Source organism: Centroberyx affinis, unplaced genomic scaffold, assembly GCF_046629955.1.
Source record: "Centroberyx affinis isolate AG114_WGS23_722 - 3 ecotype Tasmania unplaced genomic scaffold, CSIRO-AGI_Caff_v1 ptg001226l_1, whole genome shotgun sequence".
Lineage (NCBI taxonomy): Eukaryota > Metazoa > Chordata > Actinopteri > Beryciformes > Berycidae > Centroberyx > Centroberyx affinis.
Genome location: NW_027279740.1, coordinates 423,742 through 546,004, shown reverse-complemented (window position 1 = coordinate 546,004; position 122,263 = coordinate 423,742). Strand labels below are relative to the sequence as shown.

General features: G+C 44.1%; 7 protein-coding genes across 11 annotated transcripts; 2 read left to right on the top strand and 5 right to left on the bottom strand.

The window, feature by feature from the left end:
• Positions 1–1,288: 1,288 nt before the first annotated feature.
• Positions 1,289–17,389, bottom strand: LOC139648561 (low density lipoprotein receptor adapter protein 1-B; the record flags this gene model as incomplete). Its single annotated transcript, XM_071524734.1, has 3 exons — positions 17,149–17,389; positions 3,039–3,181; positions 1,289–1,401 (listed from the first exon to the last, which is right to left on the bottom strand). Coding segments are annotated over exons 1-3 (341 nt in total), but the record flags the coding sequence as incomplete, so codon positions are not given.
• A 3,663-nt stretch (positions 17,390–21,052) lies between these two features.
• On the bottom strand, positions 21,053–35,330 carry maco1b (macoilin 1b). Of its 3 annotated transcripts, none has more exons than XM_071524713.1 (11): positions 35,081–35,330; positions 33,479–33,620; positions 32,109–32,235; positions 30,807–30,930; positions 29,976–30,154; positions 28,838–29,402; positions 26,718–26,876; positions 25,163–25,345; positions 24,832–24,952; positions 24,121–24,295; positions 21,053–23,522 (listed from the first exon to the last, which is right to left on the bottom strand). In XM_071524713.1, exons 1-11 carry the CDS (start codon positions 35,158–35,160, stop codon positions 23,320–23,322), a joined length of 2,058 nt encoding a protein of 685 aa, XP_071380814.1. In that variant the 5' UTR covers positions 35,161–35,330; the 3' UTR covers positions 21,053–23,319. The 3 variants fall into 3 exon arrangements, with proteins under 3 accessions (XP_071380814.1, XP_071380815.1, XP_071380816.1); XM_071524714.1 differs by having other exon boundaries at positions 28,838–29,399; XM_071524715.1 differs by having other exon boundaries at positions 28,838–29,396.
• A 2,432-nt stretch (positions 35,331–37,762) lies between these two features.
• On the top strand, positions 37,763–41,790 carry rhd (Rh blood group, D antigen). 2 transcript variants are annotated; one of them, XM_071524701.1, is made up of 10 exons: positions 37,763–37,913; positions 38,321–38,507; positions 38,837–38,987; positions 39,372–39,519; positions 39,855–40,027; positions 40,490–40,627; positions 40,714–40,841; positions 40,928–41,007; positions 41,345–41,418; positions 41,652–41,790. In XM_071524701.1, the coding sequence occupies exons 1-10, from the start codon at positions 37,763–37,765 to the stop codon at positions 41,676–41,678; spliced, it is 1,257 nt and encodes a 418-aa protein (XP_071380802.1). In that variant the 3' UTR covers positions 41,679–41,790. The 2 variants fall into 2 exon arrangements, with proteins under 2 accessions (XP_071380802.1, XP_071380803.1); XM_071524702.1 differs by lacking the exon at positions 40,928–41,007.
• Positions 41,791–41,856: 66 nt separating this feature from the next.
• tmem50a (transmembrane protein 50A) lies at positions 41,857–45,096 on the bottom strand. The gene is made up of 7 exons (XM_071524703.1): positions 44,965–45,096; positions 44,325–44,430; positions 43,924–44,036; positions 43,599–43,666; positions 43,186–43,278; positions 42,750–42,810; positions 41,857–42,639 (listed from the first exon to the last, which is right to left on the bottom strand). Exons 2-7 carry the CDS (start codon positions 44,424–44,426, stop codon positions 42,594–42,596), a joined length of 483 nt encoding a protein of 160 aa, XP_071380804.1. The 5' UTR covers positions 44,427–44,430; positions 44,965–45,096; the 3' UTR covers positions 41,857–42,593.
• A 1,116-nt stretch (positions 45,097–46,212) lies between these two features.
• mgst3b (microsomal glutathione S-transferase 3b) lies at positions 46,213–48,433 on the bottom strand. Its single transcript, XM_071524733.1, has 4 exons — positions 48,212–48,433; positions 47,939–48,061; positions 47,571–47,643; positions 46,213–46,594 (listed from the first exon to the last, which is right to left on the bottom strand). The coding sequence occupies exons 1-4, from the start codon at positions 48,335–48,337 to the stop codon at positions 46,494–46,496; spliced, it is 423 nt and encodes a 140-aa protein (XP_071380834.1). The 5' UTR covers positions 48,338–48,433; the 3' UTR covers positions 46,213–46,493.
• Positions 48,434–49,157: 724 nt separating this feature from the next.
• rsrp1 (arginine/serine-rich protein 1) lies at positions 49,158–52,992 on the top strand. Its single transcript, XM_071524720.1, has 5 exons — positions 49,158–49,343; positions 49,851–50,409; positions 50,596–50,780; positions 52,159–52,239; positions 52,624–52,992. Exons 2-5 carry the CDS (start codon positions 49,860–49,862, stop codon positions 52,783–52,785), a joined length of 978 nt encoding a protein of 325 aa, XP_071380821.1. The 5' UTR covers positions 49,158–49,343; positions 49,851–49,859; the 3' UTR covers positions 52,786–52,992.
• Positions 52,993–65,092: 12,100 nt separating this feature from the next.
• Positions 65,093–72,005, bottom strand: syf2 (SYF2 pre-mRNA-splicing factor). 2 transcript variants are annotated; one of them, XM_071524731.1, is made up of 7 exons: positions 71,962–72,005; positions 71,489–71,587; positions 70,993–71,118; positions 69,341–69,458; positions 67,480–67,570; positions 66,711–66,809; positions 65,093–65,644 (listed from the first exon to the last, which is right to left on the bottom strand). In XM_071524731.1, the coding sequence occupies exons 1-7, from the start codon at positions 71,977–71,979 to the stop codon at positions 65,479–65,481; spliced, it is 717 nt and encodes a 238-aa protein (XP_071380832.1). In that variant the 5' UTR covers positions 71,980–72,005; the 3' UTR covers positions 65,093–65,478. The 2 variants fall into 2 exon arrangements, with proteins under 2 accessions (XP_071380832.1, XP_071380833.1); XM_071524732.1 differs by having other exon boundaries at positions 71,489–71,563; positions 71,938–71,979.
• Positions 72,006–122,263: the final 50,258 nt, after the last annotated feature.

The window sequence follows — 122,263 nt, the reverse complement described above, 5'->3', positions numbered from 1 at the left end:
TTACAGACGCACTGCGTTGTGATAAAGGTGTTACATGCATTGGAATTTTTTTCTACTTATGTAGACATAAAATAAAACAAATGCTGTTTTACCACTTGCTTATTAGATGTCTGAAATGTTTGTGATGTAAACTTTTGTCAGTGAATCAAAGTTGTAAACGAAAATTAATGTTGCAATACTATAATTCATAACCACGTCTGTTCAGTTTGAGCTTAGTATGTTTGAGTCATAGGATTCTTGTGCAGAAATCCACACAGTTTATAGCAACATAAATGCATTTTGGATTAAGTGTGATCCCGGCCTATGAAGTGACGTTTGTTATTCTGCCTTGCCCCTGAAGTTAAATTTGAAAAACTATTCCAGTGATGTAAAAAGGGAGTTGGAATATAGACAGAAGTTGTATGCTAGAGAAATGCATTCCATCCTGGTGAATCTTCGCTTCCTTGCCGGGCAATATTTGTTCAATGAAAACAAATGCAAAAGTGAACAGAATGGAATAATGTCGAAGTCAAGAGTCAAAAACTAAAGTCAAAAAGGAGGGACTCCAAAATAGAAATCCCTCATGATCCACAGCATTCCAGGGTGAAGCTGGAACGATGGAAACATGGTCACTGAAGACAACTCGTCATTCAAACTGTTCTAGGATAACATGGGAAAACCGGCTGCCAAACATCGAGATCTTGTCCTCAATCTGCCAGCTTTTAGAAGAAATTATTCAACGTAGGCCTATTCATGCTGGAAGAAATGATGGTCCCATCTCTCCTTGATAAGTAGATTCATAAATGTGGAATCTTAGAAAAGTGATTCAAGCTTGGCTGAGCCACTCATAAGCTCTGGGCTAATGGGGGTTAGGGCGCTCTAAGCACGCAAGCTGTGGCAGGCAAGTAGTTCTGTGTGATCTGTAGGCTAGAGAGGAAGGGTGTGGGTGTGTGTGGGTGTGTGTGTCAGTAATCACACCTGAGGTGAAAGCTCAGACATACAGCTGCTGCAGTGCTCTCCAGAGAGTTGAGAATGATGAGACACACTGTTGATAGACTGTGGATACTCTCTCTCTCACACACACACAGACACTTTATGTTGCCTGAGAGGACCACACCTCCCCACACTTCCAGCCTTCCAGTGATGGATGAGAACATGGGGGGAATAACACCTTTTGTTTTATTGCAGGTGATAAGGACAAACCGAGGAGGGCAGCATTTCATAACCGGTGCCGCCCAACTGAGTTAGGGACACGGAATGTGTCAGGAGCATTAACAATCACCTGCGGGGCAGAGAGAGGAAGACTGACCTGTATATGGAGATGTTTTCTATCAGCTGGTTGGAGGCACTGTCGTAAAGGATGATTCCCCGCGGGGAGACTGTTAACGTGACTTTCTGGAGTTTTTTGCCACTTGCTTTGGCCTGGAAGGAAGGGAAGGGAGAGGGAGAAAGAAAGGGGGGAGACAGACAGCAGAGAGAGAGGAGGGAGAGAGAGAGCGATTAAAAAGACAATCAATCTAGCCACTGAATCAAGCTGCTCATACCATCAATGTGTCAGCATTACATTTATGTAAATTACAACTCAAGACTAGTAATTTTTAATCAGCCCAGCCAATCAAACTCCACTGATGACAGGGATATAGTAAAAGAAAGAAATCAAGTTATGAAGCAAATTTCCTGCCATCAGGCGTTCATCGAATCCAGAGGTCAAAACAGCCCACTTCCCCTACCAATCAAAGGAGAAGATTAAACCTTGTAGACAGGCAGAAACTTTCTAGCCGGAAAATGCCACGCGGTCGGCTTGATGCTGAACACTGAGAGAATATGCATGTGGATCCAGGCAGCAGCAGAGGCCTCTGCACAGCATCCAGCAGAGAGAGACATTCAAAACAAGCAGCTTGTTTGAATCTCAAAAACACCAACGCGCACAAACACAATCTGATGAAAGGATACTTAGGAAAACAAAATTTGTGAGATGTGAGAAAACAAGTGTGTGACTTAACTTAAGAGACATCTACACTTAAAGAATCTGTTCCAGGCTGTAATTACGGCCTTGTAAAGCATTACTTTACATCAAGTCAACCTATTATACAAGGCGACAGGTTAAAAAATGTCCCATTCAGCAGCCTCGCATCCTTTTCAGACGGACATCAAGGGCAGCTAAACAGATTAGGTCCAATCAGAGTCTCTCCCTCTCTCTCCATACTGTCACAGTGTCCTGTGTCCCACCATTCTGCTGCCTCTAACTTCATTATCTGCCGAGCTGCCAGATCCAATAACAATAAGCCTTTTCCAGCATGATAAAGCTGGCCGAGCCTTATACTGAGCAGCGGTGTCCAAACTAATTGTATCCTCCTCCAAATGCCAGCCTGGGCCTCAGGGAAAAGCAGGCAGCCGACCAGTCGCTTTTCACCGAGGTGCCAGTCAGGTCACAACAGGAGAAAACACCTGGATGACTGTATGATTCTCAAGTGATGGAGGTGTTGAAATGGAAAAAGATATTATGTGCCCACTTGAGAGAAACTCATTTCCTGGGAATGGTTTTCTGAGTAGTCGTGTTTTGACAAGAGGTTTTGGGTGTTCTATGTTTGAGCTATTGAAGTATTCAGTAGGTGCGTGTCTGGGCAGCCATATACACTACCAATCAAAAGTTTGAACACACCACATTTTTCTTCATTTTTGCTATTTTCCACATTTTCGAATAATAGTAAAGACATCAAAAATATGCAATAACACAAATGGAATTATGCAGTGACCAAAAAAGTATCTCATATTTTAGATTCTTTAAAGTAGCCGCCTTTTGCCTTAATGGAAAGGCAAAGGCTTTGGAAAGAAATTCATACATGGCATCAATTTCACTATTTATATTTGTCTACAAAATAAATTCCAAGCATTTAAGCATAAGCCTTTAGATCAAAATGGCTTTGATAATGAAAAACGTGCATTCAATCAGGTGTGTCCAAACTTTTGGCTGGTAGTGTATGTGTGTGCGTGTATGTATATTCACATGAGCTTATGCATGCTTCTGTCTGTGTGTGTGTGTGTGTGTTGTTTCTCACCGTAGCCACTATCCTCTTGACAGCGGCTGCAGACAGCTCCTCTCCTTTGGGCTGCTCGACCAGCGTGACCCCCAGATATTTGAGCTGGAACACCATGCCCTCCAGAAGGGTTTCCCTCGTGTCCGTCCAGTTCTCTGGAAGCTCTGCGGAGAGGAGACACGCACCAGTGACATTTCTGCTCACCAGCAACCTCACTGCATATAAGGCAGGCTCTGCGCTTCTCCTGTCAGGCGAGTGTCAGTGCAGCCTGGCAGTACAGCATTCTCAAAGTCCACCGTCACGGATGATAGACTCAACTACATTAGATATGAATGTAGCCAAACCATGTACTCATTATGGGTGGCTGTTAAGGAGTGCATTTTCCTGCATTTTAGTTGAGAAAAGGAAGTGAATTATGTCTGGAATTTTATAGAGAACCTGAACATACAAAACGAACTTTGCTACGAGACAAAATGCTGAAATGATTTTGTTAGCTACTGCATTTGCTTCACAGCCTTGACTGCTGTTTTCTGTTGTCTTTCAAGGGTCAAATATCTGCTGTTCAGTGAACTGTACTGTAAAGTGTAAACAGAGATATTTAACATAACCTTTCCCTCCATCTACCCCCCATTCCTCCTGTATCTTTCTGAAGATTACACTCCTTGGGCATCAACCATGTTTTCCCTGTTTTCAGCTAACTGCCAGGTTCAACTTATGCTCTTGATTTTGACCTCAAACAAATCACAACTAAAAACAGCAGAGATAAAACTGCTCCCTCGACTGTTTCCCTTCAAAACTCATTTGCAATTCCACCGACTACTCCTTGTGAAGTCATTTATAAAAGATAATCTCCCTTTAGTCTATGAGACAATGACATTCAGGCAGAATCTAATATTGTAATCTTTTTTTTTTTTTTCCAAGAATGAAACACCGAGCCTGTGGTTTTGATTTCTTTTATCAGAAGAATGCTTGGTGAGCAGCTCAAGGGCAATGTCCATCTCTTCATATCAGTATAAAGATAGCCGGGTGCCTGGTCACAGGACTAGACCACAGCAGCGATGGAGCCGCAAGAGAAGAAGAGCATAAAGCCACGTGTGAATTGACAGCCTTCCTAATAACGCAATGTCATTGAGTGCTGTAGGCTATTCAATTTATGCACACAAGCCATACTAAATTCTGCAATGATGAAGAGTTTTCATACGTTTCAGAGTGGAAGTTCACATCATCACAAGTGGAACTACGTCTCCAGGATGCCACTTGCTCCCAGAACAAATTCACCAACTTCTCCCTAAAGCTCATAAAAGGTTTATAGACTTGTCACTGTGTGGAGTGATACTGAGAGGGGGAAGTGGGCTGTTTGTCTGTTCAAAAGGCCGACCAATAAACATGGCCACCGATGTCACCCCCTCCCTCCTGGGTGGTCTTCATGACACCCACTGACAATTCCTGTTGACCTCAGGGTGATCTGAAGAGGATTCTGTCGTAAGGGTGGCCATGTTTTTGTCTAGGGAGATGTGCAGCCGACTGTAAACGGCAAGGAGGTTCCACTCGCATGCTTTCCAATGGTTTCATGGCTCTGAGTTTCAAATGTAGGGTAAAGCCAAGGAGAATGATTCTTCACTGAATGAATGGTTCAGGCCTCTCTCATATTTTATACCACGTCATGTATCATGTTTATGACAGGTTGTATTTTATACCATGTGGGCGCTCCAACAAAAGCTTATATTTTTTCCCCATTTATAGCCGAAGTGCTTTAATTTTCTTTAGGGCCCCATGCTTTTTTATACAATTTTAACTTCACAAGCTTATTCTCCAAAGCTCTTTGTTTCTGTCAAATATACTCTTAATAATCTCATCAAGTTACAATCTCCAGAGCTGCTCCATTTACAGCGAATGGGAAACCAAATTTTGGGATATAGGCTTGTATCAGTGTGATTTTATAGGGATATATACTGTATCTTCTGTTTCATACCTGTTAACACTAAAATGAAATCAGTCAGAAAGCAAATGTTGCTGTAAAAGTTCAAAGAAAATGTCTAGGAGTCCGCAAAGACAGTTTGAAATTCACTGTCAATATAACAGCTCCAGGTTAAGTGGGTAACTGTTTTTCCAGCTTTTGGAGAAAGTTGTTCATGTTCAAAAATATTGATTAAACTGTCTAAGGTCATAGGAATGAACATGAATTCGGTTTAGGGTGAATTTTCGCTTAAAGGTCTGGGAGTTACGCAAGCTGGTGGTTCTAGGGGGGCTGTCAAGGCTAGTCTGCTTTGCTAGCATGTCAGTCGGGAGGTTATGCAGTAGCCTATCTCATGTGAGACCCCACATAGGCAATCGGCTACTCAAGGTTAGTGAACTTGGAAAGTGCAACATCATGACTTCCATGAAATCTGTAAAAAAAAATAAAAAAATCTGACAATGTTCAGTTGAAGCTGTTCTTGTGCCAGAGACTGCAGAACAGCATTCCTAAGAGAAAGTATCATTCCCCTATCTTGCTGTGTACCCTTGGCCATCATCTCCCCAGTACATGAAGTATTTTCAAAGGTCCTTGAATGCATAACACTTTGTGAGAACCCTATCATTTAGCTTGAGAACTCATAGGGTTGAGGATAAGATAAAGTAGCCATTTAGAGGCGGCAGTGGAGGCTAACCTATCATATTCCTTTCTTCTCCAGCCCAACCGAGCCAACTCTGAGTGGTTGTGGGAGAATGGGTTTTAATGGTCTAAATGCAGCCCTAACTAAACCCATACTTAACTGATGGGCGAGTCTGGCAGGGAACGCCCAGTACTGAGGTCAAGGTCTTTGAGCTCCTGTGTGTGGTAAAGAAATCAGACTGTCCTCCTGTGCCGATCCTGTAGTTACATTAGTGCCTGGCTAAGTAGCACACTTACTGTAATGTAATCTGCAGCAAGAAACCACTAGATGCTATTCATGACCTGAATCAAGTTACCAAGTGGACAATAAACGTCCACTATGAGATAAAGCCACTTAGGATGTTTGCAGACATAAACATGATGGGGATAATGTATACTTAACCTAGACTACAGTGTCACTTCTAACCTTACATGCGCGCTCATGCTTGCAAAAGCAAAAGTGATAGCGAACCTCAGTCCTTTCCAGCGACACTGCCACCCTTCTGCCACTTCCACCCACTGCCATGTGTTACAAAGGCTGCATTCCTGACAACTGCGCTCTATTGAAGTTCAAGAATCAGTCCGCTATGCTTTGAAAACCTTGTTATGTGTGATCCAAGGCTTAGGAGAGCTGTCATTCACGCAATACACACACACGCTCCAGACACAGCTGCAGCGGCAGGCCTGTTGTTGGTCCAGCACAGATATTAGAAGCTAGCCCCTCTCTTTCATCTGTGCATCCATACTAATGCTGGCTGGGAGCAACTCTCTAGGGATGACCAGGAGTCGGAGGAATCCCCCCACCTAAGAGATTCTGAGGAAGCTCCTGAAAGATGAGGCTGGGAGATGCAGAGAGGTCAGCTTACCAGAAATAGAAGTAAACAGATGACAAACCAGAAAAATAAGGAAATAACTCCCTCACTGTAGCCATTTCAGTGAGCAATGAAACAACAACTTTCTTCAAAAACTGCCACATTGGCAGTTCAAAGGAGCAACTCATGAACCAGAGCTATTTTTAGACTGGTGCATATACCCAGAGTGCTGCTTTGTATGGATAATAATCCATTTCCATATTGGCCACATTTACATTCACACAGCCCCCCCCCCTACCCCAAACACACCACCTCCCCCTCCCGCGATCGCTCTCTGCAGCAGCGGTGGTGATTAGAGCAAACTTCAAAGGCTCCTTGGCTACGCTGGAGCTCCGGCTGGTCAGCGAGTGCTGCATGCCTGGCTGCTGCTGCCCGTAAATGAGCAGGAGAGAGCGGGCACTGGAGCACAGGTCATTGCTGAGAAAGGGGACGGGATATTTGGGGGGGGGGGGGGGGCTGTGTGGCTGGTAGAGGGCCACAGCTGCTGCCAACATCATCAGTGAGCTTGAGGAGCGCGAGGGTTTGTTTGGCCCGTGATCTTGAAAGGACGGAGTGGATAATGAACCAGAGGTGTTCATTCAGCCTTGGTCTGGCCGCCGCTCTACAAGTCCTGGGAGGGCCAGGTGCCTCCGCCCCTGATCCTCTGGGACACCATTGAGATTAGCCCAGCTCACACTTCCACACTGCCCAAACACACACACACACACACACACCATTACACTAGTCAATCACACTATGATAGTGATGTTCATGCTAGATGGGGAAATATGCATTATGGAGGAAGACTCAGTGAACAGAAAACAAAACAAATATTTTTTTGTTGACAGACAGATGACGGTTGGGGCAGGGGGGGGGTTCAAAATAAGAACTTATCCCACCCTGCAGATGTCAACCTTGGATTAACTCCCAGATGAGACTCTTTAAGATGATGTGTTTTCTGAATAAAGAATCAGTTATTTCATAGTGCTCAAACAGAATATAGAAATAAGAAATAGCCTATAGAAAGCGAGAAATCCCCGTTTGCTCTATTAGTGGGCATCAGTATCATAAAATACCAACAAAAAGACTGTCCACTCTAAAATCCACCCTAAACACAATTCGCATTTTAAGGAAGTTGACTCCAATCTAAGAGACACTTTCTGGAGTTGCTCAAATTACAATGAATTCAATGAATGATTTTTTTTTTTTAACTCTTCCCCATGTGTTTTATTTTATATTGTTAGCAGTTCTGAACCAGAAAATATATGCAAGGAAGGTCTACAAAAGTTATTTTCCCACCTCATGATGACATGAGTAGTTAGACCACATGGCTCCATTGTATAGCTTTGGGAGAGAGCTGTTTAAAATCACAAACCTAGCCTAAACCAGTCCAAGCTCAGAGACATTTCACTTTTTGAGCTAAACTAATTTAGGGTTATTACCATACCGTCATTCTAGCTGTATGCCATACCTGTGTAAACCTTCATCCAATACCCACTGGCAGACACTCACTGAACCGTTTGCTGAGGTGGCAGACTAATCCCCCAGCATGCTTGTGTGTGTGTGTTTGTGCATATACCAAAGCCTGTAATCAGACAGCCAGTGAAGAGTCCACCCCGCCAGTGAGATGAGATGGCAACTTGTTCCCTTCTTTCTGCTCCTGAATCAGACATGTCTCAACACAGCACTGACAGGGCTCGGCCAAGAGAGGAAGAGGAGAGGAACAAAAAGAAAAGGCATGTAGCTACCTCCTCCCTCAGCAGTTCACCTCATCTGAACTCTAGTAAAAGTCTGTGCAATGTCCTTATATGGCTACTGTCCTCGTAGTCACACTGTCATTTGATTAGAAAGAGTGTAAAATGCAAACATAGTAGTAGAAGGCCTATAATATGGGATCTTCAGACTTCTGGATCAAATATTCTACTAAATGAGTAGGATAGCAACAGAGCATTAAACCCATAAAGCATCTGCTTCATTGGTTTAGAAGAATGTATCCGAGCCTAAATTAGACTGTGTAAGCATTTCATTATGCATTTACTTACACATTAAGTTTATAAAAAGCTGTGGTCTGGAATTTCAGAGCCTTTCGGTGTTGTTCATTCTCCAAAATGACTTTCTTTTCAAACATGAAGGACAGCAGGGTGTTGTAGTAGAGAAACTATCCTTCAACAAGTACAAGCCCCTGCTACACAGCAAGCATCTGCCCCCTGCTGAAGTGCCCTTGAGCAAAACACTCAATCTCTACCAGCTCCAGGGGCGCTGTTCTGTAGTTGACCTCCCTGTAGAGAGGGCATACCGGTGGCTCAGTTGGCTAGGACACATACTATGTAGGCTAACTGCAACGTCCTGGGTTTGAATCTGGCCTGGGACCTTTGTAGCATGTCACCCAACCCCACCTCTCTCTCTCTCACAATCTTTCCTGTCTGTCTCTACTAACTATCCAGTAAAGACAAAATTCCAACAATTAATCTTTTAAAAACAAAAGACTGCAGTTGTAGTTATATTTGCCCCAACACAACAAAAGAGCATGTGATTGATCAATTGACCGGCATGTTATGAGGAATCACAGTGGGCCTAGTCCAATAATTGTTGTGTATGTACACCACCTATGGCCACTTTCTGCAGTTCAAGCTGCTCATTGGAGCTGCGGAGGTCAACAGACCCACAGGCAGGTTTCCAGACAATCCTGACAGCATGGAGGCTAAGAGTCCATACAAATACTCAGTGGTGTCTCCTTTCTGTTGCCAGAGAGCTGTGGGTGTACAGGCCAGGCTGGGGTCACCCGACTCCTCTGGTGGTTACACAACACTCTGGTGAAGGAAATTCACTGGAAAGGGTTTATTCCTAAAATCCAATAATTAGAGTCCATGCATAAGCTGGGACTTTTCATAAAGTTTTAATGAAGCTAAAAATACAGAGGCTGTTGGGCCCTTTTGATGCAACAAGAGATCTGGATAAGGCAAGACAGCTCAGAGGTCCCGGGATTTATAATCAAAGGGGTTTGGGAGCTGGGCCTATGCAGTGTTAGAGAATGAGAAGGGTGGTGTTTGTGGTGGCGGGTGTTTGGTCAAAGCAAATACACAGGAAATGAGGCGGGAGATTTGGGCAGGGAGGGTCAGAGAGGATCACTATCATTCTCCCCGTCAACAGCAGGCGACAGTGACAGTAATGAGGAAAGAAGATCTGCTCTCCCTGGCCTGGCCTCTGCTTTGAGAAAGAAAGAGGGAGGGAGGGAGAGAGTGGGAAAGAGACAGACAGACAGCGAGACAGATGAAAAGTAGATAGATAAAAGAGAAGTATGGAAGGGGGTAAAAGTGAAATAAAGTCAAATAACAGGAAAATATGCAAATACAGAAGGGACAGAGTCAAAAGCAAAATTCACACCACAGATGCTCACGTGCACGCACACACACACACACACACACACAGTCAGGGGAGACATCACACAACCAATCTAATGGACAATTAGGGACGTGCAACAGTCTTTAATCACCGTGGAAACAGCATGAGCACTCCGCTATGCTGTGAGTGCAGGCAGAATAATGTAGTTAATACTCCGGAGCCGGTGAGTGAGGGAGATATGCATGCAGCGATAGAGGCAATAAAAACACAAATCACCACAGTGCCGTCCCGACAGCTTAGTCGTTTTATCACTTCTATCTAGTTTGCTTCCAGCCGTGGGTGTTAAGAAGCTCGATAGTTATTCACTGCTTGACAACGGATGAAAGACTTTCCTAAAAACAGGATATGAATGACCAACAGTTGGGGACAGACAAAAGATGAAGAAAAGATTGGAAATGCACTCTCCTCTCAGTTGATGAGACACTGCCTTCTCAACCCAAAACCAGTTCAACAGTGACAAAGCAGATCAGGTGACATGACTTAGGTGAGCGCGTAACAGACCACTACTTTACACATGAGGGTTAACCAATACACTTGCATTACATCAAACAGTGAGACTCAGTGTTGTGTCAGTATCTGGGAAACTCCTCTCTCACTCTCTCTCTGACATCATTCCAGTAGCGATACCAGATCAGGTCAGCAAGGCTGTGACAACGTGAGTAAGCCAGTGCGGTGTTGAAATCCTCAGTTACAACAGTTAGTTATTCAACAATGCCTGTCATGAATTACTATATGAGGTGTGGGGGGGCTAGCAGGGAGGTGGCCCACCTTGGTTTACATACAAACACAAACAAAGACTTTCAGCTCAATCGGCAAAGCCCCACCACTCCACGGCGAGTCGAGCCTGCTGCATCAACAGTTTCCCTTTGTCGAGACTGAAAAAAGCTTCCGAGCACTGAGAGCTCCCCGCATGGTGTCGCGTTGGGTTCACTGAATGACAGAGTGAGAGGAGAAAATCCCGGTGCGTTCATGTGAGCCCTCCGGATCCCCAGCAGAATGCCAAGCTGTGAATGACGCATTGTTTTCGAGCTGGCTGGACACACTGCTGCCCACCTGCATACCTTTTCCCCAGCAAGACCGGAAAAGAATAAAGCTCTACTGGGGCCTCACACAGGGAAAAAGACACCACAATCTGGCAAATGATAGGGTCTGAATTTCATGCTTTGGCTGGAGATGTGCGCCTGGGACATTAGAAATGACTCTGTACTATGGTTGTCTTTTATTTTGCCTTGGCCATCTTGGAGGCTTAATGTTTAACTATGGACACTCTATACTCTCCAGGTGGGAAGCTTTGTTTGTGTATGTGTGTGTGTCAGTCATGGCAAGTCTCAGAATCCAAACAAATGGGTATCAGGGAAATGGCTTCATGTCATGGACAAGATATTTGGGTCCAAACAGCAGACCAACAGTCTGGTAAGACAAATCACAAACAGCCAGTGAAGACTACAGAGCGTATTCCAAAGGATCAATAGCAGGCAATTACTCTGATATAGCCCGAATGCAACCAATCACCAAAGCAACATTTGTTTGTGTAGCTGTTGGATGGCGAGAGGGGGAACTAGGCAGATTTAAGGCCCCAGCTGACCCATCCATCTTCTCTCATCTCACAGCGACAAGGCATCTGGAAAAAAGACCAATTCCAGCATTATTAGATTCCAATCAGGACACTTTGGGCTCATTTAGGAACCTGCGGACTCAGACGAGGGAAGACACCTAGAGGGATTCCTGGGGGCATGGCACAATGCTTGTTGAGAGATAGCCTCAGAAAGCCGAGAGCAACAACACAAGACGATGAGGCCTGTATTTCTGTTGCTACACATAGCAGACTGGCTATTACGGGCTATCTTCTATGTTTTAGTCTGAAGTAACCGCATTATGCATTTAGGCCAATTTTTCTGTTAGCACTGTTGATTCCAGTGCAGGTCAGAGACGAGCACCATCACCATTTCCCAACAAGAAGCACAGCCATCATGAGAGGAAGCCTGAGAGAGAGCATTGTTAAGGAGGAAGAGAGGGGGTGCAAGTGAAAGAGAGAAAGTGTGTCGCTAAATATGGTGTGGCTGTCAGTGCCTGTCCCTGCCTGGAACAAGGACTGATCCGATACTATTGTCATCTCTCTCAACTTCAGCTGCAGTGGAAAGAGCACAGGGAATGTTTTACATATTATCTGCAACCCGGGTCAAAGTCTCTTTGAGAGACATACACACATACAGCATGTAGTTTAGATATGAATGACCGCAAGATATAACTACAGGCCAGTCCATTAATGGAGCAGTCAATACAAAGTAAGTAAGATGAACAGTTAATGATGCTCTTTTATGTCCACCGGTCAATGTCCTCTTTCTCCTTCTCTGCCCTTGGATACCCGGATGCTCCTCTGGCTGTATCTTCAAGACCAACAGGCTTATGATAATCTTATATCCATATAGCAGCATTTCCCAAGATACACCAGGAAGCGTTGTATGACAGTGTAGCTATCACTGTTTAATTTGGTGACCGTCCAAAACAATTCCAGTTAGATGAAGGACAGGATTTGCAGAGGATAAGAGTCTTACGGCCAGCGTCTAAGTCCTAACATTGAGACACGTGTCTTTCAGTATTGGTCAAATCCACTCAAAGAAGGAAAGTGAGGAGCGGAAGAGGGAGGAGAAATGAGTGGTCACGCCAGTCAGGGATTACAGCAAACGACCTGCTGAGGCCGGAATGTACTCTCGACAAGAATCAGCGTTATGACACCGATCTGCTTGGCACTCTGTGCACAGCCACACTCAACAGGAGGGGCTAGCTTCCATTAAACTAAAAATGGTGCTGACAAATAAGGATGGCTTTTATAAAAGTAGGCTACATGGTGATTTCAAACGACATTGCAGACATTTATGATGCTCTTATCCAGTGCCACTTGCAACGGGTGAACGTGTGGGGGTTCGGTGTCTTGCTCAAGGCCATTTCGACATGACACACGCTGATGGACACATCGGCTGTTGCGGGGATCCTGTGACCATTTGTATATGGAACAGCCTCTCCCTGCCACACAGCAAATGAAATATCCACTCATTACTCATAGAAGCAGTAGCAGAAAACCAGATGAGAGGGGGAGGAGAGTGAAGGAATCTCCTGCTAAGCAAAAGAACTTCACTTGCATTCCTGCGTAATCAGCAGCCTGACTTTCCTTCCTGTCTACCTGCCAAACACCCAAAAGAGATCCCTCAAACTTTACAGCGTGGCTGACAGGTTAGACAACAGAATACCATTATGGGCCAGGCAGCAGTGATGGGTCAATCTGTGGGCGTCCAGAAATACCCTGTAGAGTAATGATGCATACCTTCCGGTGCGCGTCCTACTCAGATTCATCGTCAGCCTTCAGAACAGAGAAAAGAGAAGGACGGGTGATTGCGGGGTGGGGGGGTGGGATGATGGATAACATAGCAGAGTTCCCCAGTTGAGATAGTTGGCCCAGGAGTCTGTATAAATACACTCTAACTTAATTGGGATTTGTAGGCCTTCAACTTGCTGTAAATAGTCTCAGGTGGTGTTCATTTAGTCAACAAGGTCTCCTACTGACAATAAGACTGGCGAAGTGTGAACTACCACACTGACCATATGTGTAGCCATATGGCTGAAAGAAATTACATTAATCATTGTCTTGCCACAAAAGTGAACAGGTTACAGCACTGCTTCTTGCCCTGACTTCCCCACTGACAATACAGACTGGCATAGTCTTTAAAAATTGTCTGTTTGGCAAATAGCAGATGCTCCATTTTTTTCCTTGAGTAAAACCATAATCTGACAGATTTTTTAATATACAATGGGCCAATGTTTTATAATTTTTTGTGCCGAAAAAAATGTATGTTCATTTAAAAGACATATTTTTGGGCTAGTGGCTGGGGAAAAAAACTATGTTTACTGTGAAATAATAACTGACCAAGATCCTGCACTGACAAATGAGAGTGGATGTACCTTTTTCATTCATAGACAACTGAATGTAATATAACACAGTGAATGGTGGCTAACAGATGCAAACAGATCACAGTTCCTGCTTCACAAATTCATCATACTCTTGATTTAATCTCAGACAAAGCCAAACGCTGATAGACTGATAACAGTTATGCATTTAAACGCATTATCTGCCGCATACTGTTCCTATTGTTAGATGAGGACAAGAAACAAGAGAATAAGTCTAACAACTATTGCTTCTGGGTTAAAAACTTCCCTCTCAGACAAATGGTGACAAAGCATGACTGTGCAGTCCAGTCAACACACGCTCACACACGCTCACACACACACACACACACAAACGTGACTCCATACACAGAAGCAGCCTAGAGATACAGACGATCTAACAGGGCTATAAATCACTGGGGACTTTACAACCCCATAAAGGAATCCTGCAAGAAGCAATCTCCATTACGGCCTGGCAGGCCCTTTTGGATGACTTTGTGCAGGGGACACAGCACCGGCCAGACCAGGGCCAGAGGTGCAGGAGGAAGTGGCCAGTGTGGGCCACAGAAAAGATACAGAGCAAATGGCTACCCTAGAAAAGATGGCACTTGTAAAAAGTAAGACCTGCTGGCCTGACATTCCTCATCATGGCATTTAGGTTGAAGAGCTACAGATGTATTATTTAACTCCAGCCCCAAGGTCTGTCACGACAATGAGTGACACCATCTGAATAATGTAGCAAATGCAAATCAGTCAACAGCTAGACCTACTACCCCCCCTTGCGACAGCATCAACAGCGCTGGCTCACACATTTAGGTGTTAGATATGATACAGTCCAAATGGCTCAGGGTCACATTCACTGCCCATTACCCATCTGCATGGGTCAACTGAGCAGACAAGCCGATATCTAGCTGCCCCTGTGTTGACAGCCCCATTGAGGAGCAGAAAAGAGCGCCTTGACCGGCAACGTGGGAGGGAACTGAGTCTCCACGATGCAGACAGGGATTTTCTGCCTCCCACACTCTCTCAGTGTGGTGAAGAAAGAAAAATAGGGTCTTTGTGACCTAAAAAGAGGGTTGATGTTACATACCATTTTTCCCTCTGAAAATGGGAGCCATTTGGATGTAATGGGAGGGCAGTGCAGAGAAACCCTTTGTCAGCAGGCTGCCAAAAAGCAACGGAGCTGTTTAAACTCAGCAGGAAATGACATAGGTGACACATTCTTTTGTACTCTGTGTTGAGGCACAAGGCTGTGAAAACAGAGGAAACAGACACTTGTGGTTTTACACATTGAATGTTGACATGAACTGATAATTAATGAGATGCTGGGCAATTCTCAGAATCAATACCGTAACCTGTTAGGATCAAACACTGTGGCAGTGGCCGAAAAGGAATGCAGTGCTGATGGATGCCAAAGAAGTAAATAGGCTGCTTTTACAAGGTCAAGCCCACGCATGGTAGAGAGAAAGAAACAATGTTACTGGAGACATATGGCAAAACTTACTCACAATCAATTGAAGATTATATTAGCCTAAAACTAGGAATAATGTGTTTATTAATCTAATGCCAAAGCAATATAAGTTAAGTCTGAAACAGTATAAGGAATTCCCACAGTTTTTATTCCGTGGTCTACTCTAGATTACAATGACAGCTGCATGCATCACCCAACTACAAAGAGACTGGTCCATCTTGCAGCAGAGGTGTGCTAGCTTCCTGGTACAACAAGATGAAACAAGTTGTTTTCTATCACTAGCTGATGGCACTGCAGTTCACCAGTGCCTTCTGAAACCAAGCAGTGCCTGTGATTAAATCAACAGATCGAAACAAGAGGAAGCTGAAAAGTAATTTGACCTTAAACAAAATAGGATACTCCAATGAATAAGCAATGTGGGTGAGAGGAAATGCTGGTCTAGACCAACACAGGCCCTGCACGAATGCACGTGCACGTGTGTGTGTGTGTGTCAAGCAAGCATGAGTGACAGCAACAGAGAGGGAGGATGTGAATTTGCCACAGATTCAATCTGGAATCATGGCAAAGCTCACCATCAGCCTCAGCTTCCAGCATTGGCGATTGGTCATTCACCCTCTGCGGCCACTGCCTGGCCAAATGTGGAAGGAGCCTGCTGATAGTGCATCATACCCCCAGGGAAAGTGGAACAAAACAAAGCATTGATTGCACAGTCTGGCACGTGTGGCATCTTGCTGGCTGCCAACTGTTCTATTGTCTATGAAAAATGGAGAAAGGCATGGGAGCAGGGAGCATTCTCCTTTGTGAAACCAAACATAAAAGGCAACCAGGCAGCCAAGCCTGCCTGTGAAAGCCCCGCTAGCATAGTGTGATCATGTGCAGCCGCCTGGGTGGACGAACACATTGGACATTGCAGAGCTGTCTGAGACAGGCAGCTGAAGCCAGGCATTAAAGACCAAGTCCAATTGTGGAAATCCCAGGCAAAATCCAAGGTGGCTTCTAAAATAATGTATGTCCTAATTTCAGATAGGCACCACTGAACTGGAGACCCCGGTAAGCCTTGAAGAGAAGACCCCACAATAATTCGTTTATTCCGCCTCCTACAGCCATTCATTTTTGTTTCACATTATGTATCGCCTAGCAACAGTGCGTTGCTAGGTTTGCACAGAGAGGAAGACGATCACTCATCGTTTCATGCCTTTTTCTTCTTCCTACTTCTCTCTCCAGTCGCTCAGAAGTCCAGATCACAGTGTTTTAGTTCCTCACTAATCTCTGGAGCCTGCTCGTAATTTTCAAACCATCTCAGTAGAGTAGAGTGACGTGGCAGACAAGGGGGTTTCAGAGGACCTTCAAACTTTTATCGTATAGACCCCTCCTGCATGAGTCTGCAGGTCATCTCAGTGACAAAACGTTCAACTCGACTGGATATGTAGAGCGAAACAATTTGTACACTGAACTAAGGTTAGCTGTAGCTCTGTGCGCGAGCCTCAACATGAGCCAGTTACCGTGTGTGTGTGGCGCTGCTGACAGTTTGAGTGTCAAGTTCAAAAGCAAAACACCAAACATTTCCGAGTTTAACGCTACTTGTACGATCCAATGGTGTGCTTTTGTTTTTCGAAGCTGACTAAAAATGTAGTAGGAGTATCAAAGGTATGTTTCCTCTGACAGTCTGTCCACACCGTAGCCAGCATTACTAGAGACGAGTTATAAAGTAACGCATCGCCGGTTGGAACGTTACTACCGTCGTTAGCTATTTTGTCGGTGCTAGCTTGGTTTAGCCAAGTTAGCACCAGCTAGTACCTTCTTGTTGGTAAATGTGCTGGACAGCTGAATACTTACTTTTATGTCTGCCCACACCCCACGACTGTTTGGCGATACTGGGGCTCCTAATAATTGCCCTTCCAGCGGATTTCAAAGCATCCATATCGTAATCCAAAACTGGGGCAAAGAGCCCAACAAGCGGCTGTTCTTGTCTCTCGAAGCACTTCGCTTGGTTTAGAAGCCTTCTCTCCTCCAAACTTTTTTTCAGCTGTTTTTCCTCTCTGCTTCACAGACAGCTCTGAATCGATGGTGGATTATCATGTTCGTCCCTCTGGGCGGTGTTATGTATGTAAATTAACCGGATAATGTGCGTGACGCCTGTTTGTGGAATCACGCGAGTGAGGTCGTAGCAGCGGCGCTCGTATGCCGGGCGGGCGGTGCTTCTTCTGCTCCGAATTGAATACACACACACATACACACACACACCACACGTTACAATTTGGTTCCCATCTAGTCTCCTTTGTGACAAATGATCGCATATGATTTAGTAGTCATATCACGGGCTTTGGTTAGACGTCTCGTTTGATTCAGCCACAAAGGCTACTGACGCTCTGCTTTTCATAGGTCTTAAAAGCCATAGTCCTTTTAATGACAGGTATCTGTAATGTCATGATCAGGAATATAGGAATATGTGGAGGGTAAACCCACCTACATTCAGTTTGTTCACCTTTTTAGGTTGACATAAATCTTTACGGAATAAATTCATAATATAGGCTACATCATAGTAAGCAGTTTCAAACTGATTGAGGTTAAATTAAGGTTAGGTTTTGAGGGGGGAAAAAACAATAATGCTTGTCTGAACATATAATTGATGTTTGTTTATAATGGTGGATGTTTTCCTTATGGTAACCACCAACTGAAGGTCACAGTTTATTCCCATGACACTGTACTCTCAATGCCCATTTCAAATCAGATACTCTCAGTTGTGTTACACATTTACTGGATATAATAATGCAGTATTGTTGATCAGATGCATCTCCTCCCACTGCTGTATGTAACCCAAGCCCCCATATTCTGCCTCAGTGCCCTGATGGCCCATCATAAAAGTGGACAGCTGCAGGAGAGGCTGAATGTAAAGCTGCTTCCTCAGGGAAGACCCTATAGCAGCGAGTTGCGTCCCTCCAGGCCTGAGCTGCTGGACATCTGGAGGAGAAGGGTCTCTGGATGAGAAAAAATGTATGAAGTCATCAAGAGACATCACAAGAGGAGACAGAGATGCATCACTTTGCACAGCTCTTCTGCTGGAAAGAAAAAAACCTGCTGGCTAAGAGCAGTCAATATCATATTGACATCTTTTGGGTACAAAAACATGTTAACACCAGAAAGGCCAAGCTGCAGTCAGTTGACAGGTGTTTTGGGTTTTTCAGCTGAAATATCTCGGCTTTCAAAATGTCCCTTCAGGACCTTTCCTTGACCCACTTTCTGTGTTTTTAGATTTTCTAGATAATGCAAGGGAACATTAATTATAATCATCATATTTACCCACTTCACTTGAGAGCCCCAAAATCCACTGGCTTCGAGTGTTAAAGCCTATGACCTGTATTAAGTGCCATCTTATTCTCAAACAACATCTTTCCATATAGAATGTCTTTGCGCTTACATCATCACATTTCGCAAATGGATCACTCAGGAGCCTGGCATTCAAAAAATCTTGCAGGACCAGATTTCACAGGAGATGACAAGCCCAGAAACATGAGTGCTATATGGACTAATGTGTTCCCAAGGACACAAGCAACATGTACTCCCTACTCTCCCAGCTACCACAACAATGTCTTGACTTTTATCTGCACAAATAAAACAGATCCAAGAAAGAAATATCACTGCGTCATTGTGGCGCTGTAAACGAAATGATCCTCTACTCGGCTATATTCTTATTTTTGAGTCACAGTTTCACAGTCTGCCGTTACAGCCATGAAAAGGCTCGAGACGAAAGAGTGTTTTCAAACTTTTATGCAAGGCGTGCTAGTAAATCTGCCAGCTCTAATATCCACTTCAAGCGTATAAGACACACCTTGACTTTTAAAGCAGCAAGATGAGTAATAGTTACAGTAAGCGTCTTTCAAAAGAAAAATCAATGAGTTTTGCTGCGGGGGGAAAGAACAGAGGTTCAACTGCAGATTCAGAGGAACACGTGAGCAGGTTGCCCAACACTCACTGAGACGATTCTGCACTGTGAAGGTGAGTGTGAAAGACAACATAAACACGCTTTATTTATTCATACTCGTCATGGGGATAGACGCCAACAGGCAGCCTGACTCATAGCCACGGCCTTGTGAGTATATACACATATCCATTCATCTATTCACATATCTATATTTGTAGCTTTTATGATCACTGCAGAAAACAAATTCATTTTTAATCACAGCTTCTCAGTAGAGCCTGGGGGGGGGGAATAGAAAGGGTATTTCCACTAAGACATTTGCTCATGGACTTTATGTTGAGTAGGTCAAGAGAAACAGGAGAGCTATACCTGGAATTTCTCAATTATAGCTTCATCACTTCCAACAGCTGGATTTACTGCAGGTTTGTATGGCCTAATGGCACTGTAAGTACAGACACTGCCAAATGCTGATAGCTAGGAAAGACCCATTATAATCTATATCAAATCCAAATGTTTGACTGCCAAACAAGTGATGCCAAGCGGGAACTGCAAGTGCAATAAAACAGAGGGTTGAATGTGAAACAAATAATACTCCTAAGACCACGGATACATTATGCGTAACCTATAGGCATCAGGTAATGCAGAGAAAAGTGAGGAGCTTTCCCCACATTTACCTCGCTGCAAAGGTTAATCAAGCGTATTTGGGGAAAACCTGCCTTGTGACAGAATGCTGAGCAGAGGGCTTCTTTCATGCATTGAAATTGAACGTCCTTGGCAGAGTGACTCCTTATCTCCCCCCCCCCCAAATTTCCAAGTGCATTAGATGAATTATTATCGCTCAAATCAAAATGTGTGGCAGCCCATAATTTGGTTCCTTTTATAGTTCCATCGCAGACTGAAATCTCAAGCCCAGAGGTCAGCGTAGCCCTGAGAGTCCCTGATGGTGATTACTTCTGAGTTTGAAAGGCAGACAAAGAGGGGGATGTAGACAAAGAGAAGATGTGCTTAAATTCTCAGAGTTTGAGGATTAAAGGCTAGCAGCCCCCTTGGCATCATCTAATTGGTCCACAGCCCCAACCTCATTTACCTACACCAACCTAGTGCTGTTCTGGAAGAGCTGCCAGCTGGCTTTGCGGGAGCAGTTAGTCACCATATTATGTCTCGCTATGATAGAAGTGGTTGGCATGAAAAATTATTTATGAAATTCCTTTTGTCAAGAGCTGAATGGGATTTTATAATCTTTAAAAAGGCAAATTAGTGGTTCTTGACAGAGTTAATAGCCAGAGAGTCTTTGTGGGCAGAGATAAGCTCCTTCAACCTTAATTAAGAAGATGGACACTGCCTCCTAGTGGTAGGAAGGTGACAATGCATTTTGACAGAAAGTGATGTCTGATTTAGTGTCAACTGAGGCCCAATTTAGAATTTGTTCAAATAAACATTACAAATTTTAAGCTTTTTTGCAACCTTCATGTCCCATTAAAATAAATCTGTTATAATACAGGCTATATCCCATCCGCTTTACTTTAATACTTCTTCACAATACCTACGTAACCAATATGCATTGTGTTAGAGCTCAGTCACTCAATTTGGGGGTGAAAAATGTCTTCTATCAAATATATATTCCAACATAAAACGAATGGTGGGGCAACAGTGTTTCAACAGGGGGGCGTCATATGCTAATTATACATGGATTCAAAATAAGCCAGTAGTCAAAGTTGAAAACTTTGCAAGTTCCTAGACATGTGGTGAGTCCAAACATCTAGTGAAAATAAGCGGAGAAACTCAACTAGCATCATTTGCAAGAAAAATTTTTTTATTCCTTGTAAACCTCACAGAGCGAGAGCGCAGCCAAGGTCAGACCTGGGGAGAAACAGAGCGGTGACTGTGGGCATAGAAAACAAAAAACAAACAAAAACACTTTTCTATACTTTCAACATCAGCTGACCAACCAACTGACTAAACTGCAATTGTCACAACATTTTCAGGAGCCCATGACATAGCAATCTGAGCAAAAAAGCTTCTCCATATACAGTAGGAGAAAACCACACGCACGACAATGACCATTTCGGATGATGGCAAAACCACGTCAGACTCAAGCGATTTCTCCCTGCAGGAAATAACAATAATACCAGAAATAGGAGTAAGGAAAACTGACTGCTTTGAACACCAATTTCCCAGACAGTTGCAAATACTGTAACATTCACAAAAAGAACTGTAATTTCCTAGTCCCTTACTTTCAACTACGTAAACAGTCTACTACAAACAGGTGACCCAATTTCTCTACCTGCTTGACAGAAACTTCAATTAAGTGATATTCAAGAGGACATTTGACAAACACGTCAGCCAATGTATTTGCAATACATTCTTGGAGAACACATTATTAGAGAAACAAGCATTCCGTTCTTGGCACATGGACTGAAGTTGAATATTCATTAAATAAAAGAATAATAATTTTATCCGCAATATTAACTTAAGTGGAGCAATTTCTCTCTCATTTGGCATTTCCAAAGCTTTGTTTGTTTGTATACATTGCACAATCAGAGTCCGTCTTTACAGTTTTTTTCCCTTTCAAAAACAGCATGTGTTTTCTACAGTGCAATTTTTAAGTCAGAAAATTAAAAACAAAAGTGGGACAGCAGCTAAACCGAGGGATTGGGGGGGGGGGGGTTGACAGCAGTGAGATGTGCTTGGGGGGGCTGCGGGGGCGGGGCCATGCGGAGAGCTTTAAACCTGTATGCAGTAGACTCTGTGGTGGCTCACATCATGTCAGCCTACTGGCAAGATGCACATTGGTAGTCAGGGTATGACGAGGCTGGAAAGGACAAAAATGACCGTGTCTTGTATATGCTGTTGTCCAATGTGTCTATTCATCAGGGCTGGTAGGTGTGACTGGCGGAAGGGAAGAAGTTGTCCTCGAGTGCTGACAAGGGATCAGCTTGAATCAGTAGGGAATCAAACCAAAACCACATCAGAGTCCAAAGGCAACTTTGTCCCACTCTACTGGGCGCTGCCAAATCATTATCCTCTCCAGCTTGGCCAGATGCTTCACAACCAATTCAGACGGGCTGGGGCGTATCTCCTCATCAAAACCACTAATTAAGTCCTGACTCAAGGCACTGTGATCATGACAACTGGTGAAAGACTGTGCAGAACTTTGAGAAGGCTTTCTATTTTACACACAGACTTCTCTCACTGCATTCTTTATGCAACTCAAAAACTCTTTTGGACAAGACAGTAGGGGAAACCAAACCGCTTTTGTCATTGATGCTGAACATTTGGTGCCGCTTGGGTTTGTTCACTTCGACATCTTTGCTAATTAGAACGTCTCTATACACCGCAAGATCTTTTCCAGCTTGCTGTAATGAAATCAACACTTGCACCTGAAGAGCGAACAAAGAGAGGACCACACAATACACTTTAAAAAGGCATAACAAACCATTTACCACAAAACCCAAAAACAGCTGAGAGCAGGTTTAATTTGGTGTCCGATTATGGATTAAAATAATAAATTAAATACAACAGGGCGAGAGTCTGTGCCAGCTTTGCACTACATTCCTCTGGTTGTACAGATGTTAACATCCTACCTTGGGAAAAAAGAAAATCTGTCAAAAAATCTGTTTGACATCTGTCAGATCTTCTGACAGATAAAGGAGAACTCTGTATTCCAATTTTAGGAGGAAAAAACAACCTAAAAAAATAAATCTGCCATTCCCCGAGGCCAAAGAGCAGGTAACTGGTTGTAGGTGGTTGAAGTCGTGGTGGGAAAGGGAGAGTAATAACACCCTTGAGATAAAGATACATGCCCGATTCTGTGAGGTTTCACTAGACACTTACAAGAGAAAAAAAATGGGATTTCCTAGTTGACATGTGATGTCCGTTTAAGTTTTTTTTTTTGTCTTTTGTTTTAACTACAACAAATACAGTCACACGATACAACATCCTTCTGACCTGGCGAGAGGAGAAAACAAAAACCCAAGAAAAAACAACGTTCTCTGCCGAGCAGATTCGGAGGTGGTGGGCCCGCGGGAAAAAAAAAAAAATTAGGGGAGGATGGATGGAGGGAAGGAGCGGGAGGAGGAAGGAAGCGTTCACTTTTTGAGGGGCTGGTAGACGGAGGCGTTGGGGTCCAGGCCGGAGGGGTTGGTGTCCATGAACTTGGAGGAGTAGTGGGGGGCCACAGGGGTCATGCTGCTGGTGTCGGCTGTGTAGGAGATGCTGGGCATGACGGCCATCACCTCGGCTATCTTCTGCTTCAGGTCTTTTATCTCCTGGTCCTTCTGCAGGATCTGACCTGCAGACAGACACAGAAACATCAACAAGAATTTCTAAACCTTCCGTGAAAATCAGTCACATATCAGGCAAGTCAATAATGATTGAGTTATATAGGTAGGGACTATCAGCCACAGAAAAAAAAAGCACAGCACAAAAAAGCTGAGATACCTTGCCTAAAAGATGAATTAGACTTGTGGAACTGAGTTAGTAATCAAAGCAAAGAACTCACTCCTCCTTTTCATGGCTGTAACTCAACTAAAACTATAACGCAGTGTAAACTATTAGGTGATGTGTAATAGACTGGGAACGTGGAATATTGTTGGCGAGATACTGCAATGCACTTTACACATTTACTGTGGATATACTGCTGAGACTATGGTTGTGCCATTTGATATACTGCATTGGATTTCTAAACGCTTCAGAAACAAATGAAAATAATAGCCTAAGGTCTTTAACCATCCGTAGCTTCTTTTACAGGTTTAATACCATTACAGTTCCTAGTGCTATTACTATTCCTAGTACAATGGAATTTTTACTATGGTTCAGACCAAAGAAAATATACTGCACATGTGCATAAATATTTTGGGTATGTGCATCAGGCTTTAGTGTTGGCTGACCTTGTGCAATCTCCAGCTGCCTCTTGGCATCTCCCAGCGCTGAGAAGAGGTCCAGTTTGATCCTGGTCTCTGCGCTCAGGCTGTTCTCCAGGTGCTGGGTCTTATCTTGCATGGCCGACAGCGCTGACATCAGCACCTCTGTGTCCTTTTCATTCTCTTTATATTTATGCAGCTCCTGAGTGAAGGACGACAAGGGAGAAAGTCCGGTGATGGCCAGTAGGTTAGCAACTGCGATGGGGTAATATGGTGTGCTGGTGTGTTATGTATGCGCTTGACTGGGTGGGTAGGTAGGTAGCACTTTCTGCTAAATGAAATCCACCTGTTTAAGCGTTGTGTGAAATGTTGTAACTAAGAGAATCACTGAACAAAATATAGTATAGTCATGCGTTGACTTTGCCACTATAGTTATAAAATCCCCAAACTACTTCCTGGTATGTGGATGTACAGAGCACCAGCCTCAAGTTGGTTGATATTTGTTCGACTTCTACCATACTGCCTGGTTTATGAGCGCACACTGTATTTCCTTTATGCAGGGCTCTTGGGGCTCTGTGCGTCCCTAAGAGCTGTAATTACTCTAAGCACTGTGCATGGCAAAAAGCATTACACACAAATGGATACACACACAGAGCTCCTACCACATTAGCACCTAATCATAAGTAGCTTATTTGGCTAACTTGGGCACAGTAAAATAAATGTTTAAAAAATCCTTACCTGCACTTTCATTTCAAGCTCTCGGATCTGGTCCTCCTTGAGCTTGATGTCCATAGTTAGTTTCTTACACTCTGTCTCTAACTCAGTGATACGCCTCCTCAGCGTGTCTGTGCACTCCCCTCTGAGAACAAGAGGGAAAAAACAAGTGAATTTACATTAATGCCAAACATAGGTTGAAGCAAACAATAGGTCACTATTAAATCAATCCGTGTTGGTGGATTGGCTATTGACAACTAAATGTCCCACAACACATTTCCCCATTTAAAAATTCCATACTTTTTCTAGACCTTAATTTCAGAGGAGTCTATTTCAGTGAGAATTTCCCATCTACCTGGATGCTGCTGCCAGTGCTACTGCTCTGGCTGCTGTGGCCTCCTCTAGCTTCTTGCGCTTCTTTTCATCTGCGAGCTGCTTCTCGGCGGTGGCGCGCGCCTCCTGCTCCGCCTTGAGCCTCTTCTCCAGCTGGCCCACCGCCTGTTTGTCCTTCTGCTTTGCCTGCACGGCATTATGGAGCCTGTATACACACACACAAACACATACAAACCATGGAGTAGCACATTAGCCAGCAGGAAGTAAAGGTGAGGAGGTTTCACATTTCTGTGTGTATATCTATGTTTGTATGTAGAGTTGTATATTTATGAATGAATGAATGAGTGAGCACGTTTTAAATTAAACTCTAAATATGCTTGTCTCTTTATTGAATGTTTTGTATTACCTTCTTCTACACACAAAATGGCATAGAAAAAAGGTAGGGCAACATATTTAGATAAAAAATATAGATGAATTATTTTGGCCAGTTCTTGGCTGGTAAATGTTTTAGTTTACCAGACCCAAAAAGTTAATTTCAGACACTGGTTACATTCAATTGAGTGAAAGTAAATGCTCCTTTAACTGAGCAGGAAGGAAGTTTCTATGTGCATTGCAGGGAAAGGAGCCATAGAATATTAAGAGTATCCAAAATGGTATTAGCTGTCTGTTTCCCAGGCTTATAAAATAATTTGAAAAGCACAGACTAAAACCAAATTAGACATCTATTTCAGCATGACCCACCCTCCCCATCATCAGGTCATTATAAGTGTCTAATTCATTTGACTAATGAATGCGCGTCTAATTCATTTAACTAATGAATGCGCCAGTCCTGCTGGGGTTGGACTCAGAGGTGAGTATCTCTAGCCCTCCAGTAACAGAACCTCAAAGAAACTACAGACAAGTTGATCCCACAAATAAATTCTATCTTTCTTCTAATATAGAAATCTAGAATTATAAACGGATCTAGGAGGAGACTTGGGAGGTTTGATTTCAGATTTGTTGCAAACTTTACAATGAGTTTGGTGACACCTACCTCTAAACCTGGCATAAGTTATTGCTATGGCATTCTTATGATGCCAAACCTTGCACGAGAGCTGAGATCTTGCGAGTGAGGAGTATCCGGACGTGACGAAAAGGATAATCACATGCACAGAGACTTCAGCAAGTGCACAGGTGATGCCCACTCCTGTGTGAGCAAGAATGTAGCTTGCAAGCACAAAAACAAGACTTGCACGCATGCATAACCTGAAGAAGAGAGTAAGGTTGACTATAAAGCATGGTACAGTATACACTCAGTGGCCACTAGCTTGTATGGAGAAGGACCTCCTCTTGCCTCTAGAACAGCCTTCGAGTCATGGATTCAACAAGGTGCTGAAACGTTCCACAGGGGTCTTGGTCTATGCTGATTCAATAGCATCACATAGTTCCTGCTGATTTTTTGGCGACTCATGCCTACCCTTGGCTGGACTTGTGTTGTGCCTGGCTTTCACCCTACTAACACTGACACCGTGTTCACAATTCAGTTTTGGCATAGCCTAGCCTTACACTCTGACCTGCTGCCTAGTGACACCACTCACTTGTTCTGCAGCAGCTCATTCTCCTGGCGCAGCTGACCAAGCTCAGAGCGGATAGAGCGCTCAGCACTGCCCAGCGAGCCGATCTGACTGCGCAGGTCCTGCTCCACCTGCCGGCTGGCCTGCAGGTCCGCCTTCAGCTTCTTAACGTCCTGCTCCAATCTGGGGGGAGGAACAGGTGACACACATTTGAGATGCTATATATATATAGGACAATGAACTTTTGTGTTGATGGTGGCATAATTTCATACAGGCTAAAATACTGGTTGAAACAGTTTCAGTTTCTTTTCTGGGATTGATTCATATTGCCTGGCACAGTGCAGCCAGTTTGACTACCAACTACAACCCAATTTGAAGACCAGATGATTCAACCTATGGCATTAACAAGTGGTTTGAAGGTTGAAGACTTGTTTTCACTTAAATGGCAGAAACTGACCTGGTGTGAAAACAATTAGTCAGCATTGTTAGCGCATATCAAAGTGCTCCAAATTAACTATGCCTCTGACACAAACAGACCTCCTCAGGAGGAAGGTTGACTTTGATTTGCTTTTGAGTCTGCTTGGTGGAGCACATTAGAGCATTATGAACACCAACAGCTTAGTTCATCTGAAAGAACAAGTTAGGTGAAATTAGCATTAAGTATGTTCGGTGTGTTTGTCTGTCTATTTGTGTTAGCCCTGCGATGGAGACTGTCCAGAGTGTTTCCCTGGGATAAGCTCCAGCCCCCCTGTGACCCTGAATATGAATAAGCGTATGGAGAATGAATGAATGTATGATGTTCACTGCATAAAATTCATGTAGAGTGTTCACAAGTGCCTTGTTTAAAAGACAAGGTTGGTTGTAATGGCCATTAAAGTTTCTGGTGTATAAACAGCTCTTGCTATAAAAACAGACCATTATCAGCCAATCAGATTCAGGCTATGATAGTCCTGGTCAAATTCACTAATGGGCCAATCTGAGGTTGATATTGGCTCCTTTTCACATCATGAAGCACAAACTGCTATGCAAAACAGCCACAAAGGGGCCAGGCTTTAGGGAAAGATGAAGCTGTGAACAGAAAGTGAACTGTGATCTCAAAAGACCTGAAGTGAAAACATGGAGGACACAGTTTGTTGACTGAGTTTGATTTAGGGATTAGTTAAATGTGAGAACACTCTAAATTAAATACTGAAGCTGATCAAATGGATTCCAGACCATGAACTAGAATTTAATGATGCACAGGGATTGAAGTAATTTCTCAGTACTTGGTTGACATCTGAGACAGACAAGAAACAAACAAACTCAACCACACCAAAAATGCACATTGCAAAATGTAAATTAATGGCGAAATCAGAGAGAGAGAGAGAGAGAGAGAGAGAGAGAGAGAGAGATGGAGAGAGAGAGAGAGACAAAGAGTGACAAAGAGAGAGAGAGAGAAACAGAGAGTGAGAGAAAGAGAGAGACAGAGAGAGAGAAACAGAGAGGGAGAGAGAGAAGACAGTGCAAACATTTTGCCCATCAACTGTGTCAAGTGGCTGTCAGTTGCAGAAATACACAACAGGAGAATGAAATATATCACATAGTATGACTAATTTCTTTGACATTTTAAATAATCTGCCACCATCAATACCACACTAAATTTATACCTGGAGATTTAGATAACACCAATAAAAAAACATTGAAAACATGCACACATTTTGTCCTCAAGTCATCACCATTCCACTAATATGTTGCCTGCTGAAGATGGCAACATATTAGGATTGCAATTCACTTTCTTAACACCCTCAGAACGATTAAATCACATTAGCAAGAGAGCTACTTAATGGCCACCTGTGGCTTGCATTGTGTGGTTTCTGTTAGGTGTCATGGGTGGACACAGATTTGATAGGGGAAATTTCATGCAGCCATCACACACCAGCCAAGTAGGCCAACGGAGACCTGAACTTGAGAAAATGATCAGTCTGACAGCCAAGCTTGATGTTCTCTCTGTCATTACATGTTTTAACAGCTTGCGTGTGCATTTTTAGTGTCATAAGCCTCAAGCATGTTCTGTCAGTATAATGCATTAGTACTCAAACATAATGAATTGAAAAAGGTGTGTGTGTGTGTGTGTGTGTGTGTCTGTGTGTGCACACACTTCTTACCTAACAAGTGCTTCTGGCTTGCTCAGCTGGTTGTTGGGGATACAGTTATCTGTGGGATCCCTGTGGGAGCCACCTGATGTCCCCTTCCCCGCTGGTAACTTCTGCTTCTTCTCATTCTTCCCTGAGGAAGAGGAGGATGGCGGCGCAGAGGAGGGCACGCTGCCGTTGGTTGCGCTGTGGCCGCGGGGCGAGGAGTTGACCGCTGCGGCGTTGCTGCTAGCGTTCTTGTAGTTTTTGGAGGAGGAAGAGGAGGAGGAGGAGGAGCAAGAGGAGTTGTTGTCCTCTTTAAGCAGCAGGTTCTCTGTGCTGCCCAACTCTGTGGTCAGTCTCTTGTTGTTCATATGGTTCTCCATATACTCCATCTCCTGGAGTTTAGAGTCCACCGAAGACGGCAGGATGCTGCTGCTGTTGTGCTGCTTTTTAGCCTCCCCACCGCCCCGCCCCTCTTTCCCTTTTTCTCTGTACTCTAGCTCCGGCAGTGGTGCCGACGTCTTTTTACTGGCCGGGGCGCCATTCTGTGAGACTGGGGGCGTGTCCACCTCAGATATTCCTTTAGCTGCTGCTGCTGTGTGGATGAAGGAGGGAAGTGAAAGAGATCAAATACATTTGATGACAGACTTCATCTGAACGAGGAAGTCCAGAAGTCCTAATCTCATGTGCAACCCCCATCCCCTCATGCCCGGTCCTGTGACTGATATCCCCTTCCTTGAGCCCATTATGGTTAAAGCGCACATGCATCTTCAAACTTCTATTCCTCTTAACCCGAACTGCCATTCTGCAGCTATAAGGACAATTGATGACCTCCCAACGGTCAGGAGAAATATTTAAAAAAAAAAGTAAAATTAGATGCCAATTAGATACACTAGTGAAAATAGAGAGAAAAGTTCTGACCCAGCCTGCACCTGCAACCTGAATTAAATCCAAGTACATGTAGTTGGAATTTACCTTGGCATGGCTGTGATGGAATAACCTGTTATAATTACAAAACCATCCACACCCTCTGCATCACTGGCATAAGTGTGGTGTTGTGTGGGTGAATGTTGGGAACCTTTTACAGAATGCATACTGTACATGTGCCTCAGGCTTCCTAAGCCAGTTGCCTTGTGTGTGTGTACATGCATGTGTGCTTGACTCTTACCTTCCTCTGCCTCCCTCTCCTGCCTCTGCAGCATCTGTTGTTCTGGGGGCAGAGCCTGCTGTAGGAGCTGCATGTAGAACTCGTTCTCCTTCTGCACCTCCTTCTGCTTCCGGAGGCGCATCTTATAGCTGACATAGCTCTTGAAGCCAAAGCCCAGCGTGACCACTGGGTAGCCAATGCTACAGAGATGGACAGAAGAATGTGCATTCATGGGTCCACAAAAAGTCTATGTGCAAGTGGATCAAAATACAAACAAGTAAAGGTTCAATTAAGTAAACACTGCTGCAAAAATTGCTGAGTTTAGGGTATTATCACTCAAGCATAATTTCTCATTTAACTACGTAAAGAGCTCAGTTACACAGCATAATGTGGGTTAGCACAGCCAAATTCAAATCCAGCTCAAAGGTCTTAAGGACTCCTTAGATTATAATTGTAGACCTGTCTTAGCCTGAGGCAATGAATGACCTTATAGATGTAAAGCTGAAATGTTCCCCTAAACCTCTTCAAGGATTTTTAATAACTGTGCAGACTGCCTGCTTATAACCTCTCTTTAGAGTAACAAATGGAGCTAGCGGGGATCTAAGAGTCATTACTTACATAGACTAACAAGCAAATATAATATTATTCCACATTGTATTGCTGAGAGCTAATGGGGCAGAACAATCTTCAGTCGCCTGTGGACTGGTGAAGGCGTCTTAGTCCACATCATCCCTCTACACCCTGCTGACACTTTCATGTTAGCCACTAGCATGGACATGCCTTCAGGTCAAGGGCAGCGAAAGCTTTGACAGTGTGCCACTGCCCCCAGTTGAGAGAGAACCATTGGCTCACCAGTGTGCAGCGAAAGGGCGACACAAGTCCACATGGAAGTTCTTCAGGTCTTTGAATCTGATGGCTGCCTCTATGTACACGAAGAGTATCCATAGAGACACTGTGGGCAGACAGACCCCTCTCTCTGTGAACACAGCAGAAGAAGAGAAAGATGTTAGAGGAGTAAAAGCTACTTTTAGACCAACACCGCTGACTAAATGACAGCGAAGACATGATTAACACTGCAATATGCATGTACAACTAAGGAAAACCTAAATTCTCTCTCTCTCTCTCTCTCTCTCTCTCCCTCTCCCTCTCCCTCTCCCTCTCCCTCTCCCTCTCTCTCTCTCTCTCTCCCTCTCCCTCTCCCTCTCCCTCTCCCTCTCCCTCTCCCTCTCTCTCTCCTCTCTCTCTCTCTCTCTCTCTCTCTCTCTCTCTCTCTCTCTCTCTCTCTCTCTCTCTCTCTCTCTCTCTCTCTCTCACACACACACAGGGCCAGACCACCATTCTGTACAATACAATCCTTAAAATTTCCCACACTCAGCATGGGTCTCAAGTAATCTCCCCACTGACACACCGTCAGCACTGAACAGACAGGGTGGTCAGGACACAGGCGCTGCCCATTGTCTCCTGGGCTGAAATAAGCTCAGAAACTTTCACCACCAGGCTGTGGAGTAGTAAGAGATATTAATACTCTCATGACGTCCCATGGATGTGAATGTCACTGCTGTGTAAGGTTGGAGGGGTCAGGGAGCTACTGGGGACCCCTCTGTTCACCCCCACCCCTCCCCCCAACTGGCACTGAGACTCCAATCTGACACCTGGCCTTTGGTCAACACAGGGGCCTACCGCTAAATCAGACTGACACCTGATCCGGACAGTGCTGCTCGCTTACAGACGCCACGCGAAATTCTAAGAAGTAAGCTTGCTCTTTGTAAATAAGATAACACAATGTGCGTGGGCATTGCACAACACTTTTAACACCTGCTTGGACCCATTGCACCACGAGGGAGAACAACACAAAATAGAGCAAGTTCTAAGGGTTAACAGGGTGCTACCATTATAAAATATGGTTTAGCGCAAGTATCCACAGTGTAAGTGCTTTCTAATCATGTTAAAATGCACAAAAAGCTCGTCTCTCAGCCATGTCTTACAGCACTGTTAGATAGCACCTAATACAGTTGGAAACTCTCAAGGTCATAGCCATGAGGTAGCTTTTGTTCCTGAGTTATGAGCCTTTTGCCAACTTCAGTCAAGGTAATCAAGGAGTATAAGAAGATACCTGGCCTCTCACACTTTCCCATACACAGGAGAGGGCCTTACCTGTGTGCCAGACGTACTGCACCCACACGTAGGTACTGGCAGCAAAGAATAGCCATTGCACCGGGATGAAGAGCAGGCATATGATGTCCGAGGTAAACGCAACACACACAAAGAACACTGAGAAGGCCTGTTGGGAAGAGGCGAGGTGGATTAAACAGGTGGTTATGATAACATGGTAATAAAAACACATCCAGAAAAAAAGATGTAGGTCTTGTGTCCCTGTTACCATTTCATGGCTCTAAGCTGATGAATCACAAGTTCAACACATCAATGCCAATCATTGATTTAGTAGAGCCTGCTCTAGAGAATTTAAAAAGGCAGGAGAAGGATAAACAGTATGTAAAGACCTAAACCATTCCCATAAATCAGTGAAGCAGCACTCAAAATCCCCTCATGTTGGGCGCCCTGGTGGCTCACGGAGTAGGGCGCGTACCATAAGGCTCAGTCCTTCCTGCAGCGACCTGGGTTCGCATCCAGCCCCATGTCCTTTGCTGCATGTCCTCCCCTCGCTTTCTCTCCCATACCTTCCTGTCTCTCTCTCACTATATCTCTCAAATAAAGCATAAAATGCCAAAAATAAATCTTTAAAAAAAAAAAAATCCCCTCATCTTGTATTCAGCAGCAATTTTATTAATCGTTTAAAGTCCAGTGCTCCCTGATGACTCATTTTCAATATATCGTGGAGTTAAAAATACAGACTTATGTCCCTACTTACTTTCAATACATCATGGAACAGGCAATATGCCAGTCTTTGCACTGCACTCATGTCAGTTTTCTATCTGAGTGTTGGACAGTTTCACACATCTCCAATTAAAAAGTCTCAAGTTTGGAGCAAATTATGGAATTTCAATTTTCACTTTCATTTCCACATTTGTGGGATTGAGTACAAAGCTACAGATGTACTGGTCTCTTTCTCACACAAGCGGATGGGAAAGAAAGGCATGTGTGTGCGGTGAGTTTACAAGCAATAGCTGCATGAGCACCGGCGAGACTAGTCTCTGAGAACATAACGTGATGCGCAGCATTACAGATTGCTTTAAATCAATTTCTATATACTGACCAACTTTTGATTTTGAGGTGGCGCGTGCCTATATTGTGGAAGCCTATGTATGGGAAACACTGTAATGCTCAGGGATTATGAGGAACATCAAAACATCAAAACTCGACATCCCAATGGGAAATCAGAAGAGGATAATGCAAGTCTATAATTCACAGCACGTCTGCACTTGTTTGATCTCCTTTAAGTGCACTGCCAAAAGTTATGAGTGCAGCCCAGAGAGAAAGAAAGGGTTGAAAAGCTGGCCATGCCACCGTTCTCTCTCTTTCCTTATGAAAGGATAATATCGAAGCATCGGAAGATAGCCACTCACCAGCCCCTGGTATCTGAAGGAGTCGTACACGCTCCGGATGAAGAGCCAGAACGGCCAGAGGTACTCAAACCTGAACTCCAGCACAAAGTCTGCCAGCAGCACCAGTGCCCACACCACCAGGAACTTCAGGTACAGGAAGGTACTAAACAAAATGGAGAGATCAAATGTGGGATAACATAGCCATGAGATGTACTGGAACACAAACACACAACAACCCTCTCCAAGTATTTGTTTTAGATTGTAAATCTGACTTGTGGCAACAAAAATGTTTCTCATCTTTAATCTCTACAGCCAATATATGGCAAATTGGTGAATAATTCAATAAATCAAAGAGAATCTGCTTTATTGTATGCGGGAGTGTATCAAGTATGAGTGTGAGAAGTAGGCTATGTGTGCAGCCTAGTGCTGCTGTTTGAGAGATTAGATGTGCGCTGCATTTAGTCTAAGCAGCTTATATTATAAGATGCAAATGGGCATATGTACATTGAGCATATATTTAAGAAACACTTTAAGCATTCTGGAGGAGACATAAGGGTTGCATCTAAAAAGAGCAATCCACATCATCAACAGACCACTGAACTCTGGCATGTGCAATCGAAAGGTGCCACCTTGATAATGTGGGCACACTTTGATATGTACTTTGGTGTGTGATGCTGCTTGAAACATGACAACACTGCCAAACTCTGATCTACAAATTTCTTACAGCATGCAAGTTTACATGTTTGAGTTGTTAGATCATTAAGACCTGCAAAGAGACACAGTAGGGGTGTTCTCTGATCTCAATTGAATGTTTGCTGTTTTGTAGTGGGGGCACCTGTTCAATACCTCAAGGACTACCTCACATCTCCTGCACTAGATGCCACGTGTGAAAGTAGCTAACGCTAGTTACGCTAGCCTTTTGGTTTGTCAAGTATGTAGGAAGTCATTGACAGGTGGGACCTGTCAGGTGTGGCTGGGCAGGACAGCTGACTATCAACCAAGTAACATTTCTTTAGCCAAGACAAAAGAGTGCAGCACAAGCACTGCACAAGTAAGGCTCGAGTTGACTACCAGTCAAGCCAGTTTGATGATTTAGGTTTAAGGTTAACATTAACATTAACATAAGTTGCACTATTATTTGCTGAGTGTATCGCCTGTAGTGAAGTTTGGCAGACAAAACTGCAGTGCTAGCTAGCATACCTTAGCTAACACACTAGCTGTTAATTTCAACTTGGCTAGCAAATGACAATTAACGTAAGCTAACGTTAGATAACCAAGGTTCCTAGCATCACCCCCTATCCAAAAATCCACTGTCTACAAATTAGTCCAAGCAGTCGTGAGGGAGAGCCTCTATGACATGATTCAAAACAGGCTGTTTCAAGGCCTAACGCTATAGCTAACGTTACCTGCTAATCTACAACAACAACACACAGCTAGCATATGCTAAGATGTCGCTAGTAGCTACCCATGGCTAGGTTAGCAAGCTAGCTGGAGGTGGCATTTCAGTGACATCAATCGTAGTGTGTTTAAATTCGGTTAGCGATCCAGCAGCAAGCATCTCTAAGCTAGCCAGTGGCCCCCATTATTGTCGTGAGGAGAACCCCTTCGTCAGGCTCCATATACCTGCCGTATATACCCTCGGTGATTCGGTTCCGTTTTAACGGCCGTCGGAGTTTGCTGCAGTCCGCATTGCGCCGCTTCATCCTCCTCCCCTTCGCTTTGGCCTTTGAATACCCACTGTAATCTTATCCAGTTTTCTTGCGTAAACAGACAAAGATAATAAATGAAGTGCTTGTGGTATATGTCGCTGTTATTATTTTTTCCCCACTGGAAACAAAGAAATAAATAAAGGACTCTCTTCAGGAACCTCCTCTTTTTCTCTTAGCGCAGGCTCAATAAGCCCAAACCGCGCTGTAATTTACGTACGTCAAATTGTGAGACAGGTGGTGGGTCCAATCAATCTATTTGCCGAGGCCTCCCACTTTGATGGATGCAAAGATGGGCCATTTATGTTCCACCGTGGCCTGTCGCTCAGCTCTCATCCGCCAAAGACGACAGGGAAGGGGCGGAAACAACGACCACTTTGTCGAACGCCTCGCCGTTCAACCAATCAAATCGTTTGTGGACAAATCGGGCATCGGTGAATGACCAATCAACTGACCACGGAGGCGGGCTCTTTCATGGATGTTTCTGCATGAGGTTTATTATGTGCAGAAAATATGCAGGCGAGGAAAAAATCCCTTTGTGGTAGATACAAAAAAACATCCATCCTAACATCTCGGGGTTATTTATATCTGAGCCTTTGTGTATGGCTCATTGACAGGCCTGCCCCAAGGCCTGGTAGGCCATCTACGTTTTGTTGCCAGATTATTGTGTGTGTGTGTGTGTGTGTGTGTGTGTGTGTGTGTGTGTGTGTGTGTGTGTGGTGGCTATTTCCATCAGGAACACAAAAACTATTGGGATTTGTCTTCTTTTTCGAGTGACCTGATAAAAGAAAATATATAGAGAGTACATGGAGAAAATAATATTCTCCAGAATATGCCATTTCACACATAGCAATTATTTTCTTGTGGCATATTGATCGCTGTGTAAATTAAATGCCATATTTAGCGCCCTTCCATGTAATGTGTATGTATGGGAGTTTAATTGAATTGAATTAAATTGAATTGAGGATTAACAGGTATTGGACTAAAATCATTTTAATCATAGCCGGCCTACTGATGATTTCTGAGGGTGTCAGACAGTTATAATAATATTGTTATCATATTGCAGTACTTTTTTAGCATTGCCAAAATGTTATAGTCCTGGTTTTGTCATTCTGGGAAAAATGTTGACACGCATAGGTATCTGTAAACATGTGATCACGTGAACATGTGAACATGTGCATCATTACATAGCCTACCTATAAATATTCGAACAGTAGTGGAAGTATACAGTATAGTCTTGAAGGGAGGCAACATTTCTGGTTGAGAAGAATAAAGTTTAAGTTTCACTTAGTATCAGAATAAAACGTCACGCTTTTCCAGTCAAGCAAGACCATAAAGCTTGATTTTAACAAAGAAAGAATGAGGGAGTCCGCCACAGGAAATACTGGTCTGGCAGCAGATTAATATGAAAGGCTTTGCATGTGCAGGCTTGGGGTTGCGCCCCTTTTCAAAGCGCCGGTGTTCCGGTATCTACACCGGCAGCAGATGCGTCAGTTTGAACTCCAGTGCAAGTATGTATAACTGCAGCCTGGAGCAACTCCACATGGGCGGGAATTAACAATTGGTGTGATGGATGAGTCATCTGACCCAAGTTTGATATAGTTGTAAAGGAAATGATAATGTCAAAGAAGGAATTTCGGTGACATTTTATTTGGTGTTTTAACCTGCAGTGCATGCTTTCACGTGATTTCTATACAGTAGGCTACAAGCACGATCAATAGCGAGAAACTAGGTTTCAAGTTGTCACAAACTTGAACGGTGATGTGGGAATAAGAATAACCCACTCCGGATTATGGTTCACAATATATAGGCCTGGCAGGACATAATCAATGCATAATAGACCTAGCAGTATAATTAAGAAATATTACACAGGAGGGTTTAGTTCACTGCCATTATTGCCTGTACAGCGATGACTAGAAATTAAAAATAAAGTTATGTGGCTTGGCTGCGAAGCATGTGTTGGTAATGATGATCCCACATGAGGAACAAAGGTTCACCCAACATCACCCATCTACCTAATGTCACAAATCGCGCTTCTGATAGACAAAAAAGGATTCACAATGGCATCAGTTTAAAATTTTAAAGCAATCAAAACTCAACCCTAAGTCTAATTATTAAAAGGGCGTTGTCAAAATGTTCCTGACCTTGGTATTATAAGGTTCTATCTGACCTTTTTGTCAAAACTGAGTTAGTCGCATGAACCTATTCTATGAGGGCCTGTTGACATATGTGTGGTGTTATTTTTTTTTTTTAAATAATGATTTTTGAGTCTATAATTTCTAAAACAAAAGGACCCATATCAATTTAACTCAATGGATGCTGAAAAATTTGAAGCTCAGTATCTCAGAACTATCCTGAAGGCAGATAGAACCTTTTAATTCTAAACTCACGAAATCCGGCCTGTCCCGATCTTCCACTTTCCTGAAACTAAGGAAGCATGCTGAAGTCAAGCAGTGCTCCAGATGGCAGCTAATGTCAGTCTCTGTTGCTGTCTGCCAGTTGGAGCTAAGCACCTCCCACTTAGAGTTAGCACCCACCTATTTGGAGGTACCCCGGGCCGCAGCTATACCCTACTCCCCCAGTGCGCAGAAAACCTCTCATGGCTCCTCAGTACGCACCAAGTCTGCGCTCCCGTTTGGCCCCCCTGCTATTTTTCCTGCAGACAGGATTCATTGTCATATTTGCCTTTTACGTTGAGCTCGAACAGAATGTCAAGACAGATGGAAATACTTTCAGCAGCTTTTACTCAGGTGAGTTGTTTTGGGGAGGAGTGGAGGAGGGGGAGAGAGGGGAGTGGAAAGGTATAGGTGTTTTCATGTTTTCAATTAATTATCTCGTCAGTAGCCTACCGCTTTGTATATGTATTTATTCGTTGAAATAATACAGCCCTTAAGCTTTTCACATACGGATTTCATGGGTTCTTGTAAAAGAGAATGTGACAGAGAGATAACACAGAGTGGAGTAGGATGGAGAGGGGCTGCTATTACTGCTGGGCAATGATAAGCTTGTGCTTGGCTGTCTTGGACACTGGGGGTGCAGATGACCTCAGCTGAAATGGCTAAGGCCTCCTAAAGATTGTTAAACCGCTAACATATAACAGATAGTGTGGCAGAGTGATATGTTGTGAGATGTTTTTTTAATACTGTTTCTCTTGCAGAGTTCCAGGATGTGAACGTGGTGGTGATTCTGGGTTTCGGCTTCCTAAGCTCTTTCCTAGTGCGGTATGGTTTCAGCGGCTCTGGGTTCAACCTCCTTGTGGCAGCGCTGGCAACCCAGTGGGCCGTCATCCTCAATGGCTTCGAGTCCTGGTATCACAGAGGAAAGATCAGGGTCGATTTGAGAAGGTAGATTATCAGCTGAAGCAAACAGTCCAGATTTCCCCAGTTCATTTGTAATTACACATTGCATAGGTGATATGGAATCAGGCATGGATTTAGCTGGATCTCTTCTAAAAAAAAAAGTGTCACTTTTTGAATACTAGCTGTCCTAGATATATTTCATAAAGACAGGATGTGATAGTGATCTTAGCTTTATAAGAACAAGATCTTGTAATACAGCAAACTACTTTAATGTGTGGGTGGTCAAGTGGCCTAGTGGTTACAGTGACCATCCCATAACTGAAAAAGGTCATGGGCACAACAGCCATTTGCCCTGTCAATGCATTTTACCCCAGTTTGGTAGTTGCGGAGATGTGCGCCGCCTCTGCCCTCATTTCCATGGGTGCAGTGCTGGGGAAGACTAACCCTGTCCAGCTGCTCCTCATCGCCCTCCTGGAGGTGTCAGGGTTTGTCCTGAACGGATGGCTCCTCCAGACATTCCTGAAGGTAAGTGTCTTTCAATCATGTCTTACATCCTTATCACCATCATCAACCCTTCAGTTCTTCAGGTTGATAAAGGCAGTCGCCATACTGACCCTGGATAGGAAACAGTGACCTCTCGCCAGGTTTGCGAGGACTCACCTCTGGCAAATTTTAAACAAAGACAATTTGAGTGTTTTTTTTCCCCCAGAGCTGTATTCACACTCAGCAGGACCCAAACGCCAACATGTCCTGTGCACCAAAATGTGTGTGTAGTCACCTCATTGTGTATAATATGTAGTGTATAGAGTATGTGCAACACTCATTCCTCATACATGCTTTGCACTTAGTGAATAATGATGATCCTGATTGTGTTGGTGATTAGGGGATGATTATGTTCTCTAACTCCAGGTGCATCCTCTCAACAGCATCATGCTGCTTCACATCTTCGGGGCCTTCTTCGGACTGATGCTGACCTGGGCCCTGTATCGGAAAGGATCGCAGCAGCGATTTGAGAAAGAGAAATCTGACCGCAAAACAGGATTGTTCTCCATGTTGGGTGTGTAGCAGACTATGCCTCTGATTTTACTGTTAAATGTTGCAGTGGGGTGGTGTGGCGAGGGGGGTGACCGTCCTCTAACTGGAGGACTTTTAACTGTTGGCAAGCATCCACCTTGCTGAGGTGTCCTTGAGCAAGACACTGAATCCGTACCAGCTCTCTGTTGCTGACCTCTGACCTCTGACCTCTGAGGGGGGCAAGCAAAAGAGAATTTCCCTATGGGGATCAAAAAGGTATCGCAATATTATTATAAATGGGCAAAAAACAATGGGAATTTCATAACAAGTGTGCTTAGAGCTGATCAGAAATCATGTCATATGCTGACTGTTCTCCAGGGTCTGTGTTTCTGTGGATGTTTTGGCCCAGTTTTAACTCAATCCTAGTGGACCATCCTGCTCCTGGGAGGAAGCTCTGGGCGGTTTACAGCACCTACCTGGCCCTGGCTGTTAGTGCTGTGACAGCGGCTGCTGTGTCTGTGCTCTCCAGCCCCAAAGGAAAACTCAACCCGGTATGATCTGAGATTTCGTTCAGTGGATAAAGTCACTATGAGCTGGGAGATCAGTGAAAGGGCCTGTACCTGTCTTTGGAGCATGAGAACCATGAAAGATTCTCATAGATTTGCTCAAGAGAAAATGAAGGGAATGATTTTGGAATAACTTCCTCTGTCAGACGTTACTCAAAAATCTTTTTTCTTGTAATAATTGATAAACAGAGCAGTTAGTACATGAGAATGGCATATAGATGGCGGAAAGTACCACTATCATCACCTTGCAATTATAGCCGTCTATAAGGTGACTGCATGGCTTCAAATTCTGGCTCATGTTGTCCCACTCTTCAGTATCTTCAAGTCAGTAAAGTAATTACTCATTTATGGAGGACTGCCCACTTTTCTTTCAAAATAAGAGAGATACATACTATCAATGTGAGGATTGATTTTAAGCTTGGCCTTTTGTCTTCATTCCTCCATCAGAGCCATATGCAGAGATGCACCCTTGCCGGTGGTGTTGCTATCGGAGTTTCCATGTCGGTGGTTCATCTGCCGTGGGAAGCCATGACAATCGGATTTGCCGCTGCTGTGATATCGACCCTGGGATTCCGTTACCTTAAGGTTTTGATCACCAAGTGAGCACATTTCCCTTGATTGAGCAAATAATCTAGTTGTTGTACCACCTCACATCCTCCTGTGTCTTCCAGCTCAACATGCAGCTTGCGTTCGAGTGCCATGACACCTGTGGAGTTCTGAGTGCACATGGACTCCCCGGTCTGCTGGGATGGATAGCACATCTCCTCCTGCAGATAAAGGATTCTGATGATCACACAAGGTAGGGATACACTCACTGTCATATGACTTGCATTTACACATACACACACAAGGTCTGACACCCTGCATTACTGGTCCTTTTCGCAGGGCAATCCAGTTTGCTGTGTTCCACATTTGTACTCTCCTCATCACCCTAAGTCTTAGTATGTCCATGGGAATCATTACAGGTGAGTCTTCTCTCCATCAAGGTGGTTTCTATAATAAACAGCCTTGTATGATCATACAAGAGGGCAGCAAAGACCCCAAGAGCTGCTGGTCAAGGCCCAGATTGCATTCTCTTGTAGTGAAACAATGTGATCAAAAGTTAAATAAACTGAATATTTAAAAAAAGAGAAGAAATATTTTACTTGACACTGATTTTTATCTCGGGACACACCTGAGCTCACTCCTTAGAACACAAGTATGCTGCATTACATGGGTCGACAATGTCAGTATGTCGATACTGTAACACGTTAGTCATTCATGAACCCTGTTTCCTTAACTTTCATATGCTGTCGTCCAAAGGACTTCTACTCAAGTGGAACTTCTGGAGACCGCCGCAAGACAAGAAATGTTTTGATGACCAGGCTTTCTGGGAGGTACGTATTCAAGATTTGTACTTTTCTAATAGGCAAAGTACAGGTCTATTCTTTCTGACTGTTTCGAAATGCACTTTATGAAGCTTAGAATTATTTGTAGTAATAGTAAACAATATTTCACTTTGCATTATTTAGTGTTGTTTCACACAAAGGAAAAAAAAACTTATACAATAACAAGATATAACAAAATCCAGTCTGGAGAGCGCTGTACTGAAAATGTTCATATTTTGCAGTTTCCCCATCTTGTAGTGCACAAGTAAGAAGTTGGAGCACGGAGAAGTGGATCAAATCTAATGTTGGAATCATTTTTGACATGTCATTGTATATAATCATATATAATTATCCTTACTTTTCATGAATAGTAGTCATTAGGTGCATTTTTACAGGTGCAAAAAAAATAAACGAGGATGAACTGTGGGAGCAGGAAAGTACGACTCATTTTCTCCTTAGAATGTTTGTTTAATGCTGCCATGGTTGTCGAAAAATGACCTCATGGTTTGGTTATTACACAGGCAAATGTATAAGCATTGCAGTCAAATACATATCTCAAGTACACACACAACACGCTACAGTTGTGAAACATGTCATGTCAGTTCAGCAGTATAATCAATTTAACCTTCAACAATAAACCTGTATGACTGCAAAGTTTAAGACCCCACATTGTGTTATTTCAGGAAAAATACAAACAACTCACCGCATATGGTTACATTCAGTAAATATGTGTGTACATTATGAAATATTGCTCTCAATGATATTTTGTACCTCAATAACTTATGTTATTCCCACTCGACAGAGAACAGTTCAAATTAATGGACTGCACAGAAGTATAGCCAAAAGAAATGTGGACAGTTTGTGGTAGTGAGGCTCCCAAGATACACAAGTCAAAGTTGTAAACCATTGTAACAACATGGCTCCACAATTTTGGAGTGCAAAGAGACACATGTAAAGATGTGCCATGTTTGGAAAAATTCATAAACTTTCAAGGAATCCATAATGACAATTTGTGCTTAGAAAGTTATGATTTAGCCTGTATACAGCAAAGGGTATAAATTAAACATGTTAATTTGAAGGCTAAAAAAGTCAATATATAAAGTGAATAACTGCTAAAGCATATTGTTTTACACAATATAGAAAGCAGAGTATAGAACATTGGACAAAAAGACACACAGAGTCCATCACTGCCACAGGTCCTCGGTACGTCCAAACTTGAAGACCAAGCCCCTAAATCAGAAGAGTGGATTGTTATAATATCAAACAATTTACACAAAATACTTGTGCTGATACGGTATAAATGGGTTGAAATATGACACCTCTGATTATGATTAACTTACCCAAAGAAAATGAAAGCGTTTTGGAAGAAAATGGCAATACCAGGGTACACAACAGGCTTCTCTGTAAGAGACATACAAATATACAGATGTTACAAAAATAGGCTTGATGTAGTATTTGAAACAGTGTGAGTTTACATAATATATGAAGTGCTATACACTGAACTATATTTTTGTAACATTGTATTTACTGTACACATGATTATTCAGCTACTGCAACGTACTCAATTATCTGTGATCTCTACAAACTGCAATAATATTTTGCATTGACATGAAAAGTGATTTAAAGTGTTTTGTACCGTTGACTCTTTAGAGCTACTACATGCATAACATTGCCTATTACTAAGGAGCTTGATACTATAAAATGCTTCTCACTATCACAGCCCACAATCGATTGCTGTATAGTAAGTGCACATTGAGATGGGCCAAGTAGACTTACGAGGCACTACGAAGCCTCCGAACAGGATCCACATGGAGGCAATGAGGGAGCCAAAAGCCAGCATGAAGCCAATGAAGAGCCACACGCGAGCTCCTGCACACAGAGATAAGGAAGGGCGGGTTACTCAGTCAGTACGCGTTTGTGTGGGAGTGGGTCTGTTGCAAACTGACTGGAGTTACAGCACAAGTAAAAAACAGAGATCTCTGGACTTCCAATCCAATTAAAGACAGACAGCATTAGGGTCATCAGCTGACCAGTGAAGAGGTCAGACATTTTAACTGAGTGCATAATCCCTTCGAGTGTCACAGCCCAGCCCACGGCTTTGCGGAGGGGGGGGGGGGGTATTTCAAGGAACATTTCTTCACGTAGAAAGAAGGAAAAGAAAATGTGCCTGAGGATCATCATCCACACACCTGTCTGTCCCATGCAGCCTTCACTGTAGCTGTCTCCTCTCACTTGTCCATTTGACACAGCATTTATCCTAGACAGGTTCATAAGAACAAAAAAAAAGAAAAAAAAGAATCACAAACACATCAGAAGCTACTTTGCACATTGTTTTTTTCCTGGTTTCTTTTGTTCTTTTGTCACTGACTTCATGGTAATCATTGGAATAATAAGTATGCCTGCCTTTAAAAGAGTTGTAAAAGGCATATCTGAAGGTCTCAAACTTCAAAAACTGAAGGATGTACAACTTTCAAGAAGGAAAAATGAAAGAAAAAGCTGAGAAGATTGTCTTACATGAGAAAGGCCAATGTGGCAATGACTCCACAGGTGTGATAGGCATGATGAAACTGTGCCTCATCAGGATATTTCACTGCTGCATCAATGATGATCCACCAACCAGTGAAGAACTGCAACGACACGAGTTAAGATGTAGGAGTCGAATGGCACTTTAATGACATGTGAAGCTTCAAGTCTATGTAAAATGGAAGATTTCCTTTTTAAATTAGCATTTGGAATAATGGCTCTTCCTCCTAATACCCTCCAAATACACCATTGTTAAAGATGAGTCCACTGCTCAACATATACTGATGATTGGTAACTACAATCAAATGCAGATCAAAAACACAAATCTCACTTGGTACATCTCCCTCTGATGCTACAGTCTGTTTGAATAGCTGAGGAGAATGACAACATACCAGGACTCCAGCAGCTATGGATGCAATGGTGTTTCTTCTCTCTCCCCAGTCCACATTGCACTCGCAGTCTCCACACCGGATTCCGTCTAGAAACCCTGACATGACTCTGGGAAAACAGGGGGAAAAAGGGGGTTAGGTCCAACAAGATGTAGGCCAGCGATGTAAAACGACACCAACCGCAGAAGCTACATAGAAAAAGCCAAAGTCATCTCGAAAGTAAAAATGTCATCATACCCAACGCCCAGGCAAATAAAGTACTCAAACTGACCCATAAACTCTGATAAATCAACTTATATCCTTATGCGCAACCGTGGTACAGGGATGATGATGCTCAACTAATCGCTGGCTCAAACACAAAGTACCAACAATCGCGTAAATCCATATTTTCAAACACAATGAATACCTCCATACTTCAGTTTGATAACCGAGCAGTCGATATATCCAGTCTGTATGTGTCATAACAAACAGGATAGTCAGACGTTAAAAAGACTGCTGTATCGCCAGAGCCTTTGTTCATGATTTTGGCAGCAACAAACATTTCCTTGGAGGCTGCTTCATGTTACGAAATGGCACAAAATAATAACATAACTCGAAAGACAACGGCATTGTCAGGCGAAAACTTACATCCCAGCTGTATTACCTTATTGTTATGTCGTTTTTAACGGGAACAGTGCCTTGTCTTTTCGGTTTTTGATGTGGACCCCCTAGATATTACCTACTTTGCTTCCGAGAGAGAGCTCAGTCGTGCACATGCGCAGTCCATCCACACCCATTTGATGATACGGCCCGGAGAGAAGAGAACCTCAGTGGCTGAGGGTAGTGGTGCGTTCAGGTGCTGGCTGAACAATTGGTAATTCCGAGCTATACACACAGGAACGACATTAATAAGTGGTAATTACGACTTGGGAAAACGGAATCTGAATCTCCTATCATAACCGACTTGCTGAAATCTGACGTTTAATTAGGCGAGAGCATGGAAGCCGTTTTCCCGTGCACATTTTCTTCCCTTCTGTCCAAAACTGCAGCACAATAGCTCTGTGCCACTTGATTTATATATACTTTATTTATACTTGATTTATATTGACAATAAAACAACACACGCCAAAAACGACCTTTGTTACAGTGCCGACGTTGTTGTCATTTAGAACAAAAGCACTTGAATGCGACCAAGTCCAAAGCATTTATGATTGGTCTAATCGAAAGTACGAGTTTAGGAATACCATGAAGGCAGCATAGGAGATGCGCATTTTGTAGAGACAGACCGGTGTAACATATGGATACACCGGTCTGCAGTAACAAACTGGCAGAAGTCAGAACAGACCCTATTCCTCTACATCAGTTTTCAAATATACAAAATCAGTATTGAATTTTTATAGATGTGGAGGTAATTTTGGTTCTGAGACTAGAAATACGTGTAGCAGTTGCCTCTTGAATATACAGATGTCGTAATATATGGACAATGAGGCTTGACTTGCAATTATCATTACGATTTATTATTAGTTTCTGTCTATCTTTGTAGTGGGAGCTGTTAATTCAGTTTTCCAGCGGTGGGGGGTGCACAGCAGCAGCTAAATGAATGTAACAGAAACGCTGTTTAAATGGTTGAATAACATGGTTATGTCAGTGGAAACATATTTCCAGCAACAGGAATCAGAATATGGATCTATATTAATGTTTGTCAAGATTTTCTTCTGTAGACTCTGTTGAAGCCGTTTGCTGTATTCCTATTGATGGGAGATTTGTCCTGGAGAGATCATGTGTGAGTCACATGGGCCTTGATGCCTTCTGCTGATCCTTTTGTTGCTCACACTGGAATACTTGTATTAGTGAATAGACTTGTAGTATAAAGAAAAATTATGGAGCTCAAGCACACCTGGGCAAACTGTCAATCAGTGTCTACTTTATTGTATATCATACAGTGTTTGCTTGTTAAATGGAACAGAAGTTTACAACAAATATTGGAACAAAAGACATCATCAAAAACATAAAAAAAATGAACTGGCACACTGAATGTGTTCAGCTTTACATTTGTATGAGAGCAGCATTTACAGAATTGTACATCTAATTAATAGACAATACTTGTACATTTGAATATGGTCATACAAGCTAGTATAGATGAGTAGGCTGTTTTCAGTCAGACGGGAAAATACAAGATGAAAATCAGCGAACCTAAAAGACTCCAAGCAGTTGCAAAGCCACAGCTATGGAGAGAATGATGACTCCTAAATATCCAATGTACCCATAGGCACCATTCATCCTCTTGGCTGGATCTGGAAAGACAAATAAAACAGAATAACCTATAATATTGATGTTGGAACTATATGACCTTGGTTAAGCACCACAAACAAATACTTGGTAGGCGCATCCTTTCATTGATCCAGCAGAAACAAAATAAAACTAATTTTGACCAAAACACAACTATATTAAACTTAAAAGTGATAAAGTGATTTAGTATTATTTATTCATACTCTATTTGTTCACTAGAGGTCAGATTTTGAGAATTTTAACACTCAATATTTTGCAGATAATAGATGTAATATATGTTGCTCCATTTTAGCTTACCAGAATGATTACCCTAATTCAGACTCACAGTTTAAAAAAAGCTAAAATAATAGATGTGGATCTGTGTTAAAAGTGTCTTAATTTCACAACCTTTTGCTCATACCCTATCACTCTCTTGTGAATGATTAAACCAAACTGGGTGAAGAGCAATAGAGACGGAGGTTCAGCCAATTACTGTGCTGCAACTTCTGTGGCACCTGCACTGCTGCCTTTACATCTTAATGTGTTGTCAGTGTTATTTTGTGGAAATCAGAAACTAATCATCTCAGAGTGTGATCTCATAAAAAAAATCACAAATGAAAGGAATTTATCACACCAGTAAGTATTGGAGTAATTATTACCACTTTATTACCAGTGATGTAATGGTAGATAAGAAGGTGGGTGAACTATGACCTCCAGTTGTTTGCTCATAACAAAGCAAACAACCACCAATACAAAAGCATTAACCTATGCTTTTTTTCTTAAATGTCTCTATCTTCATATAACTTACATCAGTTTTCATACTATTTACTGTACTTTAGTATACATAGCATCAACTTTATACTATATGTATTTTTACAACAGATTTATGTCAGAAGGTGGGTAAACTCTGTTCCACAAATAAAAGGTTGGGTCAGCTGAGGTTAGGTGGGTTTACTCTCCATTACTTCCCTCATTATTACACTGGTACACTTGCAGTCTTACCTCCTGTGTAGTAGCCCCAGGCATAGGAGAACCTACTGGTCACCCAGATGGTTCCCAGCACAGCTGTTGTTAACTGAGATTAATGAGAGAATGAGAATAAAAAAAGGGGTGTTAGGCCTACAGTCTGCAGGAAATATGCTAAGTCATTGTGACATTGTCTTAGGGGCTTGGCTCGTTCCGTTATCTGGAGAATTTATGCCAAAGATCACCAGAATGGCTTGCCCCTCCCACATTATGGTGTGGGGGATTTATGCGTACGAATAAAGAGGAACTTAATTGCTTTCATATGGTGCAACAGATTAACATACCAAGTGTGGCCAAATAAGATAAAGTGTGTGAGGGAATATCAAAGCCTGGCTGGTACATACTGGATAGACAAGAGCTGCAATGGTCTGGAAGACAAGCCACTGTGGGTAAACCTCCAGGGTGTTTTGGTGTGCTCTCTGGATACAGTTGAACACCTGCTCCTTGTCACTGTACATAGTAGGATACTGCAAAGGAAGATGAAACACGAGTTAAAGTTAATGCATGGTAAATGCACATTGACCAGAAACATAGATAGAAAAAGCTTTTAAACAATCCAAAATTCACTTTACACTACTCAATTATCCACAACTCCAATGAAGACAAACTTGTACTACCTTGACATCGTACTTCTTTCTGGCGGCCCCAACTTTGACTCCAAGATAACACAACATTATCCAGCTATAGAGGTAAGTCAGTATGACATATCCGAAGCTGGGCGGCAAAACCTGCAGGATATCCATCTCTACTCAATATGGTCGTACGTCTCTACTGGAAACCAAAAGCCTCTGCGGAGTGCAAAGGTATCGAGGAGACTGCCAAGCGACGGTTTATGGTCACAGCGGGAGAAGCAGGAAGCAGCCAAGTAAACAATAGGTTATGTAAAAGATCGCGAGATTCTATCGCTAGTGGTTTGCGGTTACATTTAAAGGGCAACACCACAAAATTTTTAAAACGAATTTCCTGTTTTTCCTGTTAGATAATCTAGTCGGCGTGGTTGAACCATATTGCTTGAACATGAACAAGTCTTCCCCAGAACTCAAAACTAGATAAACAGGACTCTAATCCTAATATGTCACCCTGGTATGCAGGTTCTTCATAAACAAAAAAAATGACATTTTGTTTTGTCTAAGCTTTTCTAAACAAATTAGTTTGCTATGGGTATAATGCAGTGTTGTAATTTATAAAACAGTATATATGCGTCCTTATTGCCATACAACTATTCTGGGAACTATTAGGTCAGGACAAACTATTTTCTATCAATATCATTACTGGCTGTTTATCTTTGCAGAAAACAGACCGATCTGTCCGAGGGCACAGAAAATGTTTGAATGCTATAGTTCAGATCAATCCCTCAAATAGGATCTCGTAGTGGGTTAGAATAGTGCATTTTGAATTTAATACAATGTGTTCCTTAATGTGGGGAAAAAAACCCAATAACAAACGCGTATGCGCAAATCCTGCGCCAGGCTGACCCTCGTGAATGACCCCCATGTTTGGACGAGTGGAATTTTCCAGTAACGAAACACAAACGCCCTCCTTGCCCTCATTTCTACGACGACGCCAGATGGTGTAACACCGAGGAGAACTAGACGTCTGCATTTTGAAACATTTAGCTGCAAAATTGAGTATTTTTCTTTATACTACATTTGCTTTAATTCCTTCTTGTGATAATTTGTGAAGACGACTCTCAAGATCTCCTTAATAACGTCCAGAACTGAACAAACGATTCAAGGCTCATTCGATTCGGTAAGAAATGCAACGTTGCCGTTAGCTAACCTAGCACAGCTTGTGTTTAACTAACTTAGTAAACCTGTAGTCAAACTGTTGCTTTTAGTTATAAATATTTGGAGATATATGTGCTTTGTTCTAGGATGACAAAATCAGTTTTGAACAATACTTTTTAAATGAACAATCAAACACTTGTAAGCCGAAAGTCAGGAACAGACCGTAGCATATTAAGCTAGTCAGGCTAGCTTGGGTTTGCGTCATTCTGGAAATTTCCAGTTCAAGTAGGCCAGCTGTTGCAGTTACGCTACACTGCTGTCCCGGCAGGGGGCAGCATTGAGTAAACCTTTGTTATGCAACTCCAGCCATAGGCCTTCCTTATCAGGGCACGTCTATAAATGTAATTGCATGAGCTTGCCACTGACGACAAGAGGAAAATATGGCAACATTCACTGTTTATATTTCTTATGGTCAAAAGTGACACAGTGGCCTTGTGCATGTTGGTAATTACTTTTAATCTCATTTCAGTCCTTGTAGATGATCAAGATGATGACTAAGGGACAAGATTCACAGTCTGAAATGGCCTACGCTCGTCGGAGTGACGGTATCAGTGTGATCTTTGACCAGGACTCGCTGCCCAGCTCCACCTCTCCCCAGTCTCGTTCTCGCTCCCGATCCAGAAGCAGCCGTGTCAGCAGCGGCTCCTCTGGCTCTAGCCGCAGACCACGTGAAGCCCACAGGAGACGACACAGGTCTTCATCCAGCTGTTCGTCCACTTCCTCCTCACCCAGCAGGAGTTCCCCCTCCCGTCCCAGATCCCGCTCTCACCCTCGGTGCCACAGACCCTCCTCCCGCTGTCGCTGTGGCAGCCATCACAGATATGGTAATGGGCACCGCCGCCGCCGGTCCCCACTGCGCCGTTACAGGTCACGCTCCAGGTCTGTCAGCCAGAGGAGGACGTACAGGAGGTTTGTGGGTCGCAACAGATGCAGGGTTTCCCAATCCCCGTCCCGAACCTCCAAGACCTACAGGAGCCGCTCAGGGTCCAGATCTTCAGGACGCTCTGCTGTCAGCTTGAGCTTGGATGGTAAGATTCTTTAGATAACAGATTGGGTTAATCATTACTCATTATACTTGTCATTTCACATTTTGATTAACCCACACTCTGATGTTGACTTTGCTCTGTTAGATTACAGTTCAAAGAGGCAAATTTGAGTTAACAGAAAGGTGGTTAAACAACTCAAGTCATTTATGTTTGTTTTGTGCTGTCCAGATAAAAGGGAACTCCGCAGAACTGCGAAAGCCAACGCCACCAAGATCCTAGGAGTGGAGCAGCTGGAGAGCCCAGAGAGTGTGAAACCCATCCTGCAGGAGCAGCCAGTGGAGTCCAAGTCAGCCACACCAGAACCAGAGGCATGGGTGAGACCAGAGAGTGTCCCTGAAAAGACTCCGTCACAGGTGGGTGTCAGTAGAGAGTGAATATGTTAGCTCTGCATTCAACACATCACACAGCAAAGTGGAGGCTATGTTTAGGATTTTAACCATTGAATGATTTATTTCAAGGCCTAGAAGTAAGTACTTTTCTTTCCTTTATGACACATCATATTTTGAGGAGTACACAAGTCATATTGAGAATTTCAAGGACAGTATATAGCTTTTCACAGCAGTTGTAGTTGAAAAGGAAGGAAAAGAGTGCACTGATAGGTCTTTGGCAGCAGCAACACTAATAGCATTTTACTTTTATTCAAAAGTAGCTCCTAGCTGTCACATTTTTCCAGAAGCTGCAACTCATAATATCTAAGTCAGACACAACCTTACTTGTCTGCAACTATCTGCTGATAAGCTCTAGGTCTGTTCTGATGAATTGCCTGTGTCTTGTGTTAACCCTTGGACCCCTGAGGGAACACACATACTGTCTGTATTTATCCCTGTCTTCGTAGATCACATGACAGTGGTCTCCTTCACTCATCGGCACCTCGGATTAGGAGAATAAGAGGGCAGTCATGTGACTTGGGTGACGGCATATGTGTTTGCGTGAAAGGTTAACTGATGACTCTTGTAATGTTCACAATGAGTAGTTTATGAACTAGAAGTTTGCATTTCCAACAAGAATACACAATATTAATTTTTTCACTCACTTATTTTCAAACATGTACTCATTCCTTACAAATGCTAATTACACACAAAGAAATAGAAGATACAGTTGCAATGCATAATTCTATTACAGACTGCATACTTAACATAGTTTGACATGCTAGGATTTTGACATTACAGAAATGTATGTGTGCTTGCAGTTGAAATGGGTCGTTGTTATTTAGCAGAATCTCCCCACTCGCTGAAGGAGCGCAGGCGTGTGGACTGCATTATAGTGACTGTATTCCTGTCAAGAGAGCTAAAAACAGACGAAGAACTCCCTCTCTCCATATGCCAAAGATAAGTTGGTACACAAGGCGTGTGCTGAATGGGGCTGGGAAACCTGCGTCACCATCATTCTGCCACTCTAGACAGAGAAGAGATCCTTTTTTTCTTTAATATTTTGGTTGCCATTTTTTGTTTTTGTTCTGTCTTTGCTCCAAGATCTATCCTTGAAGCCTTCATTTAATGGGCGAGCCTAGTCTTTGACAGCAGTGTGAGGAAAATGTGCATGAGAGCTGCAGTTTGTTGAAGCTAACACTTCTAGAGAATGATTTATTGATACAATAGATCTGCTTTTCTCATTAATCATGGAACTTGAGATATACATGTATATAAACTTCACAAACTGCCAAAGCTCAATCTGTCTTCAGTTTTACGCTTTTATCTAACTAGTTCTCTTTGTTCTGTCTCTTTGAAACAGAGCAGTGAGACGGAGCCCGACGAGGATGTCCCCAGTCCAAAGATGTCCCCAAAAAGGAAAATCATCTCTTTCAGCATTCATGTAAGTGACTTAAAAAATGGTTGTTTCTGCCAGTATTTCCTGAAGTTTTTCATGTCAAGAACTCCCAGTAGATCCACATTAGGCTACAGACTCCCACCTGTTTTGGTTTTGTATTTGGGTATGATTAAGTAGAAAATTGCATAACTGCAGGAGGGGTAATTACAGTGTGGAGAGTGAAACTTGAAATCACAATATTCCTCCTTACACATTCTCACAATGTGCTAATTTGTAGGGAGCAACAGAGTATTTTTGCTGGTCCCTTGGAACACCTTCAGGCCCCACTGGAGGCTCCTGGAGCCAAGTTTAAGAACCACTGTTTTATACCAACCTGAATATTTACATATTCTCATGTCTTTTTTTTCTTCTCCCATCTTGTCCCTTCAGAACTCTGTGGCCAAGCCAACAGTGGCAGCTCCGTCAAGTGCTAAGGTAACTCCCAGAATGGACAGCATTGAAAGCCGGAAGCCCTACGGCCACTGGGTTCCCATCAGAAGGACAGGCCGAACCTCCCTGTCACGCAAACACACGCTCACCACATCACGCTAGTGTGGCAGAGTACACGGACACTGTAAATACTGTAAATAGTTGTACATAATTAAGGACAATCTGAATTCATGGCAGATGTTTTCTTTCAGATGTAAAAGGGAGTTAAGTGGGAAGAAGAATTGGAAGATGTCGCTCAGGTGGGATTTTCTTTTCCCCTTTCGTTGTGTATTGTGCTATTCAGAGGTTCAATAAAGATATTTATTTAAAGTTTGTTTCTGTCCATTTTGTAACCCTTTGCATAATCACTCATCAGCATTGTCAGTGGCTCTGATCCTGAAACAGAACGTGTTTGTATCTTTCAAGTGTCCAGGGAAAAAAACAAAAAGGCTATACTTTAAATGTGATTGGTTTATCAGATCATCATGTTTCTGAATTTCAAGGCCCATCTGTGACTCCAGTGACTCCTTTTTATCACTCAAAGAGGACAATCAAAGCGCCCCTTTGTAATAATACTACCAGAATGAAAGCAATGAGTGCATTTAATTGCACATTAATATTCTGGTATTTGGGAGACTTGAGTAGGCCAATCAATTTTTGAGTTGTATGTAAATAAAGTAAAAGTAATCCATTCATGATAGCTGGGTTATGCCAATATTAGTGAAGCTACAGATGTACTTAAATATCCTAACATCTACAGTTTTTGTGGTCTGTATGGTTTCATGTTCTGTGGTAGTATTCAGTTTATTCATGGAGACATATTTGTGAAAGGGATATTTAAAATGCAAACCAGTAGCATATACAGAAAATGACCTAAACTAGGATATGTTTAAACATGTAAACATGTAATGTCATTGTATTTTGGCAATACAAGACAGCTGCATTTCCTATGATGACCACACTATGTCAGCATCATCACAGATATGCAGAAGCCCTGACTGAAGTAAATGCATCACTTGTATCCCAAAGGGTATTAGGGGTTGGAAATGTTTTTAAACTTAAATTCATTTAGATTGAAGGCTGCAGTTGATGCAGTGCAATAATTACAATTACAATTTCCATCTGGCAGATGCTTTTATCCAAAGCGAAGTACACATGAGATTTTAATACAACACAAGCAAGGATCTAGTGAGGAGAGAACAACGAGAGTAAGTGCCATAAAGCTAAGTTCTAGTTCGACAGGCATAGGTGCTACGAAGCAGTGCATAGAGGCTATATATATATATATTTTTATTTTTTATTTTTTTTAAGCAATTACACAGTCCATCAGGTGAAAAGGTGATCACTAAAGAGCTGGGTCTTTAGCCTTTTCTTAAAGATTGAGAGGTCCTCTGCGGGTTGAATGGAGTTTGGTAACTCGTTCCACCACCAAGGAACCACAGAAGAGAAGAGTCTGGAGACTTGGGCCTTTTTGTGGTGGCAGCACCAGGCGCCACTCCTTGGCAGAGCATAGTGGGCGGGAGGGAGCGTAGACCTGAATGAGGGACTTCAGGTAGGTGGGAGCTGTTTTGGTTGCTGCTTTGTAGGCGAGCATCAAGGACTTGAACTTGATGCGGGCAGCAACTGGGAGCCAGTGGAGGGATATGAACAGCGGAGTGATGTGCTGTTTTGGGCTGGTTGAATCATCTGTAGAGGTTTGAGCGTACATGCCGGGAGCCCTGCCATTAAGGAGTTGCAGTAGTCAAGGCATGATATTACAAGGGCCTGTACTAGGAGATGTGCTGCATGTTCAGACAGGTAGGGTTTAATCCTCCTGATGTTGTACAGGGCAAATCGACATGACCGAGCAACGGAAGCCATATGCTCCTTAAAGGTTAGTTGGTCATCAGTCATGACACCCAAGTTTCAGGGAGTTATGACTGGCTGGCACCGGGGTTGCTGATGTTGTTAAACAGTCCGATGGCCGCCGGCACAAAGGAACGCCTGAGGCGCTCTGTCCTACATCGTGGGAGGAGGAGCCTGTGGCTGAAGCTGCTGCATCAGCCTCAGCTCGTCATAGAGAGGGTGAGAGGGGTTCACCAGGATCTGGCTGGGATGACAAGGAGCTCAGTCTTTGATAGGTTCAGCTGAAGGTGGCGTTCCTTCATCCATGCCGAGATATTGGCGAGGCATGCCGATATTCGTGCCGAGACTGTGGGGTCGTCTGGCGGGAATGATAGGAAGAGCTGGGTGTCATCAGCATATGAATGGTATGAGAAGCCATGTGAGCAGATGACTGCACCAAGTGAGGTGGTGTATATTGAAAAGAGAAGGGGTCCAAGCACTGACGCTTGAGGTTCCCCTGTGGACAAGCAGTGCGATATAGACACTTCCCCTTTCCAAGACACTCTGAAGGATCTCCCTGAGAGGTAGGACTCAAACTAGCGGATAGCAGATCCTGAGAAGCCAAGCTCAGCGAGTGTGGAGAGGAGGATTTGGTGGTTAACCGTGTCAAAGGCAGCCGAAGCCGTCCGCGTTTGAAGCCAGACTGGTTAGGATCATACAGGTTGTTCTCAGAAAGGAATTCAGAGACTTGATTAAAGACTGTGCACTCAAGTGTCTTGGAAAGGAAGGGGAGGAGTGAAACCGGCCTATAATTTTCAACCTGAGATGGGTTGAGTGTAGGTTTCTTTAGCAGCGGGGTAACCCAAGCTTGCTTAACCTCCTGAGACCCAGCCATTAATTTTTGTCTTCTCTAGAGGACATTAAGTTTGTATTTGTATCCTCCAGACCATTCATGATATCATGATAATGGCTGCTGTGCCTGTAAGAGCTCATCATGGGCTTTAAAATTATGTAAAACGTTTGTGAACTTGTACTTCCTGTTTGGCTGCTATTCCAATAAGGACGTTTTATGGACTAAGGAAAGTTAAGCCTTTAAAGTTCTAATTTAAATGATTAAAGTTTAAACATTTAAATTGTTTCTTGTACGTGAACACCCAAGGAACAGTTTTAGTGAGTTTTCAGTAACGTGTAACTTTTTTAAACATGAAATGAAAGCCTATTTATATAATGTCCTCTGTAGAGGACACTGGGTCTCACTTTCTATATTTTCCACCCTCTGCACACAATAGGACAGTTATTTTCTTGTTTTTTATACATAATCTGTGCCTAATAACTGAACTGCCTAGACATTCTGACCCCCTATTCTAAAGTGAGGGTTTCTTTTAATCTATTAGTAGCTACCAAGGCATTTATTATGGGATCAGAAGTGGTTAGGACGTATTAATGGACACCTAATATAAAGTGTTACTGAAAATCTTTAAAGTAATAGAATAAATTAGACAAACCAAAAACTTAGGGTAAATGTCCCTATTAAGCCCACATACCATATAAGCCCACTTGCAACTTCTGAGTCAAATAAAAAAAAACTACATCATCATTTTTTGCTGTGTGATGTTTCTTCCAATGAAGCTGCTTGTTACATAAATGACACTTTTTATTGTAAGCCAATCAGATTTGTCGATATTGAGTTATCGAAGCACATGTGTGACATGCGCCTGCTGATCCCAGAAGAAGTTGCAAAAAAACTTTGGTGATTTTGGTACCCTCAGAAGATAACATTTTTTGCATATTTCTACTCCTGTTTTTAGTAAATACTCATTTGTTATCAAAATTTAAGTGATTAGTGTTTTGAATAAGACATATGTTAGAATATTACTTGAATTAGAAATATTGTTTCTTTTGAAATCAAAATATGAGTTTTTGCATGCTAGCAAACAGACCACATGCTGCATCAATACAGTAGCTGCATAGTATGGTTCATTGCAATGACATAAAGCATGATAAGCATGTATAGTTTACATTTTTGTATGCAGTTTATATTATTATACTGTTAAATAGACAATAAATGTGTATGTTTATCTTTATTTATTTTTTAATTAACATTTTTACCTGGTGGGCTTAAAGGGGACGCTAGCAAAAAAATCACACTGTCTGGGGTGGATGTAAATGAGTATAGCTAATTACTTCTCTGCATGATAAATTTATACTTTTCATGTTATGTTAGTGCACCATATAGATTTATTTCATATAGTTTTTTTTTTTATGTCATGTGCGTATAATAAAATATTCTGTCTTTTAACCATAAATTCACTGATGTTCCCTTTAAGCCCACCTGCTCCCATTAAGCCCATTTGACTGTGTTTCAATGGGGTTTTTCTCCCTTTTGACCTTTGAACCATTTTCCTCCCTAATTTTGACCTCACCTGATGAATCAGCTCCATAATCCAGATAATTAATACCCATATTTAAATATCAGTGATGTTGCATAGGTCAATTCATTCTGGATAGGCCTATATTCTATCCTAACATTAACAATAATTTTTTAATCTTTACTTTTTAGATGTGTTTTAGTTTGAGATGACTAAAGTTAATAACTAAGTTAATAACTAAGTTATTGTTTAATTGTAAATCCTGAAATTGACTCATTTACTATCCTTAGAACATTAGTACTGAACCTGCAAACTGTTTTTCTTTCAGTCAGTCGGTCTTCAGAAATCTTCATAAAAACATCTGCACTTTCAACCAGCTGGCTGGACCAGAAATTTTGGCCAATTTCAAATGCCAACAGCACACCATAGGATAGAGATACAGACAAAATGACAACATATATTGAAAGATGAAGTATTGAAGAGTAATTTCCACTATAGTTTTGATTTTGTTCGTAAATAGTTTTTTGGCTACATTCCAAAGAAGACATGTTGTAAGTTTAGCTTTTTCTGCGTTGACAACACAGCAAAAAGGCTGGTCACGCCTATTTCAAATGCCATTTACAGGCCATAGGATAGGAGTGGAGACAAAATGAAAATAGCTATTGAGAGCTAAGAGATTACAGATTTGAATAGAACAAGTTTTATTGTTAAGATTTTTTAAATATATATATTTATTTATCAACAAATCATGAAGTGGGCTTATTTGGAACACCCATGGGCTTAAAGGGTATGTTAGGTACCCATTAAGCCAGGGGTGGGCAACATTTTTTTCCAGAGGGCCATACTGAAACACATTGCATTATGTTATAAATATGGACTCAAGGCAGACTGTTTTACAATTATCAAAATTTAATACACTGCGTTACTCTCTTGGCATATCAAATATTTAGATGTCCACTCTTGGTTAAAAACGTGACATTCAGAGTCAACTTTTCTCTTTTTTGAAGCATTCATCCTAACTGATTCAGTCATCACAACCGCTAACATTACTAACTTGTCACGTGAGGTGAGCAAGAGTCAACTTGAGGCCTTTAGTGTTGGTCCAATGTAGACAGCACCCTCTGTTGGAATCGAGTTAAATAGCAGTACAGACTTGTAGTCATTCGCCTCGAGATTTATTAACATAATGCTGCCTTTTATTGATTTTTTGGGGTTGTTTTGTTTTCCTTTGCAGGCCGGAATGAGATGGTCCACGGGCCGGGTCTGGCCCTGAGGCCATATGTTGCCCATGTCTGCATTAAGCCCATGCCAGACTTTTGACATATTTTGACAAATTAAACAATAAAAACATTAGAAATTGGTATAATTATTATTAACAGTTCAAATGAGAGATTAGACTTTCATTTTTAACTAAAATGTTCTCACTTAAATTGGGGCAGTATATATTAAAAATGTCTGAAAAGCAGATTTGGTTGGCTTAATAGGGACGTTTACCCTACCCTACATATCATTATCAGTCATAATAGTGCACTTAGTAGTGTTTAAGTGATGAGTTAATATAACAATATTAAGTGCATTGTATGATTGGATCATCATTTTATATGTACTGAGTCCTGATGTCCTCTGCAGAGCACATACTATAAAAAATAAATGAAAAAAAAAAATACTTTTTGAAGCTGTTGTAACTTGTTTTTATTACTCCAAACACTTATTATATATAAAGAAAATCAAAATTCAGGAACTTTTTTTCCCCTCTGGGTCTCAGGAGGATTTATAAGCAGTAGGGAACACACCAGTTGTGGGTGAAATGGCCTGCGGGAGGTTGGAGGGTATGGGGTCCAACGGACAGGTAGTGGGACTAGAGTCAAGCAGAAGCTTGGAGACTTGCTCCTCGGTGAGATGGGAAAATGAGAGGAGTGAGGCCCTGTTAGCTGGCGGCGGCAGACAGAGCTTGTCAGGCTCAGAGAACTGATTACTGACGGCAGAAACTTTATCGGTAAAGAAGGAGGCGAAGAGGTCAGCAGTGAGCTGAGGGTGGAGGTGGTGGAGGGTTGAGGAGTGTGTTAAAAGCTGAAAATATTTTTTGAGCGTCTTTGGCGCTGCTGATTTTGTCATGAAAAAAAGTGGTCTTAGCACTTTTTAAATGGGGGATAGGGCTGTTTAGGACATCAGTTCATGATGAATATTCATAATTGAAACCAAAAAGGAATATAGAAAAGAAACCATTTTTCAGAAGGTGACCATGGAGAGATGAGATCACTCACAGCTACTGTCTGGACTATAGACTTCTCCAGCCAAGCAAAGACAGCAATGGATCACTACTGTATTAGCCGAGTAAACAGGTTTACATTATGTCACCAAATTGTACAGTAATGTGGAAATAAGAATATCACACATATCGGATCATAAATTAGACCTACTCATGTGTGATCAATCAATAAGTTATTATGGCTCACAAGATATAGCTATGCGTAATGATGGCTGCTGTGGCACTGTTAGTAAGCAGTCAGATTTTTCTGGCCCATGATGATGATGACTGTAGTTTATGTCCAAACCAGGTTAAACGGGTGTGCATGCAATAAACATGGACAATGTCAGACTCATTCTCTGCTTACTAACAGCCACAGAAGCCACTGCATCGTTTTGCACAGCCATTACGCACCGCTATATATAGAGACCCATATAGTTTCATTAATCACACATGAGGTCTAATTTATGATCCGATTTGTGCATTTTAATATTTTGTTGTATTGGGGTCTTGGACATGAAATAGTCCAGGACCGTAGTAGTAGTGGTAGTGTAACTCAGCAAAGTGGAACTCACTCTGTCCCTTTGCTTTTCCTATCTTTCTTTCTTTTCTCTTCTGATGCCAGATTATTACTTTTTTTTAAGTATTTCTGCTCTAAGATTTTCCATTTCTGATGTGACAGAGTTGCTGCTCCCACCGGAAAGACACTCCCGTCGACCTAAAAACGTAACACTGCTGACACCGCGGGTTGGCTTTACATTTTATTTTGGGCATGGTTAACATATGTTATGTTACATAGGCGGCATTTTAGCCGTATGAGACAGAGCCATATATGATAATTTCACTGCAATTAAAATTGTGCATCTTTTGAATCTTTGGAATCTTGGAAATGCCAAAAAAATCTCCAGAGTGCCTATGAGCTGGCAATGAAAAACAGGATCTGTGAGATGAAACATGCGCATTGGCAAGAAGTAGAAAATCTTGAGGCAGAGATTGCCATGCAGAAGGAGGAGAAGGATGCCATCCACCCGGAGAAGGAAGCCCTCAAACAAAAAATGGAGGAAATGGTCAAGAAAGACCATGAGCAGACCATGAGGCTCAAGGCGGTGGAGGAGCTGGTGATCAGGCTGAAGCAAGAGAATGAGGAGAAGGAGAAGGCAGAGGAGGCCTTGACCAGCCACAATCTTTCTGGAGAGAAAGATGGAAAAGAGGTGGGAAAAGAACTCCACAAAAAGTCCAAGAAGCCTTCCATGATGAGGAGATTTTTCAAACTCATTACCCCAAAGAGGAAGGAGAAGAAAAATAACAAAAAGGACAAGATGGAGTCCGCTTGAGCTACTTCAAGCCAACCTTAGCACACTGACACCTGTGCTCACTCCCTCTCCTCACCCCATCACCCATTTACAACCCACCACCTGACACCCCCCCCCCCCCCCCCCCCCCCCCTTTACCTTGTATTTCCCCTTAATAAACGATATCACCAATGATATCTTTAAAATAATGCGCCTGTATTGTTTTAATTCTGTAAGTGGCTCTAAAGCCAACATTGTATTTAAGACAGCTGGACATACAATGTTGTAGAGAAAATATCAAAGCTGTGTTGGATCTATAGTTGTTTTTATGTTTTTATCGTATCAATTGTTTGTGTGGTTTTGCAATTTAAATGCTGTTGTCAAACTCAGAAATGAAAGTGGAACTGCTGTGGCACATTTACCTCATCCTGATGTCACATCATGACCTTGGAATAATAAAGTCCCATCTGACATGTTAGTAAAAAATAAGTTATTTATATAATGCAGCTCTAAAACATGTCTTAACATACTGCTGAATATAGATAGGATAAGTATGTGATTGAGACACATTGAGACTTGATTTAGACAGAGGATGGTATCGTTCCTACATTGTTATATTTGACATAAAACTCTGGTCAAAAATGATGACTAAATGGTCAGTTATCTGTTAGCTGGCAGGAGCTCTGCGTGTGTGTGTGTGTGTGTAAGTAAGAGAGAGACACAGAGAGTATGTGAGCTGAACGTTTAGGTAAATCGATTCTTCACCTGTTTTCCACCAGGCATGAGGAGAAACTGTGACCTGGCCGTATTTATTGATGTCCCCAAAGCTCTTGCCGGTAAAACCAGCCGCTAATGATAATTAATGCTAACCAACACACTTGGTACTTTGTGTGTGTGTGTGTGTGTGTGTGTAGGCAACAGTGTCTCTCACACCTGTGGCTATGGTGAATTTATCAACTTCCTGTACAGTCTAGAAAATGACTTGACGTATTTTAAGTCAATTCCCTACACACACACACACACACACACACACACCAGAAGCTTCATAAACATAGCTGCCAAGACTCCCTTGTTTCCTTTGTTGTTGAGTTCAGTATCAATTGCATTTCCACCCATTTCTGCTCTTAGAAAAAACAAAATTATTTTCACTGCAATAATCAGCAGATACAGATCTACATTGTAAAAAAAAAAAAAAAAAAAATGTAAATCAACTAAATGTTTCCTGAAACCACATTGTGTGGCTTCAGTGAACCACACTCACACGTTTTCTTCTGCTTTGTTTTCTTCCATCCTGCTTGGTTCCTCCTTTAGGACTGTCCAAATGATCAGAAAACACAACTTACACACACAGCTATAAAGGTTTCTTTTCCCGCCTTCTAAACTTCTAAAACAATAATGCTGTGACCCGGTCAGCAATGTTACAGGGTTTGAATAATGTAACCATAGCTGTGATCACATAGATCATGTGAAGTTTAAACATGACTAATACACAACCAACAGTTTAAAATCCATAAGTCGTTCTGTGCCAGTTTGAAGAGTGTGTCCTCCAACGCTCCCATACTAACCCCTCCCCCCTCTGCTGCCAGGTGTTTTGTACCTGCTGAACCCCCTCCTCACCTGCTTCGGCTCTCTCATAGCCTTCGGTCTTCTCCTTGGCACAGACAAAGACTCAAAACCTTTACTGACCGACTGCTATCTCCTAGATCAGAGCTTGTAATGGTTCAGAAGGTGCATAGAAGTAGAACACAAGAAGAGCTGATGAGTAAAACACTAGTTTGCAACACCAATCTGCTTGAGAGAGTCATGATCAATGATCCCCAAGAGGCAAGTCCACTGTCCTGTAAGTATTTACCAAGGTGTCCATACACCTGCTGTAATATAGCACAGAGGCGTTTCCACAAGTTAAGTCATGACACCTCAAACTATTTGGTGGTTTTAAATGAATGATTCACGCTGCTGTTTGCATCAAATTTCACACTGTAATAAACATGCCATACATCATCCAGAAGTCACAGCCACACTCACACAGCTCTTTTAATGCCAGTGGGACATTGGCAGGTGTACTGAAAACCACCTTTGTTCTGGAAGTAAACACAGACAATCGCCAAGTGTCTGCTAACATAAGAGTCACCTGACATTACCTAATAAGGTGCCATTATGGCTGCGCTTCTGCTGCTGCTTACCTTACAGCAAGTGTGCATTTATTTTGACAGGTTCTTGGCACAAGTTTGAATGTGAGTGAATGGTCTAGAATATGTGATGTATTGTAAGTAATAAATTATCCTAAGATGTTTCAGGCTGATATTTAAATGCATGTCACAATCAGGTGTATCACAAAGGTATCAAATCACACTGTTTTGAATGTAAGAGTCAGACTGCCAGACTTTGTGTCTCTAAAATGTAAATCGACCTATAATTCTGATGAATTACCTGATTAGACATGTATAGTAGGTTTCACTGGAATGAGAGGGAATACTATTGCTTGCTTAGGCTACTACACATCAGCTGCAGTGACATGTACACTGACTGTGCAGAGCTGCCTTAAAGCACAATCCTTTGTAGTTCAATCAAAGCAGAGAAGACCATCCTTGTATAACCGATGGGGTTCATCATGAACAGTAGATTTTTCTCCTGTTTATATCTCATATAAGAATTTTTCACATCAGTTAATTCATTTTGAATGAGTTTTTATACAGATTTTACTTTAACCCTAAGCTAACAATAACATTTTTTATTAGACCTTAACTTACCTATGTGCTTTGCTCTCTTTCTGTTGGGTGACACATCTAAATTAAACATGTATAATGCAATGAAATTATGATATTTGATGTGCACCTTGACTGCTTGAAATCAGCTTTCAGTTTTTTTTTAATTATTACTGTAATTTTGTTGTTTCTCTCTGGTTTCTGTCTTGGTTTGTTTAATGGCAAATGTTGCCACCTTTTTGATCATCCCAGTTTTCTGCAATTTGGTTCTCTTGTCATTGAGTCTTTTAGTTGTTCAGCTGCTACTCTTCATGGGGAATTTCTCTAACTGATGACTTTACATAGGCCTACTGTCCTGTTTTCTGCATGTACATTGTACATTTTCACTAAATGTGAGATTCCTTTTGTTAGGATGCTGTTAATCGAAATTTTGTATTCTATTTAGACTGTGTTAATGTTCAATTGACATTGCTCCTGACTAAACATATATGGGGAATTAAAACAATTACATTGTTGTCATAAGAATTCATTAGTCACCACTAGGCTTTGGGGCATGAAGTAATATAATCGGTCACAACTCTGGGCCAAAAATGCAAAAATGCACTCTTGCCTCCAGCCTATATGGCATGATAGCGTTTTCTTCTCCATGGATAATTTCTCCACAAGGCAACTGTAGTGCACAGCCTCAAGAAAGGAAACATTCTGGAAATAACAGACAAGAGGCTTGACACATCTTCAGGGAAAGAGAAAAAAAAAAGTGTCTACAGTAGCAAACAAAGGCTTCCGTTGTCTGGGGGACACAAAACGTCTTTTCAGATTGACTTGAGAAAAATGCAACAAGTCACCCCTCACAGGCAAACTTTATTTGATATTTAATTCTCTCCTATGTCATGGATACCAGGCATTTATTTTAGTGCATCACATGAATTAGATTTTCATTCCAAGGTGCCTGACCCTGACAAATGAACAACAAAGGTAACTATGGAGGAACTCGCCCGCTGACACACATTCTTATCCAGTCATTCTTATAACAGGCTTAAGCCACAACCATTTGGCTAACCTAGGACTTTCTCTTTCAAATGAATAAAGCAGCTCTTTTCAGGCCCTATAATGAACAGGTAGGCAGAGGAGACTGGTGTGTATCTTGTGACACACAACATGACAAGTGGCAGTTTGCCTCCAGAGCATAAATTATGTCAGTGTATTAACAGTGAATTTATGCACAGGTATCTGTCCTCATAAAATCTGCAGCCAACAGCCTCAGGCTCATCAGATGAAACTCTAAAAACAACACAATCATAAACCTGAAAACTTAATCCACTCATCTCTAAAAGCTCCAGAGGAGAGTTGGATATCAAAGGCATGATCTGAAGCCCCCCCATCCCTCCCTCCACTATATCAGGAAAACATAAACAACTTGTGTCATTGCTTCCTTGCACACCAGCCTTTGAAGGCATCCCATCTCATTACCATATCCTGTAAGGCTTATTCAGAACATTCATTAATCCAGATGAAATTCAACACAAATCTGATTCAAATTAAGACACAGCCCTTGTTTTATTCAATGTGTTGGCGTAACCCCCCACCCTGTGTAAACCAGTCACTGCTGCCCTCTGTCCTGCAGAGGGTGCACTGCCACTGCGTTCAGACAGCCAGGAGTGAAGGAGCAGGAGAAGACAGCATGGGAATCCGTTGACTCGTCTTTGATCTTTTCTCGGGTCACAAGCCTTTCCTGCTCATGTCACCGCTTGGGGCGAGTTGGTTGAAGTGAGATGCGGACGATAATGAAGAAATTGAATTGCTTAATTGTTGCTCCTTATCTCCGCATGCACCTACACCAATACATTCTTTGGCTGGCATCTTCTGCTGAACATGCCCTAGGGGTTAATGATATGTTACTTTATTCTCACGCTCAACATGTGCCCCCCCCCGTCATGAGACCGCACGCACAAAAACCCACAGCAAAACCAACAAGCATGCCAGATAACCAAATCATTTAAAGTGGTTTATTTAAAAATAAAGGCTAAGAATAATATCAAGGGTGTTGTTTTCACTGCTCACACTGTACAGAGGAACACCAAACAACATTCTATATCTTGAAATAACTGCGATTATCGTTCAGCTCACATCCAAGTTAACCTTAGAATTGATCCAAATGGTTGAGAGAAAACAGAAAAACTTATTTCAAATATAAAAAATGTTACACACAACTGCCTCACAATACACAGTCCATGGTATTTCAGCGTTGTAATGCATGTATATATATAGTATTCTATGCACACAGCTAGTACAGTGAATGAAAAACAGGGTTTTTCTAAGCCTCCTCAATGGAGACAAAACAGATAAATTGAAAATGTACGACGACGTGGCGGGGCCAGCTACACAGCTGTGCCTCTCTCCAGGTTCTGTTTGATCTCTGCTGTGTATTTGCCGTAGAAACGCTCCGCCTTCTTGTTGAACTTGGCGTTCCTCTCGTTAATGTAGTCGATGTCGGCATCATCGTTGTAGGCCCTGCGTCGGCTGTACTTGGCCCGCTTCTCGATCCTGACAATGAAGTGTAAGAGCAGCTTAGGGTGGATTTCATAAACCAATATGGCTACTATCCATGGCATATCCAATCACAATAATTCACTGCAGGCAATATTTTGGGGGTGTGCATTAAAATTTGGCCAAAGAGAGTGGCAATGGAAAAACCTAACGCACTCGAATGAACGAACACACACACACAGAGGAAAATACTGTCAATTTGTGAGCTCCCAGTGTTGATTCATTGTGTCTTCAAAGCGGTGTTGTGCGTCATACTCTGGCAGCCGAATCCTTGTCTAATGTCCCACAGTCGCATCTCTAAACACAAGCCTCAGACTGTCTCAAACACAGCACAGCTCAGGGAGGGACTAGGGAAATCAAAGGTGAGGGGGTCTTTTGTAGCCCAGACAAATACTTAATGAGGAACCAGCAGAGGAACCAGCTGAACAATTAGAGGCAGCAGCCGGCTGGTAAGGTATGAGGAACAACAGTGAAGTTTTGACCTTCACCTAAAAGTACTCTTTGATCCCTGTGTGCCATTCTTTTAGAGTGGCATCTTATGTGGCTTTACTGACCAACTACCCACTCACACAACATGTAGATATTTGTCAAAACCAAGCATCATATCATGTGCCACGCTGAACATAGAATGTCAACACAAGTGTTTTTGGTGATTTATAAGGTGACGGACCACAGGACATTTCTGTGTACAAGGCTCAGTCTGAGGTGCCTCCTGTACAGTATTGTATTCATAGCATACTGTAACATTCCTGAGTCATGTGTGTAAAAGGGGTTTAAGATAGGAGATTGATAGGGGAGAGATAAGGCATCAAGCGCCACCCCAGGCAGACAATAATGAACAGCCTCCTATCAGCCAGTTACATCAGGGTTTCCACTCTGGGGCTTATTTACTGGGATCAGATAGGCCTTGGCTCACACAAATGTCCCCCTCTCCTTTACTGGCAAAGAGCTCACAATCTCACTCCTTCCACTACCAGAATTTATTAGCACTGAGATGAACTGAACGGAGGTCAGAAGAGGATATCTCCCTCTTTCTTGCTGTCTGTTTTTGCGTTCAACTTACTGTTTCTCAACGTCTTCCACCATGCGGTCGATGCCTTCCTTTGTGGGGACGTGGGTGCCGTGGATCAGGCTGTTGGAGGTGGGGTGGAAGTCCTCGCCACTGTGGAGCACCAGCAGAGGAATGAGAAATACATCACCACAGATAATCACCGTTTTAACATTCTTGGACAGACTTCAGATTCCATCATTGTGATTATGGTCATCCTGACGAAAGATGATTATGTGGTCGCGGGGCTAATGCGTTGGTGCATCCTTCACAGTTCTGCATGTGGCAGCCATTACGGGTGAAAAACCTGCGGGCACTGAACTCATCTTTGGCCAATGGGAGCAAACGCACCATAACTATGACCATCTTGCTCCTCGGAGCGCATGCCTCACATTAACACTTAAAAATCATGAAAGGATTTGGGGAGTGTGCAACTATGTCAAAACCAACCCAAGGGCAAGGGATGGGGTACACTAGTTAACACATAGTAAATGCTTTGTGCACATGTGACGGGTGGATGCTAAGATGATTACACCAACAAATGCTTACAGTTAATTTTCCTCTTAAAAATTTCATGGTAATAATCTTAATAGCAGAGATGTTCTCATAGATAATTTTTATGGGTTTCTCACAGTGGGAATTCACAAGAATCTACAAATGCCTGAGGGTCTGGGGGACATAATTTCTTCCCATTTCTAGCTGTCTGTCTGTCTGGAGACAGTATCAAAGACACAGAGATACAGTATAGTGACAGCAAAAGAAGATGGGAGCGGGATTAACTCACCACTCCTCTCTCTGTCTCTCATAGCCCTCCATGTCTGGTTTGATCTGCTTGGTGAGTCTTTGGTACTGTCGGAGTTGGGCCTCGGCATAACCTGCAGCCCAGTGGCAGCACAATGAGAAAGAGAGAGAGAGAAAGAGAAAGGGGGTTGGGTTATAATTACTGGAACAAACAGCAAGCAGGCACGAGGCTCTGCAACACAACCTGCGGCTGGTTATGGAGGGATGAAGAGGCAACTCTCCTCCTCCCTTCCTCTCTTCAAGCCCCTCTGGTGATAATTTTCTCCCCAGAGGTTTTAATTCAGAGAGGTTTTGATGCAACAGATGGCAGCCATATTTGGGAGACGCTGCAATCCTTTTTCAGTAGATCAAATTGGCAGCAGTTTAAGATGATTAATATCCCAAGGGGTCCTTACACGCAACCAGTATTGCTCTATGGGTGGCTGATATGTAGGAGTGTGACAATGCCATCCTTAGTAGCAGCCTGTCGCTGTGTGCTTATCAAACAATCACATGCAACAACATGGTGGAACAGAATCACCGTGTGCCCCTTGTTTCCTCAAGAGTAAATTGTATTAGGTGACTAAATGAATAGGTTGAGGTCCTACAGCATGACAGGGGGGTTACCCATGCCTAAAATAAAGGCAGCCTTGATCTAATAGCCATTTGCCTACGTGTTATTTTCTGCCGTGACTGTAAATGCTGGCACAAAGAATTTCAAAGTCAATACAATCAGTGAGTGACAACTCTTGCTGAACACTGAAAAATGACACAACCACTTCAGTGGGATGTTTACTGCCAAAACTCACTCATATTAGGCGTGAGGGGGAAAAAACATGATTTAATATAAATGATGACTGGGGCAATTTTAACAAGTAAATGTGTAATCAGTTTAGACTTCTGTTAATAATTAAAGCAAAATAAGTCTATAGTCTTTACTGTTTGTGCTTTGGGTGCAAAACTGATGCACACAAATAGTCCATTTGTAATGGAATGTGAGGTTGGGCAAAGAATGGATTGGGTGCATTAAAGATGGCAGCCTCCTGGTTCCTCCTACCTATCCCACACAAACATCCTTTGGACAGGCTGGGTGCATATTGCACTGTGAGATTGAATGGCAGCACAAAATAACATCAGTGGAGGAGGCTGGGTCTTTATGCACAGAGCTCTTCTGTTTAATTTAATTTAAAAATATGTAATAAGTGTGTTTTTTTAAATCATTATTTAGGGTGTAATGAAACAATCTGCTTGATCCCTCTCTCCCTCGGCTTCAGTCACGTGCATCTAAAGTGTTTTGGACTGTCAGCCTTTGTTTCCACTGCACGCTTTCTCACCACCTTGGCACGACGATGACCAAAACTGCTAAATGCATTAAAATTTTAAATGATTATAGTATCTTTGTCAGGTACTTGGTAACAGTACATCTTAATCCTTAAAAGATCATGCATAAATCTCTTAAATGTTGACTGTCTATTGCCTTTGAAATGAATACTCTTTCCTGGCATGCTGTTAAACAATGTCAAATAATTCTTCAAACTGTCCCCTTTAAGGTAAAGCAGGCTAAAAGCCACTGGCAGAAAAACAAGGTGGGCAGGCTTAGTCATGTTCATCCGAAAACACTAACCCTACATAAATAGTCAACAGCGGTTTGATATTTTGAGGATTGTAAAAAAAAAAAACTAAAAAAAAAATGTTTGGTCAGGCTTTCATTATAATTATGACTCCAGGAATGTGTCCAGAAAAGAGTCATTTACTAGTGAATTCATTCCCACTTCTTCACACCCTAAAAGCCAGCAGTAACCAAAGACTACACAGCAAGTAATCTGCTTCATGCTCTACTCTTCACTGGAGACCCTGATGCCAACCTGAGAATCCTGGGTCTGGGTTCTTCTTCTTCTTCTTCCTCTCCCACCGCTCTGCATCGTCAGCACTGATCTCCAGCAGCTTCACTCGGTCATAGTCCTCCCCTCTAGCGGCACAATCCTGGAATGCACATATTCATCTTCAATAAACAGACAGCCGGTCTAAATGTCAACACCCATAAATGCATGTGAATTGAGGAACCTTGTTGAGGAACCTTGGTTCATTGAAATCCTTTGATGAGTTAGTCCAAAAGTTTAGTCTCCCCAGGTCTAATTAGTGGCAATACTTACCCAATTGAGGCATTTATTGATGGGAGTTCTGCATTCTCCCAGAACACCCCCTCATCACTATGAATTGAACTGACACTGACATTTGGAACTGGCCTCTCTGTATTACCCCAAGATCTTTTGCCAGGCCGCTAAAACTTCCACAGCAGTAAATATGATTTGGGAGAAAGACTTAAAGTTGTCATTTAGTGAGAAATAATGGGACAGGAGCTGTCAAAACTTTAGATTTATACAGTTTAAAATATTCTGGGGCTCAAAGATACAGCTGACTGCTGTAAGTGTTGGGGATCTGAGGGAAGACTGGTGCATGAGGGGTTCAGGTTTTTTTTGGGGGAAAAAAAGAAATTACCAGCAGTGAATTTGAATTCTCTCCTAGGCTATACATTTTGGTGAGGGACTGTGGGGACACAGCCTGGATCCAGACTGGTATAATGGTGGGCAAATAGATTTTAACAAGGGCTTGGAAAAATGTAGGGGTTCCTTCTTATATGGACTGGTTCACTGAACTTGGCAAAATTGTAAAGATGTGGCATTCTACAATTGCATAAATGCTTTGGGATCTTCATGTTCAACAAGTTATTTTGTTGTTGTGCAATGTTTATTTTATTTATTTAGAATTTTATATTTTATTATTTTAGTTTAATGCACTGTATCCTGGATTACACTACTGCATGTGCAATTGTCCGAAAAATGAAAACTTTCAATCATAAAAAATAAATAAATGCGTATGAACAAAATTAAATGCGCACAATCATGGTTACACTTGCCACTTGTATGTGACTTCTGTCATTCTGTTATGCCAGGATGCATAAGTGACATGTGTAGTGGCACAAAAATCAGATTCAGCTTCTGTTGCCATCATACCTTCCACACCAGATTTTGAGGCGGTTCGGCTCACATTTTCACCAGAATTCTAAATTAATTCTAAAACACATAAGAGGTTTCAGCCAAGTGTAGACCAGACTGCTATAATTAGATCTCAAAAGTCACATTGAAATATAATGAAACTTAGAAAGAGCCTTTGCTGTCATTGGAGTTCTGTTAATATAAAATACAAACTAACTACACTGACTTTTAATGATGATTTTTATGGCAATTCTGCTACATCAAAACTATGTCAGTGGAGAAAAACAGGCTAGATGGGGAAGAGAAAGGAGATGCCTTGTGACAAAAATATTATGGGATCAATTCAAACCCACAATCTTGCCAGTTGCTGACACTGCAGTACATGATCCTGCCTAGGCGATCAAGCCATCACACATCTTGACAGTCTGGACCACAATACTTGTCGCCATGCCGAATATACCAAGTATAGGGTCACAGAGTTTATGAATGCGTATTACTTACATAATTTAAGAATGACATACCTTTTTCTTTTCATCCTCAGCAAGCTCCCACTCTAGCCGGGCTTTCTTCGCCTCCCAATTGGTAGGGAGTTTCAGTCTCTTGTCCTCCTCCACAACCTCCTGGTGATTGAGCTTGCGTGCTTCATTCTGCAACGGATAACAAAACATGATGACTGACAGTACAAGCAACAAGACAATTATGTCTATTTATGAACAAGTGCGCTAGCTCGGCTCTAACAGAGGTGCTCCTCTCAAGCACCTAATAACTCGGTGTAAACAGTGTACCCATGAATAATATTTATTTCTTCAAGCCCAAAACAATTATTTCCCAAACTGACACAATAACATTAACAGTGTTTCTCGTGTTGAATGTCTTTTCCACAGCTTTGTTAGGTGGGTCTTACTCAATTCAGCTCGGCACCATCACACACAACCAAAAAACCAGAAGGGAACATTGTTAGGTAGTGACTGTATGTAAATGTGTCTGAACCAGACAAAGGCAGGCAACTTAACTCACCCGTTTGAAATGTAATTCCCGAAATTTTCGAAGTCTCGCCTCTCTCTTCTGCGATGCGAGACTTTCGGTCGGTTCCTCATCAGCAGCCGTAGCAGACTCCTGCATATAACCATTGCAACACGTTAACGTTACCGACACTCATCTGCTGTACAAAGTCCCATATGCCCATTTAATGGCCGATCATCATTAATGGGTCGATTAGAGATAGGTTAGCACACAAAATACCTAGCAGAGACCAAGAGCTTCGAGAAGCTAACCTTAGCTTCTAGCGAGCTAGCTAGCACCCAGTAACGTTAGCATGCGTTAGCTTAGCATAATAACACGAGATTGTAAACAAACATGATTAGAACAGAAACCAACTTTCCGTGGAGTTCCTCCACCGATACCGATCACCAACATATTTAGTGAGTATAATCTGTCACGGCACCAAATCAATTGTCTTATTTCACCTTAAATATGGAAAAACTACCAACCTCAGTACAGGACGCCATTGTTGTGTTAGAGGAAGAAGACAGGAAGTCCGACTCATACACCGGATATTACGAATACGAAGGCAGGTAATATTATTATTATGTTGAATAAGATTTTTAGCACTGTTTTAATAAGGTCCAGTTAATTTAATCGTCATTGAACAACACTGATCACCTCATAAATGAAAACCCATGGGTTTTGCAACTGTAATATTGGTTGTTATACTGTATAATACAGTTGTTGTTGTTGTTGTTGTTGTTGTTGTTGTTTTTTAAGAATATTATAGTACAAGAATCATAGTGTAACCTATATGAATGAGCTTTTTAAATTAAATAAATAACAAACCTGTGTGTCTGCAAGTCCATATGCATTTTACTCTAAGGGGGAGAGTGCAGGGGCAGACGGATGTAAGATAACATAAGATAAGATAAGATAAGATAGCACTTTATTAGTAGTTATGTATTCTGTATTAGTATTATTATGTATTAGTATTATGTAGTGCCCATAACGGGGGTGGACAAAATGACATTAACATTGCAAGAAAAATGACTTTAACTATGAAGTATCTAAATCACAATTACGAAGGCAGCTACACATGCAAATCATATTAAGTTGAATTCCAATTAGCAGTGTGTGTCAACTTTAAAAGTATGAGTTTTTAAAGCAACATGAAGCAACTACTAGTACCAAATAGGCCAAATAGTCGGTGACTGAATAACAGGTGCATCTATTGTGCAACTATTTCTTGTAGAAAGGGGAACGGTTTTGAAAGTCATGACAACATATGCCAAAGATAACTAATTGCATCAGCAAAGAGGTACTGTGGTAGCAAGTTGGAGCTCATCAATAGAGATAGACACTTAATAACAGGATAGTTGCTGAACACAAAACTATTGTAAAATTACTGTAAAATTATTGTAAAACTGTGTAAAAAAAATGACCACAGAATTGATCCAACACCTTTGTGACAGTCTCAACAAAAACTGAACATTGTAAGCTTCACAAACCTGGTACTTCTGGCAGAGCTGCAGCTGCTTGGACCCCTAAGCAATAGAAAAATAATCTGGTGAGCTGTCTTTCACCCTTTTACCTACTTTTGGGCAGGTTTATATTTGAAGAAAGCCAGTGGATGCCTTCGACCTACAATGTCTGTTGCCTGTTAAACATGGAGATGGATCTGTAATGGTGTGGGCAGCCATCTCATGGGAGCCATTAGGTTTGATGATTTCCCTGCAGGGTTCTAAAAAGGTGTTTCTTGTATGTTGTACACCTGATGTTCATGATCTTATTTCAAATTCTGACAGAAATGAACACTGGTTGTCACAGGTCACTGATCCTTCGCCAGGCAACCCGGATTTGTGTCATCAGAGGCAAGTCATTAGTCACAAAAAATGACAAAAATCTGTTAAATCACCAACAGATACCTCTTAGAATTTGCTGTAACAGTGCGTCAGTTGTGTGCACGCTACATCTTTTTATCATGACACTGTGACAAAAGTCATTGCATGGCATCTTATGTTTCATAATAACGTCTTTGTATAAAAACCTAAACCAGACCATCTTGCTCCCTTTTGAAGATTTAACTCATAGCACAAATACTGCTAGACCGATGGAAACTGGCTCAACCTACACAGGCAGTGATTATGAATATGACTGGAGGTAATAGAGTGAGAAGCATGAAAGGTCAAGCATAAAGTCATCAGTGTACCACACAGAGAGTCTGTTTACACTCCCCTAAACTCAATTGTTATGGTCTTTTTTGCTGCACAGAAATGGCAACTCATAGCAATTACCAATGCATCTTATTTCTCCCCACAAAAAACACAAGTATCAAATAAAGGCCTTGGAGCATAACATAGGACTTCTGAATATGATTCTATGATCTGATCAGAAGACAAAAGTAAACATTTTCAAGAGCCATTTGAGCGTGTTTGACTTGCCAAAATGGATGTGCTCCCTGTTTGATTGCGTTATACTAATAGAGCTCTTTTGGAGGATGTAATTAAGTGGAGTTTATAGTCTTAGATTAAAGCATCCTCTAGATCACAGGCAATGTTAATGGAGTGATGCATTTTCACTGGAAACCAGATGGGAGCACATCACAACAGAACAAAACATCATTGGCTACAGTAATGGGCAGGGCCGTGCTATTGCCGTGCACAAGAGGAAATATTGCAGAAAACATCTTTTTAATAAATGAATGGCGAGTGAGTAAGAGAGCAGAACGGCAATGTAATGTAACTGGAAAAAAAGAATAACAATTCCACTGTATTTGTTCCAACTCACAAAGGCAGTGTGCAGAACAGTTGTATCAAAATAGTGATAGATAGCTTTCAGGGTGGCGTACTTGACTTTGTGTTTTCCAGACCCCAGTAAATAACGTACGTGAGAGTATGTGCCTTATGTGTGTGTTGGGTTTCTTTTTTTTTTCCTACCCGAGAGCTGTTAATCTCTTTGTAAATGTCATCTACACATCTTGTACGGTTCTGAAGTATTCTCACATGTTAACCAATACCTTCCCTCAGGGGTCCTCCTTCAGTCTGGACGTTCTGACATTGACAGAGCTCCGACACTCAGGCCTGTTTCTCCTTCTGTCTACTCTGAATAAAACACTGTCTCCTGCAGAGCTGATTAGAGCAACTCTCAAACTCGCACAGTACTACAGTATATACCTATGAACGTATGTATTTTTTTGCTACTTCAACTTTGATTTTCGTGTTCTTGTTTCGACCCCAAGAAGAAGGGGAACCAAATAAATAAATAAACACTGTTTGATGATCTGCTACAGAGAACGTATCAGTCAAGAGGGCAATCAGCGTTTAGGGTATTTGGGAGAATTAAGTTTAGGTACATTGTGTAACAATCCTGCATCCTTTGGGCTTGGTTTAGACGGGACAAGGAGGCTTTCTGTTCGTACTAGTGCCAGTCAGTCCTCACCATGAGCCCACAGCAGCTTGACTATGTTACAGCAGAGATACATTTGAAATAAATTTGGAATCCAAACTGGCTTTGGGCCGCACACAATCCTCAATACGAGGGTCTCGGCAACGCTGTCATTGCCATTTAGGGGATATTGAGCTTCACTGCAGCAAGACATGGGACTCGCATGGGCTGGGGCCACCCAAGAATGCTGAACAACCACTCCTCAATATTAACTTTTCCAGTCAGGCAAATCAGCCTTGAAATAGGGTAACATTATATCTGCAAATAAATTGTACTATAGGGGTACGTTTATAAATACTGCACAAGGCCTCATGGTGCTTCATAACCGTCTCCCATTCATCAAATGGGACATGATATTAGTTCAGTTTGCTACCCGCTGTGATGAGATATTGGACGTTTTTGTACATGCGGAAATACATTTGGCTGGCACTGTTATCTTGCTTTTAATAAGAGTTCCTCTAGATAGTGCTTCAGGGGGCAGGGCCTCTCAGCGCGCACGCAGCTGCTTCACATCTGGAACTTAATATAAACATCATGGCCAATAAAATCATTCCATTTCCTTAATTACTATTCCTGTCATTTCCGCACTAAATGAAAAGTTATTAATTCGGGGCCAACACAAACATGCTTCTCCAATACGAGGAGCTACTCCTGAAGCCCCACCACCCTAACTACAGGCCGCTGTCACTGGACTGGAAACACAAGCTCCTGCCCCACTCTGTGAGTGTGAGTGTGAGTGTGTGTGTGTGTGTGTGTGTGTGTGTGTGTGTGTGTGTGTGTGTGAGAGTGTGAGTGTGAGCGCATGGACTAGAGGCCAAGGTACTGCAGACATGAATGGAACACAAGATGGCGTCTTGTTTTCCGTCTCATCCAAACGCTCCCACTGGTGCCAGTAAAATCATGACAGGCGCAACCCGTCTTCTTTCATCTCTCTCTCTGCTCTCTCCGTCCTCCTCCTCCCACACTCCCTCCCTTGTTCTTTTGCTACTTCTCAGTGTGTTCAACACATGCCCTGCCACCTTTTTCTCCACCCCATTTGTACTACGCTTCCCCTCCATGCATTCTCTCTCTCATTTTTCCTCTCAGATGCTTTCCAGTGATCTCTAATGTGTGTTGGATAGGTTGCCTGTTAACAGAGGATACGGGGTGATGATAAGACCTTGGAGTGTGGGGAGAGCATCTGGCTGTTACCTTGCCAAAATGACTAAAAATAATTGCTGCAGCTATACATGTGCTGGGGGGAGAAATCACAATCCTTCACAGGGTCATATGTTACCAAGCAAATTTTCAACTGAAACCAGCGCTCACAGCACGTCATTATCAGCTGTCCTTAGCAGTCAAAATGCTTCCCATTGATTTCAAGGCTGTTAGACATATCCAAAGGGCACAGATGAATGGAGAGAGCACAGAGCTATTTGGAAGGGAGTCCTTGTAAAACCTAGTTCGAAATGCATCTTTGTGTCACACAAATGCCAGTGTATGCGCGTTCTCATGGAGCTCGACTCGCCCATTAACTTCTTCCCCTCCAGGCAAGAGAAACAGAATTACTATATGGATCATGACATATATGATTTGACACGGTACTAGCTGCTCCGATCCCCGCTGACGCTCTTCACAAGCCGAGAGACGGAGAGGATTTGGTTAGCAACACATATACTTACACAAAAGACGAATGTATGCACTCAAATACCACCAGTTTTGTAGTCAATGCTCTCACTGCACCACACACAATTAAAGTCCCAATTAAAGGCCATTATGGTTTTTCCACTAGAGGCAACCACAGGCGGAGCAGCTCCACGGCCTGTACATTGCGGGCACACAGATGTCTCCTGTGTTGTCATCCAAAGGAACTCAGACTGATCCGCAAACTTTATGATCATAATTACTGATCAAAATTAAAGTGCAACGGCAGTCTAAACTCAGAGGATGGCAATAAAAAAGTTTGAGCGGTTCCGGTAAGTGGGACCAAGTGGGACTATCAGAGTGATAAGTGTTTGTGAGATGTTCATGCTAAGGAGCCGGGCCAGTTAGGAAGTGCGGAGCAGTGATCGAGCCCAGTAGATTCAGTTTTTCAAGTGTGTCCCACAGCCCATTACACTACCTATTACCACAAGAGGGAGGCATTTCCCTGGTATTTTACCAGCAATGATAACCTTGTAAAGTCAAAGTGAAAATATCAAATGGAAAGATCACATCTTAATGCCTTAGTTCTGTGATTGTCTCTGTCTTTCCCACAGCCTTAATACATCTGACTTCGACACGCAGACGAACAGCATTGGGCTCCATGTTATCTGTTGTAAAGCCTCCATTCACCGCCAGCCCTCTGCATGTACCCACACACAAGTTCAACACGAGCGTCTTCCCTTGAGTGGGGCCCAAAAGTGTCATGGGTTTCCGCTTCTCAGTTCCCATCCTCTTACCCAGTGACCTTAATGAGAGAGTACAGTTCTCACTTGGCCAAACAATACGCTGTTGTGGAGGGCCGTGTAAAGGAGGTGGCCAGTCAACAGCCTCTGGACATACAGCTGTGCCGGCGAACAGTCTTCCCTATCTGTCCCTGGGTTGACACGCAGAATCAGCTGCCAGATCAAATAACTTCACACAAACACACACGCACACACACAGACACACACATAGACTCATACACACGACACACGCAAAGTGAATCCCATTCCCACCCAATCTCATGCTTTGAGAACTAACAATCTATTTAGTGCATAAAATGCCATGGCTCCTTTTATCTAGAGTTCAAGGCACCAATGATCTAATTCCAAATCTGATGATGAGCAAACTAGTGCCAAATATATTAGGCAAGTGTCAGCCACAACACAACTGTGACCTTTAAGTGATAAATGGGCTCTTTCTTGACGGTCGATATGGTTATTGTCTGAACTATTCAGAGGTTCAAAAGATCTTTTTTTCCCCTGGACAAACTGTTATTGTGTGGGACTCGGAACAATTTATTCATTTTCAAGGTGGAGGTTACTTTCCCCTGAGAATTGCTGTTTTAATGTCAAAATAGGGTGAGCAATGGGAACCAGTTAACGATCTTACAATGGAGATAAACCCTTTAAGTTGTAGAGCTTGTATTTTTACATTCATCTCCATCATTTGCTGTGCTGCTGGGAAAGCACACATAAAAATATAACATTTGCATGTGTTGCATTCCAAGTAAAATGTTTTCTGTACTTGGCGCTCTTTCGCCAAACGCAGACAATCCCAGCAGCATAATAAGACCTTGAATGGTTCAATAAGAAATGCTACAATTGAATTTCTGTTACATATTACAGTACATTCTATTGCATGCACTGTGACGGCCGAGTACAAATAATGACAAAAACAATTTCCAGTGTTAGAATAGGTTGAGAGAAGAAATGTATTTATGATGTGTAAAAATTTCCAGCGTGGTATTGGCACTCTTTGGCCCAGCAAGTTCTAACAGGTCTGTGTGTGACTCGCAGTCATTAGAACCAGACGCACACGTGGGAGCGCTGAACAGGACAGGGAAAACAATGACGGATATTCCAGAGTCAATGAACTGTCCCGGCCAGACGATCCGCCGCGATGCAGGGTTACGTGTGCGAATGAATGAGGTGTTTCCCCTAATGTGGGCTATAATCTGGCCCTCTAGGGAGGAGCAGGCAGAGCGCCGTGGAAAATGTTTCGGCGCAAACTCAAGACTAGAGGTCCATTTTTAACTCCGATACATGCAGGGGGGGGGGGGAAGGGAGCATCTTTGTCTGCAAATAGCAAAAAGAAACATGTAGAGAAAGAGTAAAAGGAAACACATGAGGAAATGGAATGAAGAAAATAGAAAGGATGAGTGAATGAGGCAGAACAGGCCGGAGCTGTGTGTAAACAGGGTATATAGAAACCAGATAGGGGCCGGTCCTAAAGGTAATATAGAGAGAGAATGCGTTTAGCAGAGTCCATTAAAGCCAAAAAGCCTCTGAGGGAGCGCCCTGAGCCAGACACAGGACTCTGATGGAGGTAGACACTCTCACTCCAGGTTAGCCTCTCACTCACTCTGAGTAATGGACCGGGGTGTTTTCAGACGCGCGCGGGCCCCTCCTGAGCCCTGTCGAGGCCCCCGTGATGAAGTTAGGGGAGGCAGCGAGAGAGCGCTATACGGCAGAGGAGGGAGGACGAGCCGTCGCCCCGTCTCCTGTTGCCGCTGAATGTAATTTCGGATCGTGTTGCAGCGGAAGCACGACTGACAGAGGAGAGAATCTATCGAATTCAGCTCAGACATCACAATAATATTGAGTCTTGTTTATAAACACACATTCAGGATGCTGCGGGAGTATCACTCGTTTGAGAGCGCCAGCGTCCGGAGAGCACGGCCCTCGAGAAGCTGTTGAAATTGAGCCATTTGAGAAGGATGCTGTAAATTTGTATAGACATAGAAAAAGGTATAGGATAGATTTTTGGATAGGCATTTAGTCAGTTAGATAGTTATGTAGGTAGTTTGTTAGTATCTTTTTTAGGTAGAGTTTTCAGGAGTACAATATGAACGATATGAACTTATGAACTTGTTATTGTTGTGTGATACGCTTGCCATATTGCCATTTTATACTACACGTACTTCATATGTTCAAGTCTGCAGTTGTGAAAAACTAGATCAATTCACCTCCACCTGACAATAAAAAAAGACAAATCCTCCCTTTCCTTCCTTGTCATCCACTGCACCTCCATGTCTTTCCCCAAAGCGGTTAACCGATTCTTGGCTCCGTCCTCCGGTGCGACGGCATCGCTATTATAACGCCATCATCGCTGCCTGCCAAGCCATGGCGCATGATGTCACTTCCACCCCTGGTCATGGTGGTTTGGGTTTGGCCACTGGTGCATGTGACAATTTGTGCCCTACTAGAAAGCCTCGGAGCTGCCAACTTGGCGACCGGCCATTACATCCAGACCCTTTCCCCTCACCCACCCAGTACACCCATGGAAGACACTTGATGCAGCTAAAAAAGCCCCCAGCTAACTGCTTTAATTCACTGGGTGGCTTCTGAGTGTCCTCATTTCTACTGGCGTTCACTTCCAGCTCCAGTATTCACCCTCCTCTCTCCTCCGTCTCCTCTTTCCCTCCATACTCGTGCATCTTCTCCACCCCTGTCATTTGGCCCAACGGCTTTGTAGCTGTGTTGCGAGGCGGAAAGGAGCCGGGCAGGGCAGGGCGCAGGCGCTCGCTGGGGCCCGTGGCGGCTGATGTATGGCTTCTGGAGAGGAAACACAGCGCAGGCGATGAGAGAATGTGGAAATGTACGCATGGCAAGACGCCCGCCGGGGCTCGGCCCACTCTGCGCTGCAGAAAAAAAAACAAAAAAAAAACAGCCTTTCTTCTCGTGCCAGGTGGGCGGAGGGGGGGGGGGGAAAGGGGGCAGTGGAGGGTAGTTGGGTGGACACAGGCTTGGGATCAAACAGCACAGAGGCAATGAAGGGTGGTGGGGGTGGTGGTGGGGGTTGGTGGTTTGGGGGGGTGTGATGAGGTTGAGGGGTGGTCAATTGACGGGACAGTTTTAATTCATATGTGATTAATTATTGCACAAACCGCTCATCCATTCCTTTCCCCTTGGCTTTCTCTCCCGCTCTCTCGGTTCCCCTCTGTTAGTGTTTATGAGGCTTCCCAGTCCTGGTTTGCCCTTGGCCACTCTGGCCTGTTCTCTGGTTTTGGGATATTATTGAAGTCATTAATGTCCCGAGCGTTAAGATGTTAGACGCTGTGTTTCATTTCCTCCGCTGATAGCGAGCACAGCGACACAGAGCACTTCACTGAAAATACATCCTGCACTGTTTATCCTATTGAGACTCCAGGCTCGGCTAAAAGATTTGAAAAACAGTTGTTAAGGTCCAGGTATTTATAGTATCAGCGATGTTTTAAATTCGCTGCTAGTAAAGTATATCTGATGAAATGCGCTACTATTGCACCATGACCAATGTCTGTAATTTGCCAGTCAACAGCGTTACTGTCCAAGCACTGATTCTGTACATCTGAGGTTGGGAATTTCACATTGGTATAAGTACTGCACTGGTGATGGGCCTGAGAGCAGTGGCAGAGGCCTTTGTTGTCCCCATAGTGTCTCATTATCCCAGCCCTCCCAGCCAGGGCGTGTGGGTTCTCAGTGGGGAACCCCAGCCCAGAAGTGGTGGGGAGGATGGGACAAACCGGCCGCCACTCACTGGGACAGGCCGGATGGGGAGGGAAGAAGACAACACTCATCATTTGGAGGTTTTGGGTCTGATTGCTTCCTTTTGTGAGGGACTGACTGTCCCTGCTGGGAATGCGGTCCCTTTTACACCCACGCCTAAAGACACAGAGAATGAGAATGAGGCATACAGAAAAAGAGTAAAACACAGCTATGGGGGATGGAAGTTATCAGTGCAAAATCAAATTACTAAGTCAAGTATCGCAATAATAGCATGAAACACTCATGTGTATGAATTTAGTCAGTTCTAGGAAGTAGCATGACAGTATATTTAATTGTTGGAGAGGGAGGAATTGCATATTCTACTAAAAAATACATCTTGTTAATTTAAGTCAAAGATGCCTCAAAAACTTTAATTCTAATTTATGGTCAAATGTAAAACTGTAACACAGTTTAATCCTGAATATTTTTTTTTAAATGTAATTCAACCATTGAAATATGCAAGCTCCAAAATTCCAAACGCTCAGAGCGAAACAGGAGATTCGACAGTGGTGTTTTGCAGGGAATTACATTCTTGCATGACAGAAATGTCAGTGTCTGTCAATGATCGAAACCAGACATTGTTTGGGGGATTTCTGACTCTACCTCTGAAATTCAACCGTGTTTGAAAGCTGACCATATTTCATAGAGAAACCCATGGATCGGAATACATAATCAATGTAATTTTTGTCTTACTCTGCTATGTTGCTCTTGTACCTCGCTTTCCCACCCCCTCGTTTACAGTTGAATGCAATCGCTTTACTGGCTCAGCCGTCCCGCTCCGGAGCGGCGGGGGCCTTGCCAGTCGTCGTGGTTACTATAAAAACTAATCATTTCAATTTCCTTGTATCTTATTTCATTCATTTACTTTAATCACGGTCTATGGGAGGCGCCAATGTTTCCCCATGAGTGGCGTCTGCTAAAGAGAGCAGAAATTCAGAGCGGGCCGTTTTCAGCTGGCACCGGGGCTGAGACATCCATACTACTGTATTTAATGACTGCGCTGGAGCTCAAGCGATTAGAGCTCATCTTAGAGGAGCTGCGTGCCCTTTTGATCTCTGCATCCTGCAAATGAAGGAAAAGGGAGAGACAGAGACGAATCACCTGCGGTTTTTGGAAATCATTTAGACTGGACGGGCTTTCAAAACTGATAGGGGGTGAAAATGGCTTGATCTTTGTTGATCCGCTTCAGACTCTCTCTCACTCCTCTCTCTCTCTCTCTACTGTCTGTGTAAAGTAAGAGAGAAAGAGAGAGACACAAGGAGGCGTGGGTTTCCCTGAGGACTAATAAGACAATAGAAAACATGAATTCTTTAAAACTGGAAAAAAAAATATGTAACACTGAATACGACTGTGAGTGCTGCTGCTGCAGTTCTCTGTGCTGGCAGTGTGGCAGTCTCGGGCCGGGGAGGAATTATGGCCTCCGTCTGCTCCATTAATTAACAGCCATTCAGACAGGAAACCAGAGCCAGCACTCCAGTCCGCTTTCATGTCTCATCCCATTTGCCTGGAGAAACCTCATTTTTCATTATTTACCGTATCACTTCCAGACCGATGATCATCAATATTGTGTAAATCTAGGGGGAGCGGAGAAATCTTCTTGGAAAAAGGTTTGAAGCGTATAATAACCGTTGAAATATATGGGTACGCGTTGCTGGGTGACTGGGAAGAGTGAAGCCTTCAGTGGGCTGTCACGGCGCGACATTAAAAAGCGGGGCCCTGTACAGCCACACGTCCAGGCGTAACAATAATGACCCTCGGGGACTGTGGGAGCGGGAGAAAAGTGGACGCAAGTGTTTTATGATCTGGCACCGCCGCGAACAAAGCAAATAATCGCCAGACACAGAAGAGCAGGTAGTTTCACTTAACCTCTGGTCGGGGCTGCGCGCCGACTTAACTGGAAGCACATGGCTGCAGAGCACATTAGATAGAGGGAGAGAGACAGAGGGAGAGAGAAACAGAGAGAGAGAGAGAGAGAGACTGATCAGCCTATTAACTGACTGACCAAAGAAAGACCCTTGTACATCACGGTACTGAGGTGTAAGAGAGTGACCAACCTAATGACACTGTTATCCCACAGTAGCAGGCCCTCCACTGATATATATACAAGCCTACTGTAGACAGTTACTCAGGTTACCCAGGCCACACAGCGAGCGGTAATACACAAAGACTTGAGGAAGTCACAACTCTGGTTTGTGCCTCGGCGTACCTGCATAGTCAAATGGAGCAGTGTGAGTATACATCTAGCGGACTGTGGTCTGCTGTTTACTGGATGTCTGTGGCCTGTGGCTTTGTCTCCCTCCCATTAGTGTGTTTGGTGTTGTTCGCATGCCGATCGGCCCTACGGTAAATGCTCCTTATTGGTCGGCCACTCCTGAGGGCACCGCGGCCGCAGAAAACCCCCGAGGACGGTGTAGGATGGATGAGGTGTGTACGCGAGTGTGTGTGTGTGTGAGAGAAAGTGTCTGTTCGAGTATGCCTGCGAGTGCATGTGTGATGACGACGACGACGACGGTGTGTGTGTGTGTGCATGTGTGTATCTGAGTGTGTGTGCTGAGGGTCAGGCCCGGCGGCGGTGACCACCATCCATCTCGGAGGCCTGGAGCTGCCTGCCTCGCTGCCCAGGTTAACTCCTTCACTGGCCCAGCGCCACTATCAGGTTCCCCCATGTGGTTCCACTTAGACCGCCAGGGGCTCCAGCTAAAATCTACAGACAGCCTTTCAGGCCGCAGGGCCGAAGCGGCGCTGGGGAAGGCCCCATGGCTGTACAGCAGGCTCAATAACCCACATAACGGCACACACCTCATCGCTAGAGAACGGTGCCTCGACGGTGCCTGTCTGCTCCGAGCGAATGTGTCCCTGCTCACTGATCATTACTGTTACTCAGGACTGGGCTCCTTTGCTTCCTTGGGATGATAACGTGGGTCAATGAAGTAGGTCATTGCCACTAGGCAACACTGCAATAAAGAAAAGATTATTTGGTTATTATCCTCTATTTTAGGATGACTGTAAGATTCTGTATCTGCAAGACAGAAGGCTACTGATGATTTGAATGAAAAGCTATTTTCACTTTAGTCAGGCACAGCTGCAAAAAAAAACAGAAAACAAACTCATTGGAAAGACTGTGTTGGGTATTGTGATTCATGAGACCAATGTATAGTTTGGTGGTGAAATTATAGCTTTCTTACAGCACGCACACTATATTCCCAGTCCTTTGTCCCTTTGCAGAGAGCAAAAAGCCTGTCCTTCTGCCTCAGCGTCCCTCTATCCCTCCTCGTCCCCCCCTCCACCACTTACAGTATATCACTGTATATTCTTATTGATGAGGCCTGACAGCGCCCCAATTCCAATATAGCTTGGGACATTTGATACATACAGCCCACCCTTAAAAAAAAAAACGCAAAAAAAAATTTACCTCAGTCTCCCTCTCTCAGTCTTGAGACTCCACTCCATAATAGCAGGCCTTAATTTCTCTTTCCAGTCATGGAATATGATAATTTTCTTATTTGCAAGAAATATCAATTGCTCAAGGCGGACACATAATCATTGGGGAGGAAAGGAGAAGCTACCTGTGTAATGTGCTTAACAGGCTAACCCATTTAGCCGCAGGCACTGTTTGAAAATGAGAAAGTGCTGATGGTCAAAATCAATTTTCCCCGTGTCCAAATTACTCCCTGCCCGGCTTAGAATTTCACCTAAATGGCCAAACCTTAAAACACTGATACTAATTCTATCATATTAGAGCCTGGTCATATAGTTGGAGTTATTGCTAATGCTATTTTGCTGTATTTATTGATGTAGTGAGATGACTTGAAGGCCAGGGAGCAGAGAGTTCTGTTACTGCCTCTGTGTGTATGTGCGGATGCATGTCTGTATGCATGTAGTGTACATGCAGCCAGTCGGCTTTAACATTGTTAGACAGACGTGTGCCGTACACAGAGTTTCAAATCTCATATATGATTGGAGAAACATCACATCAAACACTTCTGTATATGTATATGTACAGTATATGTATATGTATTTGTACAGTGTATGTATATGCACAATATATTTGTAAAGTATATTTATATGTATATACAGTATATATATGTATGTATATGTACAGCATATGCACAGTATGTTAATGTAAATATACACTGAACAAAAATAAACATTTTCAATATTTTACTTGGTTACAGTTCATATAAGAAAATCATTTGAGAGAAATTCTGGGCAAAGGAGAGATGCTCACTAACAGAGATGTAAACAAAGCTGTGCACAAGATTTGAGAGCAATAAGCTATTCATGGAAAATTAATGGGATATTTTAACTCATGTTGCATTTATATTTCTGTTCAGTGTATGTATATATATATTTCTGTCTGTGTGTCAGCCTGTCTGTGTGTGTGTGTGTGTGTGTGTGTGTGTATCAGGGCTATAGATCTGTGGACTCGGGGCTGGCCTGTGGCCGCGGGCTGGACCACCTGGGCTAGCCACATCGTAAACAACAGCTGTGTCAGGCCTGCCTCTGTATCGACATCACCACACTGGCCACTGGCTGGAGCCACACATAGGTATTATCTCCCTGGACTTCCTGCTGCAGGACGGCCCTCCAAACACCAAGGCCACTGTCCAGGACGTTGGGTGCCCCGCTCGGAAACCAACACATTAAAGGCCGGCTGCACTGTCAACAAAACATAAAGGAATGGACTGCTGAGAGGAACTGAGATGTGCCTCGTGTGTGTTTTGCTCACTGTTTTTTTGCTTTATTTGTCAAGGTGGTTTCAGTTTGTAGCTTGATAGAATTTAATGGATTTCAACATGCCCCCCCCCCCCCCACCCCCACCCCTCCACCCCTCACAGTCTTTCTCTTACCTAGAGAGCTTTGAGCAAATTCCCAGGGCTGCAGATTACATATCTGTTGCAGCTCTGATTTATCTGTTTGGCCCCGTCCCGCTGCTCGGTGCGCAGGTCAGCCTAACAACCTTTGTCAGCTCTTTAGGCGTGAAGAAGGTATATTGTAACCATTTGGGCAGAAACGGGCCGGCTTTCCCGATATTGACTCAAACACACTGAGGGGAGAAGGAGGGGAGGCGCGGAATAAAGTGACACTAATGGAACATTGATGACAAAACAAGGCGCGCACAGGGACCACTTTCTGGCGTTTTTAATTCTTAATGCCGTCGCCTCGGGTTTCAGCATGTCTTGGGCCGAGGCAGCGGCCTGCGCCCGGACGGATCTGGCATGGGGATTAAGATTTCCTCGCGAGGAAATGGTCACGTGATTTACTGTTGCCGAAGAGGCGCTACAGGTGCCAGTGCGTGAGGAGGGAGGGATAAGATGACCGAAAACCCGTCTCTTTGGAACCGCACCACGCTCCTCGCCCCGCTCCGGAATCAGCTCTATCGTGACTGGGCCGGGAGACCGGAGCGTCACCCTATACTTTGAAAACACACTTTGATGGCAATTAAATATTAATATGGGGAATCATAGCCTGAGAGCTGTATCCACATTACATGGAACATGCAAATCGCTCCAATCAGTGAGCCAACTGAAATAGCATCAGGAGAGCTGTGTAAATAAGACTATGGTTATCTTTAATATCATTAATATGGACTAAACCAACTGTGGAGGGAAAAAATAATACAATACTGGGAAGAAATGACCTTAATTATCATTATTTTGTTTTAATTTGCATGTGAACATGTGGTATGTATTGACAGACTTGTATGACCTTGAGAAGAATCTATATTAATATGAGGTGTCATTGGCTAACATTCATGATTAAACATAAAGAGCTGATAATGGCAAGAAGAAAGGCAAAATTGTATCAAAATTTTTGATACTCTAAAGCTCTCACTTGACAACCATTCAAACCGAAAGCCTGTCAAGTATAAACCTGCGTCTTGCGGGCTAAAGACATCTTAAAGTGAGGGAGGATGTGGAAGCAAGCAAAATACTCTCCACTTTTCATCCTCTTTTCTCTCTCTCCCTCTTTCTCTTTCTCGTCTACGTTACACACACACACACACATTAAAACTCGCTCGTCTCCCTTTTCTCTCGGTTTCTCTCCCTCTCTCTCCCCTCCATAATCAGGCCTGGTTTCCTCCCATAGGAAAACATCCCTCTTTCCTCTGTGCCTGCGTCTGTCAGCGATTCTGTGTGGGCCTGGACTCAACTCAGCCTGCGGCCAAAAATATCCCCCCATGGCTCCTCTGAATGGGACAGGCCACATAGACCGCAGGCACACAGCCCTAAAAATACAGACCAGCTCAGCCACAGCTCCCCTCGTTCATTCATTAGCACTAAATAGACACAGGACATCGCCGAGAGAAAGCAGCAGGCCCTCGGGACTGCGATGCACGCCGGGTGATGCAATGTAAAAACACTTATGGAAAAACAACGGCCGTGTGCTATGAGACCGATTCAACGCCCAAGAATGACCCTTTGCTCTTGTGCCAAGTGAGCACCACTCCAGATATGCGTTTCCGCCGAGCCGGAGGAATGCGGCCCAATTTCAGTCTAGACCCAGAATCTCGTTCTGGCTGCGACTGAGCATCCAGCGTCGGTGGTGGCGTGGGAGAAATTCATTAGCAGACATAAAACTGTCTCAGCAAAATGATTGATTGCCCTCCGGCAGGCTCTTTCAGATAACCATCGTCTCGTCACATCGCACCACCCATTATCTGCCCCTGATCTGGTGATTAAGGAGGGAGAGAGAGAGAGAGAGAAAGAGAGAGTGCGTGTTTAATTGCCACAGTATTGTTTAATAAAGACAGGTTATTTGTCTGCATTCCTTTCCTGCTGTTCACTGGGTACACTTCCCCCAACTGTGCGCGATGCCAACCTGAGCGTCGGGCGGCTGCTCTATGTGTGGGCACCGTTTCATACACATTCCGTTCCTCTAACTCGCCAACAGACAGGACAGGCCCGGGCCAAATCACATGATACGTGTGTGTGTGTGTGTGTGTGTGTGTGTGTGTGTGAGCGGAAGAATCTGTTTGTGTGTCACAGTGTCTACATTTGTAAATATGAATATGTTTTCATGGAGACTGAGTTTATATAGATGTGTTCTGTCTGTGTTTGTGTGTGTATGTCTGTGTGTATGCGTGTGCATAGCAGAGAAAAGCTTGCTGCATATTTGTGTTTTAAAGCGTCAGTGTGTGTGTGTGTGTGTGTGTGTGTGTGTGGAAGGGGGGCGGGGGGGTGTCTGGGTGAGTGTGTGTGTGCATGTGTAAACAGCTGGCAAGCCTGCCTGTGGTGCTGTGTACACAGAAGTGAAGGTATTCTGGCTGAGGTTACGAGGTGGGTGGGGGGGTACGCCGGGGCTGAATGAGGCATTTAGTGCCGACGGTTAAAAATATCCCGAGCTGGACCAGCGGCACTGTAGCAGCTAACACCGATCTGCTGGAGCCGGCCTAAGCCACTCACCACACACACTCGCGCGCGCGCGCGCACACACACACACACACACACACACACACTTCACATCAACCGCCTATTTCAGGCCTGATCTGGGTTGTGGCCTAGCATACTGAACCTGATGTAAGATAATGGTTAACCAAAGGTATGAGCGCAGACCCAGGAATCCTCCCACACAAGAAGGCATGTGGGTTCATTATGGGCACGTACCAAGGCGTTTGATATTCAAAAGTAAACAAGGCTTTTTTCGTGCAGCATGATGCTGCAATGTTGCTCTTGTTCTGCCTACACACAACAACATTACGGACGGTGAATAGCTTTGCTCCGTAAAGCGAGTCGCTTGTCACATCCGGATGCCTTGTAAGATTTAGAGGTTCTGGTTAGGGTCACCTTGGGTTAGCGGGATATAATTTGTCTTGTGCTAAGGCTGTGCCGCTTATACATTGGGACTGAAACAACAACTTAATTTCATCAATTCGATCTGGCCATTAAATCATTTTAGTCAGAGGCAAATGGAGAGCTGTTTGCTGTTTATCAGGCTGAGATGCTTCCTCTCACTCATTTAATGATAGCATTACAGTAATATAGGTGTTTACGATAGGTGTGGGGCTTATTTAGAGTTAATAAAACATTCTCTTCCCTATGTAATGAAGGGTGTTGTTTGACATAAGTGCTTTTTGTTTGTTCTGTTTGGTCTCAAGTGTGAGTAGAGGACCATTAACTTGAGACAAACCTTTTTACCAGCGGTTTGTGAAAGCCTTGTCTGAAATGTACAGGGGGAAAAGCACTGATGCATGTTTCCTCTAACGCTGCTCAGCTCCAAGCAGCCTGAGACTGGAAGTAATGAAATTCTCAAACTAAATTCAGATCATTTAAAAGCCTTGACTTGATTTAGCCTTTCTATAAACTTCATAAGGTATTTCAGATTTATAAAAAGGGCACACTTTCACAGAATCCATCCACATGAAAGACGGGCCCACACCTTTCCCCCGCCCAGGCTGGGGGAGATATGACCATGCATATAATCGACACTTGGGTGACGCTCAAGACGGTAGAATAGGTGGAGCCGAGTCAGAAAAAGGAAACCAGTGTCTTTTTATTGGGGTTGAGGAGCGGTGGGGGGATGCGGTTGACAAAATATAAAACAGAATGTGTGTTTTTCTGCTAAATTTGATAATGTCCCCCTCGGGTTTCCAGGAGCCCGTGGATTGGACTTGAGCGCAAAGTGAACGACGGAGCTTCAAAAAGCAGCTATTTAAAAGTCTCAGTTAACAGGACCCTCCAAACAGCCAAACCGCTTCAAACGTCAGCCAAACAAGATCCACATTGTTCAATGGCATGCCCAAAGTGGCCATAACCCAAGCCCGGGCCCATAAACAACTCCTAATTGGTTTAATTATCATATAATTTTAAAAATATGTTTTAATATAAGGTCTATCCTTTTATTTACCCAGAGCGGAGGGGAAATAAGACTTGGGCCCAGTAACAAATTCAATATGCTCATTATGTAAACACCTTGAAGAGTGGGGGGAGAGAGAGAGAGAGAGAGAGAGAGAGAGAGAGAGAGAGAGAGAGAGAGAGAGAGAGAGAGAGAGAGTAAAAGAGTGAAAGAGTGAGTAAAACAAGTTAGAAAGCGAAATTCTCACTGCAGAGTCACACACAGAATGCTCCACATAAAATGTTTGGGCCCCACGCAAGATAGCTTAACCAAAACACAGTTACAGAACAATGTCCAAAACCACTATTTTCTTTGTTGCTGTTTTTCTGAGGGAGCTGACAGATGAGGTACAGAGGAAGCCGGCAGAGTGTTTCACAACAACTGCTTCCTTCCTCGGATGAAGGTATGGGAGGGAGAGGAGGGATAAGGGAGAGGAGAGAGCCGAAAATCGACAAAGGCGCCGTTCAGAAAATTTGTCAGCTCCTCCCTACAAAATTGCAAAGGGCAGAGGAGAGTAAATAAACCATGTGAATAGGTGCTGACCCCTAATCAATACTTTCTCTCTGGGCCCCCGAACAAAACAAGTTCACTGTTGACATGGCAGATGGCAGCACCTCCCTCACACCGCGGCCCGCTGACATGTGAGAACACACTCCACCACAATCACAACACACCGGAATGTTCAGCGTGTTTACTTTTAAAACGCTGTCTTATTGGCAGTCTGATGTGGATTCCCACAAATATCTGCCTGGCACAAAAACAATGCAAACATGCAAATTAGATGGCAAAACCCAGGCCTGGCTGTGTCTGTTCTTGCCTAATGAGTTGGGAGCTGTGGTTACAATCACAACATCTATTACAGAAATACTACATGAGATTTACTGAGTGTATGGCATAGAGCAAGGGAGGTAACTTCCATGGTGGTATGGCACAAAACAACTGAAGACTTATTGATTGTTTTCAATGGGTTATTTTGTTATTTTCAAAAATACAATTTTTTTTTTTACCTGAAAGCTCTTTTTATGTAATGTTTGTGTTTGACAGCAACACTTTACAGTGATTTTATATATATTACAATTACAATTACAATTTCCCATTTGGCAGATGCTTTTATCCAAAGCGACGTACATATGAGATTTTAATACAACACAAGCAAGGATCTAGTCAGGAGAGAACAACGAGAGTAAGTGCCATAAAGCTAAGATCTGGTCCACCAGGACATAGGTGCTACGAGGCAGTGCATAGAGGCAATGCATAGAGTGCATAGAGACAGATAAAGACATTATTATTATTATTATTTTTTTAGATTACACAGTCCATCATTACACAGTCCATATATAATGAAATATACCTGTAATATGTGGAATGAGCCATCTTATGTTGAGAGACCATGTATTCATATGGCTATTGAAAAGACTCATGATGGAGAACAGAGAGATAGAAGTCCTAATTTAATTAATGTTAACCAATGTTCAAACACTCAAGATGTTGGGTAACGTTCAGCATGAGTCAGGTGTTGACTCATAGATGTCAGCATCGCTTAATCATCATCATGTTGCTTTAGACTGAAGTGAAACATCTGAAAATGTTCTCAAGCATAAAATTTTGTCTCCCTGAGTGAACTTATCTTTTGGTGAGAAAAGGTAGAAATAGGTAAGATAAAGGAGTGAGGGTCCTGTGCAAGAGCTGTGGTTACCTCTGTATTCCAACAGACATGTAAATCAGGTAAAATAAAGGACTAAATAAAGTACTTTATTTAAATTGTGGCAAGTATAATATCTGGGGGGCGTATTCCAGGGCTTTGGTTGCATCACTGCGTTACAGTGTATTACCATGTACAACAAGGACAGTTCAGAGGCTCCATCGACTCTCCATCGAGACCAAGCGTTATCAAGGCAGAATTGCGGCCTCTCTACAATTTTCGCCAACGCCAGAATGAGGGATAAATTGAGTTGAGTCATCGGATTCCTATTAGGGTAAATGTTTGCGGAATGATTGGCGGCGATGCCAGAACCACTTCTAAATGGTCAGAGAAGATGAAGGGGGAAAAAGGGATTGAGGCATCAGGTCTGTTCCAAGAGTAAATCTGACTGTCAACAATGTTAGCCTCTGATCGGGCCCTCCAGAATGACACACACTGCACGCCATGCTTTCGGGGGGAAATGGAGTAATAGCAGGAACCTGATAGCGTTTAGATGGCCAATTCAGCCATTCAGCAGATCCAGACATTTTCTGCCTGACCGTGTTGAGGGAGAGGGAGCTGTTCCCTCTCTTTTGTTTGCTGTGCACGTGACTTGAGGATTAAGGCAGATTGTTTTGTTAAACCGGCAATTACGGAGTGATGTTCCGTATGTTTATGTGGCATAACTGGGAACTAGTAGTCACACTATGAAAGGCTAGAAGAGCACACAAACACACGAATGCACGCACACGTTATGGCAGCTTTATTTTGGAAGTGCTTGCACATCCTTTCTTCCTTTGTCTTGGGTGAGCTCCGAAACGTGTGTTTCATTTGCAGCTCTGACCTCAGGATCACGTCATAATTTCGAAAACGAGTTCACTCCTCATTAAAAGGGGGGGAAAGTGATAGAGAGACAGGGGGTAAGAGGGAGAAACTGAGGAATAAAGATAAATGGGGCAAGGGGAATAAAGAGAGAGAGAGAGAGAGAGAGAGAGAGAGAGAGAGAGAGAGAGAGAGAGAGAGAAACAGGGGGAGAGGGAGAATGAAAGAGTGTCTCGGTTGATGTGAGCCAAGTGACAGGCGTTGGGACACGAATGTGAAAACTTAATGGGCCTGGCCTCTGAAGTGGGCCTCCCCAGTCAAATGAAAAGCCCGTGGAGCTGGCTCCTGTGATGGATGAAGCGCTGCGTTCGCCGGGCCCTGACAGATTCTGGGAAAGTGCTCGGGCCGTCTCCGGTCCTGATAAAGAAATAAGAGGAGCTCCAGTGTGAGCCAGCGCTGCTCGTTTCGCCCCCGAGGTGACAGAGGAGCTCTATAATGCGGTGGGGTTCTGCCAGCCAGACGACTATTATCCACACCGCCGAACACCCGTGATGTTCGCTCTGGCTTCGGAACGGCACCCTTATTTAAAGACGATTATCGGATCAATACTTAACTGCGTACAAAGACCTCGCCTTCCCAATGAATTACCAACAGGAACAACCACGGCTGCTTCACCAGAAACCCAACCGTTGAGTTTAGGTTCCTCTGTTCTGGTCCACTGAATAAGAGCTCCATCCTCGTCCCGTGCAGCAGACTGTCGGTACAGCGACCTGGGACTGAGCCCATATATCCCTGTACAGGAGATGTCTTCAATCTGGCCTCTAATTGGTACCATCTCCTCTCAGGGTGACATCATTGGAGTCATGGGAGAGGTGATGGGGACCAGATGGGGAAGAGATGGTGACAAGCCACTCTTCTCTTCACCTCCCTTCCATCTGGTTTTCCTTCTGTCCTTCCCTTATCTTATCTGTCTGATTGCTTTGGGTCGTCCTCCGCTGCTGTTGCCATCAAAGTTTTTTTTTTTTTATTTATTGCTGCTGGTCTCCAATACAATTGCCTTAGCCTAAATCAATATGCGTTCACTTCACCTCACCCATCCTTCACAGTGTCTATGATTGATCGTACAGGATCAGTTGTCCTTTCATAGAATACATAGATTGGCTTTGGCTTCGGCAGATTGTGCTCTGATTTTACTAAAGCGGCTTGTGGTGGCTGACGCCTTCTGCAGACCTTCCACCTCTAATTAACACCCCCCCCTCCGCCCCTCCTCTTCCTCCCCCCCTCTATCATTTCCCAAAAGTGATCCAATACAGGCTGAGCATAAAAGTGTTTTGCCGTCCTGGGGAAGGTCGAACCTCTTCAGCCCCTCGCTCCCCCACATACAAACACGTGTGCGCACACACACATTGATCCTAGGGGCCCGGTGTTCATTTCAGATTCCTGTTAGGATCCATCCAGCTCATTGATTTCACCATCTCCTCTGATTAGGCGATTGAGGAGAACGTAGCAGCGCTCCGATGGGCCTGATCAGGGAGACTCGCCCCAAGAGAGGGTGAGATAGAGCAGGGGCAAGCGAAAGAGAAACAGGGACAAAAAATTGGAGCGGGGGCCAGAATCGGCGATAGATACTTTAAAAAAATATGAAGGTTTCCAAGCCAACAATGCTTCTGTGCCTCGTTGACACAAATCAGCGGATTTGTGGTATATACAAAGAAGTTAAATATGTTCTGCTCAATGATTTCAGACCTGGAGGACAGAGCGCAGACACAAAGCCCGTCTGTGTCCACGACACAGTTCACATGCAACGACCTGGAACTGCTTCTAAACACACGAGCCCAGACCACAGAAGTGGATCCAGTCACAGAAACAGAGGAAAACTGTCCAGGCATTCTTCCCTGTCTGTGTCAACAATGACACACCTCTGCTCCGGCTCGTCCCCTCCCTCTTCTGTCTCTAAAGCACTGACAGAGACGGAGAAAGAGAGAGAGAGAAAACAGGCCCGTGTCACACTGCAAAGCCAAAACGCTTACAGTCCAGACTGCTTTTATTCATGGCGCTTCACTGTCTTGAGAAGTCCTTAATCCCAGCCTTGCTTGGGCTCTCTCTCTCTCTCTCTCTCTCTCTCCCTCTCTCTCTCCCTCTCTCCCTTTCTCTCTTCTGAAGGATAAAACAGCAATTGAAGAAGTAGCCCACCCTAGGGGTTGAAAGCTTGTATCCCATCCAACCCTGAAAGCTGTTTTCACTCAAAACATTGTCAGTGTGCCCAAACATGTCAGAGGAAGTTATTTGTAACAAGGGGGATAGGGAACTATCCTTTAGATCTGTCATCGGGCCCTGGAGGGGAAGCTCGCGGCTCGCTGGCCGCACACCTCCGCCGGCCAATCAGATGGCAGGAAAGAAAAACAAATAGGAGGCTCTGTCCCTGAATGGACGGCTCACACCGGCGGTTTCATCATCCTGCTGGAGTGTCGGGCGCGACGGCAATAGCCCTGTGTCCCTCTGAGGAGTGTTTCTAAGAATGTTTTCACTCTTTTTCTCTCTTTCCTTCTCTCTGGTTGGTGACGTCTTTTAACCACGGCACATTTGAAGCACCACAGTCTTCAGGAGCTAATGTCAGGTGAGACCCTTCACTCCTGTATCCACGGACGCTATGAAACATCATCATGGTAGCTGGGGTAATAAACTGTTTTGTACAAATCACCTCTGGTCTTCACTGAGCAGCATATAATTAATAAAACAAAGTAACGTTGTATTAAGGTTAACTATACATATTATCTCATCACACATTAGCCATGACTGTAATCTCCCATAATCCTCTGCGTATGCATTAGTTTGTATGACATCACACAACAGAAGTCTATTAGTTTGTATGGACTGCTGTGATATCGTGATGTATGCTGATATATCTATACATATATAGTTACATCTTTTTATGAAGGTAAGACAAACACTTTCTTTCTATTTTATAAAAAACATCATCTTGTACAAGCAGTGCTTCTATGTGTGTATGTACTATCTAGCTATGTTTGCTAATGGTTCAGTTGCTAAGTATCCTAACGTTACTGTTTTCTCTGTAGAAGAGATGAAGGCTGCTGATCAGCTAGGGAGCCAGAGAGAGATCACATTCAAATAGATGGATAATTAATCAGCTATCTGTCATCACCACAAATGCGCTGTTGGCCTGAATCTGTACTTATTCTGTTACTTTTCCAAGTACTTTCTGCTTGGCTCTGACTTCTTCCATTCAGGTATTTATATCAGTGTCTAAATAAGCTACAATATCACAAAAAGAACATATAAATACATCAATATATCTCTGTCTCAAATATACAAAGAAGCCAAGTGTTTTTAATCTGTATTGTTTGTGACACAGCAGTATCAGCAGATTGAGTCACCGCAGTGAGTCCAACCAGCTCTCTGGGCGTAAAAACAAATTTTATTAAAAGATCACAGGCACAAGTGCCGACAAAGGGAGAGCTCATCAATCAAAGGTGGAGCGGCTGCCATGGCATGTGTGGCGTGGTGGGAGGCTCGGTGGAAAAGCATCACAGAAAATGAATCATGTTTTTCTCGATTTGTCGGGGCAATTCCCTCGCTCCTCCTCCTCCCACGTCAGGAATGTCACAGCGATCGGTGAACAAATGACAGCGGAAGAGTCGTCTGATGGTGCCCCATTGACAATCAATACTGAGAGCAACACAAACAAACGCGCATAGCGTAGGCGTGCTGAAACAAGCACTGAATAACACACCAGGCTGCACGCACGCAAGCTCAATTCATGAGCACAAACATCCAAAAATATTCACACACGCCCACGCACACGCGCACGGAAAGTGCTGCATGGCAAGCTGTGCCCAATCAATTGTTGTAACCATTATTTAACATATGTGGCTAATTTGTCCCTGGCAATTTCCATCATGGTTGGTTGATGGTCTAGAGAGAGATAGAACAAAGCCGGGGCGGTCACACGACAAGTCCCAGCCCAACCAGCGCAGCCGCAAACACACAGGATAAATGTCACCACTTTGACCAATCCAGCCTTCCCTTCTGCTTCTATCAACACACACTCGCTCAGTGAATATCAGCAAGGCTAATGCTTGCGCTTGTGAAGGCAACGGAGTAATGATTGAGGCTAGACGTAATGCTAACACATCAGGGGTAGCAAATGTGAAATGTCTGATGTTGCATTCGAGTCATTTAGGTAAATTAGGCCAGTTTAATGTTCTGGAGCCTGTGGTCAGGGGAATATAAAGAGAGGAGTCACTGCCTCTTCCTCACACATTTGTCAATGCAAGCAGATAGACTGACAGAGCTAGATCCGTACACACACACACACACACACACACACACACACACACACACAAACACAGACACACACACACACACATGCACACACACAAGGCCTGTGGGTAATAGTGGCTGCATGGGTGTTAGAGGGGCGCCACTGTGGTCGGACTGGGCTGTCTGGGAGCATAAAGTGGCCTTCTCATGGTTCCCCACTTGCCTGGGTGGTCCAACTCTGGTGCTTGTGTGTGTGTGTGTGTGTGTGTGTGTGTGTGTGTGTGTGTGTGTGGACAGGGCATGGACAGACACTAGTCCAGAAAAGGTGAGATGAGAGTGTGTATGTGTGTGTGTGTGTGTGTGTGGTGGCAAAGGGTGGCAGGATGGCCTGGGCAATGCCCACACATGGAGTGCCACAAGTCCCACTGACCATCCTCATAAACATACACACACAAACACACAAACGCACACACACCCCAGCCCCCCCGGCCCCCCACCCCATCCCTGCGGAACAAATATTTTGACAGAGACGGGCAGGCGACGGGGCGTCTCCTCTCTCTCTAATAGGGTTACTCCCGGTGGCGGGCCGGGCCCCGGCACAGGATGGCCTCGCTGTGTCCAAACAGGACCTGAGGAAACCTCAGCCACTTTTAGAGTCAATCAGCCCCCCGCCAGCCCCCAACCCCGCCCCGACGACTCTGGCGGCGAGCGCTAACACTGAACCATCTGACGGTGGAGCGCGGAGGACAGCAGATTCTTTGGGTTTCTAAGTTGTGGCCAAGAGGAAAAAAATAAACATTTTCTCCATCCAATGAGATTTCAACAGGCAGATATACTGCCTGTCGCCCTTCCAGTTATATTGAAAAAACGTGTCATTCTCTCTCTCTCTCTCTCTCTCTCTCTCTCCCTCTCTCTCATAAGTGCCAGGCTATTTCGGTTTCCCAAAATATTTTCTAAGGCCTGAAGAGCTGCTTTTATATATCTGTCGCCCTTGCCGTTTGAAAGTGAGTGTGTCAGCTGAAAAGGACCATTCACTGGCCAGAATCAAAGTGTTCTGGCCATGTGAAATGGTCCTCTATTGAGAGGCAAGGCCACCTCAGTCCAAAGAGCAAAACACAACTCGATTAGAGTTAATATAGAAACCCCCTCAAATATGCTATAAAGCTTGACACAGAGCCTAATGTCTGTTACCTTGCTCATTGGTGGTCATGTTTTAAAGAACCAAACCGTCTGAGGTAGCTTTCTCAAACCCTGCAGTAGAAAAGGCTGCAGTTACTTTAAGCAACTGCCTGCTCTCAGAGAGCAGTGGGGTACTTCACTTTATGACCGTCATTTTCTCCAGCAGGGAACAGTTACAGTCAAACATCACTTTCACTATCGCTTCTCTCTTGTGAATAAACAGATTAGTGAGACAAGTACTCTCGCCAAACATGCCATTCTCTATGAAGGCTCTCAGGCGCCTCCACCTTTACTGTTGTTAAAGCCTTCGACATGCTGGAGTCGGCATACTGGAGTCGAGTCTCCTCGTTGTTTACATGTCATTTCTCTTCCTCCTCCAGGCAGGCATAGTTAAGGGAGCACCATTCATTATTGATCAGGCTATTTCCAAATGTCCTTATTGAGTAATAAACAGTCATTCATAGACAGTCGGTGCATTTGTGCGAGCAGGAGCGCCAGGCGGACAGGCGAGGCCTATCAGTCACCATAACTCCCGGCGTGACGAGGCCTGATTATAGGTTATTAAGCTGTATTGATTTGTGCCATGGGGAGGTAAGTGCGCTGCAGGGAGACTATTGAACTGTATAGAGAGAGACTTTTACAGCTCCCTGCACTGTAGCAACATACTGGAGAAGTTAGTAGCTCACTTACTCACTTCAGTTTCAATTTTTAGGTTGTGACTCGGCCCTAAGAAAAAAATTTATTGGACAGTTTAAAGTAGCTGACAAAATTTGACAACAAACGCAGTATTCAAAATGCTTCTACACATGCAGAACTGTCATCACTGAATTCATATTTTCTCTCTGTTGCTATTTGTGCTCACGTTTGTGTGTAATAATAATACGCTGCTTTTCTGGGCCTGATATTTTTCTTTATAGCCCCTATGTCAAGGAAGTCATATTCGTCGTCAAATTCCATCAGTGGTTTTGAGCTTTTATCGACACAATAATTATGGCCGTCCATTTATTGAATAAACTTTTGAAGCGGTAGCGCTTTCAGATGCCAGAGCCACCCCAAACACACCACTTTTGGGGGCAGAGGGAACGGTTACAGGCTCTGGAAGCCATGTGGGTAACCTACCCTGTACCACTCCGTCCACACACACACACACACACACACACACACACACACACACACCAACACTCATCTTTCTCTCCACCAAACCAATCATTATACCCATCCTGCCCACAGCTTGAGAGTCCTCGGGTCCACAGAACATACTTAGTTGTGGTTGAAGAAGCACTTAGATCCACTCAGCACTCTGCCGTTCCCTGCCCAAGACGATACCGTTCTGGTGGGGGAGATCTTCTTTTACGAACTTCCTGCGATCATCCATCAGCCCGCTAAAAAGAAAAGGGTGGGAACGGTGGCTTAGAGTCTCTAACCTCAAGAAGAGCCTAATGCAGGGGGCCTCTCTGGGCCGGCCCAACGGCCACCGTTGCATAAGAGGTGATGCCATCAATTATTAATCCTCCATTGGGTTTAATATTTAATGGTGGCGACATGTAATTTACACTTACACTCGAGAAATCACGGGGTCCAGACCAAAATAAACAAGTGTATTCGTGCCAAAGAGTGTAGGGGGCGTTATGTGAAACCCATCCGGTGGGCTCTGATTTCACCAATATTCTGCACTGTATAGCAGCAACTGTATGCTTGATTTGATTCATATTGGAAAACTTTGGAACCAGCACATTTTAATGCGCCATTTATCAATGTTAATTGAATCAATAAAATTATCTTTAAGGTGAAAGAGCGTTTCCAGTCAGTAAAGGTGAACTCATGAAGGGAGTTTACATTTTGACATGAACAATGTTGCTTTTGATGAAACATCTGATGTATGGGGTCGAATATTTTAATACCACAGAGCTCAAGGCATAATGTCTCTTACATAAAATACATGTGGGGTAAAAATATTCAAGTATAAATCAGGAGCCTGTGGCATTGGACCAGGATCTGCCTCTCTTAACTCTCTCTGCTCCCCATCCCTACATCCCTACTCCACCTCCACCATCCCTTTCAATGCCTTTCTCCACACAGGTCAAGCTGCTGAATCATCGCTGTAAATCCCTCAAGCTGCTGCATTCAGCAGAAACCTCCATACTGAGGCCCTATTTATCTGAACCGAAGAAAAATGTCTGTCTGTCATGAAGCAATGGGTTCAGCCAGGGACTCCCGGCCATCTTTGACGAAACCCAAGTGCCTCTCCACTGACTGACTGAGCTAGGCTGCCTGCTGCAGTGACTGGGATTTAAATAAGGTAATGAACTTTGGGCTAACACCTTGCAGGGTTACAGATAGTGTGAACATATGCTGTGCATTAGGGAGAGCCACATACCGCCATAACAGCAGCAGACTGACCTTTGACCTGTGTAACACCTCCTAATTTGTCCTGAGGAGAAGTTAACGAGGCCTACTGGGGAGAAGGTCATTAAACTATAACAAGAGCATTGGAAGCCTTGCTGACAGACATGGAGGCTGTGTGTATATATGTACTGTACCTATATGTACAGTATGTAAAAATAAATAATGCCACAATAAAGACACCACTAAATGAGGGATACAAAGTATAGTGAAAGCAGATGTGGTCCCAATGATGACGAAGCAGTTAGTATCCCATCATGCTTAGGGAGTGTATTCCTCCAATAGAGTTTCATACTCTGATGCAGTTCTGGTAGCTGCTAATGACCAAACGCCTTGAGAAAAACTCTCTGTAATGTACCAAAGCTGCTAAAAATAGTGAGCATTTTTCATTTATTTTATCATATGAATGGCTGGGCATCAGCGAAGAACACATAATTTATCTTGATAAGCATCCGGCTACTAGAAACTTCCATGTTCACACCCATCTGTTGGGCCTCCTACGATCATACAACTGTTCCTTAGGTTCACCTCTCGTGCACCCACGGCGGTGAAACCACACCATATGCTTCCAGGGCAGTATGCTTTACCACTGATAAACATTCCACAGACTGTGGTAGAAACAGATTTTTTTTTTTTTGAAAAGCTGCTGTGTGTGCCTTTGTCAGCCAGGAGCCCTTGACTACGGCTGGGGAGGATGGCATGTGTAGCTGTGTGGCTCTGCATGAGCCCAGGGCCACTTTTTTAGCTGCCGCACCACTAGAGGGCGCTGCTCTGTCTGCATTTACACACAGTGCTCTTTGTTAGGAGACACTTCAGCCTGTTGAGAGGATCTGGAGGGAGAGAGAGTATCAGGGGGAGATCAGCAGTGATGGTATATAAGATGTTTGTCACTGCTTACATCCTGTGTGAGACATTTCAAACAAGTAAGGTATTTCAAAATCTTGAAGTTAGTTGAGGTTAGTATGATCATCCAAAAGAGCAGAGAGCAGAGATCAGAATAATGTCTTGTGGTACAGCATTTATTATTTTTTTCCCCAATGATTACCTGCCACATTCTAAATAACCTCAACATTTAATTAAATGGGTTTCCTTGTGTATTTATTTAGTTAGCCAAGGTAGGAGCTAACTATGTGGTGTTAATGAGGGTAACCATATTTACCAGGCCAAAATTTACCAACAAGAGCAGAGTGTTTGCCATAGCCCATGCTAAAGGTGAAGGGTGTATCTGTGGTGAAGCACTTTGCTCACCGAAGTGAAAAACAACAACACACAAATGCCACACAGCATGAAGCCTCTTCCACCGCAAAGCACGCAGCCATGTTTTGCTATTCCTTTTTTTTTTTTTTTTCCTTTCTCGGGGCAAACGGCAGGAGGGTTGCCCATATTGGAATGCTACCGGGTTTGAGTTGTTTCAAATGAAATAGTTTGGCCTCAACACCTCCGCCCCGTCTAGCCACAATGTCACAAACACTTACATCCTTGACGGAGAAAAAAAAACACAGTGTGCAACGATGGTTGGCAGCGATAAAGTGCAAAAAATGCGGCAGCCGCAGAGCCAGAGCGGATCCGCTGACTCAGGGCTTCGGGCCAGAGAGGGCCAGTGTCTCGACAAGGTGTGGGAGATGAGGCCTAACTACTAACTACCAACACTAACACTGCTACTGCTGCGATTACTACTGCTAGATAGGACGAGAAAAATGCTGAGAAAGAAAAAAGGGAGAGTGGGTTAGATATAAGACAATCTGCGGTTAATAACTAACAAAGAACACAGAATGGATGTGGAAATAAGTGTGAAGCATGTGTAATAGAGGGTGAAAAGCAATGGTGGCAAGGGGAAAAGGGAAAAGGCAGATATAGGGTGATGAAGAAAATGATAAAAAGCAAAGACAGCAAAAGTTGAACAAAGGAAAGAGAAGAAAAGCTGGAAAACCCAGCGGAGACACAGTAGTACCCTGGATGACTGATAGCCCTGAAACAGAGGATATGATACAGCGACGAAGCTCCAAACCGCCAAGCAACCCCCCCCGCTCCCCCCCCCCCCCCCCCCCCCCAGCCCCCACGACGACGAGAGCAGGCAGCCATGCGCAGTGCTGGAACCGACGCCTGCAGAAGCCCTGGCTTTATTGGAGGTGGGCAGACGTTCAAGTTTTTGTTTGACGCTCCACCCCGCAAGCCGCTTTTATGGGCCTGTTTACTAGCCCGGGCTTCCAGAGATCTTTATCCAGCGCGCCTTTGATTTGCCAGAGCTCTCATCCCACATCCCATATGCAGCGGCAGAGACACGGGCCTTTCAAGACGCACAAATAGAAATCTGGCAGTCATTTCACAGTCAGAAACTTTTTTTTTTTTTTGTGTGTGTGTGTGTGTCTCCCCCCCCCCACCCCCCCCGCCCCCTCACTTCACCCCCTTCATTTTATTCCTTTATCCCCCCCCCCTCCCCTCCTCCTCTCTCCCTCTCTCTCCTTCATCCTCCCTCTCTCCACATCTTCAGATATAATTATGGAGGCTCTTTGCAGATGTTCCTCCTCTCCTTCTCCTCTCCTAGATCCGAGGAGATGAGATAGAAATGTGATGTAGCACCAAACAGAGGGGGCAGATAGGTTCATTTTGGACTGTGGCCACGCTTGATGTCGAAAAAAATAAATGTCCCTTCTGATAAGCTGCATCTATGAAAAATTACAAAAAAAAAAAACACTACATAGAGAAGATAAATTATAAATGTAAATGGCAACACCCGCACCGCCACATGCACGCAGCGAGAGGATATGACAGCGACTACAGCATTTTGTTAATTGCATTTATTTCCTATGACAACTGCTGCACTCCAAAGGCTTCAGCAAATGCAGAGCAGCTGGAAGGGCTGCTTGGGCTTCTGCAGTACGCTGTAGGTGGTCAGGACCTTACTGTACTCTGCACACACACACACACACACACACAGGGAGAGAGAGACAGTTCTTGGTTACCATGCAGTAAACACATTCACACTCCCTGTGCATTGTGTATGTGTGTGTGTGTGCAGTTAAACTTCAGCTGTCAGCAGAGGAAGATTTTGGACTTTATTCGCTGCATCAGTTCAACATCACTTCCACCTAGCCAGACCAAAGCAACAAAAAGACTCATCACCAGCCTGAGGAAAATGTCAAATAAGAAAAGTACAGGGTCCAAAAACCTGTGGCCCCGAGCCAAACAAATCAATACACACACGTACTGCATATAGCGCCGGTCCAAGGATGACCAGCGGACAGGGTGTAATTATGTCGCGCTGACACAAGAACACGCTAGCCGTAACATTTATCCATTGTTAACGGCAACCTCTGTGAAGAGTCAAGTAGAGGGGCGGCCGGGCCAAGCGCCGCTCCTCCCATGTGAGAGAAAACAGACCTGACCAGACGAGGCCGGAACACCCAATCACGGCCGCCCGCAACCACCGGGACCCTGTCACATGACCAAGGTCAACAGGAAGTTTCGGCGCGGGAGGAATAACAGAATATTGGGCAGGTTTGGGACACCAGCGAGTGGGCCTTCCTCTCTTATTCCCACTCTTGTTTCGCTCGCCATTCATCACGGTGCCAGAGAGGCTCGCCCCCGCTTTTTTCCGACAGGCGATCCTCAGGTGTGCCCGCTCAGCGACTCGGTGACAGCTTTAAGTCGAGCCGGGCTTAGGATACTTTGCGGGCCCGGTTGTAAGGTGAGGGGAAGGGAGTGGGTCCGGGCAACAACACCTCTCTGTGGAGTAATTCATGAACTGCCATAGTTTGGCTGAGAGAGGTGTGAGTTGGCTCGGAGCGGGCGGAGGGGGTTCTGCATGGGAGACAGAGGCAGGAAGCTCTGACTGAGGGAGCGAGGGTCAGCAAGTCTATATAACGGTTTCTGAGAGAGAGAGGGGGGAAGTGGTGGGAGAGATGGAGGGAGGCAAAGAAAGAGAGAAAAAAGAGAGAGAGAGAGAGAGAGAAGTTTAACTGAAACAGAGAGCCCCTCGCTCGTAATCCTCCTGTGGTTTCCTTCCTCAGCTCCACGGCCCCAAACCCCCATGCAGACTGCCTCTCTTTTACTGCTGCCTTCTAAACCGTTCTCTCTCTCTCTCTCTCCTTCCCTCTCTCCTCCCCCCCCTCCATCTCTATTCTTTCTTTTTTTTCTGTTGTATAAAAAAGATGATGCTTATTCGGGTCTGGCTGTAGCCCTGGCTCCGCTCCATGGGAGGAGATGTGGTTTCTCCAGCTGCTGTGAATCCTGCAATGAAGGTCTGCACATGAAGCCATGCTTAATTTGTGTGGTCGAGGCTACGATACCCCCCCCCCCCCCCCCCCCAAAAAAAAAAAAAAACACCCCTACCTCCCCCTCACACACTCACACACACACACACACACACTTCCCTCAAACATCCCTCTCAATGCACTCTTTCCCTCCATCGGCTCCATCTCCTCTCACTCTGAAGTCTGCCGTCCTTTTTGATCGCAGCTTCTGCCTTATCTCCACTTCTGTGCGTTTCATCTCACTCGCTTCTCCTCTGGACTGACATCATCTTCGCTCAACAGTTAATTTATATCAAATTTGAATTCAGTGTTTATCTGTGTTTTCAGATCCTCGAACAACTGGCACTGAAAGAGTCAAACTGCAAGAGCAGCACTGCCAAGATGAGACTATGAACTCCAAGGAACCGAGTAAAACCTATTAGTTACAAAAAAGTGCAGAGAAATGGAGCTGAGACACTGCCATGTCCAGCTACAAGTCATATTTACATCTCCCACACTAAACAGTGCCTACTGTACTGATCAAAACATTACATAAGACTAGTGTGGTGGTGGTGGTGGTGGTGGGGGGGGCTAGGATGTCTGGCTGGGATCCAGTGGGTTTCTGGGGCCTGGCCCTGGCTTCTCTCTGTACATTAGCCAGGATATTAAAGGAAATGCAGGCCGCCACAGGCTCCACTGCTGTGGTTTGCCATCAGCCGGAGCAAATCTGTGTGTTCCAGTGGCACACTCTCTGCCCAGTCTTGACATGAGGACTGTTGTGTGTGCGTGTGTGTGTGTGTGTGAGTGTGTGTGTTGTGGGTAGAGTGGGGGAGTTGGTAGGACAACTGTATGACCACTGTATTCCGTTCTGTGTGGCCTGTCAGCAGCCGGTCGCTATAGTAATACCCACTCATTACACATAATAGTCAAAGAGACGACAAAAAGGCAGGCAGATGCAAAGGCCTCGCACACGCTGCACACACGCATACACCCTCACATGAACACACATACACACACATTCCACGTGGGCCCCTGTGTGTGTTCACGGACCATTAGCGTAGCTACAGTGTGAGCTAATCGGCTGTGGCAGTGTTTTGCCGGCGACCGGCTGGGTGGGACAGGTAACATTCAATTACAGCTCTGCCAGGTCGGCCAAGAGAAGACAAAAAGACAGCATCGCTTTACTAAGCAAACACACGGCACGCTCTGCCGGAGGGAGGCAGGCCGCGGAGAGACGCTGGGAGAACGGGGTTCCATCCTTTCCTCTGGAGTCTCAACAGAAAAGCTTTCCACCTCATCATTGTACTGGTTTCTTCCAATGGATACCACCCAGTGTGTGAAAAATTTGCCTGTGTGTGTGTGGATGTGAATGTTCACGGACATACGCACATGGCTGAACGTGTGTGTGTGTGTGTGTGTATATATTGTGTTAATAGTTGCGCATGTATGTGTGTACTTTGGAGGGGGGTGGGGGGGTTGTATCTTAATATAGTTAAGCTGTGAAAAACCCCAAAGTCTTTGGCGAGGTCTCACACACACTTTTTCTCCTTCCTCCCTCTCTCCAGAACCATTTATCAGAGCAGAACAGGGGCAGCTTGCGTGTCGTAAGCCTCTTTGGAGCCACAAACAAATCAAGCAGGGCTCTCCATCAAATGAACTCCCCACTCGACTGGCGGTTACATAAAGGTTTACTCACTCGCTGTGTAAGAGCATGTTTCAGTGGGAATGGCTTCTGATTGAACACATCCATACGTACCAGCGCAGGGGAAGAAAAATGACTACGAGTCATAGACAGGGGGTGATTGTCAAACTTTCTCCACTTCTCCATATGTCAGAGTATTCACAGACTTTACAAGTACGGCTCATTCCTTTATTCCAGGGCAGGTGAAAGACTGTTGCCGGGCTGCTGCCTGTTCTGTGTGAGCTGTAATCCACTGTAGTTAAAAACTCTATTTGCCTTAAATATGGCATTCAACATCAATTGACTGCTAAGAAAAATAAAACACTGGCACTTGAGCTGCCTGGTGTCCTGCCATAATCACCATGATATATTAAATATAACCAGTTATGTTAATGAAGTCATTCATTAAGCAAATTAATTGATTAATTGGCACATTTTTCTATGTCAACATATTTGTCTTCACATAACACAATGGGTGATATAATATAGTTATAATAGTTTCAAGAAAATCAGTTTGTTAATATGCAAATTTATGCAGCACGGTTCTCCAAAATCTAATCAGATCATTTATTCTATTGGGGAACCTGTGGTATATATGAAGTTTCTATCATGTATTGTTCTGACGTTAGTGTGTTCACAAGAATGTGTCACACACACACACACACACACACACACACACACACACACACAGATGTCACCATCACAACATAACAATGTCCATATCATATACCATGGTGGCAGGACATAATAAAAACTAGGACTAACCTCTGGGTTGCTTTCTTTCATGTTAGTTTGCACTTCAAAATGAATTTACCTCAAGGCCTACTACGAAGGATGCAAACTGACTAAGACAAGGCGACAGAACCTTGTTGAGCTGCACCACATGCTTTTCTCAAGCTCAGTCTTTGTCATATTGAATACAGTTTCTAGTATATTCCTGTTGTAGTGGAACTAAAGTGGGCAGCCAAATGAAAATAATAATGCAATTGATCAATCATTGGCCAGATACAGTAGGGCCTTGAGCCTGATATTACAGTAGTCTGTGAAGATTCCCTTTTAGACTAGAAGATAACCAATCAATAGCATCACCCTTCACCCTGCCCTACTGGTAACCCCAACCAACCCACTCCCTGCAGCCAACAGGAGAGGTCTTTGTTGCTCCGTGACCCCCCTCTCTCTCCAACAGCATGGTCAGGGCCGACCGTGACCGCAAGGGCCACGAGGAGAGACCATTCACAATCTGGGGGGGCCACGGTCTCCACAAAGGCCCAGGTCAGCTCAAAATGCGCAAACAGACGGAGCATGGGGTTGCACCTTCTGCTCTGTGGTCGAGCTACAGCTGGGACAGTCACTTTGGCAACTTGACCTTCACCTCCGGACCTGGCCATGGTGTAACCCGGGTGTGGAGGGTGGAGGAGGGGCCGCGCCCTGTACCGGCTCCTGTGACTCTATTGGTAATGGCATTGATTACTGCTCCTGGACACATGGATGTGTGAGTGAGTGTGTGTGTGTTTGTTGCGGGTGAGCGTGTGTGTGTGAGTGAGTGAGTGCTGCTAATAACGATACGGATTGATGGCCTTGTATTATGGGGACAAGATGGATGCTGTATGGCCCTGCTGAGTATTTTGAATGATTCATGGTGATGACAAGGACTCGCTACCTCTCCCGTTTGTTGGTGTGTGTGTGTGTGTGTGTGTGTGTGTGTACTGGCAGTTGGGAGCTGGGATTAGGTCTAGAGTACAAAGTATACAGTCCCTTTGGTCCCTACACCCTCTCAACTCCATCTCACATCCCTCCCTTGTGGAAGAGAGGGGCTTTTATGGGCCTGAAGAGGAGGCAGTCAGAGTCACAGGTTGATGATCTCTCTCTCTCCCTCTCATCTCAATTACTGCTGTCGTTAAAGCAGCAGAGGAAGAGGTAGCCCAGAGTGACACTTACACTTGACCTTTGGCAATGGAGATCATTCCAACCAGTGATCTACTCCAGTGACTGAAATATACTGAAATGTTTTTTGTCATCATGAATGAGTTCAATTCACTTTCAATTCAATCAATTAAAGAAGAGGATGTTATTTTCAATTCAGTAGGTTGTCATATCCACACTAATAGGCAACAATGAATGCTCCATTGTTAGCAAATAAATTGCAGTACTTTTTACATTTGATTTGATTACCGTATTTCCTCTAATAGTAGCCGGTAGTCAATTAAAAGCTGGGTCTCCGATAATGGCCAGGGGCGTGGTCGACACGAACAAATAAAGGCCGGCCCCAAATACAGGCCAGGGAAAAAAACAAAGGAAACAAGCGTGAATTCGCAATAGCTGTGACCACGTACACACACTGTGCAGCTATAGGCCGCCAAAGGGTGGGGAAATTTTTGTGAACCAACCAAACAACCGACCGACCGACCGACAGAGCGAGCTATAGAGCTGCTAGTCGCAGCTAAAAACAACGGTGGATACCAGTAAACTCCTGGTGCCTGGCGGAAGTCTCTGGAGCATGCCATCGTCGATAACCGTAATTATCGTAATGCATTGCAGTAACAAAAAAACAGCTACCTAACTAACCCAAACAGAAGCAGATCAGAAAACAAGGAGACTTCCAACTAAAATATGAGCAAATATACTCATCAAACAGAGGGAATTAAAAATAAAGGCCTGTCTCTAATATAAGCCTGCTTCCAATAAAGGCCTGGTACCCTCTGCAGTTGAGGTAAATAAAGGCCCGGGCCAATATTAGAGGAAATACAGTAATTTGTGTAGTGAATTGACCCAGCGCTGATGCCTTTCATATGTCTGCCATTCATATGACGCATCAGTTCATAATGTATACTTCTCTGGTCAGTGGAGGCCGAGAACTCGGCAATGCTGAAATTCATGAGCACAGGATGGCATGACAATAAAACAACAATCTATAAGTGCTTGTCTAAACGATAGGCAGTAATTTGAAATGAAGTGTACGCTCATCCATGGAGGGCCTGGTCTCCTAGGGCCACTAGTGAACATTAGAGAGGCCTGGAACTCACACTACACATGAATATTTAAGGACACACTGGGACTCTTCCATTTGACATCCCAGAGGGGGCGAAGCTGGCCCCTCTACCCTCGCTACCTCCTTACTGCACTCTCTCCTTGCCCTGACCTCCCTCACCTTCCCTCCCAGCCCCTCCTTTGTTTTTGCCTCTCTCTCTCTCTCTCTCTCTCTCTCTCTCAATCATTCCTTCTACACCTCTTTTAATATCCTCATTCCCTTTTGTCACCCTATCCTCACCTCTCACCCTCCTCCTCTGTTTCTTCTTTCTTCCCTTTCTTTATTTCTGTGGTTCCTTCTTGCTGAGGAGCCACATGGAGCTGGGAGGAGGGACTGAAGATGACGGAGGCAGATGAAGGGATGAGCACTTGTCTTTTCCCCCTCTCTCTGCCCGGCCCTGCCCAGCCAGCAGCGCTGCCAGTCCATGCAGGAGATTGAGATGCGGCTGACGATGCGGCAGCTGGTTCTTCTTTGGCTGTAATCACTCCCAGAGAGCCGGCCGCGGTTTGATTTGGCTTTTTACAGCCCGGCCTTATTTTTCACATCAGCGACGTGAATGCCCCCTCAATCCCCCCCCCCCCCCCCCCCCCCCTTCCCCCTCCTACACTTTTGATCAAATTTGCACCATATGCCTTTGAAGGGAGATGAACCGACTGGCGGGCGTGCTTCTCTTTAAACTCCCCTTCCCGGTGCAAGTGGTTTGATCAGGCCCCAGCCCTGATGGGGGCAAGCTCTCCAATCCTGAGACAGTATTATGTTCCCAAAATTGCCTGACTGGAGATAATGAAGGCCTATGATTTTTTGGAGCAGCGCTCACATCGAGAAAGAGGAGGAGACAGGGACTTAACTGAGGATGTGCTCACTAGACCGTTACTACCAAATCAACTTCCATAGGTAGAAATGGGCAGATATGGGCATCGGAGGAGAGGCCGCATAAATCTAATCACCTCTAGCTTGATGTCTGTCTGTCTATTCTCTCTCACCACAGCTCCCAATAGGATTAAAAGAGTTTTATTTCACCTTGAATTACCACTGTGCGCACCATGCAATGTAATCCATATTGAAAGACTTCTGGGAAGAGTTTGGCCAAATGGGGAAAGGGAAGGAAGGAGGGAGGAGGGGGGCTGATTGCTGAAATGAATGCCGTGTTGCCCCCATATCTTTGTCCCAATGAAATCCTTCCCTCCTTCAGAGGGAGAGCCAATCAATGCCCTTATCAACTGTCTCATCAGGCCGACTGGTCAAATTAGCCGCTGGCAATTCACAGAGTGACGCACAGTTTGTGTAATCAGGGAAAAATCAACATCTAAGAAACGAGCATCTCCACTGGAAAAACAGCGAGTAGAACAGTTAACAAGATAATTGGCCAGTGACAGTAACAGATGAAGAAGATGATAAACATCCAAGTCAACAAATCAAGGCCTTAAAAAGCACACAGGTATTGAAAGAGGCCTTATACCCAAGGTACCTATTACACTGATGAGTAGTGCAGGAAAACAAAGCTAGATGCACTCCTAGATGAGCTTCAAAAGTCTGCCATGACAGAGTGGCTTCAAGGCTCAGACGCTCTGAAAATTCCCCACAGAAATGATAATGGAAATTGCATTTAAACTACCAGACAGCCGATCCATTGGCAAGTCACTAACTCCACTCCTCCTGGAGAGTTCTACCTCCTGGCTCACACAGTGGGACAATATCTGTATGCTTACGCACGCAATTGTGTGTGCGACGGTGTTTGTGCCTATGTGTGTGTGTGCATGTGAGTTTTATTCTTCCCATCCTGACATCTTGGGTAATGCAGGAAAGTGCTTAACGGACAGCTAACATGTCCCTCCTCCTCCTCCTCCTCCTCCTCCTCCTCGGTGGCACCCAGGATCTGGTTCCGTTTCTCCACTGGCTGTCTGAGAGGTTTCCAAACAGCTGCGGGGGTTTAACGGCTGGAAAACAATGGCCCATCTCCCCTCTTCAGCTCACACACACAGACAAGCGTCTCTTGGCTGCGGTCCTCGATGGTATGGGAAGAGTTAAGGGCCTTGAGGGACGATGTGTCTTCTTTAATCACCCAGTTGAACAGCAGCAACGGTAAGATGATCAAAACGATAAACACTTCTGTAAAGCTGTACTGTGTCATGATGCCAGAGATGATATCTCTGTGTGTGTGTGTGTGTACACAAATGTATGTGTGTAAAGAACATGCCCCATCCTGTCAGGTGGAAGTGTGTTTAAATATCAACTAACATGCTAGCTGGCTGTCCTACAGCAGGTCTGGGGATCTTTAATGAACAGTAATGAACAGTGCAGGGACATAACAGTCTGGTGTGTGTGTATGCATGTGCAGAGAAAGCATCATCGACATGCTGCATCCAGCGCGCCTATCAGCAGGCCATCACTATTGATTTATTAATGCTGGAGAATGCTGCTGCGCTAATTGAATTGAGATCCAGGAAGTCAGTTAATGTAGCTGACAGCGATACAGGAATTTAATCTCCCCAGTGCACAGAATTATGACTCTTCCCTATCAGCGCTGTCAGAGGGATAAATAGTAAATCAATCTTCTCTACAATGGGCCCCACTCAGAGCCTGCTTGGGATGGATCGTAACAACCTCTCTCTGTCTTAAACCATCAACAATCACTACTCAAGCTGTTCAATCGGTTCATTGTCTTGTCCCTTCGCAGATAAATCAAAGTTCTGGAAAAAACTGCAGCCCAAGGCAGATGTAGTCTTCAAACCCCGTAATCATAAAGCCTATTATAAAAAGACAATGTACTCTCTATAGCCAAATCAAGTGTAACCCAATAGTTTACAGCCACCTACATTGTCCAAGTCAGGGCAATCACTCTTATGCTACACATTTCAAAATCCACTTCCCGCAGTCCGGCCCGGTCCAGCTGGTCCTGTGCCATCGCTCCCCACCAGCGTGTGCCCTTGAAAGAGCCGGCCGTATGCCCGCATCAGCACTTCCTCACATAAGACCACCACCACTACAACGACGACTACAACGACGGCTCCAACATAAAGTCATTAATACAGGCCTGGTTTAATGTATATGTGTTTGTACAGCTGCTGTTTAATGTCGGGGGCTGCCTGCCTGCAGTAAGGTAAAGGAAAGCTGTGGAGCCAGGCCTCTGACAGCAGTGTGAGGCTGACTGTCCAGAGCAGCAGAGCAGCGGAGCAGCAGAGGCAGGCGGGCCGGGCCAGCCAGGGGGCCCGGGGCCAAACCACTACAGTGTACTCATCAGCACCACCACCCAGCCGGCCAAGGTGTGTGGGCCCGCTGGCTGGGATCGGATGACCCCGGACAGTCAGGAGCAAGAGCAGGGCTGTGTGTGTGTGTGTGTGTGTGTGTGTGTGTTGAGCACCAGCAAGAGAGAGCAAAAGGCACAGAAGCAGTTCAACAATACTCATCATACATGTATCACAAAATTCAGAACACACACAAAATCCACGTAGCCTTCATATATACAGTATACTGTATGAGAGAGAGAAAGAGAGAGAGAGAGAGAGAGAGAGATGAGCAGATTATACATTTATACGGCTAGACTCACTGGCCAGGCAAGGGCGGAAAAAGAAAAACACATTTTCTCTCTCTCTCTGTTTCTCTTCTCAGTGGTTAATAGATACATGAGTTATATACAGTACTTATTTTAGTCTCTTTAATCATGAGCTTTTATCGCATGCTCTGCCAAGACCTTCCACCAGTTACGGGCAGAGCCTGCCAAGAGAAATGAATGAAAAAATGGAGAAACCAAATATTGTGGAGCCATGGCTCAGAAGTCAAAACCCTTCTTTTTCTTTCCTTTGAAGAGCTAAGCTATAAAAGAAACACCTAACTGGGACCAGGTATTGTATTCACAGAGTGTGTGGATGAGAGACATGGGAAAACACTTTAGCTGGGTTTTAGGGATGGGAAGAATTCATGTCCCTAATATTACCTGGCTAATGCTAGTGCAACACAAGTGAAAACTCAAATACATAACAAAAGACCTTCAAGCTGGAGGGCAGAAGTACAGAAGAGATAGCATCTTTCATTATTTACTTTGAGGCAACATGCCTTCACAACAGTCTAGCAGGAAAAAAAAAGTGTGAAAGTAACGCCTGTTATAGAATCTGCAGCATCTACAAATTACATTAGCAACATTGTTCAGCAATGTATTAACATGAGTATACAAGAACTTCATCTGCATTCAAATGAATAATAAAAAAAACAGTCCAATGCACCAAACCTCCCCAAGGACCAAACCCACTGCAATAATCGGAGGTGTTGACCATTATCCCGGCCTTGCGCTGTGCGTCCATAATGGACAGAGAGGCCGCAGAGTGCATGAGTGGCTCTGCTCAGGTCTGACCCGCAGGCCGCTGCATTAGACGGGGCCGGGGCTGCGGCCGCCGGGGCTCTCAGGCCTGGAGAGTAGTACTTAACGCTGGGGGAGGGAGCAGAGGACCTGCCTGCCCACAACCTCCTAGCCCGTGCCCCCTGGAAAACCACAGCTGACCACCGGGGCACTGGGAAATGAAACCAGGGAAACCACGGGCCGGGCGAGAGCGGCGCGGCTGCCGACGCTGTGGCGGAAAAAAACAAAGAGTCGGGCCTTTTGGCGGCTTGGCGGTCTGTGCTGATGGAGGTATTAAGATATTAATTGCTTTTTGACATGATTTTGTTAAAGGGAGGAGGGCAGGCCTGCGGCTTCTCACACACACGGGGGCGGTGTAATGGCAGAGAGGCCTGACGGGGCAGAAAGGGCCCGGCCTGGGCCTCCATGCAGGAAGGGAGGGAACAACGCAATCAGGGCTGGATTCCATACCACGCTGCCTTCAAAATGATTGTTATGAAAACTGTTTTTTGAAATATGATAATATCGATATTATATGGACAGTCAAGCTCAGAAAATCCACTTTTTTATTATTTATTTTCAATGCATTTCTTGTTTTTTTTAGACAGATCACAATACCTTATCATTGGAGAGATAAGAGGGAGAGATGTGAAAAAAGGTTGTGAGCCTCAAATCCACAATCACAAGTACATGACCCAGTGAGCCACCAGGACACCCCACGCAATTCTGGTTCAAAATGTTAACAGAAAAAGAATGAACAGTTTGGTTAATTCCTATCAAATTCGCGCCGAAAACAAAATAGCCCACCAAGTCACGGTGAATGAGCAGACAGCATACTGAAGGCAGGGCTAAATCAGTCCGCCGTCCTAGACTGGGTTAACCCCACTGAGGCGGTAGTGCGTCAGCTGGGGGTGCAGCCTGCGCACAAGACAGCAGACATAAACAGCAGCGCTGCGGCCCTGACGCAAGGCCACGGCCTCACACACACTCAGAGTGTAACGTTGCACTGGGAGAAGTGAATCACCAACCCCCGGTGATTCAGGGCAGGGAACCTATACTTATGTTGCTGCTGCGTTCGGCGAAACTGTGCTCTGCCGCATGCGTGCGTGGGAGTGTGTGTGTGTGTGTGTGTGTGTGTGTGTGTGTCCGATGCGTGTGCGTATGCATCGGAGCCAATTGCCAGGCGGACGGGCAGGGAGCATTAGCATCAGCATCTCTGCGGATCAAGGAGAAGCCCCCGGTAATCCTGGCCTCTCTCCAGGCTCCCACACACCGCAATTAGGATTAATCCTTCCCTCCTCCCTCCAACCATCAGGACAACGGAGAGGACCAGTGTGTGTGTGTGTGTGTGTGTGTGTGTGTGTGTGTGTGTGCCCGTATGTGGGTGTGTGGTTGCGGGGGGCAATTAGCCAACTCTGTGCTTGGGGTGGAGATTCCCCCCTAAAACCGCCAGACGACCACTAGGCTGTGGGGCTGTGGGATGACACACACACACGCACACAAACACAAACACAAACACACAATACACACACACGCTTGAAATCTGGAGGGAGGGCGGGTGACAAATTGACCAAAGCGGTGGCGATATAAACAACTCTTTGACCAGTGGCCACATAATTGGCTTTAAGGCAGGAAGAGGTCACACTATCAGCAGGGAATTTCCTCCATTGTATTCCACCAACACAGCTTTTGTCCTAATGCACAAAAATCCTGTTTTGTTTTTCCCACAATTTTCACTCTTCTGTGTTGACATTCTATATTATATACTGCTACTATTACTGTTATACACTGTATTAAAATGACATGTTCTGTAATCTGTCTATGGCGGAGCGCAGGCCGGAGAGGAAGGTGTGAAACCTGAAGCCAGTGTGTCTGGAAGTCTCTCAGACAGTTAATTATGGCTTTCACTTGGTTTGATAGATTACCAGCAAACAGCGAAGGTGCTGCTGCTGAGTGCAGATTAAACATCTGCAGGGCAAACACAACCCACAGGATCGCTATGCTCCGATGCAGAGGCATATAGGCTCAGTACAGACAGAAAATATACTCAGGTGTACTGATACAGGGCGGTTTAGCTAAAGAAATTATATCTAATTAAGCTGACAAACCCGAATAACTGCTTTTCCAACACTGCTGTCCTCCAAATGATTATGCAAACTGACTTTTCTGATCTAATATTTCAATTCATATTAATGCATATGCAATGTCGTGATGCTGAGATGTGCCATTTTCCTGGAAATAATTAATACATGAAAGAACTGAAAATGACTAATCAACTAAGTCAAGCATAGGATAGAGAAGGAATAAAGCTTTTTAAGAGATTATAAGAATGAAATTATTGATATTATTATTAATAGGAATGATGTGTTAGGGTAAAGATGGGTGTAAAACAGGGGATCGCAAAGTATTCATAGGCTACAGCTGAAATACAGAATGAAATGCCCATCAAGGTTTTTGACATGGACACAAACGTTCACAACGTACACAGAAAATGATGATAGAAGTAGAGAGAGAGAATGATGAGCTACACTGTATTTGAGCTGCATTTCCTGCCAATGTTTTTTTTCTTGAGAACTCCCACGGCGATTTGCCTGGTCAGCTAGTGATAGTGAAAGCAGCTCTGTGCTTTCAGTGGATGTGCTGGGAGAGGTGATGATCAGGGTGGGGCGAGGTGTCAGGGTGGAGGGCCTGCAGCATACCAAACCTCACAGCTCACGCCTTCACAGTTTCACAGCTACCTATAACTGTCCACTTTACTGACATACACATCTGCCTCAAGAAAACACAAACATATGCAGTATTTCAATGTGCTAGTCTGTTTTCAAGGTTTTTTTATTCAATCACTCATTAAGCCAATTATTTGGTCATTTATTAAGACAAACAAAGATAGCAATGCTTCCTGAGGCAACAGCTGCTGTGTTTACAACCGCCATACTTAAAAGCTTTACTGTTTAGCAAACATCCTTTTGCAATTTTATATTAAGCGATCTTTCCCCTCCCTCTCGGCCTATTATGGTATTTCACTTGTAATAAAAAGTCAGGGAGTGCAAAATGTCCCCAATAGGCAGCTGCACGCTACAACTAAAGCGTCAAAATCAGTTCCAGACCGCTCTGCTATGGATCAAGGGGAAGGAGAGGCACGGCGAGAGGAAACCGAGGCAAAATAAATTAATTGCAAATGTATCGTGGATGGAGCGGGGGGTGGGGGGGTGGGCAGAGGGGAGAGATCGGGGCGCTTTATTTGTGATGACGGACGGGGACGGGACTAGTAAGCTGAGGGTGAGAGAACGGGGGAATGGAGTGAGGCAACTGAAAAGGAACATAGGTGATGAGGTGGATAGATACAGCCAAGTGAAAGACGGGGCAGCGTAAGAAGAAGGGGGAGCGGTGGGGTGTTACACGGGCAGCTATGTTTCAATGCGTCTGAAAGCTGAGGCAGATCTGGTAATCTTTAGGAAAGCTGGCCGCTGCAGGCTGAGAGGCATGGAGGGTGGGGGGGGGTGGGGGCGCTGAGCCGGGCTGCGGCTGTGACAGTGATAAACGGCCTGGGGAAATAGGCTAGGGAGATCAGTCAAACACCTGCCCTGCCCTGCATGAGCTCCACTCAACTCAAACAAGATGAGGGGAGCAGGAAGCGCACCGTGCCAGCTCAGGAAGGAGGAGCATGCCCCCTGCCACTGCACTGTTTTCACTTTGTTGTGTCCAAGCCACAGGCACATGTACAGGTTCATCAATAACAAAAGAGGAGCGAGACGTCTTTGACTTTCTTCAACAGTGCATTGCATATAGTACTCATGTTGTGCTTTCCAAGAACAAACAATGATAACCTGTGATGTGAAATGTGCTTTTCAGGAATGCCTGGCACAAACAAATTACGATATAAATCAGACTTACTGTAAGTACGCTACGAGCACATCACTTCTTGTATTGGTATCTCAGTGCCAGAATGTTATTTCTTTGATTAAAACACTGGCTGCAGCACTGTGTGAAGTGAGTGTGTTGTGTTGCAGTGCTTTTAGCCAAACAAGAACCAGTAAATAAGCGTAACTGGTCCTTCTGGAACCTCCGCATCCCTCTCTACTCTTTGCTGGCACTGCCATAATCTGATAAAAGCCTGACAGCAAATATTATTCTGTGTCGGAGAATGTTTGATAGGGCTTAAATGGAATCAGGCCTGAACCTGATGCACACGGCTCGTCTCATGGGAGAGAGAGAGAGAGAGAGGGAGAGGGAGAAAAGAAGGAGGATTGGACAAGAGAAACATTGTTCGCTGCAGTTTGCTACATTGACTCCAAGAAACCCCCAAATGTATAATGTGACCCGCAATTATTCTTTCACATATGGATTGATCAAGTATTGCTTACTGTGTATCCCGTTCATTTTCGAACAGCATCCTCTCTCTGTCGCCGTCCGCTGCAGCAGACCCGACCGACTACCTGCCAAAGTGAATTTACCTAGTAAAGTGAATTACGGGGTGATAAACGATACTTTGGCAGCAAGGCAGTAAACTGCTGAGAGAAGCTAAATACTAATGTGATTTGTCAGGGAGTTTATAAGCTGTAAGTGCTGCGATGAAATGACTGGTCCCGTTGGAGGAGATAAACACCGGGGGAAATTCCTTTGTTTTGCAGCCTGATCGACCACTGGGAGGGCAGCAGAGAGGAACTGGTTAACATTTACTGAGCTTGTACTGGTTGTTTTGCATAGGGAACAGTAAGTCCTAACTTCGGGGTTTCTATGGGACAGAAATATAGAGAACATGTTGATAAACTGTGCAAAGTTTGAAGGACAGTGCTTCCCTACACGGCAAAGTAATGTACTGTAAGTTTCAGACACAGAATGTTTAGCAGAGCCAGAGTGTCTTAAGATAGATACTAGACTGCTGATGCATGGCTTCCTCATGAATAAACATTTTCTGGTTTAAACTATCAGACCTCTTCATTTCCATATGGGAGGTCTCTTATATCTGGGGAAACTACATCCTAAAAATATCTCCCGCAACAGTAACAACTTACCCCAAACCCTGCCCAGACCTACATGGACGGACACAGAGACACACACATGCGCATGCGCAGATACACACCGCCCTCCCTCCGTACACACACACACACACACTCCGTATCACTGTGGGTCCGCTGTGCTATGCTGTGGGAGGCTGAAGTGGCCTTTGTGGGCTGAGCTGAATATCTCTGTCCACTCTGGCAGGGCCTCAGAGCGCCGGCTGCCGCCTGCTGCCTCAGCCCCGGGCACGGGCTGCCAGCCGGCCGGCCGACCAGCCTCCCTGAACCCCTGCCAACCTCCTGACGCCACCCTGGGTGGTCCCGCTTCATGCGGCTCTGGCAGGCCCTGCTCAAATCCCCCCCCCCTCCTCTACAGCTCCCGGCAGCCGCAAAACAACCTCGCTGTGTTCCCAATGTGGAGCTCCACTGAGAATCAGTCAATGTTGCAAGTTATATTTTTATCATAAGGGAGGATGTGGATGTACTGTATTTTTGAGGGTTTCTGGAGAAGTGAGAAGTGAAAAGAGAATGACTGTAAGCAGGGGCATAATTAGTCTGTGTATGAGTTTGTGTTTATGTATTTGCGTGCTTAATTTGGGAAAGGTGTCACTGATGGTTCGGAAACAGGAGGACTGAAGGAGAGAAAAGGCGTCTTTCTCCCTCCATTCAAATCCCCCACTGGATAAATCTCTGTCTTTATCCTTTTCCCTCTCCCTCTCCCTCTTTCCCACTTGGTCTCGTGCGCCCTTCCCTCCCAATCTATCTCACTCTGCCTCTTTCTGTCACTATCTCTCTCTCTCAATGAACCACAACCAAAAATTAAAGTCATCAAGACGGAGCAGTGAAATCATCGAGGGAGCAGGTTCACAGTGATGAGTTGGAAACTGACTGTCAAATTACACTAGGAAGACTTGAGATTCTCCTCTTACAGATATCACAGCAGCCAGCCAACAAATCAAGCCTGGTTAGGTCAGAACGGCGCTCCCATTCCCCGTCTCTCTCTGGTTTGGAGTCAAGTTCCCTTGGAGCTCTGGAGGTAATTGTGCCAGGCTCCTACGCTCCATACGACCACCCCTCTGCTGGGCTGCTGCCCCGCCAAAGAAAACGCTCTCTCTCTCCGTCTGTCTTGTCTCTGTCTCTCTCGCCCGGAGACTCATGACTCCTGCGTCTGATTGCGGATGATTAAAATCATTAGAGGTCGTTAGCGAGAGTCACTTACTGCTGAGCTCGCTCTGAAGGTTGGGTGGGGTTGGGTGTGTGTGTGTGTGTGTATGTGTGTGTGTGTGTGTGTGGTGGTGGTGGTGGGGGGAGTCAAAGGGGACTCGCTCTCTCTCCTCATCGTCGCTGACCTAAACGAGAGCATTATGAACTGCCAGACCTCCGGCCCAAATGAACGTACGGGCACAAGCATTCATCTGCCCCACCCCGTCCACCTTCAACATACACACAAGCAAGCACAAACACACACACAAACTCACACTCTCTCTCTCTCACACACACACACACACACACGCACAAACACACACACACACACACACCAAACCACCCAAGCTGCTACTGATACCATCAGCGAAAGTCTCCAAAGAAAAGCGCCAATGTGTGTATTAGCAGTGCGTGTAATCACAGGGCCTTTGGGGACCCTAATGGATTAGTACACTAACACACTGTCAACTCTGGGCCAAGCTGGGCCCACTCTCTCACACAGAACTGCTAACATTGTCAAATGACACACTCACTGTGCCGTTTGCTGGAAAGTACTAATTGCCCCGTTAGAAATCACTTCTTAATACTCAAATGACTCATTCTTGAGCACAGTGTTTCGTGTCGGTTGATTGGGAAAAAAGCAATAATACGAACATTATTTGCGACAGCCGATGTTCTGTAACTTTATCAAAACACCCTCTCTGTCAAATGTGTGCACGACTTTCTTATTTTGAACACAGATGCAGCGCAGATGTGTTTATCACAGTAAGTTATCATGATAACTGCAGCTGGTTAAGAAGGCCCGTATATATTAAATTGAACGTACTTGAAAACATATTGCTGTTAGACCAACTATCTGTCTGTCAGTGACTAGAGTGGCTGGACAGCTGTTGTAGCCAGTGCATGCTGTGAGTGGATCACTGGGCTGTAAGGCATGAATAATAGATGCTGTTTATGAGTGTATGTTTTCCATCTGACCCCTGGGTCTACAGCGAAAACTGTAGTGGGCCTCTTAAGGGGCTGAAGGAAAGGGGGGAGAGAGAGAAAGAGAGAGAGAGGGAGGGAGAGAGAGAGAGAGAGAGAGAGAGAGAGAGAGAGAGAGAGAGAGGGGCGGATGAAGCTCTCCCTGGGAGGCGATGGGTCATTTAGTGCCCAGGGACGCCCCATCAGCCATCAGTGACATGTTCAATCATGGCTTATAGTGTTACGCACATAAAAACACACACTGCTCTGCTGCATGCTGAACAGTAAGTGCTGTTTTTACACAGACGCCACTGTGGGGAAACAACGCAGCATTTATGCCACAGTGGATGGACTTCGGGAAAAACAGCCTTATATTAAATCCTGCTAAGCACACTCAACTGATATTATGCGTAGAAGACATGTAATGACTTTTCAATGCGACTCTGACACACGTCGAACAGCCAAACACTCGATGTGTTCAGCTCTTGTGTTGCTATAGCGAGAAACACGCTGCGTGTGGAAACAGAGACGCAGAGTGAGGCGAGAGTGAGATATTCAGGGGCCCCAGCAGGCACCGAGCGCAGCCACATAAACACGACGGCTCGGTCATTAAAAGCCGTGGCGGGTCGCCTCCGGTGAGCGCGGCAGCATTGGGACCTGGGTGAGAGCCCGCTGCGGTCTCACTAATGACGGTCAGGCCTCTGCTGCAGGTTGCGAGGCCCAGACAGAGGGGCTAACCTGCTTCCCTACCGCCCGCAATTAGCTAAGGCGGCCCGGCGCTGGTTTAGCAGGCTGCAGGCCTTCAGACTCACACAGCTGGCCCAAGTGGAAGGCTCGCCTAACAGTGTTGTGTTCCTAATGATAGAGGGGTCAGAGAATGTGTGTGTGTGTGTGTGTGTGTGTGTGTGTGTGTGTGTGTTTTACGAGGGTGGTTACGGTCTGTGGGTCCTGACAGTATTTTCATATGTTGAGAGGTTTTGGTTTAGGGATCAAGAGTAGGGGAGGAAACAGAGGGGTCGTCACGGCCTGATCGCTGAGGTCGTAAACTTCAGACGCTCCTTACACCCCCCCCATCAACTGTACAGCTCGTCAGAGGCTTCTACCGCTATCTTAAGTAGATGTGACTTTGTTTTAACGTTTGATGCTAAAGTTACTGTACACAGCCCCCCATGCTGAGAAAGACCTGTGACTGGAGTACCACTAGGTGGCATGGTCACTTTGAACACACACACACACCCACGCACACACAGAGCAAACCACTGAAGACATGAAAACCACAGACTCAGATGTTCATGTGAGAGATGCATCATTCTGATATTTCATTATGTTCAAGGCTTGATGAGTAAGCAGTTTTGGTATGTGTGTCTGAGCGATGGAGAGATAACAGCTGACATACATGAGATTGGGTTTTCAAGATAAGAGCTTTCTATACAAAAACCTCAGCACATAAATTACCGTTTAAGAGCATTATGTGAAGTGTAAACACTGAACAGTGATGCGTTACAGAATAAAACAGAGACATGCATTTTGAC

What these genes read in the sequence shown, in the direction of transcription:
- mgst3b (XM_071524733.1), bottom strand. Translation starts at nt 48,337, where the DNA reads ATGGATATCCTGCAGGTTTTGCCGCCCAGCTTCGGATATGTCATACTG. An exon ending in GAAAGAAGTACGATGTCAAG is followed by an intron (nt 48,062 to 48,211) that starts GTAGTACAAGTT and finishes CTTCCTTTGCAG; the next exon opens with TATCCTACTATGTACAGTGA. An exon ending in CTGGGGCTACTACACAGGAG is followed by an intron (nt 46,595 to 47,570) that starts GTAAGACTGCAA and finishes TTGTCTTTCCAG; the next exon opens with ATCCAGCCAAGAGGATGAAT.
- maco1b (XM_071524713.1), bottom strand. Translation starts at nt 35,160, where the DNA reads ATGAAGCGGCGCAATGCGGACTGCAGCAAACTCCGACGGCCGTTAAAA. An exon ending in GCAGTACGTCTGGCACACAG is followed by an intron (nt 30,931 to 32,108) that starts GTAAGGCCCTCT and finishes CTGTGTTCACAG; the next exon opens with AGAGAGGGGTCTGTCTGCCC. An exon ending in AAGCCAGAAGCACTTGTTAG is followed by an intron (nt 26,877 to 28,837) that starts GTAAGAAGTGTG and finishes TCCTCCCCCCAG; the next exon opens with ATTGGAGCAGGACGTTAAGA.
- tmem50a (XM_071524703.1), bottom strand. Translation starts at nt 44,426, where the DNA reads ATGTCAGGGTTTCTAGACGGAATCCGGTGTGGAGACTGCGAGTGCAAT. An exon ending in CGGAGGCTTCGTAGTGCCTC is followed by an intron (nt 42,811 to 43,185) that starts GTAAGTCTACTT and finishes TGTCTCTTACAG; the next exon opens with AGAAGCCTGTTGTGTACCCT. An exon ending in AACGCTTTCATTTTCTTTGG is followed by an intron (nt 42,640 to 42,749) that starts GTAAGTTAATCA and finishes CTTCTGATTTAG; the next exon opens with GGGCTTGGTCTTCAAGTTTG.
- rhd (XM_071524701.1), top strand. Translation starts at nt 37,763, where the DNA reads ATGGCTCCTCAGTACGCACCAAGTCTGCGCTCCCGTTTGGCCCCCCTG. An exon ending in ATCAGGGTCGATTTGAGAAG is followed by an intron (nt 38,508 to 38,836) that starts GTAGATTATCAG and finishes ATTTTACCCCAG; the next exon opens with TTTGGTAGTTGCGGAGATGT. An exon ending in GTCCATGGGAATCATTACAG is followed by an intron (nt 41,008 to 41,344) that starts GTGAGTCTTCTC and finishes TGTCGTCCAAAG; the next exon opens with GACTTCTACTCAAGTGGAAC.
- rsrp1 (XM_071524720.1), top strand. Translation starts at nt 49,860, where the DNA reads ATGATCAAGATGATGACTAAGGGACAAGATTCACAGTCTGAAATGGCC. An exon ending in TGTCAGCTTGAGCTTGGATG is followed by an intron (nt 50,410 to 50,595) that starts GTAAGATTCTTT and finishes TGTGCTGTCCAG; the next exon opens with ATAAAAGGGAACTCCGCAGA. An exon ending in CTGAAAAGACTCCGTCACAG is followed by an intron (nt 50,781 to 52,158) that starts GTGGGTGTCAGT and finishes TCTTTGAAACAG; the next exon opens with AGCAGTGAGACGGAGCCCGA.
- syf2 (XM_071524731.1), bottom strand. An exon ending in GGGAATTACATTTCAAACGG is followed by an intron (nt 71,119 to 71,488) that starts GTGAGTTAAGTT and finishes TATCCGTTGCAG; the next exon opens with AATGAAGCACGCAAGCTCAA. An exon ending in GAGAGACAGAGAGAGGAGTG is followed by an intron (nt 66,810 to 67,479) that starts GTGAGTTAATCC and finishes GGTGCTCCACAG; the next exon opens with TGGCGAGGACTTCCACCCCA.